The sequence below is a fragment of the Lampris incognitus genome, chromosome 2 (assembly GCF_029633865.1).
Source record: "Lampris incognitus isolate fLamInc1 chromosome 2, fLamInc1.hap2, whole genome shotgun sequence".
Classification (NCBI taxonomy): domain Eukaryota; kingdom Metazoa; phylum Chordata; class Actinopteri; order Lampriformes; family Lampridae; genus Lampris; species Lampris incognitus.
The window spans coordinates 114508044-114629939 of record NC_079212.1 but is presented as its reverse complement, the minus strand read 5'-3'; the positions used below and the strand labels follow the sequence as shown (position 1 = coordinate 114629939).

The following is a 121896-nucleotide window of genomic DNA, read 5'->3' as shown; positions in this document are numbered from 1 at the left end:
ATTCAGTAATCCCTTTGGCAAAGGCACGTCCCAGTGTCAGTACTTTATGTTGTTCCTGTGCTGTTGTCTTTACTGCAATGCTTTCACGTCTGAGTGGAATATCTTGTGTTCTTTCGACCTACCGCATTCTGGCCATGCCACCTGTAAATACAACTGTTAGAAAATAAAGGCTATTTTCCAAACACGAACGTGTATTTTGTTCAGGCTACAGAGCTCTCTTACCAGCAGGTGGCGGAATAACACACGGACACTCCATTGTAGAAACCGTCTCCACCGAAGTGAAAGATTTCATATTTTTAAGCAAACGCATCGATGCTACGGACTGAAACAAGGTCAGATTCACTTTTTATTATAACCAAAAAGGCCAACTCAAGTCACCCAAAAGCTGCAATTTAACTGTGCATCATGTCCGTAACGTACAAATTTAACTAACGTAAGACTATGAGGATAGGTAACGATGCAATATATAAACTTTTAAGTACATCTCCAGTTGCAAGAGAAAACGTGTTATTTTGGATGATCTGGACGCTTGGATTGCGTGTTGGACAAGAAGAGGGTGTTTCTTCGAAAAGTTGTTTCTGGGGGGAGTTTTTCTTTTTTCCCTCTGCCCTCAGACGCCTGCGCTGAATGAAACCCGCTTTATGCGCTTACACAGTTTCAGGGTTTGTTTGCCAGCCCACCTCTCCGAAATCAACATGGAAAGAAAAGGCATTGTACCTCTTGTTTTATTTATATCACAGGTTGAAGCTCCAGTCGTATACCGTCACCGTTAGTGTCTTTAGATTGAGGATATGTATTGTCGGCGGTGTTGCGTTACTTAAGATGAACAAAAAAATAATAAAAGGGCAATACCACGCGTCCGCGTTCTCCAAGCCACCCGGGAGTGCGTGCTACTGGATGCTAGCTAGCCGCTAGCTGTGGACAGGGGATCCGTACCGACGGCAACTTTGAGCTAACTAAGAGCACAAACTTAGCTCGTAGCTTTGAACGCCCTCACTTAAGGCGCAACGTGTCACCCGTCACCTTGGTTATTTACGCGTTTTTAAAGGGTTCCGCTGGCAGGCGAGCTGGAACTACAGGGTGGCACGATGCATGAGGCCGGCTTTTATTATGTCGGAGGATTGCACTTTGGCTACGTTAAAATACGTCGGCTGTTACCCGCTAGCCACCTATAGCGTCGCCGATGCCAAGTCTCTCTAAGATTTTATTTCCTACACCTGCAGTGTCCTCCGTTCCGGCTCAGCTTCAGGGAGCCTTACTTCATGTCAAAACAGCTTAAACTCTTGCAAAATTGTTTGTTTTTGAATGGCGCCTGAATGTTTTGGGAATGTGTTCTAACGATTGAATTTCTTCTCATCAGTACTTGCCATGCAGGCGAGGAAGAAGAGGACAAAGACTAAAAAAGGAGGCAATAAGTAAGTCGCCGATTTTTCTCCTCTTGCCCTGGAAGTGCTCATTCTTACCCTGACCAGTACAGATAAATGTCTCATTGATTTTTTTTTTACCTTGGCTGGCTCAGCCACACCTGCAAGCATTTTAAATGATACCTAACTAATGACGCAACCTGGATAGTGTTTTGAACTTTCTCAACTTGCAGAAAACTTTACAGATGGAGCATTGTAGGTGGTTATCCAAATGACTGAGTATTACGTACGTATCAGTGGGTATGAGAGTGCTAGTCAGCTTTATTTGCGGTTGCATTGCGGTTGTATCTGTTATCTGCCGTTTGTAGAAAAATAGCCCCTGCATTATTTTAAAACGTCCATCCCCGAAAACAGTGCAGACAAATGGCTTCGTTGAAAGTAATACGGCAACATAACCTGTCTGCTGAGATGAGGTAACCCATGGGAGAAATGTCTGGGACTCAATTACACTGTACAAAGAGAAAAGCCTTAAATAATTATTTTAAAGTTCATTAGAAAGGAAATGGGTGGAACAGTCAATGCATCGTTAAGACACGTGATTGTTGCTCCCTCCTCCCGTTCTCTCTGTCCTCCCCTTAACCATGCCCCTCTTTATTGCTCTCCCTCTCTCCGATCACATCCCCTTCCTCCTCTCTCTTGTATCAGCAAGTGGTAGTAGCCGAGCTATGAATTAGCAGCAGCATTCAGAGTTGAGAGGGGAGCCTAGCAGAAACCTTAACGCCAAAACAAGAAAGCAAAAAGTCCACAGCTTGCCTGGCTTTGACAATTGTATTGCAGTCTCACCAAGTGTCGTGTCAACGTAGCGATAGCTAGGCATCCATCCCCCTTAGTCATGTGGCTGCTGGACTGGATCTTCTCCATAAACACCGCTGTCCTGAAGCTTGCTAGTGACCTCAGGTGCACGGCAGTGGCTTATAAACCTGGATTGTTTGTATGTGGTGGTTAAGTAAGACTTTGGTTAAATTTGCTGAAAAGATGGGTTGTGTGTGTGTGCGTGCATGTTTTAGTAAACAGGTATGCATCCACAGGCATTTTGGCTGATTTATTGACAGATCCATTTTTTTTTTAAATTTATTTCTGATTTTTCCCTTTTTTCTCCCAATTTAGTGGCCAATTGATCCCTATTTTAATTCAAACACCCACCCTCGTATTGCATGCGTTCGCCAACTGCATCTCTCCGGCCGGCAGTCTCGAAGGAGACGCCTCCCCACTTTCGTGACAAGGCGAATCCAAGCCGAACCACTGTTTTTCCGACACACACAGAGACGCATTCACATGACGAACACAAGCCGACTCCGCCCCCCTCCCGAAGACAGCGTTGCCAATGATTGCTGCTACATCGAGTCCGGCCATAGTCAGATCTGACGAGACCGGGGCGCGAACCCCAGTCCCCAGTGGGCAACTGCATCGACACCAAGCCGATGCTTAGACCGCTACGCCACCGCGGACTTTTTGACAGATCCATTTTTGATAGGTAGCATAAGCAGACTTTTGTGGCTCCAATATAAACCTGACTCCCTCGGCATGTCTGAGTATTTGAGAGAATGTGTTGTATGAGAATAGATAAGGAAGAAAGGTTGTTTTACTGATTATCGTCCCAGTTTGATAGTTGTTATCTTCAAAGAGTGTTTTTGCATGCTACCGAACTTTATTCCTTCTCCCCTGTTTGTTTGTTATTTCGTAACTGCACTTGTATGTCACTTTCTCTGCTGTAAATGTTTTTGAAAACCTACTTTAAAACCAGCAGACTGAGTATGACTAGCCTATTTGAAGTGTATTTACCGGCAAATTTGTTCTTTCTCCATTATTCATCTATCTTCATGTCTCAATTCTTTGCCAGCCAGAGCTGCAGTTCATTACGTAACCCATTCGCATATAATCTTCTGCAACTAACTACAGCTTTCTTTTCCCCCTCTCTTCTGCAGTGGCTGTCTGTGTTTCATTCTTATATCCTCCTGCAGGGGAGGCTACCCATCTTAACCACACATACAATACAATTTTTCAGGAGAAGAGGGTGAAGTGCTTTTATGCCATGAGGATAGTGTGTTTTTTTAAAGGGTTGGAGCAGAAAAAAAGGGATTTGTTATCCCCACCTGAACCACATTCTCTTTTTGGTCTCTCTCTCTCTCTCTCTCTCTCTCTCTCTCTCTCTCTCTCTCTCTCTCTCTCTCTCTCTCTCTCTGTGTCTGAGACTGACAGGTCATGTCATCTTTGCCTAGAGCACCACTTCATAAGTGAGATGATTCTCTGGATGCAGAACTAAACGCAAACACTGACCTCCATGTCTTAATGTGGAGGCACATATCTTTGTCTGACAGACTGTCATCTTGCATTCCATTTCATTGTCCAGTTCATATTAAAAATTCTAAATCAATAGTTCTCAAGAATCAAATTTAAGATGTTCAATATAATTTTAATGACCTTTAAAAAAAGTAGTAATGCATTTTGTCTTACTGTTCACACAACCCCATGCTTGCTGGGGAGGTGTTGAAGTCCTACTGTAAGGTGCGAGCACTGCAGCATGCTCATCTACCTTTGTCAGCGCTGTTGGCCCCAACTCCAGTTACATACAGCTGCTGTTTTACTCTGCTGTCTAGGTATTCATCACTACTTATTTTTTTCTGTCTTTAATCTTGTTCCGGGGGATAGGGGAGGATATATATGTATGACAAATTCCATCCCCAAAACCTCTTCCTCCTTTTTTTACCCTTGTGTTTTCCACTTCCGGCGATCTGATTGGTCAGGATGTGAGGAAAAAGTCATGACTAAGAGAAATCAGGAGATACTATCATGTCATATCTCAGAAATGAAAGAAATGTCCAGTGGCCACAGTCCTGTTGAAGAATGCAGCCTTAAGGCCGTGACACACCAGACCGACGGTCGGCCGTCGGCCAATTTGAGCGTCTGTGGCCCTAATTTTTGCGGTGTGGTCTGCACCGTTGGCACTGGTCGGACCCCTGTCGGCAGCCGATTCAGTTGATTCGGCGGCGGAGCCCGTCGGTGAGAGAGCTCACTCTGATTGGCTGTTCAGCTTAGCGAAGCAGTGCCTGAGAAGAGAAAGGAAGTTACGAAAGCAAGCAAACGACCTCGGTCAAGAGGCCACATGCGGAAGCCTCTTCTCATTTTTTGTCTTTATCTCACTGAACAGTTTGGTAAGCTAATATTTTCACAACGACATGGCAAACTGGAATGAAGAAACTGAAGACCAGCTGATCAGCATGATTCAGGAGAGGCCAGCTCTGTACGACATTACAGAAAAAACGTTATGCCAACCGAGTGGTGAAAACGGAACTCTGGCGTGAGATCGAAAATAAACTTATATATTCTAACGATCACTGATGAATAGGCTCGGTAGCCCTTGGCTAACGGGTCGGACCCTTTAATCGACTGGTTAACGTTGTCGCCCGCGGTGCGGGAGATACGGGTTCGCGTTCCGGCTGCGGCGGGTCCTGTGGTTGCCCCCCCGAATTCGCTACATTGGTGTCAGAAGTGGGACGCGCTTCCCGGAGGAGACGGAGGACTGGGGTGGTAATGAAACGTGGATGGATAAGTAGACACCTTGGCTAACGGGTCGGACCCTTTAATCGAGCGGTTAACGTAGTCGCCCGCAATGCGGGAGCCCCAGGTTCGCGTCCCGACCTTGGCGGTTCGCGGGGACGCGACTCCCCTCCCGAAGGAAGGGGGCAATGTAACGATCACGGCTGAATAGGCTCGGTAGCCCTTGGCTAACGGGTCGAACCCTTTAGTCGACTGGTTAACGTTGTCGCCCGCGGTGCGAGAGATACGGGTTCGCGTTAACCAGTCGACTAAAGCAGTGGTTCTCAACCTTTTTGGGGTCCTGGACCCCCTGCGTATTTTTGATCTACCCTGAGGACCCCTCCACCTTATCTTGGGGGAGGGGGATTGCAATTTGATAGAAACAGTAGAAACTGCATTTTAAATTGCATTATAGCATTTATTCACTCTTGGGGGTCAAAAATAAGAGCTTTCAGTTGTAACTTAGATATAGTTAACAAAACAGAATTCTTATGCAGTAACTTTCAGATATATGTAACAAAACAGAATATATACTCAGTAACTTTCAGATATATGTAAACAGAATTTTTATGCAGTAACTTTTAACAATTCAAACGGGAGCGAGATCTCTTATTAAAATACAATAAATTACACTTGTGAAACAGATGTAATTAGAGAAAAAAGTCCTGTTACCCTTTATAGTTTAGGTAGATAAAGGTCTCAGTCACATTTGAGTAAAATAATCCTATTTCTATAAATGTCATAGGATCTTTTTTTTAAAGATATTTTATTTTCACGGACCCCTTGCAATTACACCACGGACCACTAGGGGTCCGCGGACCCCCGGTTGAGAAACACTGGACTAAAGGGTCTGACCCGTTAGCCAAGGGCTACCGAGCCTAATCATCCATGATCGCTACAATATCATATCTTCTCCCACAACCAAAAGACCAGGGGCTGACATCGCCAGTGTCAGTTGCAACTTTTTATCAGACGTGTTCTCGATTTGAAGTCGCTATATTACGACACCGTCTGTAGTGAGCGAGAATTGAATGGCGGTAAGCAACTGCTGCTTAGTTTACGATTTCCGCAGTCCTGGGTCTTCCGGTTTCAAATGTTGAATGACGAATACAGACTACCGCCACCTGCTGTTATGGAGCGTTATTTCCTCTCATGCATGCGCAGAACGTACATGCCTGTTGGCCGTTGGCAGTAATCTTTGCGGTGTGTTCCAAGTGCTACTTTTTGGTCCAGACGAAGGTGACGTGAGGCGACGCAATAGTCGGCCTTCGTCGCCGCTGGTTCTCTGACGTCGGTTTGGTGTGTCTAGGCCCTTAAGTTTGCCATAGTAGTCTTCCACTTCAATGTAAGGGGAAATGTGTTTCCACCTACCATGGCATAGGCCGCTCATTAGGCATTGAGTATGTTTGATTATTCAGAATTTACTAATGAGATAATTAAAAAGGCTCTTACGTGTTTTTTTCTTTCCAAATATGGAACCCGATTAAATCGGTTTTGTCTGGTGTAAGCTACTACTGTGAATACAAACACGTTGGGGTTTTTGTGCAACCTCTTTCATGGCTGGTGTGATGTCTGGCTGATGTATGCCACATTACAAATTAATCGAACTTAGTATAATAATGTTAAGTCGCCAGCCACAGTCAATATTGTGCTAAATTGCTCAAAAGCTAAACACTGCACGTGTAAAAAAATTTATTTTTGTTTTGGATAATGTGCAGGCAGATAATATCCAATTAATTATCTGTCACCCATCTTAGATGTTATCAGACCTACAGATGGCAACATCTAGGGTTTAAGAAAAATTGGCAGCGCCTGTGCAGATATCCATATTGATAGGCAGGACAACATACCAAAGTGCATTGTATGCACAGCATTTGCTTGTTGGAAAGCCTACATTATCCAGAATTGTTACACAAGCAAAAGTGTATTCAATTTCCCATTTTGAGCCGTCATAGTTTTTGTGTATGACAGTGCTCTATACGAGTCAAAGAAGGTTGAATCAGTTCATCTGGATGTTTATTGACAGATAACGTTTCATCACTAATCTAAGTGATCTCTTCAGTCTAAACTGACTGCAGGTATCCCCACCCTTACAAATAATACAATTACATAACGACCGAAACCAACAACCAGTTTCATATTGTAACGTGCATGGATAAGTAGACACGTTGGTGCTTGACTAACGGGTCAGACCCTTTAGTCGACTGGTTGACGTTGTTGCTTGCGGAGCGGGAGACACAGGTTCGCGTTTTGGCTGTGCCGACGGTCTTCCGGACTGCCCCCCGAATTCGCTACATTGGTGTCAGAAGTGGGATGGTGAGACCGTGAGATCATCGGAAGCGCGTGCGCCCAGAGGCATGAGAGAGCTGATATGCCGAAGCGTGGGGACGCGCTTCCCGAAGGAGGGGGGTAGTGTAACGTGCATAGATAAGTAGACACGTTGGTCCTTGACTAACGGGTCGGACCCTTTAGTCGACTGGTTAACGTTGTCGCTTGCAGAGTGGGAGATACGAGTTCGCGTCCCGGCTGTGGCGGTTCCCGGGCTGCCCCCCCCCCCCCGAATTCGATACAATATGCAAATATGGGCGTGACCATTAACTAGAGTTTCAATGGCCATGTGTACTATTCACAGAGGATTTGGGAATGTTTGCAGTCACAGCATTGTGAGATGGTGACAGATGTACTCTTAGCCCCCCCAGTTCAGGGATGGTTGTTCCATCTTCACATAGATGGTCTCTTTGATTCCCCGTTCAAACCAGTGTTCCTCCCTATCAAGGATGTGCACATCCTCATCCTTGAAAGAGTGGCCACTGGCCTGTAGATGGGTGTAGACTGCGGAGTCCTGGCCTGACAGGTTAGCTCTCCGGTGTTGTGCCATCCTCTTGACCAATGTCTGATTTCCTCAATGTACAAGTCACGGCAATCCTCCCGGTACTTAACAGCATACACTATATTGTTCTGTTTGTGCCAGGGGACCCAGCCTTGGGGTTCCCAACTTCTGGTGCAGCATGTTTTGGGGTTTGAAAGCAACTGAAACGCAGTGTTTGGAAAATATGCATCTCAACTTTTCTGACATTCCCGCTACATACGGAAACACCACTGGTTTACGCTTAGACAGCTGTTGCCCTTCTCTCTTCAATAGGCTGGTGCACTGTTTGGATGTCTTCCTGGCTTTGAAAAACGTCCAGTTAGAATAACCACACTTAACCAGGGCCTGTTTAATGTGGGATTTGAGGTTTTAATGGGGACGTTGTCAGCTTGATACTACAGCGTCCTGATGACTCCTAGTTTGTGCTCCTGTGGATGATGAGAGTCAAATCTTAAGTACTATACTGTATATGAGCTACAGAAATATACCTAACTTTGCTTCATGGGATGCATCAGCTATATGCAAATCTGGGAAAGAGAAGAAGCTTAGTAGTTCATTGGGGATATCTTGTGGTGGTAATGGGTAATTTCTGGGCTTTTTGAATTTTCAGTTTTCTAAATCTATTACTACATGCATGTATACTTTCATTCTTTCTGTGACTGACTGCAGAATGGAGGAGGAACTAGACTCGTCATTTAGTCAATCAGATAAATGGAATTAAATTATCTTAACATTGCTCGGGACATCCATTTTCAATGTTTTAAAAAGCTCTCTCCGTGTTACAAAGTGATTCACTATCTTCAGTTTGTTTCACTGCAGAGGAGGATGTGGGGAGAGCATCATTTCCAGTAAGGAGTTAACTAGAGCAGGGGTTCTCAACCTTTTGTAACTCAAGGCCCACTTGGGTATGTGTCGAGATAGTCAGGGCCCACATACCGAAATAAATGTAAAACCTTATAAAATAAATAAAGGGGTATTCTGATCTGTCAACGATTGCTATGTCACTGTCAGCTGCAATGATTGAATTAAATATTTTACTTGCCCTCAGTGAGATACTTTGGGTTGCGTCTGAGAAATGATCAGATCAAGCCGGGGTGGGATGGGTGAGAGGCTGATTCGCAGGGTAGCATTCAGAGTTACTTGCAGTCTGTTCCTAGCCTTTGATTTTGTGACAGTCACAATGGAAAACCCTGACTCACAGGTATGTGGTGGTGAAAGGCAACAGAAATTTGATTGCCCGTTGTGACAGAGAGGGATATTCATTGGCAGCCAATATCCAGAATGAAGCAAGGGCAACGTGTGTGAGGTGAAGCTTCAGGCTGCTGTCAGCTGATAGATCCATCAGCTGGTTTTCCAACACAGCGGACAGGGCCATGTCTTCAAATGCAGGATCCACTGAGAATGGGTCTAAAACCCAAAGATTTCCATTCCGGGGGTCTTCTGGGAAGTAATCTGAAAATTTATTTGACAACTGAGTTAAATGCTGGGTGACAACATTGGAAATGTTAACAGGAGGAAAACCTTCCAAAGTTTCACTCAGGAGTGGGAACATATCCATTCGTCCCTCTTTGACTCTCCTGTTCCAAAGGATGAGTTTTTTTCTTGAACCCCTCAATTGTGTCTGAAACTAAAAACACGGTGCTGTTTCTTCCTTGCATTGACATATTCAGTTGATTCAACTGATCAAATATGTCTGATAAATAGGCTAGTTTTGCACAAAAGTCATCATCGATGTAATGCTCTGTCAGAGGGGACTGCTTCTCATCAAGAAATGCATGCACTTCTTTTCTCAGTTCAAACAGGCGATTAAGCACATGTCCTCTTGAAAGCCACCTTACTTCACTGTGATACAAGAGTTGCACATGATCTGCATCCATTCCCTCACACAGAGCAGCAAAACATCTTGAGTTGACTGTGGGTTTTTTTTTAATATAGTTGACAGTTTTCACAGCCACATTCATGACGTCATGCAGCTCTGGTGACATCTTCGTAGCCAGATTTTCCCGATGTAAGAAACAACGCGTCCACTTTGCCTCCGGCGCCCTCTCCTGGATTTGCTTGACAACACCACAATGTATTCCTGTCATCGATGCAGCGCCGTCCGTGCAGACACATACAGTGTTTCCAATCTAGTCCTTTTTCAGTGAAGTAATTTTCAATTCAGCGGAAGCATTCGTCTGCTGTGGTTCTGGTGGGAAGCTCTTTGCAAAAAAGTAGATCTTTATGAAAATTACCATCCCAGCTGTATCTCACAAAAACCAGCAATAAAGCTGCATTGCTAACATCAGTAGACTCGTCCAACTGTATGGTAAAATGTGGGCTTGCCTTTATTCTCTCCAGAAGTTGGCTTTCGATGTCATCGCTCATATCAACAATTCTTCTCACTGTGTCGTTTGATAGCGGCACAGTCTGGATTTTCATTGCCGTTGCCTACCCCTGTAAGTCTGGGCACATATCCACGGCGCTAGGCCAGAGGAGATCCTCTGTGATTGTAAATGCTTTGTTGGTACAAACTACATGAGCAGCCACCAGGTAACTCGCTTTCAGATCAGCTTTTGATTGCGTTGTTAGCGTACTTATGGCTTTGTGTTCTGCTTGAAGCCCGCCTCGCTTCCTTTGGAAATATTCTTTTGGTTTTCCAACACATCCAGGGTGTTTTGTGTTTAAGCGTCTCTGCAGCTTTGATGGTGTTAATGATTCATTTGAGAGGACTTCACCACATTGGACACATTGTGCTTTTGGCTCTGCATCACTACCTGCCATTGTGAATCCAAACTTAATGTAGACAGGGTCGTATTTTCTGACCACACGCTTCGGAATCTTAGCTGGTGCAGAAGTCTCACCTCCATCACCTTTTCTCTTTAAAAACTGATCCATCGTTTTACTGTAGTCGAAATAAAATATAAATCCTTGCTTGCGCTCTCCTTCAGACACCAGAACTAACAGCGAAAAAACTTTTGTCTCTAACTGATGACGTTCGAGTCATGTGCAGTTATTTTCATTATTTATTAATTTAAGACAAATATTTTCATTTTGGCTAACTATTTTGGCAGTACCTCCGCGGCCCACTGGGTGGTGCTATGCGGTCCACCAATGGGCCGCGGCCCACCTTTTGAGAATGGCTGAACTCGAGTTCCAAAGCAGTGGGCGTAGGTTTGTTAGCAGCCATTCTCGCTACTGTTGTAGCAACTGTCATCTTGCATTTAAAAGTTCTCAGATATTGGTAGGCGGAGATCTCTAATTGTCTGGTATCGCTAGACTAAGGAGGAACAAGCATCTTTACCCTCTAAGGCTAAATGATTAGGCTTTTTCAATGGAAAACATGTAGACTTTGTTGAGGAGCAAGGGTGTTTTTAGGATTTGAGAACTTTCGGGGCTTTGCCCAGACCTCCGTTCTTGGGTCGAGGGGATCCTGCCCTGGATTTTTCTTTTTTTTTTTTTGGATAAACAAGCCCTATTTTGATGCTTTTTTATGTAGTCTGGCACCTTATTTACATTCAAAGTACGTGTCTTAATCATTGAAAAATTTAAATGTGTACCTCAAACTGTTGCTTACTTTCCAAATTAATTATGAATTGTAAATGTTAAAAAATTCTAGTAGTTGTTAGTAATTGATATTAGTATTAAGTAGAAGCAGAATACTTCACAACTGCTATCATTAAGCATTTATTGACATGCTACATTACCAGACTAGATAAAAACAGTTAAACATAGTATGTATTTATGTTAATTTTCTAATTAAAAAAATCATTAATTCTCTCATACACACAATTTTCAGATACATTTCATGCCGTTTAGTGCTGCACTGTTCACCTCTCCATCATCTGCTGCTGTATCTCTTCTCTCACTCTCTCCCCCATCGTCTGCTGCTGTCTCTTCATCTGCTGCTGACTCTTCTGTCTCTCCATCATCTGCTCTCTCGCTCTCTTCTCTCTCTCTCCTCTTCTGTCATGTGCTGCTGTCTGTCTTCTCTCTCCATCATCTGCTACTGTCTCTTTTCCCTCTCTCTTTCCATCATCTGCTGCTCTCTTCTCTCTCTCCATCATCTGCTGCTCTCTTAACTCTCTCTCCATCTGCTGTTGTCTCTCTCTCTTCCAGCTCTGTCCATAATATGCTGCTGTCCCTCTTCTTTCTCTCATCATCTGCTGCTCTCTTTTCTCTCTCTCCATCATCTGCTGCTGTCTCTCTCTCTTTGCTACCCTCTGCGAAACCCTGAAGTCAACTTAAATAAAACTCATAAGATATCCTACCTAATACAACATATAGACCTACCCTATGTTTTGAACACAATGGTTCCCTTTAAAATTGTACCAAGTATTGTATTTTATTGAAATGTGATGGGTTTCATTTGACTACCATACAGCCAACCCATTATTAACCTTAATTTTTAAAGATAATTTTTACTGGTAATCATTGTCGTTTTAAAACCTAATTACATTACATGGTCTAACTGTACTAGTATCAAAACGATACCCCCAAACATAATTGCTACCTTCAATTGGTATTATTTTGCTGTGTTCACTGCATAGTATGCTGAGGACTGCAAGTATGAGCCAAGTCTTTGGCTCATACTTGCAGTGTATGTGTGTTATTGGCCTTCAAATAACAACAAAATCACTTCGCTGGCCTGGCTATGTTCAGTAATGAAGAAATCTAGGGGGCAAATCTGTGTTGTCTACCTTATTGCAGTCACTACATATCAAACTCCAGCTGACATGTACTAATTGTAATAGGATTTAAGCCAAAAGATTGCACACGTAGTTCTATTGTTGTCTCCACCCTCCATCCTTCTTAGGAAACTGCAATAAATGGTACATAATGTTATGGGTGATTAATTACTTCCATTCAAGGCGGCCTGGTCAGGGTGTCTGCCCGTCTGCCGCCCAATGACTGCTGGGATAGGCTCCAGCATCCCCGCGACCCTGAGAGCAGGATAAGTTTGGATAACGGATGAAAGAATGGAAACAGTAGTTGCTGTGCCAAAAGGCACAAACTTCACACAGTGCTAGGTTGCAAAAATGAGATTTGACAGAGACATCATCTCATTATAGATCATAGTAGACCAATGTCAAAACAGAGAGGCCAGACAGAAGATCACTCCGCTTAAGGCCATCGGGAAATTCTTTTGAAATCTGAAAGGATTTATCAGTTTACTCTTTATCTGGAAAAAATGGCAGTTTTGGCCTTGGGAAGCATTTTTGGTGAAGAAAATCTTTTAGTTACAATATTACAATTTCATTTAGCAGACGCTTTTATCCAAAGCGACGTACATCTGAGAGGTAATACAACACGAGCAAGGATCTAGTCAGGAGACAACAACGCAAAAGAATAGGTTCAAGTCCGATAGGACGTAGGTGTCAACAGACAGTGCACAAAGGCAATGCATAGGGTGCATAGAAGCTTTTTTTTTTTTTTGGTATTTTTATTAATACCATCAGGTGTGGAGGTGTTCGTGAAAGAGCTGTGTCTTTAGCATCATAAAGATGAAGAGGGACTGTAACTGTTCATGTGAGATTAGTCTTCATGAACTTGGAAGCAGAATTTTCTATAATCTGTAGATTTACTGTGGCTTTATAAATAGCACAGGGTAAAAAGGCATCATGTTAGTGAAGGCCTGCCAGTTCAAAATAGTACAATAAATCTAAATTGTTTAAAACTTCTGAGCATATTTAAGTTTCTTAAAACTAAAGCATGGAACAAATGAGTCAATAAATCTGAAAGTCTAATTCCAGATGTTACATACCAAGAGACACTGAGACATATTAATAGATGTATTCAGGACCACTGACTAAGTTTTGTTTGAATTTTTAGTAGTGCAACTTCTTGACCATCAAGATTTTATAACAATGTCAACCACTTACTATAAACAACCAGAAAGTGCTTTACAAGATAAATGAAACGAGGTCATCCAGGAACAATGCTGGCTAGACAGTCATATAGTTTTGCCAATTTACTGTGATGCTTAGTGCAATATGTCTATTGTCAGCACAGCTGTTTGACTCACTATGAATTGCATATCCTAACAGCATGCTGTACTTTATCACTCCACGAATTGAGACTTGGGGTTCTCCACATACAATCAGTGATAGAGAAGAAACCCAATCGCCACCAGAGACCGAAGTAGTCGGCATGGCAGTGGTAGAAATGTAAAACTTGTTTAGCTGTCACAAAAATTTTGCATAGTGACAAAATTCTCCCCTCTCAAATCAGTCAATTTGTAAACAAAGTTTAGGGTAGGGTAGGGTAACAGAAACTCTGTGATGGGCATCCTTTTTTCAGTAACAGGCTGTGTCTTTTAAACAAGCATCTTCAAGGAGGGGAAAAAAACAGTGCTTAGGATTTGCTTAGTTTGCATGCATGTAAAGCTCCTTCATTGTGAATCGTAATCATAGGCTTACACAGCACCAGAACTAAACTCTGATGTCTGAGGCACATGTCCTGCCTAATTTTGCCATTTGAAAGTTTGAGTAATCAGCATTTGAGATTTCAGTCTATTAATTTATCTCATGCACAGCATCGTATTCAACTGTATTGACAATTGAAAGGTACAGTTGAATTGTACTGACACCAACATAATGACCACCGAAATTAAACTAGGGTTGCGAGGTCCTTGTTGCCCCCACCTCTCTGTCCCTTAAATGTTAGTGTTTCAATTTTCATAACAATCACTAGCAGATACACTTAAGTTGGCTGCCTTACAGTTAAATATGCAAAGCAAGCCCCAGAGAGGCAGTGGCCTGATGGATGCACAGCAAAGTAACCTAGCAACACCTTCGCTGAAAGAGAGTGAAAGCTGGCTAAACATTTTTGAAAATAGTAAAATAAGGAATCGGTGCTGATGACAATGATGGACAGATGTAGAGGGGGAAGAGGAATGGTGGTGTTTTTGGTCGGGGGGGGGGGGTTCTGTCGTCCTTCACCTGCAATGCAGTGTTGAGCTGTGTTGGCCAATCATGTGTTGGCTATCAGGGGAGGGGGAGTGGCCTGCAGACTGACGACAGCCAAGGAGAGTTCTCGGTCGGACAGAGAAGGAGATGGTGAATGGGAGAGGGGGCGAGTTGATGAGAGAGGGAGAGAGAGAGCGAGCAGTGGTGCCCTGCGCTCTGGCACTCTGCCTCTGTGCTTAGCCTGCCATAGAGGCCCTTTACATTTCTCCCTTCTCTTCTCCTTTTCATTTTGCACTGTTTTCGTCCTCTTCCCTGTTTAGTTTCTTAATCCTCTGCCTTTCCCTTCATCCATCCTCTTTATCACCCTGTTTGCCGCTTCTCCTCTGCAATCTCTGCCTGTCAGTCATCAAAATTGATTCCCCTCTTAAACTCTTAATTTTACTCCTGATCCCTCTCTTTCCTCTTATCGTCTAATCCCTCCTTCTCCTTGGGTGGATGGAGTGAGAGGGACTCTTAACACCTGCACTGTCTCTTCTTGTCTCTCTGTCACATCTCATGGGCATCCGTGCATCCTGCAGGTAAGACCAGACTGTGTGTGTGTGTGTGTGAATGAATGCTGCGATCATAGATACCATAGAAGTGTTAAGTGTCGTAAAAGTCCTTGAAGGATCCACAATTCCACAAATATGTTTTCAGGTGTGCTGTATACTGCGAATCCAGGGCATAGATGTTTACCTAAACTGTCTAGCTGTGTGATGTGCTGCAAACTTATATACTTGATATGGAAAATTGACAGTATGTCTCCTTTTAACTTTTAAAAATGTTGAGGTTGAATACATGCACAAGGGATTCAAATTGAAGCTGTCATTTTTTTTAAATGAATGAATGTCTGGCGTCTAGTACATGTATATTGTTATCTCATTGTCTCCTCCTGTGTTGACATTGTCCATCTAACCACCTCACCACTCGGGCACTCCAACTCCCTTTGTCCTCAGTCAATATCTCTTGTCCACTTATTAATGCTTATTATTAGCCCACTGTCTTAGCCGTCATAATGAGGAGTTATCTCAAGTGAACAGTGTGTGTGTGTATCACTATATTCACCCGTTTGTATGAGCCAGTGCTCTGTGTGTGTGTGTGTGTGTGTGTGTGTGTGTGTGTGTGTGTGTGTGTGTGTGTGTGTGTGTGTGTGTGTGTGTGTGTGTGTGTGCGTGCATGCGCGGACTGCACGCGCATGCTGTGTTCTTCTGCCTGACTGTGCAGTGTGTGGGCTGAGCGCTAAGATCGCTATAACCACTTCAGTGCCAGAGACAGAAAATGGGGGGGGGGGTGCATTACTGCTCACCTGGATGAGCAATATAACCAAGGCCTTAGCTTGACTTGAGCAATGTGCTGCAGTTCTAAGCTGGGTAACCTGGTTGAGCATTCATCACGCTGCCTTGTTTACAGCTACCGGGAAAATGTATCTTGTCAAATGTAGAGACATAAAATAAATTTTAGGCTCTCCTCTTGATACTCCGTTCAAAAAAATTTTTTTAAAACTGGTCAAAACTGTTGCCTTCTTTTAAGCTTCCCTTGGGTTTATTTTTTCCCCCAGCATCAGGCACAGAGGATTTCTATGTCAGCACACCCTTTCTTTGAAGAGGTAGAGAAATAATCTCAGAGCAGATGGGGTTGTCTATGTGAAGGAGCAGTTCCTAGTGAAATATGGCAGCAAGCAGCAATATGGAGGTTTCAGCCCGCTGAGGGCACGAGGTGCTTTTGTAATTTTGATATCATGTCTGAGTAGTTTGAAAGTGATGGAAGGCCATTGAGTCATAGCTATTAATGCGATAAGCAATGCCAAATTTGAAAATTATTGGCTCACAGTTAATAGTTTCATAGTTAGCTGGTACTAAGTATGGTTAACGAATAACTAAACTCTAGACCTTTCTAGTGCGTTTGCTGACATCCGGGCTGGTCTTGGTACTCTATGATGTAAGTATAGCAGGATAAACACAGCTGCAGCTGATAAAATTAATAATGGTCCATTTGATTTCGGTGTACCAAAGAAACACCATTGGCAGCACTATTGACAGTTGTTAGTGCTGGCTCTGTCTGTCTGTCAATGCTGATAGGTGTGTTGATGATATAGTTTTCTAGGTTTAGACTGCCTATGTTAGCTCTGGTCTAAGGATCGCATTTTTACAAGTGTGCAGACTATTTACTGGTGAACTGATGGCACATGAGCCACAATGGCTGCTGCACCTTGTTTGTAGTCTGAGAAAATAAGCTGCAGTAGTTATATTTCTCTCTGGCATCTACAACCAACAGCAGTACATGGCAAAAAGTATGTGGACACCCCTTCTAAATAGTGGGTTCGGCTATTTCAGTCACACCCAGTGCAAACAGATGTATGAAATCAAAAATGTAGTGGAATGCCTTCCCGGTTAATTGGAGGCCGTTACAGCAGCAAGAGGGGACCAACTCCATATAAATGCCCATGGTTTTAGAATGAGATGTTTTATCAAGCACATATGGGTGTGAATGATGTTTGGGTGTCACATATTTTGGCCATGAAATGTATGTTGGATTGCTGTTGTACTGTAAGTTATTGATTGTCCAACAGAATTGCCACATTTTCATCACATTTCAAATGGATAAAATAATGCAAAACATAGAGATTGCAGTTTTAGCTGACTAGATGCAAGGAAAATAATCTCTGGACAACCTGAGTGAAATATACAGCAATAGCAGCATTTAAATAATTTACTGTAATAGTTACATCACCACATGTTGTTTTATTGCCTAATTTCATCGATTCATTAAATGATATACTATTTTCTAAATTCAAACTTATATTTCGATTACCTCTCGCCACCAGGAGATGTCAACAATGTGCGAATTTACAGATTGCAGGCTTGAATACACAAAAGGCTCTTCCCCAAAGCAGGGCCGAACAGTGCCGAGCATGGAAAGCATCTGTTGCAGTGGTATTTCAGTTTTGTATGGAATGGCTGAAAACTGGGCCCATTCCTGTATTTGATAACTATGCTCAATGTGGTGTGAATGTGTAGCATTCAAAGAATTGTTTTGCATTCATGTCACATGTGAGTGTTTTAAAAGTGCAATGGAGATGATAAAACATGCTTGTTATGAATACAATAAAGTTAATGAGGCTCATTGACATCTATGTATTAACTCATGAAATATGAAACCTCTCATTATGAAATATGTTGTTCAGTTGTCCAGGTCATCATTATGTCATAATGAATATCTAGAAAGTGAAGTGTAATTGCTGTTGTTATCAGTGGCTGAGTTATAAATCAATAGAAGTCTATGAGAGATTTTATTATGGTTGAGAATCTCACCCATAATGAAATCTTAGGCTCAACCATTCCTACTAAGGTTTCACCTCAATCGGTGAGAGTAAGGCTGAATCTCAAGTTGGAGGTTCAGCCTTACTCTCAGCCTTGCTCAGCCTTTTTCTCAAGTTGAGATTCAGCCTTACTCTCACCGATTGAGATGAAACCTTGGTAGGAAGGTTCCAAATAGGACGGCTGAGGTGATCAGCAGGTTTTTGTGGTAATCATCTAATCACAAACTAGTTTATCAGCTAAAATGTGATTGGCAGTGCACACTAAGAAATGTTGACCAAATGCTGGATTTTGATTATTTGTCCACTTAGCAAGTGTATCAAATTTCATGAGATTTGGATCAATGAATTAGGGGGTGCATTTTTTGGCTTTTGTTGCACACCCTATTGAATGGTTTGAAAATGTTACAGCAGAGATGCTCGTTTATCCTCTGTTAAACGAGTTGTATTGACTGCCGCAATGATATTTGACTTTTGTGTGATGCCAAACCTTATCACAAAAAATATTTTCTTATGGTGGCCTTATTGTTTATCCAGATTTGCTGGAAATGGTTACAAAGTGTATCTAAAGCTCCTGTTTTTCCAAGTTATGCAAAAGAAAAAAGAAAAAGAAAAAACTGTGGACTTGAGCAGTCGGGGCCATGCCTATAGTCCCCGGGTCCTATAGGACCCTTTCGGAAAAAAAAGGGTCCCATATTCCCCGTTTTCCCCTAAAAAGGTCCTATAATCCCGGTTGCAATAGACACCGGGGACCATAGGACCCTCTTTTGGAAAAAGGGTCCTATATTCCCCGCTGTTTCCAGGGGAACATAGGACCTTTTTCCAAATAAAGGGTCCTATATTCCCCGCTATTGCCAATCGAGGAACAAACCGGGGAACTTAGAACTCTTTTTGCAAATTATTTTCTTAACGGGTCCAAAATAATAAAAACGGGTCATGGCTGAGTTGTAGGCTACGACAATCTATTCCTCCGCTGATTAAATTAGGCCGTATTACCATTGTTGGCTGTTGTATATCGCAGGCCACCTTGAGTGCGTATCCAAATTCGGCCTAGAGGAGGCTGTAATTTGCTTTATTGTTATTTCTTACCAATATTTACTGCAGTAGGCCTAGTTAGTTGGCTCTCCGGATCAGCATGGACAGTCGGCAATCAACGCAAGTTTGTCTTGCAGTAGGCCCGCCTACCAGTATAACCTAGCCATTTCCACCTTCGCTCAAAGTTCAATTTGCACAGCACTGGACACTTCAGCCACTTGTTACTTTGCAGTTCGTTTTCCATATTAAATCACTTGGCAGACTTTCTTTCAAAAAGACTTTAATGATAAACTTTTTAGGCAGAGAACTTAGACCAGGACTTGGAATTTAGGACCAGCACAAAGTATCCATCAACGGGGGCCGCCTACCTTACACAATAGGCTAATTGCCTAATAATAATAGTATGTGCTTCTCAAAAAACTAAAGGCTTGTGGAGGTGCTAAACCAAAAACATGAATCAAAGATGAACATCAAAGGATGTAAGGTAACACTCACCAAAGGGTAAAAAAATAACAGAGGCAGTCCTCTATTTCACCATTTTATTGTTTGGCATCAGTCATTAAGGTTTCTGAAGAAGACCACCCGGCCAGGTTAATGACTGATGCCAAACAATGAAATGGTAAAATAGAGAAATGTGTCTCTTTTTTTTTTCATTTGATGAGTGCTACCTTACATCCTTTGATGTTCTTCTTTAATATAATAATAATAATAATAATAGTAATAGTAATGATATCAATAATAATAATAATAATTAATAATAATAATAATAATAATAACAGCCTAATAATAATAATGATAATAATGATAATAGCCTAATTATAAAAGAGGCCTGATAACAAATAACAATTACAGGTATAATACTATCAATAGTAACACTGATAATAGGCTATTAATAACAAAATGCTTCTAGTAAAAGCTTGGCTGAAAAAGGGTTGGTCTATGGCAGAAGCCCCTCAGAAAAGGCATGGTCTAAAACAAAAATCTCCAAGGCCTAACTAGCCTAACGTTAAAGCTTTTTTCTTCTTCAAAAAAGCAAAATGAGTAGTCCTAGTCCATTAGGCTACTCAACAAAGAGGGGCTGAAACCCTGGATTTGACGTTGCCGACGCTGCAGGACCCTTTGCGCATTATAGATCCTTCTGATTGGGACTGTTGGCTCCCTCGCAACTTCTGCAATCACCCCCTGTCGGAATTCTGCACGGTGCACCATTTCTCCGTCAGGGGGATGCACGTGTTCCCCAACATCGTGCACAATAATGTTAGCATCCATGTCCTCGACTTCAAATCTATTTGTGATCAGTGGCACTCTACAGTTCCACCTCCAGCACCTCCATCTAATGGTGTCTTGATTGGTGCGGTGCTTCTGATATCTGAAGTTCTCATGTACCAACACTTTGCCCCCTCGATCACCATCCATAACTATCGCCATTGTTTGTCTTCTTGTAGGCTAGTAAGCACATGACAGTGAGTCCACGAGTTATCACCGATAACAACCGATTGTTGCAAACTGTTGCAAGTTGGCGGGCGGTTTAGACATTGGGGAATTTTGATCATGTGGTTAAGAACGCCAGGAAACTTCCGTGCAGATGACCACACATCCACGACAAGTTTCAAATATTTCCAAACTCGAAGTCATGTGTGCATTTGGCTATTTATAAATTATTTTTCGAGCAATATGTGTTTTGTGATTCAGCTTTAGCGTTGTTGATTAGCCTTTCATTCATATTTTGTCAAAAAGGCGTATTCATTAGCCTAGGCCTATGTCCCTTTATTTCTGTAGCATACAGCATCTTAGAATCTTAAGAGACCAGGCAGATATTGTTATTATTTTATTGTTATTACCATGCTATATTAGCCTACTTTATAATTATAAATATTTCAATTATCCAATTTTTAGCATTTCTAATATAAGGCTATATTGTTATTATTATTATTATTATTATTATCATCATCGTCATCATCATCATCATTATTATTATTATTATTATTAGGCTATTATCATCATTATTATTATTATGTTATTATTATTATTATTATCATTACAATTATGATGCTTAAAGGGCCTTACTGAGCAGATGGTTTCTATCTAATATCTGTCAGATGCTTTTCCCAATAAGCTGGTGTGGTTATGATGGGAACGACGGCTTTCTAGGGAACATAGAAGAAGTGGGTCGGAATTGGCCTATTGTCGGTATCAGCCAGCTTACGCAGGAGTCTATCCCTGGTACAATGCGCTAGACTTCTGGGAGATGGACTGCTGAGGGCAGAACACAACACCTATCCTCAGCTCCCAGCACTTCTCGCACAATGTGCTACTCATACGCTGAGTTGGCGGCACCCGGGATCGAACTCACGACCTTGCGATCCATAGGCGAGAGCTCTACCGACTGAGCTATGCCCAGGTACAATTGCCCAAGGAACATAGGCTTACTATATTACATTCTACTGCTGTCACATTATATTCGAATATCGAATTTAGTTTCGAATTTGCATAAAAACACGAGATTCGAACGTAAATGGGGAAATTCGAATTGAATAAATAAATAAATAAATACATTGATTGTACTTTGAAATTATTAATTAATCAATGTCAAAAATGCCGAAAGTAGGGTACGGCAAGAATTCCCGCTCTAATTACCCGTAAGTCCATTACCCATAAGTCCATGGAGCAGAAACGTAGGCCTAGGCTGCAGCCAGAAACGAGAAAATGGAGGAATTTGGTGCTGCCGTCAACGAGCCCGATGATCAGCATACCAGAAAGATCGTCACTCCAGAGAATCTTAGGAGTGCGATTTGGAAACACTTTGGTTTTTGGACTGTAAATGGAAAGACTGAAAACAAGGACAAGGTAATATGCAAACTATGTGAGCGTGAACTAGCATACCATAGTTCCACGACCAACCTACATGCAGTTCCATCATCCGGCCGAATACAAAGAACTGCAGGACCCTGCTGGTGCGTCTGCTGCTGCTAAACAACCCAGGCTGACAACGTTTTTCTCACCTTCGGCTGCTCTGTCCTCTACACGAAAAGAGGCGATCACTTCACAACTCACCAAATTCATATGTAAAGACATGCGGCCAATAAGCATCGCGGAAGGTGGAGGCTTTAAAGATTTTCTCCGTGAAATTGAGCCACGTTACACTATCCCAGCAGAACCACAATAACTAAAAACATTGTGAAACTCTACGATACTACTCGTGAAAATGTACGCCAGATACTAAGCGATAAGGAAATTGCACTCACTACAGATGGGTGGACGTCTATAGCCACAGACGCTTATGTTACAGTTACAGCACACGTAATGTCGGAGGCATGGGAACTGAACGATTTTGTCCTACAAACGAAAGACTTGAGAAGTAGTCACACTGCAGAAAACGTCACGGAGTGCATTTCTGGCACACAGGGATTTTCACATTCCCCGTGAATCGGTGATCGCAGTCACAACAGACAGTGCACATAACTATGTGAATGCTGTGGAGAGGTACCTCGATACCGTTAACATACCTTGCATGGCACATACAATCAATCTAGCTGTACGTAAAGGGCTAGACGTCAGAGCCATAGACACGACACTTCGCAGGCTAAAGAAAGCAGCCGCACATTTCGGCAGGTCACCTACCGACAGCTACCTATTGGAGGATAAACAGCCTTTGCTGGGCTTGAAAACTGATAAATTAATTAACGATTGCATCACGCGATGGAATAGTACATATGAAATGATCTGCAGGGCATCGGAACAACAGGCAGCTGTTGCAGCTGTAATATTTGAGAAAAAATGGTCAAATCTCGAACTAACCACAACTGAATGGTCCATGGTCGAACAGATGCGTGAAATACTTAGACCGTTCAAGATTGCGACTGAGGCTTTGTCAACTAACAGATATCCCACAGCTTCTGCTGTATTGCCTTTACAGCATGTACTACTACTGTGTCAACTTGGCTCACCCATTCCTAATGCAATGCCCAGCTTGAGGGAAATGACCGCAAAGATCGACACAGATTTGAGGAAGCGTTATGACAAAAATAACGAAGCAACATTCATGTTATTGAATAAAGCAGCATACCTGGATCCCCGCTTTCATAGTTTAATGCATTTATCAGAGGAACAGAAGGACCAAGTGCACCTAAACATTAAGAAGAAATGGCCGTGAGATTTGAAAGTGGGACAGATGAGCATTCATTAAGCTCAGACACTCACGCAAGGAAAACAGCCCTGACGGCAATGGGCGATCTGTTTGGAGAAACATACAAGGGAAGGGGCGAGACGAGAGACCACCAAGACAATGTACTGCACCAAGAGATGTGGTCCTGCCGAAGAGAGACAACGATGCCAGCAGACAGCAGTCCTCTTCTATGGTGGAAGACGCTGGGTAGCGCAAAATATCCCCACCTGGCGCAGCTTGCAAGAAAGTAGCTGAGTGTTCCCGGGACATCAGTGCGTTCTGAGCGAGTCTTTTCCACAGCTGGGAATATTGTTAACAAGAAGCGCTCCGCTCTAGCTGAGTGTTCCCGGGACATCAGTGCGTTCTGAGCGGGTCTCTTCCACAGCTGGGAATACTGTTAACAAAAAGCGCTCCGCTCTAGCTGAGTGTTCCCGGGACATCAGTGCGTTCTGAGCGAGTCTCTTCCACAGCTGGGAATACTGTTAACAAAAAGCGCTCCGCTCTTGACACTGAACACGTTAACCAGTTGATATTCCTGGTGAATAATTTGTAGCCTCCCAGTCCAGTTAGGCCTATGTGTAGGCTATGTATAATCGCATTTACAAAGGCCACATAACCCACTATTTTTTATTTTATTATTATTATTTATTTTAGTTATTTAGTTTGGTGGGCTACTTATAGGCCACGTTCTGTCAGTAGCCTACGTTACATTGCCATGGCAGCGCTGAATGCAGCCCAATTGCCGTGAGGATTATTGACATTAATATTACTTGTTTGAGAAGCATACTCTGTGGTAATTGTTTTTGAAAATATGGCAACATTTGACTTCATAATTTGCATTAAACTTCACTAATTATTTCGACCGAAATATGTTGGGTCTGCTTGTCCCCTCTTGTGGATACAAATGGTAAAACGCATGATCAAAATAATTACTGGTCAATAAATTACAGGTTATTTTTAGTCTTGCCATTTTAAAGACCGTTTTTTACGTGGAAATTCGAATCCAAATTCGAATATGGGTACAATTCTGCCACGAATATCGAATATGTTTTTTTCTTAAAGTGACAGCCCTATTACATTCAGACACAGACGAGCCAGCTCACCTACTCGGCGAGGCGCATTTTCCTCGATAAGTGACACATTTCACGCATAAATATCAGAGAACTACCGGGGTAGGTTATGCGCCCAAATATAGGCTATAGCCTAATAAGTTGAAATTGGTTTAGTGTCGAAAGTTTCCACATACTTTAGCCAACCTGGACTTTGTGAATTCGTTTTTGTGATATAAAAATAGAAATCGTATGATTCATTGTCTTCTTAATAATCTGCCCTAAATAATGCATTATTGAAAATGCACTTTTGTGCCAAACAGCGTCAAACCTGCTGACCAGGGAACATAGGACCTTTCTTTATAAATAGGGTCCTATGTTCCCCGGGTGCCCTAGGGGAACATAGGACACTTTTTATAAAGAAAGGTCCTATGTTCCCCTGCACATACAAAACGGGGAACATAGGACCGACCCTTTTGGGGAAAAGTGGGGAATATAGGGCCCTCTGTATACAAAAAGGTCCGATATTCCCCGGTCTCATACAAAGCGGGGAACATAGGACCCGGGGACTATAGGGAGGACCCCAAGCAGTCCAATTCTCAAACTTATAGAACAATCTCGGAAGAATATGTATATCAGTTTTGCATCAATCGGACTTAGAGTGTGGAAGCTACAGCCTTAAAAAGGCAGAAATTTTGCAGTTTTAATTACAGTGCCCAACATGTGACCAATTCAGACCATTTTGAAAGAGGTCCTTATTTCAAACACGTTTTTTGATGAGTTGTGCAAAGTTTCAAGTCTGGGGTCCGCCACGGTGGTGTAGCAGTCTAAGCATTGGCTTTGTGTCGATGCAGTTGCCCACTGGGGACTGGGGTTCGCACCCTGGTCTCATCAGATCCGACTGTGGCCGGACTTGATGAAGCAGCAATAATTGGCAACGCTGTCTTCGGGAGGGGGGCGGAGTCGGCTTGTGTTCGTCACATGAATGCGTCTCTGTGTGTGTCGGAAAAAGCAGTGGTTCAGCCTGGATTCGCCTTGTCATGAAAGTGGCGAGGCGTCTCCTTCGAGACTGCTGGTCGGACAGATGCAGTTGGCGAATGCATGCAGTATGAGGGTGGGTGTTTGAACTAAAATAGGGATCGATTGGACACTAAATTGGGAGAAAAAGGGAAAAATCAGAAATAAATTAAAAAAAACGTTTTACGTCCATAATTTGCTATCTCATAGGAAATTGTGTAAATTTACAGAGAACAAGGAAAACAACAAATAAACCCATATGAAAACATAGGGTATTAGCCCCACAGACTTAAACCTGTAATAGTCAATCAAAGCTGCCTGACGTATGTTAGCACCAATGTTGACTCATTCCTCAGGTGAATCTGGATGCTAATCTGAAAAGTCCCTTGAGCCTAGTTTTGACATGGTTGATGTGTTAACATGGGATTTGTTGGAGATACCAAAGATTTTCTTCTGAGTGAAAGGATGTTATGATATTTATAACCTGGAATCTCCCTGTTACCTCTGTTGTAATTGTCATTATTAAAATATAGAAAAATGCAAGCAATTCTGTTTAGCAGCCACTTTAACACCTACCACTTGAAAATTCTTTAGCCTAGCCCTTAAGATAAGGGACCTTGCCAACATGCTGCTGTTGCTGAGACTGTAGCCAATTAAATACAAAGTAAGACAAGCTCATCCTGTTAACATTTTAAGTAAAATGATGAGAAACGCATAGCATATAAAATCAAATGGAATTAGTTGCATGCAACAGAAATCCACAAAAAGAGATGCAGCAAGCCCAGTCATAATAAATGTCTCCTTTTTAAAGCATATATCTCAAAGTGAGCCATCTAGACTCTCTTGCACATGTTGTTTGCTTTGATTAGTTCTAATTCCTCCTGAGCCTCATCGACAAGCTTTTTGCTCAGCTGGGGTTTGACTTGGCAGCTTAAGCTATGCTTCATTTTAAAAATAACGCTGCACTGTCAGACTTTGCAAATGCCTTAATTTAAAGAGTTTGATATATTGAAGTCAGGGGCTATGTATGTTGGACTGCTGGTGGTAAAAAAAAAGAGGCTATTCTGTTTGTGTGAAGAACAGGTTTCTTCATCTTCAGTGTTAGGAGTGGCTATAGGCCATCCTGTCCTTTATGGCAAATTGTTATAAGCTCATCATCAACAACAAAACTGATATAGCTGCAGACATTGTTGGACTGCTTTGGGAATAGTTTTTATGGTGGTTTTATTTTTTATTGGAGACTGGGAAAGAAATCTTTCTGGTCAGATAGTGCCATAGGATTTTTGATCTGCACTATGACAGAGCTCTGTTTTTATCTAAGGTTAAAGACTTAATAATTTGAATATTATATAATATATCTGCGTGTGTATGTACATATAAGTATTGTGGCCTGAGTGATTGATTGAAGCTGTTGTGTACAATAACCTCTTTTGTTAGCTAAACTTAAGCTAAGCTAAGACTGATCATATCCCCTCTAGATTGTTAACCCCTTTTTCCTCCAGGTTGGGCCTATTTCTCTATTCCCATCACAACCTCTATGTAATTTGTGGCGCTGCTGTAAAAAAAAAAAAAGAGGTACTGTTGTGTGCGCAGTCTCTTTCAGCACCATGGACAGTACCAGAGCACACAGAAAAGTCAACCACACTTGGTTGTAAAAAAAAAAGGCATTTTATCGACTGGCTATAAAAATGAGACACAATAATTCAACTCCCTTTTGTGAATATATGATGCTACGTTCTGTGCAGGTTGACGCATTTTATTTTATTTGTCAAATTACCTGGGACAGCTTTGGCCACTCGTTTGGTAATTTAGCTTTGGCCTCTATGCTGGCTCAGTGAAGAAAGTTGCCTTTTGTACTGGTTTAAGCGGTGTAGTTGGCTTAGTTCTTTTTACCAACTAATGCTTTGGTTGAGTCCTTTGATTTTCACGTTACAACACTTATGCAGGCATTTTATTTCAACACACGATCTTATCAGTAAGCTGTTCAATGTGAACAACTGGTGAACATGGTTTTAAAGTGATACTGACATCAAAATCCGAAAATTCCTATTGATAGGCTATGTTCCGAGTTGGAATGTGACCACGGAGGAATTCAGTGGCCAAAACAGCGTGTCTGCAGCCACTCAAGAGAGATCTGTGATTGACTATAGATGGTGTCCAATGACAAATTGTGCCGGTGGATATGTAGACCAGTCAATTTGCATATTAGCTAGCTAGCTAGTTAGCTCAGTGATTCAAATCCTCACGCCACTGAATTTCTCATTTTTTCCTATGGCAAGTGACGAGTGGTACCGAGCCCCACCCACGCGAACAACAAGCCACACCTAGACGACCTCCCAGGAAGACAGTAGCCAATAGCTTTAAATTCATAAAACCACACCTATTTTTGGTTATGATTCAAACTCCCAGTGTTAAAAAATGTGTTCAGAAATGGCACGTCAGTCTCGCTTTAATAATTTACCCCATCATCCTCAAACAATCCAGCCTATCTTTTGTAAGCATTATGGAATCACCATTTGCTAGTCACTGATACGTTTTATGATATGAGACCTCAGTAAGTGGTTGTGTTCCAATGTTTTAAAAGTCCAACCGAAATTTGAAATCTCCTTACTTTAATTGTTAAAAAAAAATAAATAAAGTGATAGCAAAGTTATTGGGATTTTTTTTTTCTAAAAAGGTTGAGCTCCCCCCCCCCCTTTTTTTCCATTTATTTATTTATTTATTTGGAAGGGGGTGGGGGATGTATGATGGCATCTACCCCAGAAAGTTGAATCCGTTCATCTGGACACAACATTTATTGGGAGAAACGTTTCATCACTCATCTTGTTAAATACATTGATGCTACATATATATATAAGTTGATGAGTTGCTTTTAAAATCTATCGGCCATCATAAGTTCATCAAAATAATCCTACTATTTTAGTGTTTGTCCTTTTGTCCTTGTTGTACATTCAGATTAGTGACTTTGCTCAACAGCCAGAATTGATGTTGCAGTTCAAAATGGAGAGAGGAAGGGAAGAAATGATGTGTGATGGAGTTGAAAATGTCCAGCTCTGCCGCAGCCCTCCTAACTAGGCCACTAGGGCAGACTGATCCACTTCTGCACAGCAATGTTTCTTTGGCCTTCACTAAAGATCAGTGTGAGATTGTCTTCGTTAGCATTTATATTTACAGGGAATCACTCTGTAACTGCTGTATTAGCTGGACTCGAGCTTTCTCTACATTTCCTTGATTGGCTTATAAAACAGGATCATTGTGCAAAAATCGGCAGCAAAACATTAAAGCCCTTGCTTTGTGTGTGTAGTATCTGCCAATTATTCTATATCTGCCAACTGTGTTAAGAGTGAATCATTCCTCTTGACTACCACTGGGAGACGTGGGTGACTGTAATGCAGCAGCAGCTCCTAGAGATCTAACACATTTCCCTTTTTATATTGTTCAATCTTGGGAGGATTCTGTTCGACCAATCCAGTGTCAATGGTTTGCATTTTTTTAATGAACAGAACATGTTGACTGTTTGTTTGGTAGCCCCCCTGGACTGAAAAAAGTGGGGTTTGTTGTTTAACCTTGTAATAAATTCTGGTAGTTAGGAAATTCTTCAGTACTGATACCTTAATTTTACTTGTAGAATTCACCTGACATCTCCAGTATTGGTACTGTTGTATATGTTTGCTATAATCTACTGATGTTCAGTCTTTAATTGTCAAACAAATACAGAACCAGTAGCAATAAATTTGATAGTATGTTAGATGCCTTTTATAAGTTAACTCTAGTCTGACTTCTTGGCAAAGCACTATTCTGTGCCTTGTGTAACTTAGTCTGCAGTTACTTATTGAGTAGCATCGGTGCAAAGTCTCTTTATTTAAGAAAACCTATTAAAAATTGTGCATTTTAATATGACATTAAACACTAGAAATGTCACATTTTTAGCAAGTACCATCTCTGTCATTCTCTCCATTGTAAACAATGTCTCTCTTACCCCTTGTCCTGTCCTCACCCATCTCTCCTCTGTCTACCCCATCTTACTTCCCTTCACCCCTCACACCAAACACCCACCTATCCTCCCTCAATTCCCCACCCACCAGACCAGATCCTCATGGCCGTGGAGGGGGCTCTCAGCCAGGCCAGGCAAACTCTCCCCTCCCAGAGCAGGATGAAGAAATCTTGGGTTCTGATGATGAAGAGCAAGAGGACCCCAATGACTACTGCAAGGGTAGGATTTCCCTAGCTCACCCTCACCCTGTGTCTCTAGACTGGGTGTATTTGTGCACTGACCGCATAGATACTGCAACTTTATCATATGATTTAACCGTATTAAACATTGGAATTGAATAGAATTGAACAGTATTATACAGGTGAACTTGGTTATAAACTTAATGATGTGTGATTGGAAATGATAACTTGGTTACTAAGTGGTCAGCTAGGTTTTACAGTAGCTCCTTGTCCTTGCCTCCAAATTGGTGATTTAGTGCTCAACTGGACCTCGGCATAGCTCTTAGTCGTAGCTTCCTGAGAACCAAATGCATGTGCCTTTGGGAGAAATCTTTAGTCAATAAAGATAAAGAAAATTATCTTTTGCAGTTAAATTGATTTTGTATGGATGTTGTTAAATACCCTCACTGGTTATTTAAATTAGTATCATAGCCAGATTCCTGGCTATGATACTAATGTATGGTTGTGGTATTTGTTGACAAAGATCAGTGTGTCATATATATCATATGACACACTACATCAAAATCACTGTTGTAGTTAAAACTCTAAAAAATCCCTCTAAAACGCTTGTTTCCTGTCAGGGGGCTATCACCATGTGAAAATTGGAGACTTGTTCAATGGAAGATACCATGTGATCCGTAAGCTGGGCTGGGGACACTTTTCCACTGTGTGGCTGGCCTGGGATATCCAGTAAGTTGACTTCCCAAATGTAACTTTGTAAAACTTAGCAAGAACTGTACAGTGTTATTCCAGCTAAACTCTATCCTGTCATCTAGTGAATGCCTCATCTACATTGGTACATATTTTAAAAAATCAAAATTTCTACAAACTAGTCTAATAGTTACTAAATTAATAGTATTTTCTAGCTTAATACTTTCGCAAAGTGAAAGACAGAGGGCTGATCCTTGGATATTAATTAACAACTGATGGGTATCTGATTGATTTAATCCGCCACCTGTGTATTTTCATGTGTGTTTCTAGGGGAAAACGCTTTGTGGCCATGAAGGTTGTGAAGAGTGCTGAGCATTATACGGAGACAGCGCTGGATGAGATCAAACTGCTCAAATCTGTAAGGCACACAATGTTCATAAAAAAGAACCTGGAAAAGGTGTTTAAATTGTTATATCAAAGAAAGTTGAACAAGTTCATCTGGATGCAGTATTTATTGACAGAAATGTTTCATCACTCATCTAAGTGAGTGATGCAGTCTAAACTGACTGCAGGTATCCCCACCCTTGTAAACAATACCGTTGCATAACAACCGAAACCAATGATCGCTTTCATATATAAATAGGCATGACGATTAACTAGAGTTTCAGTGGTCATGTGTACTATTAATAGAGGATTTGGGAATGTTTGCAGTCAAAGCATTGTAAGATGGCGACAGATATGCTCTTAGACCCCACCCCTTTGGTTTAGGGATGGTCGTTCCCTCTTCAAATATATGGCCTCTTTGACTCCCTGTTCAAACCAGTGTTACTCCCTATCAAGGATGTGCACATCCTCATCCTTGAAAGACATCTGTCGCCGTCTTACAATGCTGTTTGCAAACATTCCCAAATCCTCTGTGAATAGTACACATTGTCATTGAAAAGTCCTGGCAATTTGCATATGAAACTGATTGTTGTTTTTGGTCATTATGCTATTGTATTGTTTATAAGGGTGGAGATATCTGCAGTCAGTTGACACTGAAGAGGGAATGACCATCCCTGAACCGGGGGGGGGCTAAGAGTACATCTGTCGCCATCTTACAATGCTGTGATTGCAAACATTCCCAAGTCATCTGTGAATAGTACATATGGCCATTGAAACTCTGGTTAATCGTCATGCATATTTGCATATGAAACTGATCATTGGTTTCGGTCGTTATGCAACTGTATTGTTTACAAGCGTGGGGATACCTCTGGTCAGTTGAGACTGAAGAGGTCACTTAGATGAGTGATGGAACGTATGTCAAATAAACGCTGTGTCCAGATGAACTGATTCAACCTTCTTTGGTTTTTCTTACCTAGATTATTGAGCATGCATAAAGATAAATTGTTTTATATTCTAATGCTGTAGTCTTCACTGTGTGTGTGCGTGCAATCCAGGTGAGAAATTCAGACCTTAGTGACCCCAGCAGAGAGAAAGTGGTTCAGCTTCTAGATGATTTCAAGATATCTGGCATGAATGGCACCCGTATCCTTTGCTGAAAAGTAGACCAACAATAGCTGCTAAACAGCAGCACATGCCTGTCTGACGCACAGTTGTGACAACCTATTATTTAACAATTCCCTCTGCTATTTCCTCCCATCAGATGGTATGCATGCAATTCTATGGCCACTGGCATCTGTTGGTGCTGTTAATGTGAAACTACTATAAATGTGTATGATGAAGCTTCCATATAAATGTGTATGGTATATAAGGTGAAGCTATAATCCAAAAGATTGTCATCGATTTTGTTTTATTCACCGACAGTTATGGTGATACTGGTAACTGCATTGATGTTTAACTACTCCAAGTGGCGAAGAACCATTTTAAATGAAATATAGTCACCAGGACTGTTGTCTCAGCATCTTCCCCACAGCCAATATATATAAAAAAAAAATCTTTTTTTAAATATGGCTGATCCTGGTTTTGGCTATCCATCCCGTAGTATCTGTTAGAGGTGTTGAAGGATCTTGATCTGCCATATCTGCTTGTAAGCCAGAACAACTTTGCTGTCTTCATACGCGCCATTACTTACCTTATTCTTTAAGACATAAAAAAAAATATATGTGCCTTTACCTTTTTTCTTGTGGAAGTCTTGCCCAGTAGTAGCCACTTTATATGATCAACTGCAAGGCATTCATGATTTGGATATTGGAATATTCGTGGACTATTGTCTTAAATACACCAGGATATATCAAAGGAACATTACTGGGATGTCCCAATCCAAGTTTTTTTTCTTTCTTTCTTTTTTTTTTGCATTTGATCCGGGTCATTTAATAAAAGTGTGCCGATACCTATTGCCGATCCAATGCTTATCGTTTCCTACATAATACAGTTTCACAGTGCACATTTTGAGCACAAAGTTTGTTGAACCAATCCAATTTATGTAAGATATACATGGCAATTTAGTAGCTGTGCATATAGGAAAAAATAACACAGCTGTTCATTAATGGTTTTCATTTGACAAAATAAAGCAAATTCTAAATATAATATTTGAAATAATAGCTCTTAAAGTAACCTGAACTCACTAGTAACCTGAACTTGTTGTATTTGAATGATTTCTTTTTAAGTGCCTTATTAGTTGAATTCAAAGTAGATTGGCAGGGCATTTACATTACCAATATGACAGCTGGCATGGGCAAAACACAAGGTGGTAAAATACAGGATCGGAATTTAATCAGCCTTAATATTGTCAATACCAGTCAATTCAAAGTTAACCTTGACCAGCTCTGATGCCGATGTCAAAGATCGGATCTGGACATCCCTAAACATTACATAAAAATCTTGGATGTTTGTAGCTTTAAAATCTGACACTTGAATGTCCATCATAAATAATGAATAGTTTTGTGACTGCTGACAGGATGAAGGCGCTACATGCACCATCACGCTTAAGGACAATGACAGTGGAGTAGTGATCAAGATTTAATAGCTTGGTTTACTTCCATTTTCTTCTCAGCCATTTTTGTCCCAAGGTGACTGCTCAGACACGCCGATTATACTAATTCCAGAGCAAACAGCTACCTCAGAGTTTCCAAAAACAAGACTACTTTGCCAGAGGCGAGACATTTAATTCATCTCATCTCTATAATTGCATAAGATGACTCAATTTGTCTGGCTACACAACTGCGCTTGTCTTTCAAATTAATGTCTAAGTTGTCCTGAAATTAAAAATGTAGCAGTGACAACCACATTAATCAACTGTTGATCGATGCAGAAATCTGTTGTAGTACATAAACACACACACACACACTGCTATTGCTCGATCAGATGTTCTCTGATGATGTTTACTTAACCGTGTGTGTTGGCTGGCACTGTTAAAAAAGTGTGACAGTCCTTCATCGTCCCCTGCACTGCAGCTGCATGTGCCCAGGAAGAAAGCCCATCCTCGGGAACAGCTTCCATTTTACTCCTGTGGTGTTTGGTGTCTTTAGGGTGGGGGGGTCCTTTTTTTTTTTTGAGGTTTTTATATTGTTCTGTGGCTTGCCAGTCATAAAGTACAAATTTTGGTCGAAGTACATATGTTTTAGCATCAAAATGCTATTTTACCAAACCCTTCTAAAAACTTTCCCATGTGACCTGACGTAGATTTCGGCACTTTCTTTTAACACTTTTGTCACTCTCCATGCTTACACTGTCAGCAAACTGCATGTGTGTGTGTGTGTGTGTGGGGGGGGGGGTATTAGCTCTAGCCTAGGTCACTGCTTTTTGCCAGTAGCTTAGTGGGTGTTTCCATATGAACAACCCAGAAAAGAACGCAGATGGCGTCACCCTTTAATTTTCGTTGTCAATGTTTTATCACAGCGTACATACTACAAAACAAGGCTTGATGGAATTTTAAATTCTCCCAAGTTTAGCAAAGCTATTAGCAAAATAAAAGGACAAAAATCACGCAAAAAAAAAAAACAACAGCCGCCCGGGTGTCCCAACATACACAATTGGCTGTGTCTGCCGGTGGAAAGCCGGATGTGGGTATGTGTCCTGGTCACTGCATGAGCACCTCCTCTGGTCGGTGGGGGCGCCTGTTCGGGGGGAGGGGGAACTGGGGGGAATAGCATGATCCTCCCACGTGCTACGTCCCCCTGGTGAAACTTCTCACTGTTAGGTGAAAAGAAGCAGCTGGTGACTCCACATGTATCGGAGGAGGCATGTGGTAGTCTGCAACCCTCCACGGATCAGCAGAGGGGGTGGAGCAGTGACTGGGACAGCTCAGAAGAATGGGGTAATTGGCCAAGTACAATTGAGGAGAAAAAAAGGGGGGGGTATCAAAAAAAAAAACGCCGATTGGACTCAGTGAAGAATAGCATTACTTGGTATTGTGTTATCATTGTTTAATTTGGGGGTCCCAATCAAGTATCTATTTACTGAATGTATGGGTATCATGAGAAAAGACATCCCCTGCTTGTCCTTGACCTCGTGTCTTCAAAGATGTGTGCATGGTGTTTGAGGTGCTGGGCCACCATCTACTGAAGTGGATCATCAAGTCCAATTACCAAGGCCTGCCCCTGCCCTGTGTAAAGAGCATAATACGACAGGTACACTGGCACAAAGAAACTGTCTGAAATGTGGGTGGGATGAAAGGGTGGCAACATTGTAGTCAGCTGACTGCAGTACTACTTTATTACTCTTTCATTACAAACATTTTGAGGCAAACTTTTAGCCAATTTACTTATGAATGTGATACACTCGCACATGTCAACAGTGTCATGAACTGAGGTATGCAGATGTACAGTGACAACAGTATGCATGCTTGCTAAGGTTGTTGCATTTGTAAAGACATATCAGAAAACAACCGTTTCTCTCCTTTTGCTGCAGGTCCTACAGGGTTTGGACTACCTCCACACGAAGTGCAAGATCATCCACACAGACATCAAGCCAGAAAACATCCTTCTGACTGTCAATGAGCCCTATATCAAAAAGATGGCAGCAGAAGCTACTCAGTGGCAGAGGACTGGTGCCCCACCCCCCTCTGGTTCTGCAGGTCACAACCTCTCTTGCTGCCCTTAAGCAAGTTGTGCAGTCTGATGGACAAATTGCTGACCCAGAGGCATTTTGTGGACACTGAGAAGTGTCAACAGAGCTGAACCCTTTAAGTGTATTTTGACATTGAGTATATGGCTGCTCCAATACAATTTAATGCCGGGTCATATAGCAACTACACCTCCTTATAGATTGCATTGTCAATGGCCACAAAATTAGTCTTATGTAAAGGGCAGGCATGAGCCAAGAGTCTTGCTAAAGGATTATTTTCCTCCTGCACACCATATTTTGAAGAATCCATGATTATTGTGTCATATACTCAAGAAACCGCCGGATTGGGATGAAAGCCTTGCAGAAGTCACTTATGTTAGATGAGTGTGTGTGAGTCACCGATAGTTTGGTTATGGAAATTAGTGGCTTGTTCATCGGAGTGTGTGATTTCCCACTGCACCTGATGCTACCGCATACCGTGTATTAACAAAGCTGGGTGTGGAACAGCTCAGCCACAAAAACAGAATACTAATCAGAGCAGACATATGGTGACATTGGTGGTTGTGGGGAGGGTTGGATGTGCCACTTGTACATTCTGTAAAATGGGAAATGTAATTGTGTTTAATCTTCAATTTGTTTTCCCTTCCTTACAGTGAGCACAGCTCCAGCAAACAAACCAGTAAGCACTCCTATTTTACCATGTTTGGCTATATTCAAATTAGTTTGCAACTAATCTACACACCAAGAACACAAAATCCACTCTTCATCTCCCTCTCTGCTTGCTTTCATTTAATTCTGATGTCCCTCGTTTTCTATAATTCAGACTGTCAAGATGTCCAAGAACAAGAAGAAGAAGTTGAAGAAAAAACAGAAGAAGCAAGCAGAATTGCTTGAAAAGAGGGTTCAAGAAATGGAGGGGGTAGTCGTGCGCGAGAGAGGGGAGGAGGAGAATGACGAAGAGACCACAGAAGACACACTTTCTACATCAGTGACGCTGCAAGACATTGTTATCCACAGCAGCATAGGTGACTGGCTGCCCGGCTTGCTCTATTTAAACATTAAGATATGCTTATTGTTTCCTCTCAGCATTATTTCTGTGGACGATACCTTTGTATAATCAATGAAATTATTTTCAGTATTATGCTAGTATCTAAACTTAGCACAAAAAGTAAGGAAATTTGTGTTTGCTAGATTATTTCTTTGTTGTAACAATGCTTCTAGGCAATAAATCTTATATCAGGCACCTGATTGTCAGCACCTGGGGTACCAGAAGCTCAAAACAAGAGTCAATAGCAGCAGCAAAATAAGCTGTTTGGCATTGGCAGAGAAGATTTGGCAAATTTTTCACAGGCGCAACCCACATACTCCGCTCTGCTGCTCATCCCACAAATGCATGTTCCTGACAAATGTGGCACCATTTAAAAGGGAAATAAACAGGCTTTCCAACGGTATAAGATTTATTGCCAAGAAGCATTGTTACAACAAAGAAATAATCTACCAAACACAAATTTCCTTACTTTTTGTGCTGAGTATAGTTAGTTATAATAAAGATCATGGAAAAGTCTGAATGTTTTTCTTTGTTCTGGAAATTAATTTACCTAAATATAATAGATAATAATTGCATCAACTTTGCCATAGATGCCACCACTAATAGCCAGTCACAGCAGATGCCAGAGGCAGAGGAACAAGGGGAGAATGAGGACGAAAGCAAAATGGAGGTGAACTGCAACGGCCACTCCTCCAGCCCAGGGAAGGTGGTTGAGCCTGAGAGCCAAATGCACCTGTCTGAGCAGGACACAGAGCTTTTGGGGGACCAGCAGAATGGAAACCAACCAGAGAGCATCACTAAAAACCACGACTCTTCGGACGACAAGCAAGACGACCAGGCCTGTAACGGGACCCCGGGGATCCCCCACCCGGACCCACAGCAGATCCCTGCCTCTCTCAGTCCTAACCCAGGCACTGTAGAACTAGGGGAGGGAGAGAAGGAGGAGGTGCTGCTGGACACACAAGGAGAGACAAAAGGAAAGAATGAAGAAAACTACCAAAACGGTTTGTGAGAATGATTTCTTGCTTTCTAAATAAAGTCATACTTACAATTGTCTGTGGTAATTCTTGCTGTATATGGAATTTACCTCCATCCCCATTATTGTAAGGTGACCCCCAACTTAGAAGAATAAGGCATCCTGTGACTATCTTGTTGATTTCTCCTACCTTATCTTAATTTCTTCCAATTTCTCCCCACGTGCCTCTAAATTGTCCTCTACTTTTTCCATCTATTCATGAATAGGAGCGTCAGGCAGTCTGCTTGTGAACCCACTTGAACCCCAGAATGCTGACAAGCTGCAAGTCAAAATTGCTGACCTGGGCAATGCCTGCTGGGTGGTAAGCACAAATACAACTTTGACATGTAATTCATTAGGGAACAAAGGTATTTTTTGCTCAAAACACAGTTGTTTAAATCTGAGTTTATAAATTAAGTATTTTTGTGCACTTGTACCATAACAATGGTTAGCGCCCATCTTATCATATCATACCTCAGTCTTAGATGCTGCTTTTTTCAGTTCAAAATGTTGTCAAAATATGTTGTGTATATATATTGATAAGAAATAAGTTGGTAAATGTTAATGGTATTCCATGTTGTAACATAATTTCATGCTCAGTTGCATAGGTGCTCAACATTTGATGGTAGAGTCACACTAAGGACCGATCATGGTTACACTGGAAATACTTGCCCAATGGCTTGGGCTTTAGTTGAGCTTGAGCCTTAGAATCACTGTTACCCTGAACCAGGCATTGAGCCACATTATGGATTTACCTGTACTAGTCTTATTAGTCTCTACTAGGCATTTAGACTGTGGCATATTGTACTATGTGTTTAATGATCTCTCCCTCCTTCTGTCAGCACAAGCACTTCACAGATGACATCCAGACACGGCAATATCGCTCTCTGGAGGTGCTGATGGGAGCCGGCTATAGCACACCAGCAGACATCTGGAGCACAGCATGCATGGTAAGATGCACACATGTAACACTGCAAGAAAGCAAAAGCATAGAAAAATTTTTATAGCATAAGTAAACTGAGATCCAAGCACATACAGTGTTAGCTGTCTATGCAGGCATCTTTTAATAGTGCTGGTAGAGGCACATTTCTCAATATCAGCCTGCAAAGACACCCAGCCATGCAGAGGTATCGATAGAAGCCAAGCTAGGTCAAGAATACATTCATAGATGACTTGTGTGTAAAGGGCAGGAGTAGATGGCTGATCTTCACAATGCATACAACTCTGTAAGTATGTTGGATGTCATGAGTTGAGTGACACAAACAAAAGCTCTTTCAAACAATAACAAATGGAGTGTACAAGAAAAGATTTTCCAAATCTTGCAAAAGCTTTAGGATACTTCAAACGAGCTGGTTCACATAAGGCTTTGTATGAACATGTCAGACACCAAGTCAGCTCATATCCTTTTTGAACTTACTCTGACCTTGGAGGTGGGGAAAGGAGTTGACGTCACTTTACGTCTGGGTTGCACCCCACAACCTTCACATACTCCCCCATGAATTCGGTGACCTTTGGGTGTCTTTGTAATTGACATGTGAAGAGTTAAAAAAACTGAGTTTCTCTTAATATCTATCTTAAGTGAGTAGTCTACATGGTGGCGGAAGAGACTGGAGTTTCTTTAAAGCTAGACTGTTTTCCCACCTTAGCACACCTGGCCAGTTCCTGCAGGAGATGGGTGTACACTGTAATGCCAACTTTGGAAAGTTGCAAAACAGTTCCAATGTAGCCTTCACCACTATGACCTTGGGAAGTGGCTTTCTGTAATTTGACACTATCCAACATTTTGAATCAGAATTGGACATGCATTGTCCAGTGCGGTCAAATTGACCATCACCACATTGTAATTTGACTGAGTGTATAAGGAACAAATGAACAGTAGATTCTTTTCAAATGCCCAGTTCTGTTTCAGCTCATTGTTTGATTGTTTTATTTTTTATCAAATTTTTTTCATTTAAAAAAAAAAGTAGAGCAGTAGTCATAGTAATAACAACCACAAAGTAAATGAGTATAACTACCCCCAATACTACCAACAACTGATCATCCCTCCCTCCCACCCATGTGGTGACCGGAACCCTCCCACCCCATCCCACAATAGTTCTCCATTACATAGAGCATAGATTCATAGATTTACAACAATACAGTAAAGTGCACTTACAGTGCATCCCGAAAGTATTCACATCCCTTCACTTTCCCCACATTTTGTTATGTTACAGCCTTATTCCAAAATGGATTAAATTCCTTTTTTTTCTCATCAATCTACATACAATACCCGATAATGACAAAGCGAAAAAGGTTTTGTGGAAATTTTTGCAAATTTAATAAAAATAAAAAACTGAAATATTGCATGTACATAAGTATTCACACCCTTTACTCAGTACTTGGTTGAGGCACCCTTGGCAGCAATTACAGCCTCAAGTCTTCTTGGGTACAAAGCTACAAGCTTGGCACACCTATATTTGTGGTATTTCTCCTATTCTTCTCTGCAGATCCTCTCAAGCTCTGTAAGGTTAGATGGGGAGCGTCGCTGCACAGCTATTTTCAGGTCTTTCCAGAGATGTTCAATGGGGTTCAAGTCTGGGCTCTGGCTGGCCACTCAAGGACATTCACAGACTTGTCCCGAAGCCACTCCTTCGTTGTCTTGGCTGTGTGCTTAGGGTCGTTGTCGTGTTGAAAGGTAAACCTTCGCCCCAGTCTGAGGTCTTGAGCGCTCTGGAGCAGGTTTTCATCAAGGATCTCTCTGTACTTTGCTCCATTCATCTTTCACTCGATCCTGACTAGTCTCCCAGTTCCTGCCACTGAAAAACATCTCCACAGCATGATGCTGCCACCACCATGCTTCACTGTAGGGATGGTATTAGCAAGGTGATGAGAGGTGCCTGGTTTCCTCCAGACGTGACGTTTGGCATTCAGGCCAAAGAGTTCAATCTTGGTTTCTTCAGACCAGAGAATCTTGTTTCTCATGGTCTGAGAGTCCTTTAGGTGCTTTCTGGCAAACTCCAGGCAGGCTGTCATGTGCCTTTTACTGAGCAAAGGCTTCCGTCTGGCCACTCTACCATAAAGGCCTGATTGGTGGAGTGCTGCAGGGATGGTTGTCCTTCTGGAAGGTTCTCCCATCTCCACAGAGGAATGCTGGAGCTCTGTCAGAGTGACCATCAGGTTCTTGGTCACCGCCCTGACCAAGGCCCTTCTCCCCCGATTGCTCAGTTTGGCTGGGCGGCCAGCTCTAGGAAGAGTCCTGGTGGATCCAAACTTCTTCCATTTACAAATGATGGAGACCACTGTGCTCTTTGGGACCTTCAAAGCTGTAGAAATTTTTTTGTACCCTTCCCCAGATCTGTGCCTCGATACAATCCTGTCTCGGAGGTCCACAGACAATTCCTTTGACTTCATGGCTTGGTTTCTGCTCTGACATGCACTGTCAACAGTGGGACCTTATATAGACAGGTGTGTGCCTTTCCAAATCATGTCCGATCAATTGAATTTACTACAGGTGGACTCCAATCAAGATGTAGAAACATCTCAAGGATGATCAGTGGAAACAGGATGAACCTGAGCTCAATTTTGAGTGTCATAGCAAAGGGTGTGAATACTTATGTACATGCAATATTTCAGTTTTTTATTTTTAATGAATTTACCAAAAATTTCTACAAAACCTTTTTCACTTTGTCATTATGGGATATTGTGTGTAGATTGATGAGAAAAAAAAGGAATTTAATCCATTTTGGAATAAGGCTGTAACATAACAAAATGTGGGGAAAGTGAAGGGGTGTGAATACTTTCCAGATGCACTGTACATACATTATAATGCCTTGCTTGTACATATATAAGCTAACAGCTATTTAACATCTGCTGCTGCAGAGACCCATGCCTGGACAGGCCTTTCTCTAGCCCCCTGTATTCTAGCTATAGATTGTTCAATGTGTATTATGTCCAGAAAATACATCAGCCATTGAGTACAGGTAAGTGTATGAGGAGGATTCCATTTTAGAGCTAGCTTTTTTTTTTTTTTTTTTTTTTTGCTGCTGCTGCTTTAGGACCTGCAAATAAAATATGGGATTTGGAGGCCGACAGATCAAGTGATGACGTATCATTCAAAATCAGCAACCTGGGACAACAAAATATATGCACACCAAGTAAATCTGATGGGGTAGAAGAGACTACTTTCCAGAATGAGACCACCCCAGGGCACTCCCAGTACAAATGCATGAATGAACCCCTATGACAGATTGGAGAAGGGTATGAGTTTCATGAGGTGACCTTTTTTTTTAGTAGGAATGAGGTAAGGTCTATGTAAGAAATAAAAAAATAAAACAAAGCGAATAAGTTTGTGATTAGGGTTTTTAGATGTGCAGTCCAAGTTGTCCCAGACGGTAAACCAATCAACCTCACCACCGAGATGGTCAAAGTCTTTTTCCCACACCCAATGAACAGGGAGAGGACCACAAGAGGAGTTGAATAACAAGGTTATAGAGCTTAGAGAGTAAACCACTTGTCTGAACACCCACATCCAACATGACATGAAGGTCATGGGTGTAGAAAGAATTCCGCCAGGGTACACCATAAGCATGCATGGAAGATCCGAGTTGCAGGTATAGGAAAAATGAAGAGCCAGGTAAATCAATTGATAATTGCAAGCAGTGTCTGCGCCAGAACAAATCTGACGGCCGGGCCTACGGTTTTCACGGGGGGGCATGAGCATTAGGGCTGTCAAATTTACATTCTATATTTGAATATTCTTCGATTGTGAATTTTTTTTATTAATTATTAATTATTTGCTAAATTAACCTTCGAATGTGCGCTTAGAATCCTTGTGCTCTGCTCTTTTCCCCCGTTGTTTTCCATTCACGCACAGACGCTACAAGCAGATCGCGTGAGCTTACTCGCAGCAAACAGCCCACTACAACAACACACTGATATGCTAGCTGCACTGGGGGGTACAAGGGTCGGCGCTGCTGAGTTTGCAGCTGTGACAGTGTCCCACAACTTTGTAAACTCCTCCTTGTTGCGAAGTTGGCGCACACATTCAGTTGCACTAGCCATAAGTCCTAATCCTGTCAGCAGGTCTGCCCCCTCCGCCTGTAGCAACTTGTTTGAAGGGTCCAGAAGAGCAAGCACTTTATGCGCCAGGTGTGCGATGAATATGAACCTGGGTTCAGACACTTCTCGCAGCAGCCCGACTGCCTCCATCCTCGCCTCTGCGCCATGTGCCCGCACACTGTCAATTTCTGTCAATAGCAAAGTAATGTCCTTAAATGATGAAAGTATGACAGACACAGTTGCAAGATGTCCCGTCCATCTCTGATCAAGTAGGCGCTTCAGCTTCTCACCTGTGGAATCAGATTTGTGTCAGAAGTATCAAACAAAACATTTTAAATTTTGAGTAAAGACAAATAAATTGCAAAGAAAAAACAGAGTATCAAACAAAATTTTTAAATTGAGAGAAAAAAAATATATAAATTTAAACAACAACAAAACACGGTAAATATTAACCTAATTAAATAGATAATCTGGAATAAATGCAGACTACCTCACACATCTGATTCCATACTCACCTTTGTAATGAACAGCAACTGTTGGCCTTTTAAAGAACTTATAGAGAGCACCACAAATATGAAAAAAGTCCACGATTGCTTCCTCCACTGACATAGCATGTACCACCACGAAATGCAGCTGGTGGTTTAAGCAATGAACATATGGAATTTCTCACTGTAGTTTTTCTTGCAGAAGCTTCTGGACTCCACCGTGTCTCCCAGACATGAGCGAGGCTCCATCGTACACCTGGCTTAAAATCTTGGAGGTGCTCAGGCCATGTTTAGTTATCTCTGCTATTATAGTGGCTGTCAGCGTCTCGGCATCTCCCGCATCAGCGGTGGCTATGGTCAAAAGGCGCTCATTAATTTCATTAGTTTCCGAAACAAAACGGATCACAATAGCTATATTTTCACACCCTGTAGGGTCCTTGGTTCCATCAACCTTTAAGGTGTACCACGAGTCACCTATTTCATTTACTATTTCCTCTGTCACCATACCGCTCAGTACACCAATCAGTTCATTTTGTATTCCGTGACTAGTGTATGTCGCATTTCGAGGAATGGACTTAACAATCTCAGCCAAAACAGGGTCTTTTTTTACTGTGTAATCAAACAGTGCGAGAAAAAGACCACTGCCACCATTTGATATGTCCTCAAATGCTTCAAATTTCCCTCTAAAAGGCAGCTGGTTCTCAGCCAGAAAAACAATAGCATCAACCAAGGAGGAAACATAATATCTATTTTTTTTAAGCTGGTCAGCGTTAACAAGTGTTGAGATTTCCTTGCTACTTGTGGTTCGTCTCTCTCTTTCCTTCCACAGTGTGTAACAGTTAAGGTGCTCCTTAGAGTTGGCATGTTTGTAAAAGCCTTTATCTTTTTCCACTGCATGCTTCCAGTCTCCAAAACCCCTGACCATGAAGGCTGAGTCCACCGATGCCCCGGGAGTGCTAAATTGACGGCAGGGAAAACAATATGTAGCGTCTGCCTGGACACTATACTCCAACCAGCCTCTGTCCTTGTACCATGCACTAACAAACGAGCGTCTTTTACCCTTGTACAAACGGACTGGGTAACGTTCTAAAATGACTTGGTTTGGTTTGTCATTGCCAAGATCATCAGGGGCCTGCACTGGCAACAGTCTCGGCGGCAGAGCAGCAGAAGCAGCCGATGGGAATGGAGGAGGGGGGGGTGGTTGACAGGCTCCGGTGGCAGCGGCTCCACTTGACCAACAGTAGCCGCTGAGGTGTTAACGGCACTATCTTCGCTTGTTGCACCCGCCTCGGCCCCAACTGTTTTCTCGGGTGTTGTTGCAGCATCTGTCCTTTCTCTTTCTGCTGGTGTAGACTTGTTGTTTGGACCACGAGAAAGCCATTTTCTTATATCCATCATGATTTTACAGTTAGCTAGCTAGCTCAGTCGATTTTGCCACGTTTTTAAAGTATCCTTTTCCTGTGTGTCACACGCAATTACCACCTGAATGGACAAAATCACACACTGCTGTTCCGCTCCGGTGTCCTGCTAACTCCGCTCCTCCACAATCACGAAATTTAAGCATTTCATTTCATTGATTATTATTATTATTGATTATGTATTTAAATGTGATATGTGCATTAATTAATTATAAGTTTTACATGATGTTTAAGTACTAATTTTCACATCATCACTGGGTAATTGGCGGGGGGGGCACAACTTTCATTTGGGGGGGCGAGGCCCGGCCAATGCCCCCCCCCCGTAGCGCCGACACTGATTGCAAGTCATTAAACATTCTGAGACCCTCATCATTACAGTTGTCAGAAAGAATATGGATAGAATATGGATACCTTTATCACTCCTTTGGGGGAAATGAAAAAGGGACTCCTCTAGTAAGAAGAGCAAAATTGTGGAAAATGGGACTGTAGGTATGCCACTTGAACTGAGAGTGAGTAGCTTTCGCTACAGTCAAGTCAAATCAATTTTATTTGTGTAGCCTAATCACAAATTACAAATTTGCCTCAGTTGGCTTTACAGCAACAAAACATCCTGTCCTTAGACCCTCTCATCAGATAAGGAACAACTCCCTAAAAAAAAAAAAACTTTAATCTTTCTCCTAAACACTCCAAATCCAAACTGGGCCCCATAATGTCTTTCCTTTTATCAACTTGGCACACTGTGTTTCTTCCTAATTTTTCTCCCTGTTAGAGTATACTGAGTCTCGTAAACGATGAGGAGAGACCAAATTTTCCTCTATAGCCCGTCATGAAACTGACACATTGGGATCTAACCAGATTGATAATGGGCGCAACACATATGACCAAATTTAGATCTTGAAGTTTGGGAGAGCTAGTTCTCTTTCCTGTCTGCCACATTGCAGAGTTGACAGTTTGAAGCGAGAATGCTGCTCTTCCAAATGAATTTCAAGATAAGACCATGGCTCTTACCCTGGTAACCCTTAGGGGTTGGAAAGTATAACATATTGGATTAAAAGTTTACCCTCGGTAAGATATCATTTTTTATAATGGAAATATGTGCTTGTGGATAGATGGAGAGAAGTGACAATTTTTCATGTCAGCTTCCACTCTATTTAAGATGCCCTGGAAGTTTTTAGTTGTAATTGAGTACAGGGAGGGGAAGATATCTACATCTAGGTTTGTGAAAGAGCCATTGGAATGTTTGGTGGTATGCTTGAGGGGACAAGAAATGAGTTGAATGGAAGTAATGATGACTTAGACCAGTTATTTCATAACCCGACAGAGCACTAAATTCTTCGAAAGTGTCCAAGACTTGGAGAATTGAAATTTGGGGCATTGTCTATATATAACAAAATATCATCAGCAAACAATGATATGTGGTGCGATGTGTTACAAAAAGTGACGGGGGAAATCAAGGGGTGCTGTCTTATCCTTTGGGTTTATGGCTTGTGTGAAAAGGCATATAATAAGGGTGAGAGGATGCCACCCTGCCTGGAACCCCTTGAAATGCAGAAAGAGGATGAGTACCAACCATAAATATTCCAGTTCCAGATAGCTTGTTTAGCATCCAGTGAGAGGACTGTGCAACATCTTGGGAGAAGTGAAGCACATGTAGTAGTCTGCTGCTTGACGAGTTTTAATAAAGCCTGTCTAATCATGATGTACGAGTTTGGTCATATGTGTTTCAAGTCTAATGGCTAACACCTTGGCATATATCTTAATTTCAGCATTCAAATTGACAGAGGCCTATAGCTGCTACAGAGGGTGGAGTCTTTATTTGGTTTTAGAAGAACAGTCAGAATGGCAGAATTGGCATCCCTATAAAAAAAATCATTTATCAATAGAAGTAGTAATCATCTTTAATATAAAATGGCCAAGGCAATCCCAAAAGACAAGGTAGATCTCTGGAGGGAGGCTGTCCCAGCCTTATGATTTACCCTTTTTCACTGATTGAGTGGCATTTTTGAGTTTCTTGGGAGAAATAAGGGCCTGTGATTGATCTTATTCCTCCTCATTTAGGGACAGAAGATTTAGGTTCCATAAAAAAGATTAACATCTGTCTCTGTCTAGGCTGACTTCTGAAGAATACAACTTTGAATAGAAGTTATGGAATTCACTGTTAATTTCTTTTGGTTTGGAGATAGTATTGTGAGAGTGACTGGGCTTGATAGCTGAAATAGTTTAGAATTTGTCGTTCTGTCTCAGTCTCTGAGCAAGGAGATGACTAGGTCTAGGGCCATTAAAGTTGTAATTTCTCCTAGTCTTATGGATAACAATTTCAGCTCTACATTTAAGAAGAGAGTCAAGTTCTATGTGTGTTACCTGAATATTTTGTTTCCTGGTCTCACAAAATGTTAATTGTTGTTACTTTTCCAATTCTGCAAGCTTTGATTCCATTAATTTTGCCCAGCCTAGCCTTAAGATGTTCCTAATATACCCCTTCAGTGCATATCAAAATATGGGGGTCATCCGCAGAACCAGGATTTTCAGACACATTTATCAAGTTCGTACCTGAAATTGTTAAAATAACCAGTTATTTTTCAAGAGAGTGGTGTTGAAACGCCAGCGCAATGCGTTAGGAGGTGTATTAGTAAGGTAAGTTTCAACAATATGACAGACAGCATGGTCAGATAATGGGCAAGTACCCAATACACTATGTATTTCAGAAATGGCTTGGGAAATGAAAATGTAGTTATGTCTATTGGAGAAGAAGCTGTATTGTCTAGCTGAAGGGTTAATCACTCTGAATGCATTCAATAGGTTAAGGTCCGAAATAATATGAGACAGAGAAGTTGATGCTGAGATTTGGGAATGTGAACGCTGATCTTGTGAATTTGAGCAGTCTAAACTGGGATCTAGGGGCACCCGGATAGCGTGGCGGTCTAATCCATTGCCTACCAACACGGGGATCAGCGGTTCGAATCCCCGTGTTACCTCTGGCTTGGTCGGGCGTCCCTACAGATACAGTTGGCCTTGTCTGCGGGTGGGAAGCCAGATGTGGGTATGTGTCCTGGTCGCTGCACTAGCGCCTTCTCTGGACGGTCAGGGTGCCTGTTCGGGGGGAGGGGGAACTGGGGGGAATAGCATGATCCTCCCATGTGCTACGTCCCCCAGGCGAAACTCCTCACTGTCAGGTGAAAAGAAGTGGCTGGCGACTCCACATGTATCAGAGAAGGTATGTGGTAGTCTGCAGCCCTTCCCAGATCGGCAGAGGGGGTGGAGCAGAGGTCGGGACGGCTTGGAAGAGTAGGATAATTGGCTGATACAATTCGGGGGGGGGGGGGGGTGTTGGATCTAGGACAACATTCATATCACTACCCCATAACCAAGGCGCATAGTACTGCAAATCTGCAAGAATCCCAGATAGGTAATGGAAAAAATCTTAGTCAAATTGGTTAGAGGCATAAACGGGCAAAAATACTATCTTCCTGCAATGATAGTTTTGATCAATGAAATTTGTGGATTAGTACTGCCAAATTTATAGAATATTTATAGATAGGGAGCATTTCAAAATGATTAGTGAACCACGGGCTTTGAAATCAAAAGACGCTGATGCTGCTACATAGTAGAACCTATTAGCAAATCGATGCACATCAACTGCCTTAAGGTAAGATTCCTGAATACACGCTATGTCAACAATCTTTCTGTGGAAGAAATCTAAACAAGCTGAGCATTTAATTTGACCATTCCTATTTTTTCTCCCTGTTAAAGAGTTTTTTTAGGGAGTTGTTCCTTATCCGATGGGAGGGTCTAAGGACAGGTTGTTGTGTTGCTGTAAAGCCCACTGAGGCAAATTTATAATTGGTGATATTGGACTATACAAATAAAATTGACTTGACTGGACCATTTAACCCTCTTGTATGCCAGCTCACTAACTGTAGAGATAACATGAGGGTAGGAGGTTAAGCTGAGCAAAAGGAGGAGCAACCGAAAGACATGAATAAGGGATAAAAGCACAAGCCAAGTAACCAGAGTGTCATTGTAATGGTAAGAAAAAGAACTATAACACACCCATCTCTGGATGCCACAATACCCAATAATGCCACCCAATAAAGATGACAAGAAAAATAGAAAATAAAATGAACAAACCTATTCCCCATCCTGGAAAACCTGACACTGAGAAACGGGGCTCCTATCACCATTGAAACAGCTCATTCCATTATAAACAGAATATAGCTACCTAACCGACAGTAATGGAAAACTACCTTAAAATATTAGTAACACTAGAAGAACCCTGCTACAATGTAGCGGTTTGGTTATCCACCCGTCTAAATCTCCCTCCTCTTCATCCTGCCAGCTAACCGCCTTCCCCCTGCCCCTAAACCCCCCCCCCCACTCCAACTCCCTCCCCCCAAATGCTCAGAATCATCTGAAATGCTGAGAAAAGTGGTTTTTAGCCATTTTTAGAAAATGCATATTTTGCATAATTATTTTAATTTTCTGCTATTTTTCTGGTCCTCTCTGGAACAATACCTACCACCTCCAAAAAAAATGAGGATCATAAGTGCTTTAGTTTGGCCGTTTATAGACTCTCACACAGACACACACCAGACACCAGACACACATTGTGAAAATACAGGAGTAGATTGTTTTGCTAACGCATATTACCATAAATGAGAAACAAACTGAGATAATCAGATTCCAAGTTTTATCTCCCAATATTGATCACCTTAACAGTCTGAGGCATGGTGGCATAAATAAGAAACTCAAATGAATAATTTTGGCAAGGATCAAATGCTGTTAAACTATTTTTACAATCGAAAATAAGCCACCTGGGCATCCGGGTAGCATGGTGGTCTATTCCGTTGCCTACCAACACGGGGATCGCTGGTTCGAATCCCCATGTTACCGCCGGCTTGGTTGGGCATCTCTACAGACACAATTGGCCGTATCTGCGGGTGGGAAGCCGGATGTGGGGGTGTGTCCTGGTCACTGCACTAGCGCCTCCTCTGGTCGGTCGGGGCGCCTGTTTGGAGGGGGAAATGGGGGGGGGGGGGGATAGCGTGATCCTCCCACGCACTACATCCCCCTGGTGAAACGCCTCACTGTTAGGTGAAAAGAAGAGGCTGGCAACTCCACATGTATCGGAGGAGACGTGGTAGTCTGCAGCCCACCACAGATCGGCAGAGGGGGGGTGGAGCAGCAACTGGGACACCTCGGAAGAGTAGGGTAATTGGCTAGATACAATTGGGAGAAAAGGGGGGGGGGTCCAAACAAAAAACAAAAAAAGCCACCATTCAAAAATAATGGGTAATGACTTAGAGACAGATGTTTCAGCTCATTGTTGTTAGGTTGTTATGAAGGCCAACACTCGGATCAGACTAAATGTGAAAGGTCATGAGGGTGTTGGTGTACAGGCTGAGATAGCTTAGTGTCAATATGGGATCAGTCGTCACTCTTATATGTGCATTTGCTCGTTTTCCTCAGGCATTTGAACTTGCTACAGGAGACTACCTGTTTGAGCCCCATTCTGGAGAGGAATACTCCAGAGATGAAGGTTGGTGTGTTTCTCATCAGAGATAGCCTCCCTTAAACGGGGGCTCTTTGATGAATGCAGGAAAATATCAACTTAGTTAAGATATAAAAAAAATTTGTCCAACAGAAATAAGATTTTTTTTTCACCCTATACAACAAAACTTTTCCTCCTTATCAATATAATTTGCAAGAACGAGGACATTTGATTATCAGGCAACCGACTGAGTTTAAGGTTTTGCACATCCTATTTTTAATGTGTAAAATATGTGTGAAACAGTACTAAGTTCATATCAGCAAGGCTTGGTGGAATGTATCCACTAGATCAACCAAAACCAACCAAATGAGCCATGTTTAAACCCCACTACGCTATTCGATGCTTTTGTTTTGTTCATTTCTTTTTAATCCTTGTGCTAAATTTAAAGCTGGTATTTAATTTTCCCATTTCCTGTCGTCAGTCAAACTCGTCATTGAAATGGTTGCATCTTGAGCTCAATGCTTCTCTCAGCACTGTCATCTTCTCTTCTTTCTGTAGACCACATAGCGTTGATTATTGAGCTGCTTGGTAAAGTCCCCAGGAAGCTGATCATGGCAGGAAAATACTCAAAGGAGTTCTTCACCAAGAAAGGTAAATATACACACACTTCCACCAGCTGTCTGCTGTCTAAACCAGCCCCTGTTTGTGAGCTAGAAAACAACCTATGAATTTGCTCAAGCGTTGGGTGCAGAAGTTGCTATTTCAGAACATGCACCTGACTGCTCAAGGGAACAGTCATCTGTTCAGTTTGAGGATAGCACTTATTAACCAGAAACGGTTTAGCTGTTTGGCACTAATTAGTAGAGGTTTTGAATTGCTCTTACAAAATATGTACAACATTTTTTTGTCAATTTTTCCCCTCCAAAAATAGTTAACTTCTGCCTCATATACTTCCTCTTTTTTATCCAATTCTTAATTCCCTCACTGCTTCTTCTCACACGCCATATATATTCATTTGTCTCAACCCTTCCCTCCCTCTTCCTCTTTTTCCACACCTCACCTTCGTGTCTGTATTCATGTCTCTGTCCTTTTCATCTGTTCTCAGGTGAGCTGCGCCACATCACCAAGCTGAAGCCGTGGGGTCTGTTTGAGGTATTGGTGGAAAAGTACGAATGGCCCAAAGAGGAGGCCCACACTTTCAGTACCTTCCTGTTACCCATGCTGGACCTGGTGCCTGAAAAGAGGGCCACTGCTGCCCAGTGCCTCTCCCATCCATGGCTTGTCTCTTAAAGACCACCTACATGCACCACAACATCCAATGTGAAAGGGCAGTGCAGATTTGAGGAGCCTTGACTTGAATTCACATGCACATCAAACCGCAGACAGGTCAGCGAGAGACTGTCTGCATCGTGCCCATCTTATGGCTGCTTGCCTCTCTTCCTGGTTCTTGGAAACTAACTGTATACACATACACACATACACACAAAAGACTGGCTGCTAAGTTGATGTCTGGTCATGAATTACACTGGTAATAGAGGGATGTTGAGGAGTTCTGCTTTAGGACATCTTATCTTTTTATGGTGCTTGGCTGCTTAGGATTTGAGTTACATGCCTCTATCTTTGTTTATTTTTTCTTTATCCTCTATGTTCAAGCCCGCTCTTTCACTTAATAGTACTGTTTTTTTTTCTTTGTCTTGTGGCAATTTCAGATACCATAATGGACTGTCAAATTAAAAAGGAACTTGCTCATCGACACTTACGAAAAGAAGAACAATGTTCTGTCAGGGAACACTTATAGATGGCCATACAAACCATATAGTTTGATTTTACCTGCCATAAGTCAAAAGCCAAGTCAGCTTTGACAGATGTGGTTATCTGTGCTGTGAAATTAAAGTAAAGTGGTAAGAATTAATGACTCCATAATGCTAACAAGCTTAACAGACACTAGCAGTATTGCTTATAGGTTGACTATCTAGTAATATAGATGACCATATCAATTACACCACCTCAACGCTAAAGGGAGCCAGTTTTTTGTTAACATGTAGACCTGTCAGTTCCGGATTTATAAGAGGGGAAGGCCTGTTTTCTTTATATATGTAATTATTATTTCAGTTAAAATAGAGGCTAGATTGGGGCACAAAAGCGAGTGAAATACTGTGAGTTTTTATTTTCAGTTATGTCGGGGTTTTTTTTTTTTTGCGTAAACAATTTCACTCAAATGGCTTTTTTGTTTTTTTTTTTGTTTTTGTTTTTTACAATTCAGTTATATACGAATTTAGAACATTCATTGACAGCCCTACCAGTTTACCAAAGAGTTGGCCTTTGCTCTCTCCCTTTATGAAAGTTTATGACAGTTTTTAAAAGCAACTGTCAATAATGTATTTTGAAGGAATGATGTTGCCAGTGCTGAGAAGGTTTATAGACTTTTGCAACATTTAGAAATGCCTTGAAAAATGTTCAGGTGAGTTCCAGCTATATAAAGGTTGTAGCTTCATTTTGAAGTTTATTTTCATAACCTTGCTCCTGTGCAGAGAAATTTGATTGCTGCATTTATTGGAGTGTCTAATAGATTTTACTCCTGATAATGCTGTAGTTATGCTTTTGAACATACACCCTGACCATTCTTGCTTGCCGTTTTTCTACAAGTTTCCCCTTTCTCCTCTTTTCACATCTCTCCTCTTCATGTGATTGTTTCAAAACCTTTTTTCTGTATGTAAGGAAATAATAAACATTTTCAATATGGGATTAATTTTCCTGCATCTTACATTTTGTAAATTACAAAATCTTCGGTCACAAAGCTGTGAATTATCAGGATGTACATCAAAGTATTTGAATTCACTTTAATTTGGTCTGCATATTGTGTTATCTGCCAGCCAAGATGTCTCCAGGGAACCCGAGATCTTGCCTTATAATGCGTTTGAAATAATGGTATCAGCGGCATCCAGGTGGCGTAGCGGTCTATTCCGTTGCCTACCAACATGGGGATTGCCTGTTCGAATCCCCATGTTACCTCCGGCTTGGTCGGATGACCCTACAGACACAATTGGCTGTGTCTGCGGGTGGGAAGCAGGTTGTGGGTGTGTCCTGGTCACTGCACGAGCGCTTCCTCTGGTCGGTCGGGGCACCTGTTTGGGGGGGTGGGGATAATCCTCCCACGCGCTACGTCCCCCTGGTGAAACTAATGTCAGGTGAAAAGAAGCGTCTGGTGACTCCACATGTATCAAACAAGGCATGTGGTAGTCTGCAGCCTTCCCCAGATCTGCAGAGGGGGTTGGAGCAGCGACCAGGATGGCTCGGAAGAGTGGGGTAATTGGCCGTCTACAACTGGGGAGAAAAGGGAGGAAAAATCCCCCCCCCCCCAAAAAAAAGAGATGGTATCAGACATGTATATAACGGTTTTATTCTTTACTGAAAACCAACACTACAGCAGCATTAAAAAAAGAGCAACATAAAATAACATCCTTACAATTTTGTTTAGATGTTAATTGTCTAAAAACATACACATGCCCTTACTAATAAAAGTAAAATGTGCCATCATCCTCCATAGGATTACAGTTATTCTTTACCATAATTCTAATCAATCTCTTATTGATGGATCGATAAGAATTATCTACATCATTGAGATTTCACAAATAATGTGGTTGGGGATGAGCTCTGTTTCTGTCTCAGGGAAATATTGAATGTGGAAAAAGGAAATTCAGTTTGAGTCCTTTTCAGCTCTTCACAGGTCTTGCTTCTGTTCCACAAGGGCCTTAGGCATCATCTATAAGGAGAAGACAGCAAAAACGAAGTCATCAAAATGACAATTTTGTTCCTTTATCTGAATAGCTCAACGATGTCTTCATACTTAAACTTATAATTTTAAAAAAACTTTTCAACTCAAAATGCGGGGTTCAATTTTTCACATGATTTGTATTATTTTGCACATTTAACAGTTACTCATATGGCATTGACAACATTACAATACATTAAGTTAGGATTGTTACAAATGTCATAGTGGCAACCATGTCAGAATGTCGTTTATCCTGTAGTGGCTTGCTGTGGCTGAGTCTGCTGCTAGCAACACTTTTAACCACACGTGTGTTGGTATTATTGTTTTATTACAATACAGTGGAGAGAGACAGGGAAGAAGGAATAGGAGTATTATTTTGAACCCATGGTATCAAATGGTACAGACTGACTGGATGTGTTACCAGGAAGTCTTCTCAACATGTGGTTTGAATCCTTTGCTTTACAACAGTGTAAGCTCTTTCTTTTGCCTCGTCTGTCCAGGTTAACCTTCCCAATCTAACCTCTTCCCTCTATCCTCTGAAACCCTCTGCACCTTATATCCAAACAGATTCCTACACCTCCTATCCATCCCTCTTTCCTCACTGTGACCTTTGTGCGTCTGTCCTCCCCCCCATTTCAAAACTTGTCAACCCTCAACTCTAACGATCTTCCCCCTGGTCCCCTCCGACTTTGTAGCTTTCTTTTTTCACAATGGCAGTTTCCCCCCCCCCCCTCCGTCCTTCGTCTCCCCTTCTTAAACTCCCCAACCCCCCAATCTCACTTTCCCCAAGTTACCTTTTCCCTCCACCTGGAAGTCCTCGGGCAGTAGTTTGTCCTGCCGGTTGCCCAGGCTGAAAGCGAGGAAGGACAGGACGAGGGAGTCCATTATACTGATGATGGCCAGGATGTAGGCCCAGCGCACTGTGCAGTTGCCCAGTGTGTACTTGTCGGTCCGCTGGCCACACATGCGCTTCACCTCCTCTGAGTCCCAGCCGTCTGGGTAGATCATACAGCCAATTACCATGCAGGTGCCTGTGGGAAGTCATGTCAAGTCAATTTTATTTGTATAGCCCAAGTCACATTTATTTGCATAGTCCCTAAATCCATAGATAAATAATAAACCCATCCATCCATTATCCGAACTGCTTATCCTGCTCTCAGGGTTGCAGGGATGCTGGAGTCTATCTCAGCGGTCATTGGGAGGCAGGCAGGGAGACACCCTGGACAGGCCGCTAGGCCATCACACAGGGCCGCCATATGTATACACGCACACACATTCATACCTAGGGGCAATTTAGTATGGCCGATTCACCTCTTATAAATCCATACAATCATTTTATTTAAAGGCACCTTTCATGACACTTAAGGTCACCTCACATCAAATACAATAAAACAAAGCAGTAAAAAAAAGACAAGTGCAATCAACAATAAAACACATAATAAGCAATAGAGCATACATCAGCGGGAGTTTAAAAAGATGTGATGTTATATGGTGTGATGCCGAAACAGCAAACTAAGTCAAGGATAAGACTCTTGGTGTGGGTTGTAATGTTGACATATTGTGTTAAACCGAAGCAATCTAACATTGCTTTAAAATCTTTAGTGAACATATTTTCAATATTATCAAAATGAACATTTGAATCCCCCATTAGGATTATATTCAGAGACATTGTACTAAGGGTGGTTAGAACTGTTGTGAGTTAAGTGATAAAAATATTCGATGCCTCAGGTGGTCTGTACAGAGCAGCTACTATATAATGATGGGTGTAGGTCCATAGAGCTTAACAGCCATCAGTTCAAAGGAAGATTAATCAGGTAGAGAGTGGCGTTAGTTTTATACTATTGCGATAGATCAGTGCAAGGCCGCCTCCTCTGCCTGAAGTTTCTACTACTACTTTCGGCTGCTCCCATTAGGGGTCGCCACAGCGGATCATCCGTTTCCATCTCTTCCTGTCCTTTGCATCTTTCTCTGTCACACCAGCCACCTGCATGTCCTCCCCCACCACATCCATAAACCTCCTCTTTGGCCTTCCTCTTTTCCTCTTCCCTAGCAACTTCATATTCAGCATCCTTCTCCCAATATACCTAGCATCTCTTCTCCACACATGCCCAAGCCATCTCAAATCTTGTCTCTCTTGCTTTGATAATAATAATAATAACACATTTTATTTGTGGGTCCTTTCAGAGCACTCAAGGACACCTTACAGAACACAATAAAAAACAAGCAGCACTGTATCAGACATCATAAAATCACAACAAAGCAGGGTAGACAATAAAAAGATAACAGAACAGATAAGTATAAAATCATCATCTGAACAAAACTCAATGAAGCGTGGATCAGACTGAATATGCCAGTTTGAAGAGGTACGTTTTCAGATGGGATTTGAAGGTTGAAAGAGAGTCAATGTTGCGAATTTCTTGTGGGAGAGAGTTCCATAGGCAGGGGGCAGAATGACTGAAGGCTCTAGTCCCCATGGTAGTCAAGCAGGCTGATGGTGTAGTGAGTTGGAGAGCAGAAGAGGATCTGACAGTGTGAGAGGGTGTGTGGCTATGAAGCAGTTAGGAAAGATACAAAGGAGCTAGGTTATTAAGGGCCTTAAAGGTGAGGAGCAGGATCATGACGCCACTACGGTATTTAACAGGGAGCCAGTGGAGTTGCTGAAGAACAGCAGAGATATGATCTATGGAAGGAGTTCTGGCAATGATACAGACAGCTGAATTCTGGACCAATTGACGTTTATGAAGACACTTGAGGGAAGACCAAAGTGGATAGAATTACAGTAGGGGATGTAAGCAGGGTATGAGTGAGTATGGCTGTGCTGTTAAGTGTAAGTGACGGCCGAAAATGATTAATATTGCATACTGTCTCCAAACCATGTAACATAGCTGGTCTCACAACCATTTTGTAAACTTTCCCTTTAACTCTTGCTGGTACCCTTCTGTCGCAAATTACTCCTGACACTCTTCTCCACCCACTCCACCCTGCCTGTACTCTCTTCTTTGCCCCTCTTCTGCACTCCCTGTTACTTTGTACAGTTGACCGCAAATATTTAAACTCGTGCCTTCGTCACCTCCACTCCTTGCATCCTCACCATTCCACTGTCCTCCCTCTCATTCACGCATAGGTATTCCGTCTTGCTCCTACTGACTTTCATTCCTCTTCTCTCCAGTGCATACCTCCACCTCTCCAGGCTCTCCTCAACCTGTAATCTACTCTCGCTACAGATCACAATGTCATGCGCAAACATCATGGTCCACAGAGACTCCTGCCTGATCTCCTCTGTCAACCTGTCCATCACCATTGCAAACAAGAAAGGACTCAGAGCCGATCCTTGATGTAATCCCACCTCCACCTTGAACCCATCTGTCTTTCCAACTGCACACCTCACCACTGTCACACTTCCCTCATACATATCCTGCACCACTCCTACATACATCTCTGCAACTCCTGGCTTCCTCATACAATAGCACACCTCCTCTCTCAGCACCCGGTCATATGCTTTCTCTAAATCCACAAAGACACAATGTAACGACCCGAAGTTTATGTACGTTTATCGTATTTTTATTGTAACATCTTGTATGTTTGTTCTTTGTCATTAAAAAATGTATTAAAAATATGTAAACAAATCTTGGTGGAATTGCTGAGTTTAGATGTAGAAAGTCATTCTGTGACTGCCAGGTTTCCGTGAGACATAAATAGTCCAGTTTGTGTTCTGTGATGAAGTCATTGACCTTCTGGTCAATGACCTTGTTGGTAATCGATCAGATATTACAGAGGGCAAATTTATGACAGGTCGTGCACGTATAAACAGCTGATTTAACTAGCAGTTAGCACACTGTGGTCTACATGCCGGTCACGTCGTAATATGTCGTGGGGATGAGAGGCCCGGTGCCTAGTCTGTATTGGGAAAACTCCCGGTGAAAGGAATAATGATAGATGAGGCCAGCGGGGGGAGCTATTGGACAAAACAGTACTGTGGGGCGCCACCTTAGGTGGAAACGGAGGTTCTGGGAGAGACATGTGGGATGTAAACAGTTGGTCACGTGGAGAAGACTGTACAACGTGCTGCAGCTAGCATTCGGCTACCCAGCCTGTTCGGGTGGACTCAGTCAGTTCTGAAGAGGGAGAAACGATCCCAAAGCAGACATTAAAATTGTCAATAAAACCTAGCATGGGAGTTTGACCAACCAGTCTACATGTATTTTGTGGACTTGGAGAAGGCTTACGAACGTGCACCCCGGGGCACTCTGTGGGGGGTACTGCGGGAGTATGGGGTACTGGGGCAGTTACTACAAGCCATCCGGTCTTTGTATAACCAAAGTGAGAACTGTGTCCGCATTCTCGGCACAAAGTGAAACACGTTTTCGGTGGGTGTCGGACTCCGCCAAGGTTGTCCCTTGTCTCCGATTCTGTTTGTGACATTCATGGACAGGATCTCAAGGCGCAGCCAAGGTGAGGAGTGTGTCCGTTTTGGGAACCTCAGGATTTAATCTCTGCTCTTCGCAGATGATGTGGTTTTGTTGGCTTCATGGTCTCCAGCACGCACTGGGGCGGTTTGCAGCTGAGTGGGAAATGGCTGGGATGAGAGTCAGCACCTCCAAGTCTGAGGCCATGGTTCTCTACCGGAAAATGGTGGCTTGCTCCCTTCGTGTTGGGGGTGAGTTGTTGCCTCAAGTGAAGGAGTTCAAGTATCTCGGGGTCTTGTTGATTGACAGGCAGATTGGTGCAGCATCAGGAGTAATGTGGACGTTATACCAGACCGTTGTGGTGAAAAGGGAGCCGAGCCTGAAGGCAAAGCTCTCAATTTACCAGTCAATCTCCGCTCCAATCCTCACCTTTGATCATAAGCTTTGTGTAGTGACCGAAAGGGTGAGATCATGGATACAAGCGGCTGAAATTAGGGTGTCTGGGCTCAGCCTTAGAGATAGGGTGAGAAGCCTGGACATCCGGAGGGAGCTCGGACTAGAGCCAGTTGAGGTGGTTCGGGCATCTGATTAGGATGCCTCCTGGGCACCTTCCTGTAATGATCTGTGCCCTCTGGCTATGTTAACTTATAACATTAATGAAGCAAGGACGACTTCTCTCGTGCTGGGTGTTTATTCACCGACCGGATTCCCACTGACGTTGTTACGTACATCACGTGACTTTGTTGTGGCGCTACGGAAAGCCGTAAGGGACATTAGCAAATCAAATATTACTAGCAAATATTACATCTCCCTTTTTCTGAAAAGTGCTGCTTTCTCTGCAGAGATACAGACCACGTTGAGCACGTTTATAAACGAATACAATCTTAATAAGAAAGAATATGAAAATGGAACTCTTATATAACTGGACTGCAACAAAGTAGTGTAAAACATTTCCTTCCCTGTCTAAATGTGACACCGTAATAACATTTCATCTTTTTTTTTTTTTTTTTTTTTTACATTCATAAGTCAAGGATTTGTCTTGGTTTGACCGTGCGACCTGACCTCGTGGTGTAACCAGGCTGTGTGTCTGGTTGTCGCTGATTGTTCGTGTCTGGAGGTTCAGCATGCTCTTGCTGATGGGCTTGTGTGTTGTTGTTATCGCTGGTAACAGTCTGCTGTGAAGTGTGTGTGTGTGTAGTGTGAGTGTTCACTCTGCTTTGTCGCAGGTGTTGACGGTTGCGTTGGTAGATCTGACCTTCTTTGGTTTGGATGTGGTAGCTCCTGTCTGTGTTCGCTGGTCTTTCCACAGTTGCAGGTCTCCAGGATCCATCCTCCTGCCGGAAGCGGATTGGTGTGCCTGCGGGCAGGTGGGGCAGAGGTTTGGCTGTTCGGTTGTAGTATGCCTGCTGGCGCTGTTGACATACCTCTCTCCTTTTGTGAACATCCTCCTGACTGGCGATCTGTGGCTGCAGGTGTTTTGCTGTTGATGGGAGAATGGACCGCAGCCTCCGACTCATCAGTAGCTGTGCCGGTGATTTCAGGTTGTCCACCGGTGTGTTGCGATACTCCAGTAAGCTCATGTAGGGGTCTTTGTTCTCAGCTTTGGCTTTGTCCAGGATGCGTTTGGCCGTCTGGACAGTCTTCTCGGAGAGGCCGTTGCTCTGTGGGTAGTGGGGGCTTGTGGTGGTGTGTGAGAAACCCCATGTCTGTGAGAAGTTGCGGAACTCACCAGAGCTGTAGCACGGACCGTTGTCGCTGATGATAGTCTCGGGGATTCCGTGTCGAGCCATTGCTGCTTTCAGCTTCATGATGACGGCAGATGAGGTGCAGCTGTAAAGTCTTTCTAGCTCGAAGAATCTGGAGTAGTAGTCCACAGTGACTATGAAGTCCTGTGAGTTCCATGTGAATAGGTCTGTGCCTATCACTTGCCACGGCCGCTCGGGTATGGCGTGTGACATCATTGGTTCCTTTGCATTTGCGCTGCGCCGTTCTTGGCATATGCTGCAGTCTGCTACCGCATCCTCGATCTGTTTCCCCATGCCAGGCCAGAACAGTAAGTCTCTTGCTCGGCATTTGCTTTTTTCCACGCCAAGGTGGCTGGCATGGATGCGCTGTATCATGTCCTTGCGAAGCTTTTGGGGGACAATGATTCTCTCACCTTTGAACAGGATACCGTCCATTTCTGAGATTTCTGCTCTGTGGTTCCAGTATTCCTGGATGCTGGGCGGGCACTTTTTCTTTGTGTCTGGCCAGCCAGTGAGTGTGGCTCGTCTGAGTGCGGTGAGCTGTGGATCTTGCGCTGTTTCCTGCTTGATTTCTGTGAGTCTTGTGTCGCTCACAGGGATGTTGCTGAGGACCGTGTGCACTTGGGCCTCCATCCCTTCCTGTAGGTCACTGTCGTGGTGTTCTATTGACTTGCGTGACAGTGTGTCGGCCACCGGTATGTCCTTACCGGGGCGGTGGATGATTTGGATGTCGTATTTTTGGAGCGCCAGGATCATCCGTTGCAGCCGGGGTGGTGCTGCTGCCAGTGGCTTTTTTAGTATTGCCTCCAGAGGCTTGTGGTCTGACTCCACAATCACTTTTCGTCCATACATGTACTCGTGGAACCTCTTGCAGCCGAAGACCACAGCGTAGAGCTCCTTCTCTATCTGTGCGTAGTTTTCTTCAGTGCTGTTGAGTGACTTGGACGCATAGGCAATTGGTTTGCCATCTTGGAGCATGACAGCCCCAAGGCCACTTTTGGATGCATCCACTTGGAGTCGCAGCTCTTTCTGCGGGTCGAAATATGAGAGTACTGGACCTGGGTGCTGTGTAATGAGATTCTTCATCTCTTGGAACGCCTTGTCGTGGACTGCATCCCACACAAACTCACTGTCCTGTTTCAGAAGCTGTCTGAGGGGTGAGTTTATCTGTGAGAGGTGTGGAGCGAATCTGGCGAGATAGTTGATCATGCCGAGGACTGTCTCCAGCTCTGCTTTGTTCTGTGGGGGTTGCATGTCCTTGACCGCCTTCACCTTGTGTGGGTCTGGTTTGATGCCTTCGTGTGAGAGCGTGTGGCCGAAGTAGCTTACCTCGGACACGCATATGTGACACTTGTCGGGGTTGAGCCGCACCCCTCGCTCCCTTGTGCGCTTCAGCATCGCTCTGAGACGCTGGTCATGTTCCTCTTTAGTCTTGCCGAACACTAGTATGTCGTCCACTATGGCCGTCACACCGTCCAATCCTTCATATGTTTCATCCACGCGTCTCTGGAACTCGTCTTGAGCGGACACGATTCCGAATGGCAGTCTGAGGAAACGATACCTGCCAAACACTGTGTTAAATGTCGTCAACATTGAGGATTCAGTGCTCAGTTTGATGGCCCAATAGCCTGACCGCGCGTCTAACACGCTAAAGTACTCAGCTCCAGCAAGCTTTGTGGTGGCGTCCTCCAGCGTGGGGAGGGGGTAGTGAGGTCGTTGTATCACTTTGTTAAGAGCTCTGGGGTCTAAACACACTCTAAGTTTGCCTGTCTTTGGCTTCTCAACAATGACGAGTGCGTTCACCCATTCTGTGGGTTCTGTTACCTTACAGATTATGCCGCCTTTCTCCATGCTGTCAAGCTCGTCCCTCAGTTTGCTGCGTAGGGCGATGGGGATTCTGCGTGGCGGGCAGACGACCGGCGTTGCATCTGGTGTGACGCGGAAGGTGCACTCGCCTGGGAACTCTCCTATTCCCTGGAAAACATCTGCATACTCATCCATTATGCTCTGTGATGTGACATTGTTTTCCTCGCTCACAGCCATCACTATTTTTACCAAGTTTAGGTCACGGCATGTTTTCATTGCCATGACTGGTGGGGCGTTTGTGTCAATGACGTAAAAGTCCAGCATCATTGCATTGTCTCTGTACTTACATTTGAGTTTGCATGTGCCTTTCACGCTCAGCGCGCCTCCTCCATATTCAGTGGGTCTGTGTATTGCTGGTTTCAGTGTCACATTTTTGAACAGCGCCTGGAACAGGTTGGTGGGAATAGTATTGGCCTGTGCCCCAGTGTCTAGTTTAAACTTTACCTTCTGTGGAGGTGTGCCAATTCCAACCTCTACGTAAGCCTGCTCGTTGCTTTTTCCGTTGTTCTCTATTGAGATGCAGTCTATGTACAGCTCTGTCTGTTCTCCCACAGCGGTGCTCTCCACTGTAATGTTGTCGAAGTACAGTTCTTCCTGCTCTCTGTCAGTGGTGTACTCTTCTGGGTTCTCTCCGACGGCATGTACTGTGCCGCGGTAGTACTTTGTCTGTCCCTGGGAGCTAGACTTGCATACTTTAGCAAAATGATTAAGCTTCTTGCATTTAATGCATTGTTTACCCTTAGCTGGGCAAGTGGCTTTAGCGCCGTGTAGCCCTCCACAATAGCTACACGCCCTGGCGGCGGTGCTAACGTCCCTTTGTCTGAAGTTAGCGTTAGCTGCTTTGGGTGCGTTCGGTTTGTAAGTCTTTCTGCCTATTGCGTGCACCGTTTCATGTGTGCTGCCCTGGCCCATAAACGTTAGCTGTTGCTTTGCTAGCTCGTGTGAGCGGGCTACATCTATGGCTTTTTCTAGCGTTAGCTCAGCTCCCTGGCTAAGTAGCTTTTCTCTCACTCTGGGTGAGTTGGTGGCAAACACGATGCGGTCCCTGACCATCTCGTCGGCATTTGGGTAGCCACAGTCTTTGACTAGGAGCTTTAGCTCAGTTATAAATTGTTCTAAGGATTCACTCTCTCCCTGCATCTTTTCATGAAATTTATATCTGGCATAAATCGGGTTTGCTTTGGGGGTGATGTACTCAGTGTACTTATCGTAGTACGTTTCTAGCTTCTTGGCTTGTTCTCCGCTGAGTGTCCAAGTGTTGTGCACATCGCGCCCTTTTTCCCCTATCCAGAGCAGGAGGTAGCTGCATTTCTCCTCTTCGTTCTTCCCGCGCAGGGGGCCCGTGAACATTAGCTCCGTTGTTTGTCGAAATCGTCTCCATGCTTCAGGTAAGTTCGCCGATTCCCAGTCCATCCGTGGAGCTGGAACGCCGTACGAATCCATATTGGGTATTTAAACTCCGCTACTCTGACACCATGTAATGATCTGTGCCCTCTGGCTATGTTAACTTATAACATTAATGAAGCAAGGACGACTTCTCTCGTGCTGGGTGTTTATTCACCGACCGGATTCCCACTGACGTTGTTACGTACATCACGTGACTTTGTTGTGGCGCTACGGAAAGCCGTAAGGGACATTAGCAAATCAAATATTACTAGCAAATATTACACTTCCTTTGGATGTTTTCCGGGCACATCCAACTGGGAGGAGACCCCGGGGTAGACCTAGGACTCCCTGGAGGGACTACATGTTCAATCTGGCCTGGGAACGCCTCGGGATCCCCCAGGAGGAGAGGGAGGGCGTTACTGGGGAGAGGGACGTCTGGAGTGCCCTACTTAGCTTGCTGCCACCGCGACCCGACCCCGGGGAAAGCGACTGATGATGAGATGAGATGAATAAAACCTAGTGTGGTGAGCCAGCGTGGAAGAATGTAGCAGATATTTTTGTAATCGCAACTCCCATGCACCATACACCGCATGACCCCGGGACTGTTCTTTTATTTACACAATGGGCAGAAAAAACGACAACACAATGATGTCCCCCCCGCCCCCCCCATCCGCGTGGAGAGTGCGACCTCGGCTCGCTTAGCTCCGCGGAGAGCCTCGCTGAGGGACTGGGGCATGGCGAAGCGAAAATGCTGGCGCTACGGCGCTGGCGTGAACCCCGCAGGAAAGCGTGGAGGGCCAGTTCCTCATGCAGCAAAGGCACCCAAGCTCTTTCCCTCGTGGCGGCGGCTGACTAGCTTGCTCCCTGCTCTGGTCAGTGAAGAGCCGTTGTCCGAATCGCCTCTCCAGCGCCATTGTCAGGGCTTGGAGGTCCCGCTGCTTTGCTGGGGTTAGGTCGAGGAGCACCTGCACCTGCAAAGCCTTTCCCTCCAACACCAGAGCCAGGTGGACTTGCGAGAGGTACGGCTCTAGCTGGGTCATCCCATTGTACTTTGGAAAGTTGGCTGGTGTCCTAGGTGTTATATTTTGCAAAATCTTCCTTTACCTTAATTCTTTAAATTAGGTTTTTCTGAATCAAATCACGGACACCTGTCTTGAACTCCAACTCGTTTACTGATGTCTCAACTGCGGATGTGTGTTACATAAAATGCCTCCCCCTAGTTACCCATCTCTATCACAGAGTTCCTCTACCGTACACCATTCAGTACATGACACTGGGCGCAGTATCTCTCCTGCTCACCAGGGGAAGATCGGTAGCGGCGGGCAGCATGCGCTCCCCGGTGCTGGTGTAACAGAGGTGAAAATGACTTCACTAAGATAAAGTGAATTCCCTCAAAATTTGTATTTTAACATGTTATTGTAATCCAATGTTTTTTGATGGTTTGTGTAAACCCCAGATGTTGTACCGCATTCACTAAGGTTAAATATGAGGCTGCGCGACTGTTTGTCTATTTACTTTCGCTTTGACACATTTTGGGCATTTGCGCTACCCGTACCTTAAAGCTAGACCATCTCCGCTGGAGGTAAGCAGGCTTTGGGAGCGCTCCGTGAATAATTTGATATTTTAATAAATGAACATATTTTTCTTTGCAAACTATGGGTTGGATATAAATGTATATAAGTTGTACTAACTAATGCTCTCGAAAAGTAAAGATAGAAAGTGATTTGTAAGTGTTTTAACCGAGTTAAAGTATAATTTTGGCGGCAACCACGCTGCGCTGTGCGTTATGGAGAGCATTGTTCTTATTTTGGTTTTTATGCTATTTTAGACTTGTATGCAGTCGCGTTGCAGCAAAAATCTCATGGATTGTTGTTTTATTTGTGAATGCAGGTACGTGGTTTATGTATAATGTAAATGTGCAAGAACTTGGTTATGAATATTGCAAGAGTCAAGAATTTCTATGTTAAAACTATACGATCACTCAGTGCGCTATACCAGTGCTGTCTGTCCTTTTTTTGGTTTGTTTTGTACTTTTGTTTACACGAAGATTAATGAGTTGTGCATTTTGATTTCCATGTAAGTTTAGTATGCTATGCAACGCATGAGGTTAGCCAGGAGAAACATTGTTTGCTAGCTCATGCACGAGAGAGCAGGACCATCTCCGCTGGAGACTTGTATGCAGTCGCGTTGCAGCAGAAATCTCATGGATTTGTGGTGGACACGTATTGGGGACAGAATTCACCCCAGGAACTAAGGGTTAAGTCATGGTTGCCCTGGCAGGTTAACGCAGGGTTAAGTTATGGTTGTCCAGCCAGTTTTCTGGTGATTCTTGCCACCTCCGCTCAGTCGAGCTGTGGTTTGGTTGTCTCTCTGATTTACCGTGGATTAAAGAAAGTTGCCTACACGGCTAAAGTGTGAACCTACGGTCTTCTCCGTTCCTTCGGCTCTACACTGGTGACCCCGACGTCGGTTTTCGGATAAGTTTTCTGAAACCACACACATTATGGCTACGAACGCCGTTGCAATGAAACTGCCGGAGTTTTGGGAGTCTTCCGCGGCTACATGGTTCGCGCTCAGAGACATAACAGCAGACGAGACCAGGTACTACTACGTAGTGGCAGCGCTGGGGTGCGCTACGGCTTCCAGGATAAGCGGTTTCATAACCGACCCACCGGCCGATGGTAAATACGCCGCACTTAAACATCTCCTCCTTGAAACTTTTGAACTGTCAACAACGGAGAGAGCACGTCGCCTCTTCGCAATTCAGGGCTTGGGAGATGGCAAACCATCGGAGCTAATGAGCAGGATGTTAAACCTACTGGGTCAAGAAAAGCCATGTTTCCTGTTTATGGAGCTGTTTCTGCGCAACATGCCGCCCCACGTCCAGACTGCGCTCGCTAACTCCACCATCACTGATCCCCGTGAGCTGGCAAAGGAGGCTGACCGATTCTTCGTCGCTACACAACGTTCCTCCCATGCCGGGGTGCTGGCTCCTACCTTCACTGGCCCCCCGCCGACATCGCGGGCGTGGCCCGACGGTGGCGCCACAGCGTCAGACCGCTACAAGCCCTCTGGACTCTGTATGTACCGCGCTCGATTTGGTGCGAAAGCTAAACGGTGCCGTTCCCCCTGCTACTACAGGCCGACGGGAAACGAGAGGGCCAACACTCAGTAGTGGCCATGAGTGTTGGCGATACGAGCAGGCTACTCTTCATCCTCGACACCATCTCCGGTCGGCGATTTCTTTGTGACACCGGCGCACAGAGAAGCGTGCTCCCTGCTACTGACGTCGACATCATGGGCGGGGAGCGGGGCCCCCAGTTGGCGACGGCTGACGGCAGCCCTATCCACACCTACGGCGTGCGGTCTGTAGAACTGTGTTTTGGTGGACAACGTTTCACGTGGGAGTTCGTCATGGCCAATGTAACGCTTCCCCTCCTCGGAGCTGATTTTTTGTGCGCTTACGGTTTGCTAGTGGACATTCAGAACAGCCGTCTGGTCGATGCCTTAACCTTCTCCTCCTTCGCATGTACGCGGAGGGAAGCGGCCTATGCAGGTCTAGCCAACTCTCTCTCAGAGGCAGACAAGTTCAACTGCCTCCTCGCTGAGTTCCCTGACCTCACCCAGCCTACCTTCTCTGCACCCACCGCTAAGCATGGGGTGGAGCATCACATTGCTACAAAGGGGCCCCCGGTCTACGCCAGAGCCAGGCATCTCGACCCCGCCAAACTCGCCATTGCCAAGTCTGAGTTCGAGCACCTGGAACGCATGGGGATCATCCGCCGCTCTAACAGCCCGTGGGCGTCCCCACTCCACATCGTCGCTAAGCCTGATGGAGGTTGGCGCCCATGCGGGGACTACCGCCGACTAAATGACGCCACCACGCCCGACCGCTATCCTGTCCCGCATATCCAGGACTTTTCTGCAAACCTGTCTGGCAAATGCGTCTTCTCAAAAGTCGACCTGGTCCGTGGTTATCATCAAGTTCCCGTGCACCCCTCAGACATCCCCAAGACAGCGGTGACTACCCCATTCGGCCTATTTGAATTCCTACGAATGCCATTTGGACTCAAAAACGCGGCCCAGTCCTTTCAGCGGCTGATGGATTCAGTGCTCCGTGGCCTTCCTTTCATCTTTGTCTATTTGGACGACATACTCATCGCCAGCGCCTCCGAGGAAGAACACCTGCCCCATCTTCATGCCCTCTTCACACGCCTCAGCCAGCATGGGCTGATCGTCAACCCGGCGAAGTGCTGGTTCGGGCTGACAGCCATTGATTTCCTCGGGCACCGCATCACTGGGGACGGGGCAGTCCCCCTGCCCTCAAAGGTGGAAGCGGTGGCGGCCTTTCCGCGCCCCCAAACAGCTCGTGCGCTCAGGGAGTTCATCGGGATGGTGACATTCTACCACCGCTTCATTCCCCGAGCCGCCTTTATCATCCGGCCACTGTACGAGGCGCTGAAAGGCATGTCCCCCAACCAGGCGGTCGACTGGACAGCAGAGCGGGACCGTGCGTTCACCGAGACTAAAGCTGCGCTCTCCCAGGCTACCCTGCTAGCGCATCCTTCACCTACAGCGCCTATTTCCATAACCACGGATGCATCGGACTATGCTGTTGGTGCGGTTCACGAACAGTGGGTGGGGGGGGCTTGGCAGCCTTTGGCCTTTTTCAGTCGCCAGCTTACACCCCGAGAGCGCAAGTATAGTACTTTTGACAGGGAACTCCTCGGTCTCTGGCTCGCCGTCCGGCATTTCCGTTTCCTGCTAGAGGGCCGCGAGTTTACTGCGTACGTGGACCACAAGCCCCTCACGTTTGTCATGTCCAAGACGGCCGAGCCATGGTCCGCTCGCCAGCAGCGACAACTCTCCTACATTTCGGAATTCACTACCGACATCCAGCACGTCGCTGGTAAGTCTAACCAGGTAGCTGACTGCCTCTCTAGGGCAGTGATTGGAGCGGTCCACCTAGGCCTTGACTATGCACAGATGGCCGCTGACCAGGCCACGGACCCGAGCATCCTCCGTCTCCGGGCCTCCGACACGGGGCTCCGCCTGCAGGACGTTCCTTTCAGCGACACAGGTGTCACCCTCCTGTGTGACGTCTCCACAGGACAGCCCAGGCCCATCGTCCCGCACAGCTGGAGACGCCCCGTATTTGAAGCTGTGCACGGCCTCTCTCATCCAGGCGGTAAGCCATCCGTGCGCCTGACCTCTGCTAAGTTTGTGTGGGAGGGACTTAAGAGAGACGTGAAAGCGTGGGCCGACTCGTGTGTTGCCTGTCAGCGGGCTAAGATACACCACCACATTAAGGCGCCCCTGGAACGCTTCGCAGTGCCGGAGAGACGATTTGACCATGTCCACGTCAACCTGGTTGGTCCCCTACCCCCCTCCCAGGGGTTCACCTACCTCTTCACTGTGGTGGACAGGACTACGCGCTGGCCTGAAGCTGTTCCCCTGGCATCCACGACGTCTGCTGATGTGGCCCGGGCTTTTATTGGGTCGTGGGTCTCACGTTTCGGTACGCCTTCCGACCTTTCATCTGACCACGGGCCACAGTTTACCTCAGAGCTATGGAATGCTGTGGGTGAGGCTCTGGGCGTCAAGCTTCATCGCACTACCGCCTACCACCCTCAGGCAAACGGCCTATGTGAGCGCTTCCACCGGTCCATGAAGGCTGCGCTTCGGGCTACTCTCAAGGACTGCAACTGGGTCGACAAGCTCCCATGGGTCATGCTGGGCCTGCGGACCGCCCCGAAGGAAGACCTACAAGCCTCCTCTGCGGAGCTGGTGTACGGCACGCCGCTGCGAGTCCCAGGCGATTTCATGCCCAATGCAACGCGTCCCTGGTCAGCTGTGGACCAACGAGCCTCCTTGCTGGACGGGGTCAGAGCTTTCACACCCGTCCCTACCGCCCAACACGGCGCGCCGGTGTCCCAGGTGCCCCCAGGTCTGCAGTCAGCGGACTACGTGTTCATCCGTCACGACGCACACCGCCCCCCTCTGCAACCCCCTTATGACGGCCCCTTCCGCGTCCTGGAACGGGGAACTAAGCACCTGGTGGTGGATTTTGGGGGCACGGCCGAGCATGTTTCAGTGGACCGAGTTAAACCCGCACACCTGGACTTGACGCAGCCGTTGGAGTTAGCCCAACCTCCTCGTCGCGGTCGTCCCCCGGCTCCGCCTCCTCCCCCCATGGAGGCCCGAGCTGCCTCTTCTGCTCCTCAGGCCGACCTCCACAGGCCCGCGTCAATGCCTCCCAGAGACACTCCGGCCCCTGTTATCCGGAGCCGCCGCGGGGGGCCGACAGGCCGTCCGCGCCTGCCTGACTTCGATTACTAGGGCGAATTCTGGGGGGGCTCATGTGGTGGACACGTATTGGGGACAGAATTCAACCCAGGAACTAAGGGTTAAGTCATGGTTGCCCTGGCAGGTTAACGCAGGGTTAAGTTATGGTTGTCCAGCCAGTTTTCTGGTGATTCTTGCCACCTCTGCTCAGTCGAGCTGTGGTTTGGTTGTCTCTCTGATTTACCGTGGATTAAAGAAAGTTGCCTACACGGCTAAAGTGTGAACCTACGGTCTTCTCCGTTCCTTCGGCTCAACAGATTGTTGTTTTATTTGTGAATGCAGGCAATAAAAGCCACTGTTAGGAACCCCTGGTCTGAATCTCTATCACGAACACCTGCACAAGTGAGGGTCGTTACACTGGTCCTCCAGCGTCAAGGGTGCAGTGGAGCCGCGATGTACTGGAGCCATGGACTGGAAACCTTCCACTCTGGCGGGCTCCCTCTTTTGCTACGCCAAGTTTTGCAAGCGCCAATGGGTCTGCTTCACTGTCCCACTCCAGTCTCTGGATCTCTTTCTCCATTCTTCAGCTTAATCCCATTTACTTCTGACACCAATGTGGCGAGCCGGCGTGGGAGAATGAGTCGAGAGGCAGAGATCTCTTTTTAATCGCAATTCCCGTGCCCCACACTCCACACTACCGGGAGTACTCTTTTATTTACACACCAGCCAGAACAGACAACTACACAACGATGTCATGTACCGGTTTGGCATGTAAGGGCACCCGTATGTATGTGACGTCACCTGTTGACGTGGGGAGAAGCGCGAGGAATATTGTTCGGTTAGTCTTGCAATACGGTGGAATAAAGCAAGCCACGTTAGGCGTTGTGTAATAACGGTGTGCCTAATCATTTATAATCAATGACACCTAAATAAGCATATAGGTGGGAATAACGGATCAGAACAATGGCGACGAGTGATGTACCGAGCCTAAGCTAAGTGATGAGCTAAAGTTCGTAACGTTTAGTTAGATCTGAAGTGTAGCTAACAGTTGTAGCTAGCTAGCGCGGCAGCATGGAAAAGACAGCATGCGTACCGGCGTTTGATTGCTACTCCGACCCGGCGACTTTGGGGCCGCGGTGGACAAGATGGCTAATGTCATTTGAACTGTTTGCTGATGGGAAAGGTCTGATCATCGATGATAACACCGAGGATGCAGTGAAGCAGCGCCGGAGAGCACTTCTTCTGCATCACGCAGGTCCAGACACACAGGACATCTTTTCAACTTTGGACGACACCGGAGAGTTGACTGATTATGATGCCGCTATTGCAGCTTTGAACAGATATTTCGTGCCTCAAGTAAATGCTACATTCGCCCGCCAGACATTTCAGAAAATCTCTCAGAATCAGGGGGAGACAGTACAACAATTCGCTACACGCTTGAGACGTGCGGCAAAAGACTGCGGTTTTGGTGGAGACACAGACGATCAGATTAGAGATGCAATTGTAAGCAAATGCACGTCAAGTTATACTCGCCGTAGACTCCTTGAGGAGCGTGGTTTGGTGCTTGCTCGCGCTCTCGAGTTGGCGGCACGGTGTGAACAAATTGCAGAACAAATGGCGGAGATGTCTGTGAGGGAGGGGAAAGCAGAGGCAACTGTGAGTCGTGTCTCTCAGAAAGGAGGGAAATATCAGAAGAGAGGACAAGGGAGACCGGGCGCGGATAGAGGAAAAACGGACAAAATGGACAAAACGTGTTTTAGATGTGGACATTCAGACCACTTTGGGAAAGACCCCAATTGTCCCGCGCGCGGCCAAACGTGTCGCAAATGCAATGGTAGAGACCATTTCGCAAAGCAATGCAAAACAAAAGGTGCAACAGGAAAGGAAAAAGTGCATAAAATAGAGATAGAAGAACACGATTATGCCTTTGTATTGAGTGATACAAACAAGTCAGATAGGCTCAACATAAATGTGGGAGGAGTTAGCTGGAAGATGCTTGTCGACTCCGGGGCTACTTGCAATGTGATAGACGAAAAGACCTGGGAGGGTTTAAAGTCAGAGAAAATTAGGTGCCACTCATATGTCCCAAAGCCGGAAAGGAAACTATTTTCTTATTCATCTAACCAACCTCTACCCATTAAAGGGGCGTTCACATGCAAAGTAAAAATAGGAGAACGCTGTGAACAAGCAGAATTCATAGTAATCAGAGGTGATGGAGAACCACTACTAGGAAAAGAGTTGGCCATGAAACTAGGTGTACTGAAAATAGGTGCCAACATATCAGCCGTCAGAGACATGAACCAATCACTTCAGCAGCAGTACCCGACTGTATTTCAGGGGGGTAGGGAAGCTGAAAACAAAACAGATAAAGCTACACATAGACCCAGAGGTGACACCAGTAGCACAGCCACTCAGGCGTATACCCTTCAACCTATGGGCGCCTGTGGAGGCCAAGATAAAAGAGCTCCTAGATCTAGACATAATAGAACCGGTCGATGGACCAACACCATGGGTAAATCCAGTGGTCATCGTGCCCAAGGCAAACTCAGAAATAAGACTGTGTTTAGACATGCGACAGGCAAACCTTGCCATCATCAGAGAGAGGTATCCAATACCCACTGTGGATGAGCTACTACAAGGGATGAATGGATCGGTGGTGTTTAGTAAACTGGAGTTAAAGTGGGGCTACCACCAACTTGAAATGACCCCAGAATCACGCGGAATCACCACATTCGCCATCCACAACGGAGTCTACAGATACAAGAGACTCATCTTCGGCGTGTCTTCCGCCAGCGAACAGTACCAGCATGAAATCGCCGCTGCACTGGCTGGTATAGAAGGTGTGGAGAACATCTCAGATGATGTCATAGTCCACGCTAAGGATGAGGAGACACACAACGAGCGACTACACACAGTCATGAGGAGACCGGAGGAGTGCGGACTGACGCTAAACCCTGCCAAGTGTCAGTTCAACATGGATCGACTGATTTTCATGGGAATCCTGCTGTCTGAAAAAGGAATCGGTCCTACAGAGGAGAGAGTGAGAGCCGTGAGCGAGGCGAGAGAGCCGGAAAACGCATCGGAGGTGAGAAGCTTCCTCGGGCTCGTAAGTTACAGCAGCAGATTCATTCCACAGTTTGCAACAGTGTCAGAGCCGCTGCGACGCCTGACAAGAAAGGACACTCCGTTTGAATTCGGTCCAGAACAGAAACAAGCGTTTGAGGCGCTGAAAGAGGGCTTAGCCAAAGCAGGGACACTAGCCTACTTTAACAAAGACGCACCGACCAAAATCATTGCAGATGCTAGTCCAGTGGGATTAGGAGCAGTGTTAGTACAGACCCAGAATGGAGAAAATGTTCCCATTTGTTATGTCAGTCGTGGTCTAACCGACTGTGAACGCAGGTATTCTCAGACAGAGAAAGAGGCGTTAGGTCTGGTATGGGCGTGTGAAAGGTTACACCCATACATCTATGGTAGACGATTTGACTTGGTTACAGACCACAAACCTCTTGAATCTATCTACAGCCCGCGCTCGAAACCATGCGCTCGTATAGAGCGATGGGTCCTAAGGTTACAGCCTTATGATTTTAAAGTAGTACATATCTCGGGCAAAAAGAACATAGCAGACCCACTATCACGTCTGCTGGGGAACAGCGCACTGAAACAGAAACATGCACACGGATCCGACGAGTATGTGAGATTTGTTGCAGTGAGTGCCACACCCAGAACATTGACAACCCGCGAGGTGGAGGAGGCATCAGCCCACGACGAGGAGCTGATCGAGGTGCGTAAAGCTATTGAGAGTGGACACTTTGAGAAGTGCGCAGCATATGCCGCAGTGGCTAGTGAGTTATGTGTAATAGGACAGTTGGTTCTACGTGGAACGCGTATTGTGCTGCCACAAGTACTGCGGGCACGCGCTCTCTCACTAGCACACGAAGGACACTTAGGAATTGTCGGAACTAAACAGCACCTTAGGAGCAAAGTCTGGTGGTCAACAATGGACAGAGCAGCCGAGAGACATTGTAGGTCATGCCACGGATGCCAAGTTGTTGCTCGGCCAGACGCACCGGAACCGTTAAGACCAACAGAGTTACCAGAGGGGCCCTGGCAAGATATTGCCATTGACTTACTCGGACCCCTGCCGACAGGTGACTCGATTCTAGTTGTAGTTGATTACTACAGCCGCTACTATGAGTATGACGTGTTAAAGTCCACAACCACGTCAACAGTGATAGACAGTCTAGAGACAATCTTCAGTCGACATGGACTTCCCGTCACACTGAGGTCGGACCAGTGTCCTCAGTTCAAATCAGAGGAGTTCAGTGAGTACTGTGACACCAACGGAATCAAGCATGTGAAAACAACGCCACGATGGGCGCAGGCGAACGGCAAGGTAGAACGTCAAAACGCCTCGCTGATGAAGAGGATTCGCATCGCTGTTTCAGATGGACTCAATTGGAAGCGAGAACTTAGAAAGTATGTGCCAGTATACCGGAGCATCGATCACGCGACCACAGGGAAGAGTTCCGCGGAGCTGCTCTTCAAAAGAAAGATGAGGGGGAAGCTGCCAAGCATCACAGCAGCACACGTAAGAGACAGGGACGCAGAACAGAAAGGACAATCAAAGATCTATGCAGACGAACGGCGTCACGCCAGGTACTCGGATGTCAATGTCGGTGACACGGTCCTGGTGAGACAAGAAAAGACTGATAAACTGACAACACTATTCAACACAACGCCACACAAGGTGGTGAGCAAATCAGGAAACCAAGTTGTCGTCGAATCTCCAACCGGAGCCAGATACACACGGAACACAACATTCGTGAAGCGATACACCAGTACTCAGGAGACACCTGCCTGAGCAGAAGCATCACAGGATGCCGAGGACTGCACATCAAACAGAGAGACACTAGTCCATGGGCCAGACAATATTTCGGTACACTCAAAGTGGCAAAACTTACTTATAATTTTTGAAAGGATCCATGTCTGTAGATGATATTTTGGTATGATAACCATTCCTGAGTGGCAGCTGTATCACAGTTATCAGCTCATGAAGTTAACCACCCGCTAAACTAAATTGCATTTTAGACGCTGGTGCATATCCTGGTTTAGCCTCATGGTCAGGACATTTTTCAATGTTCTATAATATTGTCTTTGGTATCATTTTAAAGGGGACCTCCTTAGCTTTCATTCAAGCCCTGTTGTGGATATTTCTCACAAATATAGAGGTCACTTGAGCTCTTCAACCCGTCAATAACACACATCTTTCTGCAATGTTCGCCTAAACTTTATACTTTCTTTTAGCCCTGTGGCATCTAGGAATATCAGGGACACAAAACACAAAAACTGGAATACTCACAGGACTGTAAAGATTCAGGAAATGTATAATATACCCATACTATTTCATTGTGTGAGGTGATTGTGAGCCTTAAATGAGAACTAGACCAAAGCCAGTTAGGTCACAAACTGGTCTCTATACATTTTTTTAAATACACAATCAAAATACATGATAAAAAGGAATACCATAGTGAGGTAATGAACTATTTTAATATTTTAAACAACATTGACATTTACATATACTTAGTCAATGATACATGTAATCCCATATCATTAGTGGGTATATGTAATGGTAATGGGTAGGGTAATGGGTATATGTGAATATGGTTACATTATTGTTATCAAGCTCTGGGTAACCAAGTCCAGAATCAATATCCTGTGCATCAATAGACTACTACCACAGTAATACCATCAGAATCATCATACTGTCATTCATCAAACTGCTCGTTTCTCTCATCATCTGACTCCCCAAGTTCAAAGTCCAGTTCTGGACCATCCTGCTGTTTTTGGTTACTGCAGGTCTGTAACCTGCACATGTCTGTGCATGGAAGTCCATTTGACAGGCACATGCAGCTTGGCATTTTGCATGAATGCACACACTTGCATGTTAGCATTTCCAAGACCACATCTGGTGCAGGTGGGGAGCGCATCCAGTAAATGGCCAGCTTGCCTTCATCGTCTGTCCATCCATACTCAGTAGGGCTTGGCACCACAGGGTTAGCCTGCAGACAGCACTTCCATATTGCTGCCTGATAGTTGGCTCGTTGAACATGCATAAAGAGACAGTCTCTACATGGTGGCAGCTGGCTGGACTCAACCTCTCCCCTTTTGGTGCAGAAGAGCTGGTAACGCAGTTTGTTCACCTCAGCAGTGCTGCTATTAGCAACATACATCCGACAGGTGAACTGCTCAATTTTCTGGAACAGCTCATCACTCACATTCCATGTCTGTCCCAGTTGACTAAAAGTCTCTTGGCAGGAAGTGTGCTTTCTCACTATCTTCAGGGCATTCAGCTTCCCTCGACCAGCGAATGCACTGACAGTGTCGCAGCCTGTGAAGGCATGTAAGCCAATTAGGCTGTCACAGATGCTGTCTCCAAGTGAACTTGCCAGTTTGGTGATGTCGACAAACCGTGTGCGGTTCTGAGTCCCACACTTCTGGTAGATGGGACAGGTGATGTCCTTCTGGAAGCCAAGACAAAGCACCATGACATCAGTGTCCTCAGCTGTGATGATAACTGACTTTGAGCCCGCATTTGCTGCATGCAATGCATGCAGGAGCAGACGGGTGTCAGCTTCTTCATGTGTGGAGTGCAGTTCTGCTGCTTCCTCACACCCATCTTCTGTCAACTTGTAGCAGGTTTCCTCACAGGTCATGTACAACACCTTGCCATGCAGCATAGCTCTGTATCGTGGGAGTTTCCACTCTTCCACCAGAAACTTGATGAGACTGGTCTTGTTGGAGGAACTGCACAGAAATTTTCTCCACTGCTGGACGTGGTGTCCCCCTGCAAGATTCTTGTACTGGAGAGTGATGTCTCCACCCCGGTTCAGTCGTTCAGCATCTTTGATCGAAGTCTGGTGATAGACATCAACAACAACATCAATCCTCCCACTCTGTGCTCCCTCATGGAGGACCTGGGTCAAGGCTGACTCTGCCACCTGTGCAAAGGTTTTGTTGTTGCCATTCATTTTTTGGACCAGGCTCATCCCATCAATGATGGAAGTAGATGGGATTGGGATGTCTTCTGCAGGAGATACATTCTTTTCAAGCTCTCTGGCAAGTGCAGCCTTGTTTGTTTTTCGTAAGGACCCATCAGCATTTGCCAGTGCCCATGGTAGTGGGCCCAATGGGTAGGCAAGGACATCCTTCAGATTCACCTTCCTGCTTTCAGCCACCAGGATCATGTGACTGAAAAGGTTTCTATCTGCCTTCAGAACCACATCCTGTGCTTTCTTTCCATGAGCTTGTTTTGTGCTGACATTGGAGAATGTTTTCAGACTTTGCTTGGTCATCTTGTCGTGGAATTTCACAGGTGGTGGCTCTGCATCTAACCTTGTTTGCTGGAATGCTTGGTAGGCCTCTTCTCCTTTCTCAAGAGCTCTCAAGAGATCTATGGTCACATCAGGTGGAGCCATGTTGCCAGTGGAGAGGCTAACCAAATCAATCTCATCAGGGGACATAGGATTGAGCCAGTTATTCTCCATAAGGTCCATGAGAGACAGGACATCTGCTTCATCTCTCTTGATCCTTGGACTCTGTAGATCTGGATGAGACCATTTGCTCCTGCCTTGACCTGTCAGGTCTCTCAGCTGTCTGAGGTACATGCTTCTATACTCAGCTGTGAGATAATATTTGGTCACAGCTCCTGGCTTCAAGCTGAATCCCTTTGTCCCTCCAGCTGTTTGGGTGTCTTTGTTCACCGTTTCTTCTATAGCTTGGTCAACAGGGATTCGGCCAAAGGGATTGGTGGAGCCCAGTTGGACTGAGAAGCCTCCTTCCATGAATTCTGTGTACACATCTGGGTGTGTGATGGGCAGCTCAGACATCTGGGCGTAGTAGTAGGGGAGGTAGCGTGCATAATTCATCCTGTCATAAGCAAAGCACCATGGGATCATTGCTCGAATGCTAGCCAAGTGTAGAATCCAGTCTCCCTCTCTGGATGCTCGGATGAGCCCCAACAAGATTTCAACCATGTCCAAATAGGACATCCAGAAGTTCGAGAGGCTGCCGTTTCCACCTCTAAGGAACTCACGGTAGACTTCAAATAGATCCATGATGCGTGTACAAGAGCTGTTTTCGAGGACCTCCTTCAAAGCATGTTTTTAGACTTCTTTCCCAAGGCTGTCAATGGTCTTCAGTGTCTCATTCAGGTGAACCATGTCATTCCTGTGAGTTTCTTCCAACCAGGACAGGAAACCACTCAAGGTCAGTCGCAAGAGAGCCTCATACAGGAGCTTGTGTAGTCGCACTGCCCTGTTGTACTTGCGGCCATCCATAACACCAGCAATTAAGCCTTCTGCAATCATGCCAGACTCAATGCAGAGGTCTTTGAGTCCAGCATCTTGGAAACGCTTTCCTATTATTGCCAGCAGTGTGCAGATGGTGTGGAATACCCCAAGCCTAACGATGATATCATGGAACTTGTCATGGTGTTTCCATGTGATCTCGACAGCCTTCGCATACAGGGCTTGTTCAAAGACACAGACAATCTTCCTCAGGCCTAAGCACTGCATGATGCTCAGTGACTGGTTAAGCACCTCGTTGACAGTAGACATTTGTGTCGCTGGAGCATTGATGGTAGGCAGATAGCCTATATTGTCGGGGATGACCGTCATCTCTCCTCGAGTCAGGATGTTGAAGCCTGTCCAGCTGCTGACTGACTGTTCTTGTTGTGACATGCGTGCTAGGACCCAAAGAAGGTTTTTCTCTCTGGCAAGCTTAGTATTGGCTGCAGTATCGGCATCTGACTTTTTGCTTTGTGGTGGCCCTACCCGTTGTCCAGCATTGTAAGTTGGTAACATTGGTGGGGGTCCATCAATGCTTCTCTTCTTTATTTTGGGAACAGTGGGCATGGGTTGGACAGGAAGTGGGTTGACTGGCTTTGCTTGCACAGCAATCCCATTGACTCTGTGAGATGTTCCCTCACCACTGACAGTTTCTTCAAGACGGTCGATATTGTCCCAGGCTAAAGTTGTGAATATGCCAGGATGGATGTTAGCTGGAAGGGCAATGCCACTCCCTGATGATGAGAGTTTCTGGAGACACGGGGCAGTGTTGATCTCTTCCATCTGTGAATAGGACACACTGTGACCAAGTCGGTTGAGGATGTTTATCAACTCTACATTTCCTGTCAACGATTTGACACTGAATGGCAGAGCAGTGTGCTTGGAAGGCTTGGTATTTCCACATGTCACTGCATATACTATGTCATGGCCAAATGACTGCAGAAGGCACTGCACTCTCTGGGATGCATGATCAGGATAATTTGAGCCTGTGAGTAGAGAGTACAGGAAGATAATGAGCGACTCTGGAATGGTAGGACATTCTGCTTCTGGTTTGACTTCAGGCGGCCAGGTTTGAGGAACATCTTGACTTTTAATGTCTGCTCTCAATTTGATGGCTGCTTTGGCTATAACATCTTGTGCACTGACACTTTTCAGGGTCTGCAGCTCCCTTTTGAGAGACTGATTTTCTTTGGCAAGTTCCCTCATGGACAAGTTATCGGGATAGAGGAGGAATTTTCCTTTCTCATCAGGGAATATCTGCAAGGCTCCAGCAAACTCACTCTCCAGGTTTCGCCTTATGTGCTTCTTGGTTGATTCCTTGACTTGGGCAATGCCTTGGGAGTTCATTGAAGCTACCAGTCTAGAAGAGAGATCAGTCATTGTCATCACTTGAGGATTGCCAAAAAGCTCCATCCTGATGAAGAGGAACAGCTCATTGTATGCCTTATTCACAGCAGCTTCATACTGGGCTGCAGCATCATCATCTTCATTGCTGGCAACCTCTCCTTTGGAAACCTCTTCTTTGGTGTAAAGTCTATAGCATGACCTGTGGTAGTGCCCTTCAGCTGCTACAAGGTCTCTACTCACAATGGCAAGGATTCTGCTGTCCCTTTTCTTTGTGGCTGCACTCCTGATCTTTGCATCAGCTCGCAGTTCTCGACACTGCACCAGTACTTCTCTCGTATTCTGTCTCTTGGAATATTTGCTGTTTTTCTGACAAAATATGCACTCTGCATCATAAGTCCTAGATGTACTTGGAGCATGTCGAGCTACTCTCTTAGATTGTTTCTCTTCAGCAGAGACACAACTTTTCTTTTCTTTTGCAAGGAGGCCATCAAGAATTTGCTTCATAGTGAAGATACTGCGACACTTTCTGTGGTAGTAGATTGCTGGAATCTGTCCCTCAGGAATGTCTTTTGCCAGTTTCAAAACTGGTGCATGATTTCGTATCTGAGCTGCCCTGAGCAGAGTTCTCCATGAGTCGACACTTTGTAGTGAAACCAGCTTATCTGTATCATCAGAACAGTGGATAATGCACTCCACCCGTGGGCGCTTTGGTATTGGGTAAAAACTTGCTTGTTCACCAGTGGCCATATTCAGTCAGTTTTCACCTGCCACATACAAACAAATACATGTAACTTAGGTGTATGAACACTACTAAAACAAAATTTACTTTGCTTCACCAGCGTCATATTACCATTATTTATCTTACATAGCCACAAATAGATACATTACCTAGTTGCTATGCAACAGCTGTATTTTGTCCACATGAGGCCGCTAAAATCAACACAAGATGAAAGTTCCTCGTAGCCACTTTAACTAATCATATTAACATATACGTTAAAAGAACATGCTAACGTTATGGGAAATTAGCTTACAATCTTCTCCAGAGTGAGACAAGAAGATAGATACCAGTTTCCTCTATATGTGTTTAGTAGAAAGCTATCTGGCTGCACGTTAGCCTAGCTTAGCACAATGAATGGAAGTACACAGTACTGGTTATCCTTGGTTGTTGGCCAACTAAGAACTGTCCCAGAGTTTAAGCTAGGCTAATCAGTACCAGGGGTGTTGAAATGCTATATTTGTAAAAATCTGGGCAAATACACAATCGTGAGAGGCACAGAAACAGGTTTCCTGAAAGAAAAATGAAATAGCTGCTCATTTGGAAAGGTTATCATGTATTATTTTACTTCTGTTAGTGTACCAAATAAAATGGCACCAGTGAAGTTGTGTCACCTTGGGTGATATCGATATCTGGTCTGACCCATGGACTAACTGGCTTTGGTCTAGTTAGTTTCTTAGTAATAATGCCCTTCTAATTTAAGGTTCACAATCACCTCACACAATGAAATAGTATGGGTATATTATACATTTCCTGAATCTTTACAGTCCTGTGAGTATTCCAGTTTTTGTGTTTTGTGTCCCTGATATTCCTAGATGCCACAGGGCTAAAAGAAAGTATATAGTTTAGGCGAACATTGCAGAAAGATGTGTGTTATTGACGGGTTGAAGAGCTCAAGTGACCTCTATATTTGTGAGAAATATCCACAACAGGGCTTGAATGAAAGCTAAGAAGGTCCCCTTTAAAATGATACCAAAGACAATATTATAGAACATTGAAAAATGTCCTGACCATGAGGCTAAACCAGGATATGCACCAGCGTCTAAAATGCGATTTACTTTAGGGGGTGGTTAACTTCATGAGCTGATAACTGTGATACAGCTGCCACTCAGGAATGGTTATCATACCAAAATATCATCTACAGACATGGATCCTTTCAAAAATTATAAGTAAGTTTTGCCACCTTGAGTGTACCGAAATAGGAAATTTTGGGCTCTGGCCCATGGACTAACTGTGCTATTCCTTCTGTTCCTTTTCTCCTCGTCGCTCACCTGGTTGGTCTTTTTGGAACGTGTTGCAGTTTTCACAAAGGTCCAACTGGGGTAGCCGCAGGTTTTTAAAGCTCCCCTCAGGTGTTTGTGTTCTTCTCGTTGGGCCTGAGTGCTGCTGGGCACATTGTCAGCTTTGTGTTGCAAAGTTCTGATGATGCTCAGTTTGTGTTCCAGCGGGTGGTGTGAGTCGAAAAGTAGATATTGGTCTGTGTGTGTAGGTTTCCTGTAAACCCCAATGTGGAGGCTCCTGTCTTCCCCAATGTGGACGTCACAGTCCAAGAAGGGCAAACTGTTGTTCTTTACATCTTCCTTTGTTAACTTAATGTTCTTGTCCACTGAGTTGATGTGTTTGGTAAACGCTTGCACCTCTTGTGTTTGGACTTTGACCCATGTGTCGTCCACATATCTGAACCAGTGGCTCAGAGGTGTTCCTCTGAAGGAGTTCAGGGCCCTGTGTTCTACCTCTTCCATATATAAGTTGGCCACAATGGGCGATACTGGTGAGCCCATTGCACAGCCGTGTTTCTGTCTGTAAAACTGGCCCCTGAATTGGAAATATGTAGTGTTCAGGCAAAGGTCCAGTAGTTGGCAAATCTGGTCTGGGCTGAGGTTGGTCCTATTGTGGAGGGTGTCGTCCCGTAGCAAACGTTGCCTCACAGTTTCCAAAGCCTCCATGGTTGGGATGCAGGTGAATAACGAGGTCACGTCGTAGGATACCATGGTTTCATTCGGTTCCAGTTTTACGCCTTGGACCTTGTCCACGAAGTCAATGGAGTTTTGGATATGGTGAGGTGTTTCGCCCACTAAAGGGGTCAAGATGTTGGCTATATGTTTGGCAATGTTGTATGTGACCGAGTTTATGCTGCTGACGATGGGCCTGAGGGGGGTTCCATCTTTATGGATCTTAGGGAGTCCATATATGCATCGGTACACAAAAGAGCCACGCATATCTATGGCTCTGTTAGCGACGGGCGTTGGTAAACATCTGATCACAAAGTGCCACGCATATCAATAGCTCTGACAACGACTCCTAGAGGATAAATTCTGAGTCTCATCACCAGCCAGTCAGACTAGCTTGGTCTAGTCAGAAAGGCACGAACTGAGGAAGCCTCTTGGATGAGAGGCGAAACGTCTTCACGGATATATACCAGTCCAGTTGCACTTGATTCAACTCCTTTGGATACACGGTCCACACTGTGTGTTGAAATCGCCGACTGGGAATATGGTGTCCGAGCAAGGAAGTGTTGTGACGAGGCAGTGACATCAGCTCTGAGTACGAATTTCCCTGGGTACCCAGGGCAAGGAAGACTTCAAGAGTGTCTAATCACGACCTCTTTCAGGATCTTATGACGGGATGGGGAGGTCATTGCCCGGGATGAGGGGTATTGTTTTGGCGTCACAGTAGGATGGCAAGTCACCTGAACACCGCTAGCCACCAGTGGGGTGGGTAGCTGCAGTGTCGGCAAGCGCCGTGTTTGCAGAAGGGGCCCGATCGAGCAGCGTTGGAACTGCAGTAACATCAGCTGGGTGGACCGAAGTGTCGCCAGACCGGGTCGCTAGTGGTTGGAGAGGCCTTGGGGGGGGGGCAACTTTGTCCCAGCCTCTCTTGCGACCACAGACCACCACTTCGGCCCAGGACGACCAGTCGTTAGGTGTCAAGCAGGAGGAAAGCCGTGGACAAGTGGAGGGGTCCCCACAGAACGGTGTCCTGAATGGTTGCACTGAGAGAGGCAATCCGTTTGGACAGCCCAGAAGCCACGTCCATGAAGCTGGTCAAAAGGGAGTCTATCTTACAGAATTCGTCAGAATGCCGTAGAACATCCTCTTCAAGGTCAGCAATCTTTCTATTTTTCTTTCTTTAGTAGCACAGAGTCCTCACAGGACAAAGTTGGCACAATTGTTTGGTTAGCTTAGCCCAGTAGTTCTCAAACTTTTTCTGTCACGCCCCCCTTTGGAGGAAGAAAACTTTTCATGCCCCCGCCCCAACAAAATGGTGACAAAATGGGTCAAGTTTAACTTTATTTAAATGACATAAAGATCACAAACATTCCTTTTCATTTTCTTTCAGTAATTTCTGTTGAGCAAATAACAAACGCAAGTTCCACTTCAACTGTTACATCTGTCACTAGATTGCTCCATTAGGCTGTGTGCTTTTTCAAAAACAGAAAAACGAAATAAATTTTAAAATCACTTTGCTATAACAATAAAGTTCAATCTGTGCAAAAAAAGAACAAATGCAGATATTTGGGGAAAATGATGAGTAAGTCAATTTGTAAGAGCTCAAGTCTTATCAATGCATTAGTGGCTGCAATGAGCCTAATTGGCTGAATACAACTGGGGAGAAAAATGAGAGAGGAAAAAAAGATAAGATACAGCCTCACGGGCAATCTTGATCGTTTCCAATAGAGGAAACCAGCCAAACCATCCTGATGGTTTCCTATAGAGCAAAACGTGCTTTGATTGTTTCGATTAGACATACCAATACATACCATTACATATCATCAAAAGTCATAACAATTCGCAAAAAAAAAAAACATTTTCAGTAATGGTTTTAATTTTTTTTCTTCAGCAGAGCGATGGATAGTGATAGATTAGCCCTCTGGCGGTAGCATTACTACCTCAGTGTGAAATAGCTTAAATTCTCTCAATGGAGAGATAAATGGAAATTCTTCTTCAGAAGGACTGCAACTAGAGGGCATGGTTTGATTTTTTTTTTTTTTTACTTTCCCTCTGTGTGTATGTCAAGCTGGCAAGGAAAACAATGCTTCAAAACTAAAACAAACGTGAGGGACAAGATGTTTGGTTGATTGGTTGGTTGGACAAGCCAGTGAGCATAGTCATGTTATCTGCTCAACAACCCTCCCAAAATTTGAAACTCCACAGTTGTATCAATACAAACATTAGTAGCATCAGAATAAATACACTAGCAACCAAGTAAGCTAACTCCAGACCAGGAGCCTCATGTATCAATTGTTACTATGGGCAAATTTGTGCGTACACACTTGTGGGATTTTTTTAGCCCTGAAGTTTGTCTCAGAGACCAGTGTAGAACCTGGGTAACCCCTGAATTTAGACACCGATTGGCTAACACTGATGTTTTTGCAGGCCTGGGTGATAGCTTGTTGCAAGAGGTAGACAATAGATGTTAGGAGGAAGGAATTATAAATAATAATAATGCTTTGCGACAGACTGTCAGACAATCTTGAGGGCTAAAAAATTCCATGGGCGTGTACACACAAATTTGCCCATAGTAACGATTGATACCTGAGGCCCCAGTTCAATTCCAAATAGATAAACTCATTCATTATTGACTTTGCAAAGGGCCAGCCACATGGCATCTCACCAAAGCATATGGTACTATGAGGTGAATTATCAGGTGTCAAGGTGAAACACTAGCCCATTGACCAACAACGCACAATACATATATCTCTCACTTCACTTTCACTGACACACATCCCTTACTTTCTCTCTTTCCTAAAGTTCTCACGCTCAATTCTTTTCTGTAATGTTTTTGATTTTGAGATACTCAGCTGAAATGTACTGGAAAACACATTTACAGTGTTTGAGCACCAAATAATTCATGTATATTGCAGATTTTACATTAATTTGTTTACTGCAGGAACGTTTCCTTACCTCTTTTGTATGTTTTACTAATCACCAAAATATGCTTACAATGTCTCCCACATCTTAATATGTCTCTGGTCTTATGGTTCAGTTTTGTGATTAAATTTCCCCTTTTTATCAATATAACAGCATATCATTTTAGGTATTTTATGCTATAAACTATTCTATATGATATACCATGTCCACAGAACATGTGCAGATCTCTGATATGGACATGACATATACTATATAGCTCAGGCAAATAAACAAGGTGGTGTTGTCGCCTTAATCTAAATTTCAATCTTTTGAGGTTCTTATTCTAAGTCCATCTCTGTCAGCCATGAACAGACTCTGCTCAGCCCAGATTATGATATTCTGTTGACCTCCTGGCCCTTACTATTTCTTGAAGAATTTGGAGAATTTATCTCAGGTCTTGTTACTCATTCTGATGAGATACTAATTCTTGGTGATTTCAATATTCATCTGAATAAGGCTGCTGAACCTCAAGTAAAGCATTTCTGGTGCTTGCTGATACTTCTGGGTTCGCTTAGTTTGTTCAAGAGTTGACTTATTGCAATGGTAAGACCCTTGATTTGGTTTTATCTAGAGGGATAGCTGTTTCTGAGCTGACTGTCTTGCCAAACACATCTGCTGTGTCAGATCATTTTCTCATTAAATTTGAAGAATTGTTGGCTTGTCCTGCTAATGTCAGCACAGATGTAATTGCCACTTGCCACATTGGTCCATCCACTGTAGCTGCGTTTGGCCAGCAGCTGCCTGAAGTCTTGGCTCCTTTCACTGTAGAGAGACTCTATTGAAACTCTCACTAATGACTTAAATGTGGCCCTCTCTAGTCTCATCAATTTAGTTGCACCTCTCACTACCAGAGCTAGGTGACTAAAGAGGCCCACACCCTGCTTTAATGATGAGACACATGTTCTTAAGGAGACTGGAACGTAAATGTCGAAAATAAAAATTGGAAGTTTTTCACCTATCGTGGCCTGAGTTTTTATTGAAATACAAGTGTGCTTTATCGGCTGTGAAAGCAGAGTATTTCTCTTGCTTAATTGATATTAATAAACATAATCCCAGATTTCTCTTTTGACACTGTAGCTTCTTTCAGCTTCTTCTCTGTTTCTCAGGGGCGGCCACATCGAATTTACAGTTTCCATCAGTACCATGTGAGGGCACAGCACCAATGGTGGCTGTTGTTAACTCAGGGCTTGACCGATCCGGCATAGAGCCTCGATCGATCCGGTATGGTCTTGTCAATCTGCATAATGATTTGGCAAAGTTTTACGTCAGATACCCTTCCTGACACAACCACTAACCTTATGGACAGGTGCAAAGGTAATGCGCTGGATGCCATCCCAGTATTTATGGACTTGTGCCCATGCCTGTCACACTCTTTGACGCTGTAGCTTAATTTACTAAAAAGCAGCTGTCTATTAGCTGCTCACCATTCATGGACCATGAGTTTCTAGATTTTTTCTACAATGAGGTTGATGAGATCATAAACAAAAGTAGTTCAACTCCAGCTACTTCTGCAGATCCTGTCTTACCAAATTCATATCTATACAATGAGTCACTCACTGATAGTCCCTGTTGGTGCAGCTTTTGAGACTATCTCTCTTGACACTTTGACTAAGCTCATGTCAGCTTCTAAACCAACTAATTGCCTACTTGACCCTTTACCAGCAAAACTTTTAAAACTTTTTAAACCCACTGACACAAATTTGTAATTTGTGATAATGAGCTGGCCCTTCCTGGGACCTACAATGCTAGACATTGTTAATTTATCATTTACTACTGGCACGGTTCCCAGCAGTTTTAAGACAGCTGTGATCAAATCTCTACTAAAGAAACCACACATCAAGCCAGCGTCTTTTAATAACTATTGACCAGTCTCTAATCTTCCATTCTTTTCTAAATTACTAGAGTGATTTCTGTATCAACAACTTTTGACCCATATAGTAGAAAACTATATGAACCTTTTTCAGTTGGCTTTCAGGGCCTCTGATTGAGAGACCTGTTCCCCCCTCGAACGAGATTGGTAACCTTGACAAGTAAATCCATGACATGGTTGAAGTTCATTGTCTTGGCACAGAGGGCCTCCTGTAAAATCAAAATGAAATAGGATTTAGCCTTTGATAAAAATTCTTACAAAGAAAACCCACATTCATAACCATATATTAATAGCTATCTGGCAATAACATTACCCACCTGATGTTAGATGCAGTACAATATTGGATAGTCAATGCCGCGCTGTTGGAGGAGCCTGGCGAATCCAGTGTGTCTTCCTCGCATTGATGGTGCGCCATTGGTAACAACAGCTGAAAGCTTGTCAAAGCCCCCATGCTCACTTACAACACTTTTACCGGCGTTGAAAACATCCTTGTCCTTGGTAGTGTCATGCAAAGACACCAACTTCAATAACTCCTCGTGCACTTCAAATAAACTGTCAATGGCTCTTGTGTAAATGAGAAGCTGGCTAACATCCATGATCACATCAGTACTTTCATCCAACGCTGAGGAGAAGTACTTGTAGTCATGCATGACTTATTTTAGCTTTCCCTCGACAGGATTTTGAATGTCAAAAAATTCTTCGTGTCACTGTGTAATGGGACAGAGAGACCATTTCAAAGTTCTTAGCCATGTTATCATCTGCAAAAGCTTTAGCCATATCTACTGCACATAGCTTCACTGTTTCGTCATCTGACAAGGGCTTCTTTGCTTTAGCAAGCTCAAGGGAAACAGCATAAGACGCCTTGAGAGAGGACTCCTGTGTAGACGTGGCTTTGGTAAAAAGGCTGTGCTGTCGGGGTATTTTTCCTTTGAGGTCAGCGATGATAGCAGCTCTGGCACCTCCGGTGTACATGCCATATTTGTCTTTATGCGTGGCATTGTAGTGGCGACTCAAGTTGAAATCCTTTATGGCTGATTTTGTTTCCAGGCACACTAAACACATAGGTTTGCCTTTGAATTTCATGAAAAGATATTCTGTTCTCTAGGTCGAGTTTTCTTTTTTGCCGCTCATGTCTCTCCTCATTGCATGTCATTGCAGAAGAGGCCCGCCGGGACCAAGATGAGACCATATGCAAGGAGTTGCTTTGCTACAAGCCTCTTATGTTTCGAGGGAGTGCCCTCTATCAGTGGACAGTATAATTACAATTGGGATCTGGTTCAAATGTGGTCAAATGGCCCACTTTCTTCCAATGCCTGTGAAACCAACAATTTATTGATAACTGGAAATTGACCCGGGGGCCATACTGGGTGAGGACAGGGGCTGAATGCGGCCCGCGGCCCGCCACTTGCCCATGTCTGCTTTAGAGATTATTGAAGAGCTGGAGAAAATCCCACATGTGAAAGAAAATCAGCCAAGGAAAGTGATAGACCTAATCCAGACAGTAGAGTAAACGCTTGCAGATCTCATGCATCTTAGAAATACTGGTGCTATCAAAAACCCACTGGCAGTAGACTCCACAGAGAGAAAGCTTCCTGAATTTGTGAGGAAAGACTGGCTTGTCATCATGGTTGAGCTCAGTAATGGTGTCACACAAGACAATCATTTCGACATGCTTCTCATGTTCCTGAAAAAGCAGGAGGAGATCTTTGAGAGGCTAGAGCACCTTAAAATCATAGACAAGTCAGAGAAATTAGCTTCATCTTGCTCGCCATCTACTACAGGGATGCCACTGGTCGGTTAGTTGATCCTCTGTTGCTGTTAGAATTCATTGCTAGTTAATATTCTGTTATTATTGTAAACTACTAATAAGACACGTTAGCTGAGCGGTTAGTGATGTCGCCTTGTGGTGCCGTACACCCCGTATCGAATCCCGCACCGGGTGAGAAAATAGCTCAGTTACATTATGCTAATGTTAAAACATTTAGCTAATCACCCAGATTTTCTTGCTGTGTAGTTTAGCTAATGTATAATTCACAGTTAGCATGAGGTTAGCTAGGTTATGTGCAACTAAGCACATGTGTATGGTTATATATTGATTTAATTTGAGAAAAGTAAAATATAAGTGAGTATCATTTAGTTCACTCTCTTAATGATAAAGTGATAAAGTGATAAAAGGATCTTTATTTGCTGTACATGTGGAATGAAATTAGCAGTAATGGCAGGATTGTTTTTTCCCCCCTCTCAACATAACCATCTAACAACCTAACTTCAAAACTGTTGAAAACTCCCAATAAAACACAAAAGAAGAGTAAAAAAGATGCTGTCTGAGTTATGCCATACATTCCTTGTGGTTGGCTAAGGCCTTTTTCAAGTTTGGGCAGAAACTGAAGCAAATCAAATTTCTCCAGATAATTTAACACCTACCAATGGTGGAAGGCTACTGAAGCCTCGATTGCCCTCGAAAGGATGACCTTTGTAGGTATAATGGCTTCAAAAGCTCCCAATAGTCCCATTATAATATGTAGCTTGCTAGATAGTTAGCTTAGCTAATGTCACTGCGGCAGACTACTTTACCAATTCTTCCTGTTGTTTTGAAGATTAAAGGCACAATCACTTTTCCCAAATAGACTAAGATAAAGTGGTAAACACTGAAATGTGGGTCTTGATATATGCTCAGTAATCCAGGTAAGAAAATCAAAGAAGGTTGAATCAGTTACTGGTTTGAGAATATTAACGATCTAATGCAATGACATTGGGAATTTCAAGCTATAGAATCGTGTATACCATTACGTTTGTATTGGAACAAAACAACGTTATTTTGGGGTGATTACGATTTTCAGGCTTTTGTGCAGTGCGGATTTTCATGTAATACCACCTGTATTAGAGCACTGGGCACTGCACAACAGCCTGAAAATCGTGCCCGATATTTCCTAGTGTAGAGGAGCTCAAGCAGGAGTCGTGACAACTTTCTCTTTCGGCTACACAACGTGCACCATTTATTCCTTCCGTTACAACAACAAAAAACCCGCGCAGCGGAAGTGTGTCACTGTAAACCCGAACCGAGGAAACAGCAGCTGTAAACTAACGGTCCTATTAGCTCAATAAGGGGAATTATGTAGCCCCATAACCACTACACTAGGCCAATTTTCAAAGTTGTGTTTATTTCTGATAGAATTTTCTGATTTCCCATGGGCCCCCGCTGACTGGTTCTTGGTCGCCCCCCCCCCCGTGCCACCTCATTTAAAAAATCCTGGAATCGCCCATGCACCTGTAAAGACTAAAGAAACCAAACCGGCGTACGTAGACTACTCACTGGACGCTAGCTGCATCCAAGCGCAGATCTTGTAGACGCTGCCGGCATTGCAGAAGAAGAAGAGGCTGAAGCAGACAATGCTGCCCACCACCAGCAGCATGGAGATCCCCACGAAGAACATCGCCGTCTTGAAGGCGCCGGACGGGATGGAGCCGAAGTCCAGCGCGCTCCCTTTGCAGGTGAGCTCAGAAGTTAGCGCGTTCCCGATGCAGTAGTGGAAGAGGCCGAAGTAGCCGGCCTGCGGCGTGTTGACACTATCTCCTATCCAGTATGGCTGGATGAACACCACCACGGTGATGACGGCGAAGTTGATGGTGAACACGGTCCACAACGCGCCCATGGCGCGCGCGTTGCGTACGTAGTTGGTGTGGTAGATTTTGGCGGCCTCCTGCGCGGGCAGCATGGTCTTACTTCAAAGTGTCCAAGTGTTTTTATTGGGCGAACAAAAAAACAAAAAGTGTTTCTATGACTAGCACTACCTGTCCCTTCTCTCTCTCTCCTCTTGAATAAGTTAGGTTTTAATGTTCAACTTTTTTCTCGCTACCTTGTTTGTGAGAAAAAAGTGTATCCAGTACTAAAAAGCTCGTGTGTAGTATTTTCTATATTTAGTAAATGCCTGAATGTATTTTCTATTCCGAGCATGCAGAAGTAGAGGCCGGGCCAATCTATCTTTTAATGAGCATAGCTGTGATAAACAACTCTCGATGCTAAAATAGAGATATTAATCACAGATGTACATATATCATTGCTCTCGTTTTTTTCTCTCTGTAAGGACGAAACTTACATTGAAGAGACTTCTTTTGCTCCCTCCCTCTCGCAATAACAGTCGAGTGGATTACTGCTCTCTACCTGACGAGCTGAGGCTTTCCTCGCTACAGTCCGGCTGGTTCAACATCATTAATTATCAATGGTTAGAAGATCCGTAGATTAGAATGACACTATACTTTTCCAGATGGGGACCATGTGCACTCTGTCATCTACCTGTAAGGAAAAAGCCAGGCTAATTCAGTTTTGTTTTTGTTTTTTTGTTTCGGTCTTTGCGATGAAACATATTTAATGTAGGCGTGGACCTTTCAAGTGAATGTGGGGTTGAAAATCCTTTATGGTAGTAGGAACGATATAAATTGTTTTGGACATTTTTCTCACAGCCACACTTGAGACGCTAGTCGGAACTGTAGCTTTGTGTGTGTGTGTGTGTGTGTGTGTGTGTGTGTGTGTGTGTGTGTGTGCGCGCGCAGTGTAATACTCGCTGCCTAAGCGTCCGTTGTGTGACGTATTACTTCCGTTGAGCAAATTCCGGTTTTATTGTGATATTGGGTAGACGCTCGTGTGAACCGTCGTCACCAATTTTTGTGATAATCCGCTTTTCGGTGCTGGAACCACGGTCTGTATCACAACAATGTCTGTCCTCAATAAAGCTACAGCTGAGGTATGAAGATTTTTGTCTGGTGTTCTTCCATTCTACTCCGCGGAGATCACCCTGATCTCTACAAATGGCGCCCGAACTGATCGCCTCGGATATAAGCTGTTAGTTCTCTGAGTAAGATCAGACTGTCGTTTAAGGCCAGGTGGATTCAACGTGTTTACCAGCGACTATTATGTCCGTGCTACGACGGTGACTAAGTGGATATTTTAGCCACTAACGCTAGGGGCGTCAATCACGTCCGCTAGCTGGTTGTTTTCCGAGAGTTGCTGGCCCGTTTTGGATCGGATGGGAGTGAGGACCCCGAACCACGCCGTGTGTATTTTCAGCGCTGTGTTTTTGAGGAGGAACGTTGACTGCTTATACGTGCGATTCTCGTGCTGGTTTACTCACCGGTACGTGTGTGGACTTCGTCGGGCTCTTGTTCCTATGGCGGCGCGCTGTGTACGGCACCGCAGGAGAGACAATAAGCTTGGACGGAAAACTTTTTCCATTCATTTCCGGCTCCAGGGGGAAAAAAAGTGCTGGAGAAGAGATACATACAGCTGTGGCGTCTCCGCACTACATTTGAAGCGTCTGAGAACGGGAAGCTTTTAGTGTGTCGAATGTTGTTTTATTCCTCCATTCAAAGGTTTAATATATAAATGTTGTTTTGCCTTGTATACATTCCCGATTTACTACTTAGTGTTTTAATGTGCATTTATCATAAGGTCAATCTTTAAGCTCTGTGGTTCAGTGGGATAGATTTTTTTCTTCTTCCTTTGGTTAGTTGCCCTGTGATGGCACGGCAGCCTGTCCAGGGCGTCTCCCCGCCTGCCGCCCAATGACTGCCGGGATAGGCTCCGGCATCCCCACGAGCCTGACAGCAGGATGAGTGGTTTGGATGATGGATGGATGGATGGTTAGTTGGTAAAATGGCAAATAAGGGCTCATTGTTTGGGGGGGATTTTGGGGACGATACCAATCATCATTCTGAAGTTTTGTCCTTTGATGTTCAGCGCCTTGCTGCTAAGGTTAGACACTTACAGCTTCAGGTAACTCATTTACATTCAACCATAAGTCAGTCACTTAAGTTACAACTAGAGTTTACTTCAACACTTAGAAAGACAGGCTACCCCCCCCCCAAGTATCTGTTTCACACTACCAGCCCATGTTTCATACCTCTACCCCTGCACCACAGCTTTCAGTCCCCCGACATGATGCCGATGGGACAACCTTGAACTCATCTGTGCACCAGTCTCGTCTGATCCCAGATGGATTTGATTGTGATGCCGGCATGCAACCAGAAGATTGGCTTCAAGTGGTGGCCCTTTATAAGGAAGCTTGTGACCTGTCTGACGCCCAGCTATTTGTGGAGATGCCAAGATTTTTGGCAAAGGAACCAAAGAAATGGTTCACAGCTATGCAACCACACCTGTCGTCCTGGATTCAGTTCTCTGACCTTTTCTGCAAGACCTTCCTAAAACCAGGAAATGGTATGGAAAGGTATTCTAGATAGCTTTCAGAGGCCTGACGAACCCCTTCCAACTTTTGTGACACCTGTTGGGGGAGTTCAAACGTTTGAAACAGCCACCACCTGTGTTTGAACAGATTGAGATTATACGCCAGCATGTGTCAGACCAATACAGACTTGCCCTCTATGGGTCTACTGTAGTGTCAGTATCTGACCTGCTACTCAAAGCTCATGAATTGCACTTGGCTTTAGGCACAATGTCTTTGGTAAGGCCCGAACCCAGCCCCCGAGTCTCGTCACACCAAAGACTACTGTTTTAAATGCCTGACCCCAGGAGTGACCACTCGTAATTGCATGAATTGCAGACAAGAGAAGGGTGGGTTAAGGACATAGCCAAATCAAACAGCCCTCACTGTTCATGAGCCTGAGAGGACTCCTGCCCGCGATGTGAGTGGTGATAGGATGAAAACCCAATTGGACCCAGGGCCCCAGCCACGCAGATATCAGAAATACAATCAAAACAATACAAAGGGGTCTAACATTGACAGCGGCAAAGAGCTTTCTGACACAAGCCCCTCAGTCAAACTTGTGCAGCACAAACCTGCAAGTCTATGTCAGCCTATCAAAACACAGGTTCTGGTTGAAGACATCCCTCTGGTAGCCGTAATGGATTCGGAAGCCAATATTTCAGCAGTGCACCACTCAACCCTGGTGGAGTGGGGAATATCGGAAGACAGGGTGAGATCTTGGGACTTTAACCCTGTAGAGCTAGCTGTCTCAAAACGTTGCTCACCATCTGGCCTGGTCAGGCTGCTGGGACAGCTGTTCAGCCACCGACTGGCAGTTATCTCTGATCTGTCCTGCCCCATCCTTGGGGCCTTACTTCATGATACCAGCCAACATACATATGCATCCAGCCACGGGGAGAGTATGGCTAGTTGAAAACAGTATGTCAGCTCCACAGCTAACTGATGAGGAGCTGAGAGACTTTGATGGTTATATTGCATTCCTGAGCCATGATGACCTAATGGTGGGCATTCGTGACAAAGTGGCGGACACTGCCCTATCTGAGAAGGAGAAAACAGAGCTCTCGCAGTGTCTTGAGGAGTTCTCTCACCTGTTTGACGGTAGATTGGGCCACACCTCTCTGGTCAAACACACCGTGGATACGGGCCCAGCTAAACCACCCTACCGCACTTCCCCGGAGAAAAGGAGGATAATTGGAGAGCAGGTCTCCAAGATGCTGGCTGACGGTGTTATTGAGTCTGCTAATGGGCCATGGGCATCTCCTGTTGTCATCGTAGACAGGCAGAGTCATGAAAACACCGAACCACGCTTTTGCATGGACTACAGAAAAATGAACAAGGCCACTGTCAGATTCATACCCTCTCCCTAGAGTGGATGAGTCATTGGACTTTCTAGCTCGGGGGAAGTACATCTCAACTCTGGGCCTTGCACAAGGATACTGGCAAGTGGCCAAGACCCCTGAGTCTCACCCCCAAACCACCTTCATCTGTCACATGGGCTTATATCAATTTAGGGTGATGCCATTCGGTCTATCAAACACCCCTGTGACATTTCAGAGACTGATGAATGCAGTCCTTGCTGGTCTGACCTACAATTGTTCTGTGGTCTACCTGGATGATATAGTCATTACTTCCCCTACCTTCTCACAACACCCGGAGGACCTCAACAAAGTCTTCACTCACCTGGCGGATGCCGGGTTGTCTTTGAAGTTTTCAAAGTGTCACTTCTGCAAACCCTCCCTCTGGTACTTGGGCTATGTTGTCACTCAGGAAGGCCTAAGCCCGGATGAGAACAAGGTCAGTGCCATCAACGACTTCCCAAGGCCCCGTACAGTCAAACAAGTCAAACAATTCCTTAACATGACTGGCTACTACCGTAGATTCATCCAGTGTTATGCGAAGGTTGGGGAATCCCTCATTGCACTAACAAGCGAAGGGATCCCATTCAAGTAGTCTAGTGACTGCCAGCTGGCCCTAGATGACCTCAAGTCAAAGCTGTGTATGGCACCAGTCTTGGTTCTCCAGAACTTTGAGAAATCGTTTGCCGTTCACACAGATGCATGCGATATTGGTTTGGGTGCAGCTTTGATCCAGACTGATGAAAGTGGCTATGAGAGAGCACTGGCATATGTGAGCCGCACCCTCTCCAAATCAGAACAGCAATATTCCACATCAGAAAAGGAGTGCCTCGGTGTGATTTGGGCCCTGGAACATTTTTGGCCCTACGTTGAGGAGACCCATGTGACAGTGACAGACCACAACAGTCTGTGATGGCTGATGTCATGGCCGAACCCGTTAGGTCGGCTAGCCCGGTGGTGCCTTCAACTCAAAGACTTTGATTTTGAAGTTGTCCACAAACCTGGAGCAGCAAACTCAGTCCCCAATGCACTGTCCTGCAACCCAGTCTCACCCTGTGAGGTGGTTGACTTACTCCCCAGCTATGCCACAGTAGGATCGCTGAACCTCAGGAGCCAACCCCTGTTGGTGCTGACTGACAAGGAGCAGTTGTGTACACTACAGGCTGCTGACACGACCATCAGTTTACTACATGGTATGCTGGAGAGCGCCTCCTGTGTTGATTTGTCTGAATTCTGTCTTCAGGATGGCCTTGACTACTTCAGAGACAAGAGATCCTCATGTCGCTTACATTCCTGTAAGGATCTCGTCTGTATGTGCCCACCTCACTCCATGGCACCCTGTTGGAATACTTTCATGACCACCCCATGGCAGTTCATCTTGGGATCGCAAAGACCCAGGGCCGCCTCTGAAAACGGGTGTAATGGTCTGGCATGAGCGGTAATGTTAAGAGATACGTGCTGACTTGTATGACATGTCAGTTCAGCAAACCGTAAGCCTGGAGGATTCCTACAACCAATGGTGACTTCTTTCCCTTGGGAGTTCGTGGGAGTCGACTTTGTGGGGGCCCTGCCAATGTCCTCACAGGGCAACGAATACATTCTAGTCTTTGTAGACTATTTCAATAAGTGGGTTGAGATCTGCCCAGTGCGGGAAGTGTCTGCTCACGTGGCTGCTGATAAGATCCTTTCTGAGGTCTTCGCCAGACATGGCGCACCAGAACACCTGATGTCGGATAGGGGTGTCCAGTTCATCAGCGACATGTTTGAGTCAGTCATGGCGGTGTTGGAGACTGCCCACAGGCTGACTACAGCCTACCACCCGCTATCCAACCAAACAGAGAGAATGAATCGGATGATAAAAACCATAATCAGAGCTTATGTTGGATCTAAACACAGGGAGTGGGACTATCACCTTTCACGTATCTCCTTTGCACTGAGAACGGCTTCTCATCAGAGCACGGGTGGTTCCCCTGTCTTCCTCCTGTACTGCAGGGATCTCAACATGCCACTGGACCTGTGGATGCAACCTGAGCTAGAACCTGCTCCAGAAACTGTGGAAGTCTACAAGTCTGAGCTGTCTGCTGCTCTGCGGTATGTGAATGATCATGTGCACCAGTCTTTGACAACCAGTCATGAGACACAGAAATGTCACTATAACAAGAAAAGGAGACAGGTGAAATTTGAGATTGGAGACTTGGTTCGGCTGGGAAATTATCCACGCTCTGACACATCTGCTGGTTTTACTGCCAAATTGGCCCCCTTGTACAAGGGTCCCTACAGGGTTGATCAAGTAATGTCGGACTTGAATTACAAGTTGTCTAGGGTCTCAGAAAATTCCAACGCTGGAGTTCATCATGTGTCCAACCTCCTACACTCGGGGTGGTGATGCACAATCGCCACAAAATCCTTCTCTGACAGCACCGGAGACTGACCGCGGTGAGTCGGACCGCTGGAGAAATGATGAGGGGGAGGAATACAGGTTTGACTTCCTCTTTGGCAATGGGGAAAACATTAGCCCTCCGGTTGGGGAAAGTGAGGAGCCCCCAGCAATGCCAGAACAGTTGGCTAACCTTGGTGTCTCACCAGTGGAGATGGATCTGGAAGAACATAGGCCATTGACCTCACTGACTCACGCTCACTCCTCCTGATACTCATTTAGGCCAAGGCACACACCTAGGCTGACCCCTAAATGGGCCTGTAATCACTGGTCTCTCCCTCATTTTGCTCAGAAGTTTGATTTATGAGTTGAGGGCCTTTTCTTTTCTGTTTTTACTGGGGTTCACTGACTTTTGTTTCATACTAATTAAGGACCTGTTTTCACACAAGTGGTTTCATCTAACCACGAGTGTTTTTTTTTTAGTCTGATGTTTAGTCGAGTAAATAGTTTAAAGTGTGAGCAATTTCAGAATTTTCACTGTGGTCTGTTTTCTTTGAAGATTTTGTTATAAGACTTTAAAGAGGAAAAAGCCTTCAGCTGTATGTATACCTGCAGAGTGTTGGATATGGATACTGGTTTTGAGCTTTGTGCTTTGGAAGTTTTTTATTTTCATCAAAACACTAAATTTAGTTTAGGCATTTGAGTCCCTCTCCTGTCTAGTGAGGCCCAAGGACAGCCCTTGGTTTAAGAGGAGGGGTTATGTAATGATCGCTGCCTAGGTATCCATTGTGTGACGTATTACTTCCGTTGAGGGGCAAGTTCCGGTTTTATTGTGGTATTGGGTAGACGCTCATGTGAACCGTCGTCACCAGTTGTTGTGATAATCTGCTTTTCGGTGCTGGAACTATGACCTGTATCACAACAATGTCTGTCCTCAATAAAACTACAGCTGAAGTATGAAGATTTTTGTCTGGTTTTCTTCCATTCCACTCCGCCTGCGGAGATCACCCCGATGTCTACACTGTGTGTGTGTGTGTGTGTGTGTGTGTGTGTGTGTGTGTGTGTGTGTGTGTGTGTGTGTGTGTGTGTGTGTGTGTGTGTGCGCGTGCGCGCGTGCGGGTTTGGTCCCTTGACAGTCCATTTTGCTTGCAAGGTCAAATTTGGTTTGTGGGGCCATTTTGTCTCGTCCTTATTTCTCCTTGTGGCTCACCTGGCAGAGCGTGTACCACATAAGGCTGAGTCCTTACCACAGCAGCCTGGGTTTGAATCCGGCCTGGGCCCTTTGCTGCATGTCATCCCCTCTCTCTTTCCTGTCTCCCTCTACTGTAACTATCCAATAAAGGTGGAAAATCTTTAAAAAAAAAAGAAAGTAGAATTTGGTTAAGGTTGGAAAAATGGTTAAACTCATGTATATCGTTCTGATGGTTAAGGATAGATGTTAGGGCAAGTGTAGTTTGTGTGTGTGCGAGAGATGGAAGTACAACTCGGTAACATTGTATATTAACTCTTTACATAGAGAACTACACTGACACAAAGAAAGCCCACCGCATGAAACAGGAATAGATTTATCTTTTTGGTTTGGGACAGTGTTGTGCATATTGTAACATACAAATGAAATCTGGAATCACAATTCAAGCTTTCTGCTACATGCACTGCGTTGAAATCACGTTGACTGTGTAATGGGTTGCTTTTTTTTCTTTTTTTTCTTACCTGCCTCTAACAAGCATGTCTATTTAAGTTTTATTTTAAGCACATCACTAAACTGCCGTTTGAGTATTGTTCCAAATGTTCAAAAGCTCCTGTTTTAAAAGCAGGACTGGCCGCCTGTTAATTCGAGGATTGGCTTTAAAACTGCCCTTTTAAGTGTCTTCATGGTTGTGCACCCTTCTTATCTGTCTGACTACGTACACAATTAACAGGGCCCTTGGATCCTCTGTCAGTGTTACTTACTTTGCTGAAATATAGAAATTAGAAATTAGACTGGGGATCTTTTGGCCTATATGCCCCCAGTAGTCTACTGGAGGGTGTGAGGGCTGCTGTGAAACAGGGCTGTTGATTTGTTGCTTTATGTTCATTTTATTTCATTGCACACTTATGTTGCTCTATTTGCCTTGTTTCAGATGTCTTTAATTACTGGTTGTCTTTTATCTTCTGTTAAACACTTTGAATTACATTTCATTGTTTGAAAAGTGCCATATAGTAGATGAACTTTTTTGGGGGGGGGGGATTTTTGCCTTTTTCTCCTCAATAATATGTAGCTAATTACCCCACTCTTCCGAGCAGTCCCAGTCGCTGCTCCACCCCCTCAGCCAACCCGGGGAGGGCTGCAGACTACCACATGCCTCCTCCGATACATGTGGAGTCGCCAGCCGCTTCTTTTCAACTGACAGTGAGGAGTTTCACCAGGGGGACGTAGCGCGTGGGAGGATCACGCTATTCCCCTCAGTTCCCCCACCCCCCTGAACAGGCGCCCCGACCCACCAGAGGAGGCGCTAGTGCAGCGACCAGGACACATACCCACATCTGGCTTCCGACCCGCAGACGCAGCCAATTGTGTCTGTAGGGACACCCGACCAATCCGGAGGTAACACGGGGATTTGAACCGATGATCCGCATGTTGGTATGCAACGGAATAGACCGCTACGCTACCCAGACGCCCCATACAGGTGAACTTGATCGATCGATTGATTGATTGATTGATTGATTGATTGATTGATTGATTGGTATAGCCTTTTAGAATCAGAATCAGAATACTTTATTTATCCCCGAGGGGAAATTGAGTTCTATTACAGACACTCACGCTCTAATAACTAAAAACGTAACAAGATGCAAGATAAGAAAATAGAAACAGAAACAAACAGAAATAAAAGATAAATAAGAAATAGAAATAACAAAATATATCAACAAGCGTGGTGCACATAACACTCTATCTATGCTGCACTACCGCAGCACACAACAAGCAGCACAAACAAAACTCGACAGGGCCAGTCCAGTGACCATGAACTCCGAGTGTCTGACGGTCTGAGTCTGAGGGAGGAGTTGTAAAGTTTGATGACCGCAGGCAGGAATGACCTCCTGTGCTGCTTTTCGGCAGAATTAATCTATTGCTAAAAGTACTCCTGTGCCCAACCAGCATGTCATGGAGTGGGTGGGAGACATTGTCCATAATGGCACGTAATTTCAACAGCGTCCTCCTCTCAGAAACGAATCCAGATCCACCCCCACAACGCCACAACACGTAGACATAATTCAATCAACTAAGGACAGCATGGTTTCCTGAAAGAAAGATAATCAACCAAAAGGCAAAAGAAAAAAAAGCTCAAAATGTGAAAGGGGGAAAGTGTGTGTGTGTGTGTGGCAGGGGGGAGGGGGTGGGATGCTGTTTTTCTCTGCAGGTGTCCTATTTTGAAAGCTGATCCTGGGTCGACAACAATCAGTCATCACTGACAAACTGTGGAGACATGAGCCAAGCACCAACACAACAAACATAAAACAAACTACCTTGTGAGCTCATGTTTTTGTGGCCCACACACTATAAATACTTGTTCATCTGCAAAATGGTTGTGGACAGTTTTTCTCCGAAAGGTTTACCAGCGTGCCCTGCAACACCTTCACTATGTTCTGGATTTGTGGTTCCTGCATTATTGGAGTATATGAGGTACTTATCAAAATCTAGCTATTCCTTGAAGAACAACATGGTTTTATAGCCTCTGTACAGTTTCTGCTTGAATATATTATACCCCTGGGTGGAAGTCAACTTTATGTGCCAGTACTTCAAATGCCTTCAGGCCTTTTGTGCCCACAGGCTTTTGTTATAATAGATTTTATTTATTATTGATAGAAAACTGTTAAAAATATGGTAGTATATGCATGGTGGTGTAGTGGTTAGTGCGGTCGCCTCACAGCAAGAAGGTCCTGGGCTTGAACCCAGTCCAACCTTGGGGGTTGTCCCAGGTCGTCCTCTGTGTGGAGTTTGCATGTTCTCCCCATGTCTGCGTGGGTCCTCCCACAGTCCAAAGACATGTAGGTTAGATGAATCGGCCCTAGGTGTGAATGTGTGTGTGTGTGTGTGTGTGTGTCTTGGCCCTGTGATGGCTTGGCAGCTTGTCCAGGATGTCTCCCCGCCTGCCAACCCAATGACTGCTGGGATAGGCTCCAGCATCTCCGCGACCCTGAGAGCAGGGTAAGCGGTTTGGATGATGGATGGATGGATGGATGGATGGTATATGCAAAGCAACCTATCTTCAACTGGTCATAGCTGGGTAACACTGCGCGGTTTCGTATTAGTTGGCACATAATTTTGAACCATTTAATTGAGTGTTTCTGCCAAAAGTTACTTTGAATTAATCATGAACAAACGTAAGCACTGTGACAATGTGCTTTACCATTTTCAAGTTTAGAACAGTCTTGGTTTAGAAAAAAAAAATCGCCAAGTCTTGCTTTATTTACTACAGTGTAACACTAGATGGCGCCACACATCTTCACCATAACCGGAGCATCACGTTAAGAGGTTTTCGCATGCTTTCTCGGTTCACAGTCAAAAGCCCGGTTTTTCGCTTGACGGCAAAGTCCAGAGAGATTTTGCGACAGCAACGCATGAAGGCCTCCGTATCTTCGGCATCCTCAGTGAAAAGCACTGACGCTTTGACCAACAAGAGTTTGTTGTTCTCAACATGTCCCTGTGTTGGCTCATAGAAATGAGCAAACTTGAACTCAATGCTATATGTTCATCATTTTACGGTCTAGACCCCACTTTGAGTACGACCCCCCCCCCTTTTCTCCCCAATTGTATCTGGCCAATTACCCCACTCTTTCGAGCTGTCCAGTCGCTGCTCCCCCCTCTGCCCATCCGGGGAGGGCTGCAGACTACCATATGCCTCCTCCAATACATGTGGAATCGCCAGCTGCTTCTTTTCATCTGACAGTGGGGAGTTTCACCAGGGGGATGTAGCACATGGGAGGATCACGCTATTCTCCCCAGTTCCCCCTCCCCCTCGAACAGGCGACCGGACCGACCAGAAGAGGCGCTAGTGGCGCCCCCCAGGGGTGGCCACGGCCACCCTGATACTAGCCCTGGCCCCCCCGTTGCCCCCCCCCAGCCACGAGTTGCATATGCAGACTATGCTTCTGATTCTGCAGAATATGCTTCTGTCTGTTATCTTACATTAGGTGCAGCCAGCCACTTTTGATCGTCCATCACTGCGTCACACATATAATATAACAATGAATCGTCTAACACGTTACAATATATACATAACACATTAAAACAGAATTGTTGTGGAACTCAAAACGATTAACTGTACCGGTATTAATCTATGCACATCAGATATCTAGTAACGTTAACTGTAAAAAAAAAGAAACCAAAGTATTTCAGTATATGATTCCTTAACTGTCATCTTGACGGTTTTCAACCAGCCTATACATTATACTACAACGGCATAATAGAATTCCTGAAATTCAGTCATGGCTTTTGGTTTTGGTGTGCCACCCCAAGATTTTCAGGGGCCCCATTTGGCCACTCCTGTAAAAAATTTCTGGGGGCACCACTGCCAATTGTGTCTGCAGGGACGCCGACCAAGCCAGAGGTAACATGGGGATTCGAACCGGCGATCCCCGTGTTGGTGTGCAATGGAATAGACTGCTACTCTACCCGGACATGCCCCACTTTCAGTACAATCAACCCACTGAGATGAATCCTAATGTGAGGGGCAAATGTCCAGAGGAAATGGTCTGATGTGGACCAGCTCTTAATGACACTATGATTTGAGGGTTCCTCTGCCCGAAGGTCTGCCATTACTCTGGATTCAGCAATTCAGGTCATTTGTCGATTAGGTTTGCCCAGTAAAGCCATCTAGGCAGAGGCTAAATTTGAAATCAAGTGATTAACAACCCTGCTATTGTTTAAAACCCCATGAATCAAGTTAACCACCCTGTAAGTTGTGTTTGCATGATGCAATTGCATCACTGCGTCTGCCATTGCGCTGCCATTTTGTATCATCGCTCTATCAACTTTAAAAATAGCCCTTAATGTTTCAGTAAAAGAAAAATAGAATAAACATGCCTTTAATGCAATAGTTTCCTCCCCTCTCAATGGAGGCATAACTTTGCATTTAATGGCAACATAATTTGAACAGTTGGGCAGTGACAATATAAATGTGAGAAATTCTTAGAAAACAGAGATATCTACTGAAATACAGATTCTAACAGGGTGTAGTATGTAACTGAGGTTACTTTAACAGACAGACACTGGATCAGAGCTGTTAAGTTCCTCTGGCTTCAGATAACCAGATACCACACTGTGCATAACATTACTGTGGTACATCACATGAATGTGTTGTCCTCTCAAAGTTCTTACATGTGCTCAGCCGTGACCTGTTACATCTTTTAGTAACCATTGACAACTCCCAGATCCTCATCAGTCAGTTCTGATGGCACACGTGGGATGTAGTTGTCTGTATGAATAGTCTTATGAAAAGATCATTCATAGACTTGAATGGACTTAATTCAAATTTGTAGTGATGATTTTCAATGAGATGTGTCCATAGCATTTTCTTTTCTCAGTTTCAGTTTAGGCTCAAGTTATATAACCCATGATGATAAACATATCCAGCCATCCATTCATTATCCATTATCCATTATCCATTATCCAAGCTGCTTATCCCAATCGGGGTCGTGGGATGCTGGAGCCTATCCCAGCAGTCACTGGGCGGCAGGCAGGGAGACACCCTGGACAAGCTACCAGTCCATGACAGGGCCCACACACATGGGCACACACACACACACACATGGGCACACCTAGGGACACTTTATAAATGTATAATAAAAATATTTTGCAAATGAATTCTAATGAATGTGTAGTTCACATAATATATTTAAATGAGTCTGTAGCCATCTGCATACTTGTGCATGTGTGTGTGTGTGGGGGGGGGGGGCGGCTCCAGCCACTTAGCTTTATTAAGTGGTGTCGCCCCAGTGCCAGACGTAGGCTGTTTATAATCAAGTTATTTCAGAGTAGCAATCCAATTTTCCTATACAGAATTGAGTGATATTTCATGTGTGAGAGAGCTGTGCGGTGTGTGTGTGTGTGTGTGTGTGTGTGTGTGTGTACACGTGTGGGAGTATGAACATGTGTGCATTCTAGATGTCTTCATAGAATTTTCATGTGTGTGTGTGTGTGAATACTCAACCCAGTATTACACCAGCTGGAATACTTTGAGAATATGAGTGGACATCGCTACTCCACAGTGTTCAGCTAGTCTCGTTATCTCAGGTACTCCAATTTTTGGCTTGATAGGAACTTCTAGATGTTGTGTGTGTGTGTGTGTGTGTGTGTGTGTGTGTGTGTGCGTGCGTGCGTGCGTGCGTGTGTGTGTGTTGAGAACCTTTTTGGGTGCTTCATCAGTCCACTGGCAGCCGCTCTTAGAGCTTCTGTATCACAAAGAAGCTTTCTTGGCATCTCAGCATCTCTGCATGCCCCTTCCTGCCGGTCCTCTGCAGAGGCAGTTTCCATAGAAACAAGGTGTAAGATATGCTGAAAGAGAAATTGGGGTAGTGAGTAAGGGTAAGAACAGAAAAAGACTGAGCACATCCACTTTAATGTTTTCCCATGAGTCAAATTAATGAAGTGAAAACAGCTTTAAAATGAAATTTCTGTCAGTCAGTAATACCAAATGTCAGTGACAAGACCTTGACTGGTATTGGTAAAACCAGGTCGGACTGTGAAATACAACTAAACTACATGATGATTACTTTTAACGACTAAAAAAAATGGAGAAGACAAACCCAATCACCCAATGAGAAAAGTGTGTCTTTATGCATGCTCAATAATCCAGGTAAGAAAATCAAAGAAAGTTTGTTATAAACTGTCAATCAAATAAGCTTGTGAGCTTTCGGATTCTGTTCAACATCAATTTCATTTATATTTGTTTCAGTCATTTCAGGAGATGGAAGAGAATTTGTACATTTATACATGGATACACAGGCGACGGGCATGGCTGCAAGTCCATGGATACTAGGATGGCATCCACTTGTACGTCTGTCCATAGGGTTAGTGGTTGTGTCAGGAAGGGCCGATGTAACATTTTGCCAGATCAGTATGTAGATTGACAAGGCTATACCGAATCGGTCGAGGCCTGCATTAACAATGGCCACCATTGGTGCTGTGCCCTCACATGGTACCGATGGAAACTATACCCCTGAGAAACAGGAAACAAGCCGAGAGAAGAAGATACATGGATACATACAATATATACATCCATACAATAAGGGTAAGGCAGCACGCCTTTTTGCTCTGTTACTGGAGCGATGGGGTCTCCATGACTTCTGCTAAATGTGTGCATTTGTGTGTGACAAGGAATAACCACTCTAATGCTCTTACTCTCAGCACAACCTGACACACACACACACACACACTCACACACACAGGTCGCGTGCCCTGTAATGTGTCAGTAACTCGATCAATAAGTGTCACTGGTCTGACTGGATACCTCACTGAATCACCCCCGGAGTGTGAATGCTTATGTGAACCACCTTCCACCCTCCTCCCTCTGCCACAGTCATGCTCTGACTCTACCCCAGTGGGAAGCATCATAGCCCGGGTAGAAAGAGAGACGGAGGCAGAGTGTGGGTCAGCATGTGCCCTGGGGGTGGAAGCTGGAATGTAGGTTATGCTCTGCAGTGCAGCAGGACTTTAATCATTTCTGTCCCTTTCTGAACTCACCACTGTTGTGGAGCCACACGGATGTCGTGTATGCCTGTGCATGTACATGCAATGCCTTCAAACTCAGGGAAATGCATACTCATGTAAACACGTGCACTTTTCAAACCAAAACGTGCTTGGTACCAAGTAGAAATTTGGGAAGGACTATGCTTCTCTCTGTATTTGTTATGTTCCTCATTTCTAACAATATCACCTGGTAAAGATTCGCCCCACACATTGTTCCATGGTGTCATGGGGATGTGTAGAATATATAGAGAAGGGGATAGACGGTGAAAGTCATGCTCTATGGGGGTGGGGTGGAGAATGGGTTTGGAGAGGGCACAGCACTACAGGGGGTTATTTCACTGGGCTACAGCACACACACACACACACACACACACACACACACACACACACACACACACACACACACACACACACACACACACACACACACACACACAGAATACATAAGCACTCCCTCTGTAAGACATGCTCACACAAAAGACATCACCACACACATATGTGAAGAAAGGGAAACCAGAGAAATGATACATTCATGCGCACATAGTATGTAAAGCAACCTAACTTTACAATCCTGAAACAAAAATGAAAGACAAAAGAAAGCTGAATCAGTTAATCCGGACACGTTTATTGAGAGAAACGTTTCATCACTCATCTAAGTGACCTCCTCAGTCTCAACTGACTGCAGGTGTGCCCACCCTTAAAAACACCTGGATTATTGAGCATGAATAAAGACGACAATGAAAGAGTTTACAGAAATCGGTCCGCAAATAAACAGAAATAAAACGAACCTGTAATCCCCCATAACTCAATTCTGTGGCATCCAAACTTGGCTGTGAGCTTCTCTCGCTCCCAGCCAGTGAGGACTCTACTGGCTGGCGGTATAATCCTGGCCACTGAAAGCGGGTTGACTATGGTAAAGAATGGGGAATCAGCTTGCAGAGCTTCAAAGCCAAATATAGAGACATCAAAGAACGAGGAAGGAGAATACACCGATTAGCTGAATCTTCCGTCTCCGTTAGTCCGTCTTTACCTGCTTTCTTCCCCAATCACCGACATTTACACACCGGAGGAAAAAGTAGATATGAATTGGACTGAAATGTTTGTGTGATTCTATTAGCAAGAAACTTTACGTCTTTGAGCTTTGCTCCAAATTGAATCAGTTTTTGAAAAGAGAGACAGCGAGAGAGAGAGAGAGAGAGAGAGAGAGAGAGAGAGAGAGAGAGAGAGAGAGAGAGAGAGAGAGAGAGAGAGAGAGAGAGAGAGAGAGAGAGAGAGAGAGAGAAAGAAGCCCATGCTATGTGTGGGCTTTTTTACACACAATTTTTATTTTAATTTTATTTTTAATTTCATTTATCTATTTTACAGATAACTGGGCTCCAATTATCGGGGCATCACACTGCTCAGCCTCCCTGGGAAAGTCTACTCTAGGGTGCTGGAAAGGAGGCTCCGACCGATTGGCCAACCTCGGATCCAGGAGGAATAATGCGGATTCCGTCCTGGCTGTGGAACAACGGACCACCTCTTTACCCTTGCGGAAGTGCTGAGGAGGGCATGGGGGTTTGACCAGCCAGTCTACATGTGTTTTGTGGACTTGGAGAAGGCTTACGACCGTGTACCCCAGTGCACTCTGTGGGGGGTACTGCGGGAGTATGGGGTACTGGGGCAGTTGCTACAAGCCATCTGGCCTTTGTCTAACCAAAGTGAGAACTGTGTCCGCATTCTCGGCACAAGGTCAAACACGTTTTCGGTGGGTGTCGGACTCCGCCAAGGTTGCCCCTCCTCTCCGATTCTGTTTGTGACATTCATGGACAGGATTTCAAGGCGCAGCCAAGGTGAGGAGTGTGTCCGTTTTGGGAACCTCAGAATTGCATCTCTGCTCTTCGCAGATGATGTGGTTTTGTTGGGTTCACCAGAACGCGACCTCCAGCACGCACTGGGGCGGTTTGCAGCTGCGTGTGAAATGGCTGGGATGAGAGCCAGCACCTCCAAGTCTGAGGCCATGGTTCTCTAGCGGAAAATGGTTGATTGCTTCCTCCGCGTTGGGGGTGAGTTGTTGCCTCAAGTGAAGGAGAGGAGTTCAGGTATCTCGGGGTCTTGTTCACGAGTGAGGGTAGGATGGAGCGGGAGATTGACAGGCGGATTGGTGCAGCATCATCAGTGATGTGGATGTTGTACCGGACTTTTGTGGTGAGGAGGGAGCTGAGCCGGAAAGCAAAGCTCTCAATTTACCGGTCAATCTTCGTTCCAACCCTCACCTATGGTCATGAGCTTTGGGTAGTGACCGAAAGGATGAGATCGCGGATACAAGCAGCTGAAATGAGTTTCCTCCGTAGGGTGTCTGGGCTCAGCCTTAGAGATAGGGTGAGGAGCTCGGACATCCGGAGGGAGCTCGGAGGAGAGCCGCTGCTCCTTCGCGTCGAAAGGAACCAGTTGAGTTGGTCCGACTCCGGGCATCTGATTAGGACGCCTCCTGGGCACCTTCCTTTGGAGAGGAGACCCCGGGGTAGACCCAAAACTCGCTGGAGGGACTACATGTCCAATCTGGCCCGGGAACGTATATATTGGGATCCCCCAGGAGGCTCTGGAGGGTGTTGCTGGGGAGAGGGACGTCTGGCGTGCTCTACTTAGCTTGCTGCTACCCCGACCCGACCCCGGAGAAGCGGCTGATGATGAGATGAGATAAAATAAATAATAATAATAAAAAAGATGCTAACTCTTACAAAAAGATTGGAATCTACTGGTGTAGACTCCATTTTCATTATCATATTTCCTGGACTTTAAGTCACTGTTTTTTTAAAAAAAAAATTTTTTTTTACTCATTTGGCTGGTCCTGCGTTTTATTGTCAAATGAATACACTGTATTTCAACTAAGGCCACTAGATTTCACTGTTTAATCTTGTGATTCAATTGAAAATACCATACCAAAATACTGTACCATCTCATCTCATCTCATCTCATCTCATCTCATCTCATCTCATCTCATCTCATCATCAGCCGCATCTCCGGGGTCGGGTCGTGGTGGCAGCAAGCTACGGCACTCCAGACGTTCCTCTCCACAGCAACGCCCTCCAGTACCTCCTGGGGGATCCCAAGACGTTCCCAAGCCACACTGGACATATAGTCCCTCCAGCGAATTCTGGGTCTACCCCGGGGTCTCCTCCCAGTTGGACTTGCCCAGAAAACCTCCAAAGGAAGGCGCCCAGGAGGCATCCTAATCAGATGCCCGAGCCACCTAAACTGGCTCCTCTTGACGCGAATGAGCAGCGGCTCTACTCTGAGCTCCCGCCGGATGTCCGAGCTCCTCACCCTATCGCTAAGGCTGAGCCCAGACACCCTACGGAGGATACTCATTTCAGTCGCTTGTATCCGCGATCTCGCCTTTTCAGTCACTACCCAAAGCTCATGACCATAGGTGAGGGTTGGAACGAAGATTGACTGGTAAATTGAGAACTTTGCCTTTCGGCTCAGCTCCCTCTTCACCACAACGGTCCGAGTCCGGTACAACGTCCGCATTACTGATGATGCTGCACCAATCTGCCTGTCAATCTCCCGCTCCATTTGACCCTCACTCGTGAACAAGACCCCGAGATACCTGAATTCCTCTCCTTCACTTGAAGCAACAACTCATCCCCAACCCGGAGGGAGCAATCCATCATTTTCCGGGAGACAGCGATAATCATGGCCTCAGACTTGGAGGTGCTGGCTCTCATCCCAGCCATTTCACACTCAGCTGCAAACCGCCCCAGTGCGTGCTGGAGGTCGCGTTCTGATGAAGCCAACAAAACCACATCATCTGCGAAAACCAGAGGTGCAATCCTGAGGTTCCCAAAACGGACACACTCCTCATGCTGCGCCTTGAGATCCTGTCCATGAATATCACACAGAATCGGAGAGGAGGAGTAACCTTGGCGGAGTCCGACATCCACCGACAACGTGTTTGACTTTGTGCCGAGAATGCGGACACAGCTCTCACTTTGGTTATACAAAGACCGGATGGCTTGTAGCAACTGCCCCAGTACCCCATACTCCCGCAGTACCCCCCACAGAGTGCCCCGGGGTACACGTTCGTAAGCCTTCTCCAAGTCCACAAAACACATGTAGACTGGCTGGTCAAACTCCCATGCCCCCCTCAGCACTTCCGTAAGGGTAAAGAGTTGGTCCGTTGTTCCACGGCCAGGACGAAATCCGCATTGTCCCTCCTCGATCTGATGTTCGACAATCGGTTGGAGACTCCTTTCCAGCACCCTAGGTAGACTTCCCCAGGGAGGCTGCGCAGTGAGATAGTGTGAAATACGGTACCACCCATAAAAATGCGATTTATGCTCCGGTGTGACTTGCAGTCTGGGAAATACGATATTTACGATTTGTCTTGGAATCTTTTGGCACTTCCCCATTTTACTTTGGTGAAAATGTTCACTTTCGCCACAACCAGTCACGTTAGCTGATTTTGAGATCTACTGTAACCGCTGCCATGCCGGCCTTTTCCCAGCTCACAATTCCATGAACATCAACGTGCCTCATTAATCATTAAAGATCATCATTGGGGACCATGAATGAAACTACTACTTGTTCTTTTTTGCAGGTGTCTTATAGATATGGTTTTTACACAAGGGGAAACCCAAAATTTGCCTCAACCTGCCCCATCTTTCAAATCGCAATTTGAAATTTGAGAAGAAATGGAAATTAAAAAAAAGACCCACAAAAAACGGGAGGTAGACATCTTTATGTACTCAATACATAGTTCAGGTAAATATTATATAAAAGTGAACTGTTTTATTTTTGAAGGAGCTGTCAGCAGACTTATCTATGTGTGATTTGGAGAAAAAAGCGTCAAAAATCCATGTTGGAGAATGAATGAGCAGAATGTTTGTACACAATAAACAAACAACACAGGTGATGCATGGGGAACCCTGACTGTAGGCAGGAAGAAGAAGAGGAAACATCTGCTGTCATTTTATTGCTTTATCTTACTCCATGATTTCATCATGTGCCCATTTTGTATACCGTACACAACCGTGGGTAACCCAGTGGAGAGAATGTATGTTTGTTATTTTTTATTTTATTGTATAAGGCACAAATTCTGCCTAAACATATGACATTGTTCTAAATATAAAGATTACTCACCAGTTTGAAGCATTAGATATTTCCGGTGTTTTATAACACACATTGGGAGTGACGAAGAAGGAACGAATTAGGAACGAGTATATTAGAGGGACAGCTCAGGTTGGACGGTTTGGAGACAAAGCAAGAGAGGCGAGATTTAGATGGCTTGGACATGTGTGGAGGAGAGATGCTGGGTATATTGGGGGAAGGATGCTGAATATGGAGCTGCCAGGGAAGAGGAAAAGAGGAAGGCCAAAGAGGAGGTTTATGGATGTGGTGAGGGAAGACATGCAGGTGGCCGGTGTGACAGAGGAAGATGCAGAGCACAGGAAGAGATGGAAACGGATGATCCGCTGTGGCGACCCCTAACAGGAGCTGTCGAAAGTAGTAGTAGTAGTCGTAGTAGTAGTAGTAGTAGTAGTATAACAACGAGGTTACAGGATAACTTTTTCCACTGAAGAACGAGTATCACGTACTAAGATTGATGAGAAACAGCTGTAAGAGAGGCTTTGAGAGCTTAATGTGTAGGTGGAGGTATACAGTATTTGGCATATGAATGAGTTAATGACTTAATGTGTGGTCTCATGTAAATTATGTAGTTACATAATAGTTAATTTGTATATTGTATTGTGTGTGAGAGACTGCATGCTTATGAGTGTGTGCATGTGGATAATAATAATAATAATAATAATGGATTACATTTATATAGTGCTTTATCTAGACACCCAAAGTGCCAAGAGAAATGTGCTTGTTTGTGTGTTTTGCCACCCCAATTGTGTCGGGTGGTGGCCTGCTCCCAATGGCTCTAGGAGGATTGTGTGAGGATTTATTCTCATAACTGGATGTTGATCTTGTCTGGAATCCAGGACTGCTTGCAGAGAATATCTCTGCTGTTGTAACACAGCCACCTAGTCAGGACACACACACTCAGTCACACACATGCATTCGGGGTCATAAGCTGCTCTGCACAGGATCAGTGGGTTTACAGTTCATAAAGTGTATGAAACTATGAAAAGTGTTTCATAACGTTATAAATGAGATTGTTTTTTTGCAATGTGACTCAGCAGACCAGTGCCTTTGTATCTTACTATGCAACTGTCTGCAGCTGGTTTAGCTATCTTCCATGAACATATGCTAATGCAGTGTTTTTATTTTATTGGTAAGCCATAGAAATGCAGAAACAATGACATTTTAGGTTGCTGGTGTTATCAGTTATTTAACTGAACTGTATTCCACTGGAAAAGTATGTGCGCTTATGCAGAATTCTGAAGTGGCTTATCGCCGGCTAACTGGATTCCCCTCCCCGCTTGATCTAGTGAGAATAAAACTCATGGAGGATGAGAGAGAAAGGATTTGGAAAGATTTTGGTCTTTCTGCTGGATGCACTTGAAGTATATGTCTGAAGTGTTTGCAATGACGTGACACTACCCTGCCAAGACCAAGACCAAGACCAAGAGCAAGAGATAAGTTGGGTGTAGCTTCGGTGTAGCAACTGCAGAATACACTTTGCATAGATGTTTTAGGGAAGGTAAAATGTCCTTTGGGGAAATTTAATTCAGGAGCAGGGTGAACAAACCACGACTGTAGGGAGAATGAATTGAGACAAAAGTAAGAGTATAGGGAGAAAAAAATAGATCAAATTAAAGCTGGAATAGTGCAGTGAAAGGTTAAGTGTGAAACAGAATTGGGGGGGGCAGAGAGAGAGAAAGAGGAGAGAGAAAAGGAGAGAAGGGGTCACATTAAACTACGAAACTACATACTGTTTATGCTTGCAAAATGAAAGAACATGTTTCCCCTTTTGAAGTACTCTGACTCGACACAGGAAGGAACTGAGCAGTGTGTGACTTCCTGCCCGAACTGCTTTATCAATACAGGCCATGCAAAAAGCTCTGAACCCCCGAAGTATTACCACGGAAAACCGGTGCAGATGAACTCCGGCCTCTAATTCTAAGTCATAACCACGCCGTCACGTTACTTTAACCTTTGACCTCGAGGCGTTTAAACCCCACGGCCCATGAATCCACACCTTTCCTTTCCTTCATGGGGACATTCGCACCTCACAGCCGTTTGACTGGTCTCTGATGTTACCGCCGGCAGACTTCGTCGATTTGCGGTCTCTCCTCTACCCAGGCGACGGCGTCCCATTTGAGCTCTCTGATTGGACTTCGATGTTACGTGGGGGGGCGGAACGCGTTGCAGTGGTAGGTCGAGGCGCCTGTCAATCGGACACTATCGGACCCGCCTAGCATGCTCCCGAGTGTGTGATCGTGTGTGTAAACGGACAGACGCGACCCGTACGCGGCGTGGAGTCTGGAGAGGCACTGACATGGTTCGCATAGACGCACTTTAAACAGGGGGAATGTAGCTGCGGAGACGGACGACGGATCAGTCAAGGCACTGCGATGTGAGACAGACAGCGAGTGTTTGAACGACTCACTGCCATGAGAAATGACTGCGAAGAGAGGAGATGAGTCGAGGCGGCTTACCGTCGGCAGGTCTTGACCACCCCGACCGGCTGCAGATTCCGAACCTGAGCTACTCGGTTATACACTAAGGCTTCGTGCCGTAACGCAGGGATTTCACACCGAAAATCAGACGCAGCCAAGTACGTCCCGTACACTTAAAAAACAAACAAGCAAACAAACAAAAAACATCATCGAAACGAGAATGGCGAGCCAGAGCGATTGCTGTGTGAAGGTTTCGTTAAGGTAAGCCCCCGACACGCACCCTCAGGTCTGTCTGCTGAATGATTTCTGCCGACCTATGCAGACCACATTGTCTCTATGCTGCTTCACCATGAACTATCTGCTTCTGCCATATGTGTCTCACTTCAATGCAAACTGTTCAGATAGTCTCTCTTTTCAACGCGAGTTTATGTCATAGCTGTCTTCCCTCTGTACTTAGTTGTGTCATGTCTGTGGGTGGTGCTCTGCACATTATTGATAAGGAAAAGCGTGTGCCGAATGGTAGTGCTATCTCCAACATGGCTGTTTTCTTATTGGGAACATGCGTTGCCGTCATTATAAGTATGTTATAGACGAAGCGGCTCACAAAATTCAGGGCGTAATGTCAGGGTAACTGACAAGGACAGCTGCAGCCAGGTGGGGAGCAGGAAGAATGGGGCGTTCCTGTCATTCAGCACCTTATTCCATGTTCTCCCGTCCATTAAACACATGGCACGGCCGCAGTCTGACGTTAAACCTGCGGGCTTTCTAGCGAGGCGTAGGCTTCAGTAGTCTGATGTTTTGAAAGGTAAGGTGAGTGTCGTGTTATTTGCCTCTGCCAAAATGAATCGAGCACAAAGAGATGCTCTCCTTCAAAGCAACGCCGCCCTCCGGTTTTTGTTAAGAAAAGTGCGCCCCAAAGATTTGTGGCGGAGTCGATACTGATCGATCCGCTTGCGTGCCATAAATTAGCAATGATAAAAATCCAAGGAGCTGCACGTTTATCGACGTATGAAAGCATCATCTATCGGAAGGCATGGCTTGATATTTGAGGGTGCGTATGCACCTTTTGTAGGCTATACTTGCTTACGGGGGGGGGGCGGGATTGGTACAGTGGTAAAATTAATGGCCCCATTTCTTGGGGCGATAGCCTGCGGACGCTCAGAGCCGGCTGTCAATCAGCCGTTGAGCGAGTTTCCTTTGTGCTTGCTCACAATGTCAATAAGAGGAAGCGGGTAAGGTTTTGTTGTGGATGAAAAAGCCGAAGAGGTGAAGAGAATGGCTTCCGAGGCAGCTGGTGGCAAGCCGTTGTTCATATTGGGGAGATGAAAGCTTGAGTTAGTTGAAGCCTGTATTGACTGCAAGCCCCTATACTCTGTTGGTAGGAGGGTAAATGAGTTATGACAGGTATCATTGTAGTTATGTGGCCACACACTTCTTAACACTGCCGGAGAAGAGCTGTTTACCCTCCCAACACACGCACACACACACACCAAGAGCCTGCCTGTGTGTTCAGCTGCCTCGTGCCTCCCTCTGTGATCCAAAGCTGACAAGGACAGGGTCATCAGTGTGTGAGGGTACATAAGCTAGCATTTCTCACGGCAGATCTTACTATGTACTTTCTGTTATCTCTGACGGTGAAAGTGCATGATGCACTATTGCAGGACTTCTGAAATCCCCAAAAGCCTTAAATCAGCCATGTTGCAATTGAACAGCTCTTGTGTAATTACACGGGTATGCAATGAGACGTTTTGGTTGAACCAACACTGTTAATTTTCGTCGTGTGTGTTCCGCGTGTGAATTCACATGCCCTGTAAGTGTTGCTAAAAGTGTCCCTCTATGTATGAGAGGAAATGGGAAGAATACAAATAAACATGGAGAGCAGAACGACTTCCTGTGGAATATGGATGGTTTTTTTTACACGACGACCTTCAAGTCTTTTTCTTGGAGAAAGTCACTTACTGATAAGAGGGGATGGAGTGTAATTGCTCCCAAGTTGCTGGTGTCCCCACGCAGGCAGACTGCATACACTGTGCTTGTGTCCAATAGTGTGTGTGTGTGTGTGTGTGTGTGTGTGTGTGTGTGTGTGTGTGTGTGTGTTAAATTGGCAGCAGTGAAATTGTAACATAGACTACTAATGGCCAGACACTTACCCTCTCCCCGCTCACATGCACACATTCACATATAGGCTACACAAACTAATTTCCAGTGTATCTGCATAGCTGAACAATTCCTATATTACCAACGACATGACCTAGAATCCTGCGTTTCAATGTGAGTGCCTGGGGGATGAATGTGGATGGACATGCACACACATGCACGCATGCCCTCCCTCACACATGCACAAAGTACAGTATGTATCTCTGACCCGTGCTTAAGTCTGCAGTTTTGTGCCACAGCCAAGTCAAACAGAAGATGCAATGTAATGTAGAGCTCTGCTTAGTGGCCCTCATTAAATTGCTTGTGGATTGCTGCTGCATCAATACGCGGCTGCATTCACTTCACGAGATAAGCCTTGTCAAACCCCAGACAAGCACAGAATGGGGAAGCACTTTTTCTTCTTTTGTAGAACCAGCCCTTAACTTCCCACCGCCAGCCCAACGGGGCAACAACATGGGCGTGCACACACACACATGTGCACACACACACTCACGGTTTCACTTCATCCCCATGTGTCTTTCTCATCCTGTTGATGTCATCTTTAGTACCGCGCATTGGCACTATAGATTGAAAGCTTTATAGGTTTTGATCTGAGTGTGTATGTGAAGTGTTTCTGTAAATGTTTTGATTATTTAAAATGTGTACATGTGATTGTGTAAGGTAGGGCTTGAAATGAAAGTGACGGGCACTGTGTAAAATTCCCGTTCGCATTTCTCCCCCTTTCTCTTCTTCTCTTTCCAGTCCTCAAGCCCTTCATCCCACACACATCTCAGACCCGTGGGCGAACCTTGCCCTCCACCTAGGTGCTAAGTCATCTGCCATAGCTATTCGAAAATAGACACAAGAACAACGCTGTTCTCAAGCGCTGTTTTTGGTCATCTACGGTCACCTCGTGACTACTTGTAGATGTTCCTATCCTAATGGCCTCCTCAGGGCTTTTCCCCATCATGCTTTAGACTCTCTTTCCCAAAGATTACTTTGGAAATAGCTATAAGTTGTCATCCATTCACGGTTTCAAATGATGATAAGGTTGAAAACAAGCTCCGTCGAAAAATTGGCTGAGCGTTTCGCTGAGTTTATTCTCCTTAGGTGTCTGAATTATATCGCTTATTTTGAACATTTATGACAGAAATTTTGGCCCAAGGTGATCAGAGTTAAGCTGAAAGAAAGACTGCTTTTTTCCCTCTTTGGTCCTGTGATCATGTTTTGGACCAGTCACACCCAACTGTGCTGCATATGCAATGTAGATGAAAGCAGGAACAACAAAAACAATTGTTAGACAATAAAGTATCTTCTTATTCAAATGTTAAACAAAATTTGAGCAATTTTTTAAAAAGTAGACAAAATAAAACACATGAGTATGTGTTCCTGTCAACTAATGTTGAATGAAACACAGCCTCCCTGTCTACAGGGTCAGACAAAATCATCATCAAATGAGTGCTGGTAAAGGTTGCTGAGCCAAACAGTTTGCACAACAGCTAATCAGTCCTAATTCCCGAGGATATTGAGTTTTCAAAACATTCTTACCATTGGAGATGTTGGGTGCAGTGGTGGCTGGTGCTAACACATTTTTGGGGGGGTGGGTGGGGTGGCACAATTTAGCACACCTGAGAGCTGCTTTAATGTCCACACTGTCACAGAGTTATTAAGAAGGACAATGTAGCCTATAGATGTTATCAGGGGTACAAACCCTGATAAAATCTATAGGCTACAATTGCTGGGTGTCAATGTTAGACCTCTTACATATCCCACGCAATCTACACAAGAGTGAACACAGGTACGTGACCTGTACAACTTTTTTGCATACATACCATATGCCCATATTGGGGCTCTGTCTGAGTAATGAGCGACTAATCAACAAAGGGGCATAAAGGCAACAAATTTGGTAGGAAGCAGCACGAGTTGATGATATAAAAATGGCTGCTGGGGAGGAATTTTTGATATTGTATATTCTCAGTCACCGCCGAAAGATGAAAAAGATGGCCAGTATGTCCTTTAAATACATGGGGAATATTATTCCCCATTATGGCCCTGTGATGACTTGGTAGCTTGTCCAGGGTGTCTCCCCGCCTGCCACCCAATGACTGCTGGGATAGGCTCCAGCATCCCCGCGACCCTGAGAGCAGCATAAGTGGTTTGGATAATGGATGTATGGAAGGATGGAATATTGTTCCGTCGTTTTTTCTATGCATCACTTGGATGAAGAGAGACATTTCCAGTATTTTCGACTGTCACCATCCAAATTCGACAACCTCCTTCATTGCATTGACCTGCTCATTGCCCATGAGAGGAGCCACAGCAGTCCACCACATGCTTTCTGTTGTGACTGTTCCAATAGTCCAGGGTTGCACTGGAAGAGAAATTCAGCCCTGGGGCTGGTCTTGGGGGGGGGGGGGTTCGATGAGGATTGATACATATGTACGGTATATATGACAATCAGTTACAGTTGGGGCTGGGGGGGGGTGTTACAGGACATTGCCCACTAGATTTAGCACCCTTGTCCTTGCTGGTAATGACATAGTCTTTTATATTTGACAGGGGATTCTGAAGGTATTCAAAGGCTTTTGCAGTGGAAAGTAGCATATGTCTATTCCAGGACATATTTCAGTTGGCACAGATTTACATTGTAACACGCCATCAGCATGGCTTGAACAAATAGCCTGACAGTGGGGTCGTTTTGTAACCACAAGTTACAGCAGTTTTAAATGAACATGTAGCCTAACCTAGCCTATAATTTAATGTTCATTTTACTGCTTCAGTCTGTTTCTCTTAAATAGCGCTGCTGGCTGCTTTAGGATGCTAATGCCCAAACAGTATGTCAATTATTTATTTATTTGGCCACGGCGCACACGTAACTGCCGCCGTGGGCTATGCATCGCAAAGACCTGAGAGGGACGTTTAGGACATGCTGGCAACTGATGTATGGACACACGGAGCATAACAAATAAAGTTACAGAGGTGAGGACATGCCAAAGCTAGCTAGCTATGTAGTTAGCCTAGTTTTACTCATGCCACTCTTAGGATATGACTAACCCGGTTTCCTCCCACAGTCCAAAGACATGTAAGTCAGGTGAATTTGCGGTACTAAATTGTCCCTAGGAATGAATGTGTGTTTGCGTGTTTGTGTGTGTGTGTGTGTGAGCTCTGTGATGGCTTGGCGGCCTGTCCAGGGTGTCTCCCCGCCTGCTGCCCAATGACTGCTGGGCTAGGCTCCAGCATCCCCGCGACCCTGAGAGCAGGGTAAGTGGTTAAGACAATGGATGGATGGATGGAACATAGTGGCTACTTGCTGGTCCCTGCCTTTTTCATTGAACACTGCCTTGCTCCACCTACACGCGCAGCACAGGTGCATCGTGGGTATGGGACGGTTTTGTGCTTGTTCACATTTGGAAACCTGTGCCGCTAATGTCGGCTCCCTTTTTTCTCTCATTTTTTTGGCCTGTCCTTCACTTTTTGACATTTTCTTGTCCTTGGCTTTCGTTAGCTGTCTCACTCCTGCATGTTACTTTTGCATAAACTAATTTGGTTGTGATTGGCCAGTGAGCATAGTCCCGGAACACGCATGCAGCATGCTTTTATTTGCAACCCGAATGATAGACACACAGGACCTGTTATGGATTTTTTGACGGTCCACCGGCCACTGATGCGGCAGCCCACTGCGATTAGTCGCGGTTTGCCCGATGACCAGCAGAGGTGTAAAAACCAGGTCCAGAAAGTAAAAGTCCAAACCATGTATTTGCTCCAGAGTTGTGACCAAGTCACTGTTATGCAAGTCATAAGTAAGTCTCAAATCTTAACCTTCGAGTCTCAAGTCAAGTCCCAAGTCATGAAGGGCAAGTCTCAAGTCAAGTCCCAAGTCACCGAGCTCAGGTCAAGTCAAGTCACAAGTCCCTAATTTCAGGTGTCAAGTCATCAAGTCTGAAATGTAGGGTGTTTTATACCAATTTAACACATTTTTTTAAATTCAGGTAATATTAAATTGTTTCATTACAATAGTACATAAATAAACCACAGATAATGTTAGAAATAATTGTTATTTTATTGTGTTCAAATTTGGACAACAGTTGGATTTTGTTTTACATTTAAGAAATAATAAAAGGCACACTCTAAATCACAATTGAGCACACAACTCTTAATAACAATACAAAACATATTGACCATTCCAATACACAATAAACAAACACTCTCTCTGCTTGTCTAGTTCGACCTACAATTCCTTGCACTTGCAAAATATCAAGTTGGCTAGAACTTTATCGCCTCCCTCCAAAGCCACTCCTCCAAAACACGCAAACACGCACTGCCTGACTAGCCTACTGCTGGAGGTAGATAGGTTGACAGGCAGGTAGGCCATCCAATCATTTTAACCGGACACCTTAAAATGATTGGATGGGTTTATAACGGTCCTGCGACTTCCACAGATTACTCTTTTTATTTTTTTAATTTAGTGTCAGAGCATTTTATTTATTGATTGCTGTCGGGATGTAAAGAGAACTGCAAAAAATATAACAAAAAGTGCTTCTGAAAAAATCGCCTTCCCTACCTTTAATTATTTGACTCCCTAGATTAGTGGAATCAGGGGTGCTGTTGGTGTAATTCAATAAATACATGGGCTGTGTGTGACGAAAGGCGCACCCTACTTATGTATGCTTATTAAGTACCGATGTACGTGACGATGTGTATTTAATAAGCGTACATTAAAATATATAGGGGTGCGTTTTTGGTCACAGCCATGGAGGTTTTAGAACCACTGGACTAGACACAAGGGAGTATTTCACAAAGGTGGCTAACTGAGTATGCCTGACATCTGCGCAAAGTAAACCCAGGAAACCCTTCAGATCTGGAACATGGATTGAAGTAAAAAGAGCTGTTCTGGGGTTCACTCTGTGCAGAAGTGAGGCTTGCCTAGTTAGCCAGCTTTGTGAAATAACCTACTACCCCATGGCTCTAATCTAAGCCTATGCTTAGTAGGCTATGTTTCATATTGGGTGCAGTGCACTGTGTGTCATGCTCTGAGCATTATTTCAATTGCCATTGTGCCATACAAAAAGTGTTGTAATACAGGAAATTATAGGTATTAATTTTGGTTTCATGAAACAAGTAAATGTATTTATAAATGTTTATAATTCAATGGAGAAAAATCTTTCCAAAGACAGTATATAACTAGGTTAATTTGAATCATGGAGATACTTTAATATTTTTTATTTATTTGTTTATTTTACAGGAACAATGCACAATAACTATATTGCACCAGAATTAGCTATAAGCTAATTTGCATCTGTAGTCCCTCGGCAGGAGTCGTAGGTAGCACATAATTCGGAGCATCAAGTCTAAATGCTCAATTAAAAACAGTGTAAACATAATCACGATTGAATACCACTAGTTCAGTGCCCGTTCGGAATGGGCTGATTTTCTCGAGAACCGCATTATATTACGCATATTTAAAACTATATCATATTATATTATAGTATGATACGTGAAACCATGCACTGAAACAGTGTTTGATAGGCTAATTATCAGGGGGCAACAGGGGGTATGCTAACTCATTCCGGTGACTGCTACATCGCCCAGACATCGTTTGCCCACTGGGCCAACATAATTGAATATTCGCTGTTAGGTGTTCTGAAACAGAACAGTACGTTCAATTGTATTTCTGAGATGAGATTGGGACGATGTTTGGGCGATACAGCCTGGCTGGCGTATTCCTAACGGGCAGATTGGGTCTGTGTGTGTGTCTGACCACTCACACGCTACTGTACCTGTAGCCTGGCTAGCAAACAAACTTACTTCTCTTTGTGGCTTTTCAGATGACGCACAAAATTTGACGTTGTTGAAATCCCATCTGATAATTTTGCTGCACATGTTTTACAAACGGCAGTCCTTTTCTTCCCAACAACTTCGAAGTTCTTATAGCCGTAAATACTTATTTTTGGAATCGTTCCAGCAGCAGCTGCACTTGCCATGATTGCAAACTCTCCGCGCTCATGTTGAGTAAAGCTGACGTTAGTTTTTGAGTAGCATGATGGTACCTCCAATTAGATTTGAGTATTTTTGTTTTCCCGCCCATCTAGACGTTTGATTGGCCCTACGCGATGCGCGTGCGTAGGTAATTGTGTGCGCGCTGGAAATGAAGAATGATTACAAAATAAAATAAATAAAATACGAGAGAGGTGCATCCCGCATAAACATTGAGAAAACACTCAAACAATTCTCTCGAGTCATTCAGCTCAAGTCCAAGTCCAAGTCATAGATGTCAAGTCTCAAGTAATTTTCATTTTGGCAAGTCAAGTCGCAAGTCATCAAATTTGTGACTCGAGTCGCACTCGAGTCCAAGTCATTTGACTAGAGTCCACAACTCTGATCCACTCATGCACTACACCAGCAGATTCTAGTCAACACCTCTCCTCAACTAGGTAGGGAAAACTAGCTAATGAAATCAGCTGGTTTAGTAACATGGTTGGAGCAAATACACGGTTTGGACATTTACTTTCTTGACCTGGTTTTTACAACTCTGAATTGACCAGTACACCAATGCAATAGTCAATTGTGTTGTTGAGTGGTATTTGCATTTAGCGCCTGTAGGGGAAACGTGTGGAATTGCACCACACATTTGCGTCATGTTACAAAAATTGGATGCACATATTTGCTAAACAAGAATGCAAGAAATGCCACTTTAATTGATATTTGCGTCGTTGCGCGCGTTGGCTTGCACAGGGTATATAACAGGCTTAAGGCTGCATCAGCTGCACCTGGTTGCATTTCATGCTGTCCAAAGATTAAGATGAGGAAATGCAGTAATATAACAACAATAAAAAAAAGTTTCCTTTACCCTTTATCGCATCTTCTTTTCTCCATTACTCGTTATTGCATCTTCTCTTTATCGACACCAACTTTTCCACCAATAGCAATCAATGTTCTTCGCCATACTTAAGATTTTCAGTTTTTCTTATTCACTACTCAATGTTGGCAGAAACATACAGTATAGCATCACTAGCAGAGTTGTTCAGGCTTGTTTTAATGGCGACATTGAGTTCTGATTCCATAAAAATGATTCAATATTGTCATCCAAACATATGCTGCAAATGCTCATCACTCTGTGACCAAAATG

The 121896-nt window shown here is 44.5% G+C and overlaps 3 protein-coding genes across 3 annotated transcripts in view; 2 read left to right on the top strand and 1 right to left on the bottom strand.

Annotated features, from left to right (window-relative positions):
* The first annotated feature begins 658 nt into the window (after window positions 1-658).
* On the top strand, window positions 659-52437 carry srpk1b (SRSF protein kinase 1b). Its single transcript, XM_056302203.1, has 16 exons — window positions 659-708; window positions 1361-1415; window positions 29424-29551; window positions 30132-30240; window positions 30532-30619; window positions 31641-31728; window positions 34666-34772; window positions 35053-35218; window positions 35862-35887; window positions 36032-36233; window positions 36847-37260; window positions 37499-37593; window positions 38114-38221; window positions 49678-49747; window positions 50258-50350; window positions 50805-52437. The coding sequence occupies exons 1-16, from the start codon at window positions 696-698 to the stop codon at window positions 50987-50989; spliced, it is 1947 nt and encodes a 648-aa protein (XP_056158178.1). The 5' UTR covers window positions 659-695; the 3' UTR covers window positions 50990-52437.
* A 983-nt stretch (window positions 52438-53420) lies between these two features.
* On the bottom strand, window positions 53421-90146 carry lhfpl5a (LHFPL tetraspan subfamily member 5a). The gene is made up of 3 exons (XM_056301318.1): window positions 89723-90146; window positions 54252-54502; window positions 53421-53462 (listed from the first exon to the last, which is right to left on the bottom strand). Exons 1-3 carry the CDS (start codon window positions 90123-90125, stop codon window positions 53421-53423), a joined length of 696 nt encoding a protein of 231 aa, XP_056157293.1. The 5' UTR covers window positions 90126-90146.
* Window positions 90147-112475: 22329 nt separating this feature from the next.
* kif21b (kinesin family member 21B) overlaps window positions 112476-121896 on the top strand; it is a 117210-nt gene continuing 107789 nt past the window's right edge. Inside the window, 1 exon segment of the mRNA XM_056301305.1 lies at window positions 112476-112895. Within this exon segment, the coding sequence (XP_056157280.1) occupies window positions 112855-112895 (41 nt within the window). The 5' untranslated portion in view covers window positions 112476-112854.

Excerpts from the sequence above, each read along its gene's own strand:
- srpk1b (XM_056302203.1), top strand. Across the intron at positions 34,773-35,052 it reads TAAAGAGCATAATACGACAG|GTCCTACAGGGTTTGGACTA; the intron begins GTACACTGGCAC and ends CTTTTGCTGCAG. Across the intron at positions 37,261-37,498 it reads TGAAGAAAACTACCAAAACG|GAGCGTCAGGCAGTCTGCTT; the intron begins GTTTGTGAGAAT and ends ATTCATGAATAG.
- lhfpl5a (XM_056301318.1), bottom strand. The coding sequence starts at position 90,125 with ATGCTGCCCGCGCAGGAGGCCGCCAAAATCTACCACACCAACTACGTA. Across the intron at positions 54,503-89,722 it reads TTGGATGCAGCTAGCGTCCA|GCACCTGCATGGTAATTGGC; the intron begins GTGAGTAGTCTA and ends GACTTCCCACAG. Across the intron at positions 53,463-54,251 it reads GAAAAGGTAACTTGGGGAAA|ATGATGCCTAAGGCCCTTGT; the intron begins GTGAGATTGGGG and ends TTCTCCTTATAG.